Source organism: Carcharhinus amblyrhynchos, chromosome 9 (assembly GCF_965287045.1).
Source record: "Carcharhinus amblyrhynchos chromosome 9, sCarAmb.v2.hapA, whole genome shotgun sequence".
Classification (NCBI taxonomy): Eukaryota; Metazoa; Chordata; class Chondrichthyes; order Carcharhiniformes; family Carcharhinidae; genus Carcharhinus; species Carcharhinus amblyrhynchos.
Window position 1 is genome coordinate 107489943 of NC_137332.1, and position 144179 is coordinate 107634121.

The following is a 144179-nucleotide window of genomic DNA, read 5'->3' on the forward strand; positions in this document are numbered from 1 at the left end:
ACGCTGGTTGGTGCATTGACCGGAACAGGTGCTGTAGTGTGGCGACTAGAGAAATTTCACAATAACTTCATTGCAGTGTTAATTTAAGCCTTACTTGTGACTAATAAATAAATTTTACCAACATTAACAGAAAATGAAGCAAGCATAGATGGATTTGGGTTTGTCCAGTCCACTCTGAGCATTGGCTTTGTAACTTTGAGAATGGAGTTAAAAAAAATAATTTGATTAAAGTGTAAAAGAAGCAGGAAGTTATTTCTCAATGAAAGTAGAGACAATAAAAGCAATTCTAAAGAAAAAGAGAAGATCATGTTTGAGACTGTCCACTCACCTGATGAAGGAGAAACACTGAAAGCTCATGATTTGAAATAAACCTGTTGGATTTTAACCTGGTATTATGAAACTTCTTACTGTGCCCACCCCAGTCCAACACCGGTATCTCCACATCAATTTATTGTTATTTGTGACACTATAATAATACAATTACAGATTAGAGATGAAGCTCTAAAAATACCTATTGACATATTTTGCATGCTTTTTGGCAGAGGCATGGACAAAATTGCTAAAGTCCACTGCAGTAAGAAATTAAATGAATTATACCAAAAGGAGGTAAACATACATCTTTTTGAAGAAGACGTAAAATATTTTATTCATTTTATTGAATACTATGAGATCTGTTGTTCAAGATCACCAGTTGATTTGTACAGACTTGTACAGGACAGTTTGCAGGAAGGGCCTTTCCAAATGTGGAAACCATTCTGAAAATATTGTTAATCCAGTCATCAATGCTTCTGATCAACATTCTTTTTTATTAAGAAGAGTTAAAAATTATGTGAATGTGATGACTCAGGAACATCTGACAGATTGTGGAATATTGACAATTGGAAATGCCTCTTTACAAGATATTATTTACGCTGATGTAATTACAATTTTGAAAAGAAAAAGTGTAGAAGAAAAGCTACCTAAATTGTGTGCCATCAAGGTATGAAGTAAAAAATGTGTGGGTTAGGTAGATTGGCCATGCTAAGTTGTCCCTTAGTGTCAGGGAGACCAGCTGGGGTAAATGCACAGGATTATGGGGATAGAGCCTGGCTGGGATTGTGGTCAGTGCAGACTTGATGGGCCGAATGGCCTGCTTCTGCACTGTAAGATTCTGTGATTCTATGAAAAAAAATCTGTTCCTCTTCTTTATTCTCTTGTTTACATTCAGTTTTTCAACATGAACAGTTGTTGGGCTGATCAAATGTTTGATCAGCTGTTCACATGTTGGTAGTTCTGTGATAACAGCCTGCCTCTAACCACCATCTCTCCAGAACGTCTTAATATAGGAACAAAACTCTATTGGACAAAGCCACGTTAAATTGAACCTCGACTCACTGGACTATACTCATGTAACTTTGTACCAATACCTTTTATTTTATTTCTTCAGGGGATGTTAGCTCTTATTTCTCAAACTGGATGAGAATCTGAGAAATGTAGTGAGTAGCAGCTTATTTATCTGCTCCTTGTAAAGAATTGTGGAAAATTAAGATTAAAAAATGCAATTGGAGTAAAATAAGAAGGGGAATTGATAAGGGCAACTGTCTGAAGTGGGTTTTGATATTTGTGAATTAGCATACCAGTGAGAAAAGCAAATATTTACCTATGTGTCTTGGGGAAATGATGGGATGGAGAAGAGGACAGATGAGGGAATTGGGATTTATATGCTAAAAATCAGGTCCACAGGGTGGGAAACATCAAAGGGAAAAGATGATTGGGGCAATTTTACAAAAAAAAACTCTAAGGTCCCAATTTTACCATTTTCATTCTAAGTGCCAAATCTGGGCGTAGTACAGATCCGACTTAGAAATCCGCATTCAGGCACCACCATACTGCTCCAGTCTGATTCACACTGTGGGTGGCGCTTCGTGCTGCCAGAGCGATTGGAGCTCTGAAATGCGTGTACGTAGTTAGAACAGAAATGGAGAAAGCGTGCCTGTGTCAGATTGGTCCTGAGCCACAGAAAGTGGAGAAAGCTGCCCAGGAGCAAAAAGTAGGAGCGAGGGTGTATTTCGGGGGGTGGGAGGTGGTGGGGGGAGAGAGACGAGTAAGATGTACCTCTTGGATGGGGCCAGATGGATCTCTGGGGAGTGGGCAGATAGAGCTCTGGGGGGGCGGGGGGGCAGGGGGTTCTGCTGCCACTCTGTGGGCGATCGGTGGGCGGGGGAGGGTGTAGATGGGGGGTCTGGGTAGTGGAGGGTGTGGGTCTGTGATGTGTGTGTGGGTAGTGGGGGGGTGGGGTGGATAAGGGGAGCGCACACACATATCATTGCCCCCCTTATTCACCCTCCCCCAATACCCAGACTGATTGCCACCTCTGCCCCCTCCCCTCCCACCTATCGCCTACAGAGTGGCAGCGGACACCCCCTCACACCCACACCAGACATCCATCTGCCCACCCCCACCAGAGATCCACCTGACCCACCTCCCTTCTTCCCCCCCACCCCCCCAAGACAGTGATCTGGCCTCACCCCCTCCCCCTCCTCCCAGAGAATGGTTTGGCCTCACTCACCCTCCCTTCCAGAAGAACATCTGACCCACCTAGACCCCCTCCCCCCACCCAACCACCAGACAACGATCAGCCCTTCCCTCCATCCCAGCAAGGGAAGGAGCGAGATAGAAGAGCCAGACCCTGAGAGCTCTGTGTATCCCCCACCCCCGCGGGAGTTTACCATTGAATCCAAAACTTTTCCTCAATGGCTTAACTGGCAAACTGGTGATGGCGAAGTTAAACATGGGGAATGGAATACAAGGGCTACTTGGTATCAGTTGATGGATATATGAACATGCAGCTGGCAAACACAGAAGAATATATTGGTGGCGCTTTAACAGGTCACCTTGATGAAGTTCTAGTGTGAGAAACGCAGCTCACAGTCAAACAATTTAGTCAAGTCAAGTTCTGAAGGAGCAAGATATTTTATTTAACGTTCTTGCAAGACCGGGTGTCCAATAAAATAGGCACACCTTACATCGATTTGCAGCACATTTTTATACTTTTTTACAAGCATTGTAATGGCTTTGCAATGTGTGGTTCTCCCCTAATTGGTGGTCCCTGTCCCATCTATGTGTTGTCATTCCCCTATTGCCTCGAGGTGCCCCAAGTTTCCATCCCCTCTACTCCCCATCTAACAATGTCTCCTGTTATCACAAGAGTGCATTAGTAAACTCATCCATCTTATCTAACACTGTTACATGTCCAGTTCAGATTGGCGGTAATCAACCCTTTGCCAACTTAATCACTGCTGTCCCGACTATCTCAGTGACCTTTTTCCCCCTTTTATGCTTAGTTGTAGAAACAACACATCTTGTATACCATTTGCTTTTTATAACTTGGATCCACATATCTGGTGTTATTCCTACACCACAGGCAGTCTTTTTATTGTCCCTGACTATTGCTCTGTTAGCAGCAGCGAATTTTATGTCCTATGTTTGTGACTAAAATCACAGTTGTTTCCATAATGTGGGTTATCAATGTGCCTGACTATATCCAGTCTACCTAACTTTATGCTATTTTTCTATGGTGTTACAGATATATGTGTTAACAGCATCTTTACCTGTTGCTCACACTAGTAAGGTGTATCAATGTCCCGTATATCAGAGGAGTTGAGGAAGAGGAAGAAGATGGGGAAATGAGACAGTAACATTCCTTTTCTATTGAAGAATAACAATGTGTAGAATTTTTGAGTACTTTTTTTATATTCAGCCATTTGAATATGCTGTATTTGGATTTGCACTGACTAGGTCAGTTGTTTGTACTGTGCTGTAAAGTGTAGATGACAAACTATAATTTAATTGTAGACCACTGTTCTAGTTTGACTGAATATGTTCAAATGTGAATTCAGGTGTAAGTTGAACGAATAAAACTAGTTTTCAGTTTGAAAAGAAACAGACAATGATCAGCCCTGCCCCCACCACAGACAACAATCAGCCCCCCTCCCACTGCCCCACCGCCCCCGCCCGCCAGAGATACATCTGTCCCATCTCGTCCCCCTCCCCCCCACAACCAGCCTCACTCCCCTCCTCCCCCGCAACCTGAGAATGATCTAACTTGCCTCCACCACTGATCTGAGTCAGAGAACAGTTGCAAATACTGGACATGCTCTTCAGAGGCTGGAGCACCCAACTCAGACTCTTACTCAGAAGGTCCCTAAAAGCGTGGTTCCAGACCAGCGAACGCGGTGATAAAGAGGGAAATGCTGATAGAATTGGGCGGACGGTTCATTAATTCAATTTAAATGCATGCATTCACAGGTCTCGGCAAAGTGGCGATCTGGGGGAATCGGGTGCAGATTGCGATAAAGGCCTCACACCCGACTTTACTACAATTTTGCACCCGAAAATGGGCACAAATTGCTGGTAAAATTGGGCCCTAAGTGCCAAATGAGGGTGAAAATGGGAGAAATCCTCGCCTTTTTTGGACAAGTTAAAAATCCAGTCTTACATAACTCTGTCTAAAAAGAATGAAGCTAAACCTTTCTCACCAGCGGTGGAGAGGGCAGGGCTCAGTTCTAATATTTAAATTCTAATTTCAATAAATTTACATACTGATCCCACTGGATATCTGGTGCCGTCAGATTGCGAGAGGTAAGAAATCAGGCGATCTTACTGGCTTGTCCCATCCATTGGCTGACAGGGCAAAAAGGTAAAATCATGGCTGATATATCCATAGCACAGTAACAAGTATTACAGTAATACTGCAATAATAGCACAGCTAATATTACAGTCACACCCAGCTGTAATTATCCACTGGATTTAGGTCATAGAGTTATATAATATTGGATGTTTTTTGGGAAAATAGGTGTCTCAGAGCACAGGACATGTCTGTAGTTGGGAACAAAGGGACAATTTAATACTGTGTGTGTCTGGCCATCAATGTAATTAAGTGTACTGTTTTGTTAATGTTACTGTTATGAAAAAGTGTGTATTATAGTCCTTCTTGTGTGCTTTCCTTTTTAAGTGAATAAATATTCTTTATTAATTAATCACAACATGGTCCTACTGTTCCTCCTTGGTTTTATATCTTTCCTCACAATATACCATATTGAAAATAAACACCACTAAGAGCCGGTGTTCAAATTACCTCCCTGGGTTTTGAGATAACCTCGCACTTAACATCAGAGGGGTTCTTAACAGACCTTCACTTGACTCAGTCTGAACATATCCTAACCATGACTCTAACTTAGAACTGAGGTGAGGGGAAAATTCTTCACCCAGAGGGTGGTGAATGTGTGGAATTCACAATCACAGAATGTAGTTGAGACCAAACTGTTGTGTGATTTGAAGAAGAAATTAGATGTAGCTCTTGGGTGTAAAGGAACCAAAGGATATGGGAGGAAGGGGGGGGATCAGGATACTGAATTCAATGATCAGCCATGATCAAAATTAATGGTGGAGCAGGCTCAAAGGGCCAAATGTTTCTATGTGATAGATGAATCTTTAGAGAAAGAGTTGCCAAGCAATGTTTAAACTAGCTGCACAGATAATATATCTTATATAATATTTAATTCAAATGATCTTACAATGGACTTGACCATTCAAAATGATTCTATGTAGATAGTCACATGCTTTTTGTTTCCTGACAAATCATACAAAGCGCAGATAAAATAAATTGTGAATAAATTAGTGTATTTTCGGGTTGCTGAGGTACTAGTTTTCTAGAACAATCTGTGTTTGCCATCTTGGTGCTGTCTGTGCTGCAGTGATGTCATCGGCTGATTCATCCATCTTGTTTCTTGTCAGCAAGGTCCATGTTCCCTTACCTCGCCATGCAATATTTACCATCATTCAGACAAGAGGTTAGCATGGATTTCAACAAGGCTTTTTTTTAATATTTGATTTACAGGATGTGAGCATTGTTGGCTGGGCCAGCATTTATCACCCATTCCTAATTGCCCTCCATTTCAGAGGGAATTTGAGAGTCAACCCATTGCTGTGGATCTGGAGTCACAACATGTAGACCAGACTGGGTAAGGACAGCAGATTTTCTTCCCTAAAGGACATTAGTGAACCAGATGGGTTTTTCCAACAACTGGCAATGGTTTCAGGGTCATCAGCAGTTTTCTTAATTCCAGATATTTTACTTGAATTCAAATTCCACCACCTGCCGTAACTGGATCCGAACCCAGGTTCCTGGATTAATAATCTAGCGATAATACCACCAGGCCATCGCCTCTCCCTCAATGACCAATGGAATATCAACATCCTCCCATTTGCACTGCTCCTTGTTCTAAAGAACACACATGAGCTGCAGCCTCACATCATTCAGTTGGATTCTGTGTGCAATACTGTGTGCCTAAAGCCTCCCTTGTAACTCGGAGTTTTATGGTCCTTGACGCTTACCTGGATCTGCTTTAACAGAGGCCTGGACTTTCAGCTCTGTTTGCATGTAGCTTACAACTTGCATGATTTTTAAACTTGTGTGATTATTAATCCTTTCACAGACATGTTTCCACAAGTGAAGAAGCACTGATTAATTTGTGTATTTTCTTGGCTTTGACCTTTGGTTTCTGGGAGTGGAGGACACAAATTAAGCTGAGCCACGGCCCCACTAACTGTAAATCTACCACCAGATAATTACATTTACTTTCCTCCGCTGGAACTAGTAAGAAATCCAAAACAATATCATCATTTATTGTGAGGGGAATTATGCTTCAGTTGTACAAGACATTGGTGAGACCACATTTGGGGTATTGTGTACATGTTGGTCTGTTTCTTTAAAGAAAGACGTAAGTGCATTAAAAGCAGTTCAGAGAAGATTTACTAGATTAATACCAGAAGAGGATGGATTGTCTCATGAAGGCTTACGTTAACACAGCAATGAATTTACTGTGAAAATCCCCTAGTTGCCACACTCTGGTGCCTGTTCGGGTACACTGAGGGAGAATTTAGCACGGCCAATGCACCAAACCAGCACGTCTTTCAGACTGTGAGAGGAAACCAGAGCACCCGGAGGAAACCCACACAGTGCAGAAAATATCCTTTTGGCCCATCAAGTGTGCACCAACTCTCAGACAAAGCATTCCATCAAAGCCCTTTTCCCACAACCCCATGTATTTACCATGCTAATTCCCATAACCTACACATCTTGAGATGCTAAGGGACAATTTAGCATGGCCAATCCACCAAACCTGCACATCTTATGAACTGTGGGAGGAAATCAGAGCACCAGGAGGAAACCATGCCGTTACGGGGAGAATGTTTAAACTCCACACAGACATTGACCCAAGAAATTGAACCTGGATCCTTGGTGCTGTGAGGCAGCAATGTTAACCACTGTGCTGCCCATATGAGGGTCATGAATATCTGGAACTCTCCTCCTCAAAAGGCAGTGGAGCGATGTCTTTGAATATTTTTAAGGCAGCGTTAGATAGATTCTTGATTAATAAGGGGGTGAAAGGTTATTGCAGGTAGACAGGAAAAAGGGGTTGAGGTTATAAGCAGATCAGTTTATTGAATGGGGGAGCAGGCTCGAGGGGCAGAGTGGCCTACTCCTGCTCCTAATTGGTAAGTTTGTGTGTACGTAGATATATGTACGTAGATTATCAACTGTTGGGTCTTTTTAACTGTTGAAAGAGAGTGAAGAATATAAACTAGGGTTTCCCAAACTGTGAGTCGTGACCCCCAAGCACTGGCTGCTGGGGAGTTTGGGCTAATTATTAACAACCCCTGGTTAAGGCATGAAAAGTTGTGTTGGTTTGTTCCATTCATTTACAGATTGTGGGTCTTGTTGGCCAAGCCGGTATTTATCACACATCCTTATTTGCCCTTGAAGCCCAAGATCAGCCCTGTGGGTGGCACAGTGGCAGAGTGGTTAGCACCACTGCCTCACAGTGCCAGGGACCTGGTTCGATTCCTGGCTTGGGTCACTGTCTGTGTGGAGTCTGCATGTTCCCCCGTGTCTGTGTGGGTTTCCTCCCATAGTCTGAAAGACAAGCTGGTTAAGTGCATTGAACCGAACAGACGACAGAGTGTGGTGACTAGGGGGAGTTCACAGTAACTTCATTGCAGTGTTAATTTAAGCCTTACTTGTGATGAATAAATAAACTTTATTTTTACTTTATATTGAATAAACGGAGATCATATGGACTACTCTGCTCCTATTATGGAGGTGCTTTTACATGAAATTGATGGGGTCTTGTTAATTTATCAAGCAATGTAGGGTGTAGGTGGCTAGATGGAGTTAATATACAAATCAGCCATGATCTAATGTAACTGTAAAAGCTAAATACTGTGACTGCTGATTATTCAAAACTTAAAGACACAATGCTGGAAATACTCAACATGTCAGGCAGCGTCTGCAGAGAGAATCAGAGCTGACATATCTGACCCAATGACTGACAGAACTGATCTCATACAGGCTTATCCAATGGGTGACTCTCTCAGCCCTTCAGTGCAGCCCCTGGAGACAGTGTCACAAATGCTGGTCAAACAGGCAAGTCTAAATGGGCCAATCTGCATGAAGTTGCTCCTCCAATGACGGCTAGTTTATTCCCATGTTTACTATTCATAAACTCATGGGTGAGAATATTAAATGTGAGACAGAAATCTGTGATTGGAGGAGCAGCGAACTCCAGCGACAGTGAGCTCAGTGCCAGGGAACTGAGGTGTCCAGGAAGGTGGCAGTGTTGGCAGGGGGGGAATGGGGGTGCTGGGGGCTGAGATGCCAGGGTGCTTGGACCCCAACATCCACAGTTGGTTTCAGGAATATCCATGAAGAGCATGAGGCAGCAGGATTGGGACCCACCGACATCTGAGTGAGTGATGACTGGAGCTGTATGAGGGAGAGTGGCAGGGGAAAGAGTGTGAGGGGGAAAGAGCGAATGTGCTTCAGTTGTACTGGACATTGGTGAGACCACGTCTGGGGTATTGTGTACATGTTGGCCTATTTCTTTAAGGAAAGATGTAAATGTATTGAAAGCAGTTCAGAGAAAGTTTACTAGATTAATAACAGGAAAGAAAGGATTGTCTCATGAAGAAAGATTGGAGATGTTAGGTTTGTATCCATTAGAGTTAGAAGATTTGATCAAAACCTTTAAGATCCTGAGGGAGGGTGGATGTGGAGAGGATGTTTCCTTTTGTCAGAGAATCTAGAAGTCACTGTTTAAAAATAAGGGGTCATTCATTTAAGATGCAGATGAGGAGAATTAATTTTTCTCAGAGTGCTTTTTCTTAGTTTTTTTTATCAGTGTCACAAATAGGCTTACGTTAACACTGCAGTGAAGTTACTGTGAAAATCCCCTAGTCGGTACACTCCAGCACCTGTTCGGGTACACTGAGGGAGAATTTAGCATGGCCAATGCACCGAACCAGCACATCTTTCAGGCTGTAGGAGGAAACCAGACCACCCGAAGGAAACCCACACAGTTCAGAATCCCTACAATGCAGAAAATGGCCCATCAAGTGTGCACCAACTTTCAAAGCATCCCACCAAAGCCATTTTCCAACAACCCCATGTATTTACCATGCTAATTCCCATAACCTACACATCTTGAGATGCTAAGGGACAATTTAGCATGGCCAATCCACCAAACCTGCACATCTTATGAACTGTGGGAGGAAATCAGAGCACCAGGAGGAAACCATGCAGAAATGGGGAGAATGCTTAAACTCCACACAGACATTGACCCAAGAAATTGAACCTGGGTCCTTGGTGCTGTGAGGCAGCAATGTTAACCACTGTGCTGCCCATATGAGGGTCATGAATATCTGGAACTCTCCTCCTCAAAAGACAGTGGAACAATGTCTTTGAATATGGAGCCGGCCTGGATCATAAGTTTTGCATCTTGAAGTTGGCTAGGATAAGCGTGATAGGTTTCACTAAGTTTGTCTCCAAATTCCACTTTTCTCTCCCTTCCCATGGTCAGTTTTCTTCTCTGTCCTTTTTTGACCTTCACTAACTCTTTTCCAGAGGATAGGTTAGAATCATAGAATTATAGAATCCTACAGTGCAGAAGGAGGACATTCGGCCCATCAAGTCTGCACTGATCACAATTCCACCCAGGTCCTATCCCCATAACCCCACGTACTTACCCTCGCTAGTCCCCTTGACACTAAGGGACAATTTAGCATCACCAATCCAACTAACCTGCACATCTTTGGACTTTGTTAGTAATAAATATTCCCCGACTCCCACAGTAACCTCAACTAGACTTCCTCACACAATACAAAAGTAACATACTGCAGATGCTGGACATTTTAGTTAAAAACCAAAGAAAATGTTGATAATATTCAGCAAGTCAGGCAGCATCTGTGATGAAGAACAAATTTACACCCTGCTTCCTATCTGGATTCTGTTCCATTCTCCCAGTTCCCCCCCATCTCTGTCACGTATATTCAAATGCAATATCTTTCACACAAATATGACTTGTTTTAGGATAGGTCTTCCTTATTCCCTCATAATCCCCCACCCCAAAATCCTACAATGTCCTTAACTGTGACCATCACATTTTCTACACTTCTGCTCTCACCGTTTTCCCCCCAGAGCCATTATATCATTTTCCCTTTCCTCACCTTCCCACCCCATCAGCCGTCACATTCAATGAGTTGTCCTCTGCCATTACTGCCACTTCCTGCTACCTTCAAACACATCTTCCCCCTGTCCTTTCTCCATCCTGAGGGGATTGTTCCCGCTTCCCCACACTTGTCCATTCATCAAATTCTCCCATTCTCCCATTCAGAGAATCCAAATAGTGGTCAAATTCCCCTGCAACTCCATTTTCAGGTTTACTGATGACACCACTGCCACGGATTGGATCTCAAACAATGATGAGATGGAGTACAGGAAGGAAATAGAGAATCTGGTGAAATGATGTAATGACTATAATCTCTTTGTCAGCAAAAGAAAAGAGATGGTCATCGACTTCAGGAAACATATTGGAGGACATGCCCCTGTCTACATCAATGGAGATGAAGTGGAAATGATCAAGAGTTTCACGTTTTTAGGTGTTCAGATCACCAACAACCTGTCCTGATCCCCTCATGCTGGCGCTATAGTTAAGAAAGCCCACCAACGCCTCTAATTTCTCAGGAGGCTAAGGAAATTTGGCATGTCAGCTACAACTCTCACCAATGTTTGCATTGCACCACAGAAAGTGTGCTTTTTGGATGTATCACAGCTTGCTATGGCTCCTGCTCTCATCAAGATTGCAAGAAACTACAAAGGCTCATGAATGAAGCCCAGTTCATCACGCAAACCAGCCTCCCATCCACTGACTCCATTTACACTTCCTGCCGCCTCGGAAAAGTAACCAGCATAATCAACGACCCTACACACCCTACATACTCTCCTCCACTTCTTCTGTTGGGAAAAAGATACAAAAGTCTGAGCTCATGCCTTCCCTGTGCTGTTGGACTTTTGAATGGACCCACCTTACATAAGTTGATCTTTCTGTACATCCTAGCTATAACTGTAACATTATATTCTGCACCCTCTCCTTTCCTTCTCTCCTATATACTCTATGAACAGTATATTTGGTTTGTATAGTGCACAAAATGCAATCATTTTCACTGTACATTAATGCATGTGACAATAACAAATCAAATCAAATCAAATAGAATCCCGACAGTGCAGATGAAGGTCATTTGGCCCATTACGTTTACACTGACTCTCCGAAAGAGCATCTTACCCAAGCCCACCTGGGCACCAATTTCAGCATGGCCAACCCACCTAACCTGCACATCTTGGGACAGTGGGAGGATACCCATGCAGATATGGGGAGAACGTGCAAATGCCACACAGACCCAAGCCTGGAATTGGACCCCTGCCCCTGGCACTGTGAGTTGGCAGTGCTAACCATTGTATCACTGTGCTATCCCTGTGCAAGTACAGAGATGGAGCGATTGTTCTCTTTTCAGAGTGCAAAACCCTAAACACTCTTTAGGGTTGGCACGGTGGCACAGCGCCAGGGACCCGGGTTCGATTCCCAGATTGGGTAGCTGTCTGTGTAGAGCTTATACATTTTCCCCATGTCTGTGTGGGTTTCCTCTGGGTGCTCCGGTTTCCTCCCACAGTCCAAAGATGTGCGAGTTAGGGGGATTGGCCATGCTAAATTGTCCTTTAGCGTTGGGGGGCTAGCTAGGGTAAATGCATGGTGTTATGGGGATAGGGCCTGGGTGGGATTGTAACCAGTACAGGCTCGATGGGCTGAGTGGCCTCCTTCTGCAGTGTAGGGATTCTATGATTCCATGATTCTTCCCAGGTGAAACAGCCATTCTTTTAATTTTGTATATTGTTTTGGGTGCTCGTGATGTTGCCCTACACTAGGGACACTGTATGCAGACTGGGTGAAGCTTTGCAGAACATCTCCTCTCAGTCTAGAAGCATGATCTTTAGCTTCAGACGTTTTACTTCCCCATCTCGCTCTCATCTGATCTCTCTGTCCTCAGCCTGCACTCATGTTCCAATCAGGGTTATTACCAACTCAGGCACTTCTTCTTTAGATTAGACACTCCCAGATTCAACAGTCATTTCAACAATTTCACATCCCTTTCCCCATTTTGGTTCCTTTTTCTTTGCAGGCTTTTTTTAGTTTTACTCCTGCTTTTGGTTTGTTTTCCTGCCCTCCACGCCCCTCCCCCCACACCCTTCCCTCCCCCTATGAAAGGTAGTCAAGCTGAAAAGTTAACTTTGTTTTATTCTTTCCAGACATGGGGCTGTAACCAGCTCCTATTCTTACCTCAATCGGCAGTCAGAGATCGGTGGGGGTTCAGGGACCAGAGGGGGCCTCGGGACCTCTGTGCATGGGCTGGACAGGAAGGTGCCACACATGTTCAGTTTGTTGATTTTTACATCTTTTGATTGGGAATTGGTCCTGCACACGTAGTAAGAAGTCTCACAACACCAGGTTTAAGTCCAACCAGTTTATTTGATAGAAACTAGTTACTAGTTATTTGATAGTAACTAAATAAACTGGTTGGACTTTAACCTGGTGTTGTGAGACTTCTTACTGTGTTTACCCCAGTCCAACGCCGGCATCTCTACATCCTGCACACACGTCCAGAATAAAAATGAAGCCAAAGAAACATCAAGATTTCATGTTAGGCGAGCTGAAACGAAGCACTGTTCCAGAGACAGTGTCCCAAGGAGTGTGAGCAATAGGTAAAGATGCTGTTAACGCATATATTTGTAGAGCATAGAGAAATAGCTTAAAGTTAAATAGATTGGATATAGTTAGGCACATTGATAACCCACTTTATGGAAACAACTGTGAGTTTAGTCACAAACATAGGACATAAAGTTCGATGCTGCTAACACAGCAATAATTAGGGATAATAAAAAGACTGCCTGTAATGTAGAGATAACATCAGAGATGTGATGTGCAGTGAAGCATACACCACATCCTGCAGGAATGTAAGAGGCCCACGTTATAAAAAGCAAATGGTCTGCAAGATGTGTTGTTTATACAACTAAGCATAAAAGGGGGAAGGGGTCACTGAGATAGTCGGGACAGCAGTGATTAAGTTGGCAAAGGATTGATTACTGCCAATCTGAACTGGACATGTAACAGTATTGGATAAGATGGATGAGTTTACTAATGCACTCTTGTGATAACAGGAGACATTGTTAGATGGGGAGTAGAGGTGATAGGAACTTAGGGCACCTCGAGCCAATAGGGGAATGTCAACACATAGATGGGACAGGGACCACCAATTAGGGGAGAACATCACATTGCAAAGCCATCACAATGCTTGTAAAAAAGGTATAAAATGTGCTGCAAATCTATGTGAGGTGTGCCTATTTCGCTAGACACCCGGTCTTGCAAGAACGTCAAATAAAATCTTGCTCCTTCAGAACTTGACTTGACTAAATTGTTTAACTGTGAGCTGTGTTTCTCACAGGAGCAAGACACTAGGAGAGGGGCAGAGACAGAATGTCCCAAATCACAAAAAAAAACCCAAACCAAGAAAGATTGGGACAGAAAGAGATCTCAGAAAAAGGTCTCAGGTAAGGTACAAGCACTGAGATCAGACACAGCTCCTCTCAGGTACAGTTGATAGTAAGGAACAGAGAAATAGGCTCTAACTATAACAGAGAGCACAGGGAACAGACTTGAAGTGAAGTAGGCTTGTGAGAGGCCTCAGAGATCTGATCCATATAATGGGAAACAAAAATGAGGCAATCCCAGTGGGGCATTGCAACTTAACCAACACGTCAAAGGAAACTTAACTAACAAAACCAAAATGTAATATCTCAGGGGAAGGTGGGTCTGGGGGTGGTGGGGGGAGTGGTGTGTGATAAGAGCATAAGAACATAAGAACTAGGAGCAGGAGTGGGCCATCTGGCCCCTCGAGCCTGCTCTGCCATTCAATAAGATCATGGCTGACCTTTTTGTGGACTCAGCTCCAGTTACCCGCCCGATCACCATAACCCTTAATTCCTTTACTGTTCAAAAATTTATCTACCCTTGCCTTAAAAACATTCAATGAGGTAGCCTCAACTGCTTCAGTGGGCAGGGAATTCTACAGGTACACAACCCTTTGTGTGAAGAAATTCCTCCTCAATTCAATCCTAAATCTGCTTCTCCTTATTTTGAGGCCATGCCCCCTAGTTCTAGTTTCGCCCGCCAGTGGAAACAACTTCCCTGTTTCTATCTTTTCTATTCCTTTCATAATCTTATGTGTTTGTATAAGATCTCCCCTCATTCTTCTGAATTCTAATGAGTATAGCCCCAGTCTACTCAGTCTCTCCTCATAAGCCAACCCTCTCAACTCTGGAATCAACCTAGTGAATCTCCTCTGTACCCCCTCCAGTGTCAGCATATCCTTTTCAAGTAAGGAGACCAAAACTGTGCACAGTACTCCAGGTGTGGCCTCACCAGCACCTTATCCAGCTGCAACATAATCTCACAGTTTTTAAACTCTGTCCCTTTAGCAATGAAGGACAAAATTCCATTTGTCTTCTTAATTAGCTGCTAGACCTGCAAACCAACTCTCTGAGATTCCTGCACAAGGACAACCAGATCCCTCTGCACAGCAGCATGCTGCAATTTTTTACCATTTAAATAATAGTCCATTTTGCTGTTATTCCTACCAAAATGGATGACCTCACATTTATCAACATTGTACTCGATCTGCCAGATCCTCGTCCACTCACTTAGATTATCTATATCCCTTTTGCAGGCTTTCAGCATCCTCTGCACACTTTGCTCTTCCACCCATCTTAGTGTCATCAGCGAATTTTGACACACTACACTTGTCCCCAACTCCAAATCATCGATGTAAACTGTAAACAATTGAAGTCCCAACACTAATCCTGGAGGCACACCACTAGTCACTGATCGCCATCCAGAAAAACACCCGTTTACCCCCAGCCTTCTCTTTCTGTTCGTTAACCAATCCTCTATCCATGTTAATACATTGCCTGTAACACCATACACCTTTGTCTTCTGTAGCAGTCTTTGGTGCGGTATGTTGTCAAATGCCTTCAGGAAATCCAGATACACCACATCCACAGGTTCCCCATTGTCCACCGCATATGTAATGTTCTCAAAGAATTCTACCACATTACATAAGAACATAAGAACATAAGAAATAGGAGCATGAGTAGGCCAACTAGCCCTTCAAGCCTGCCCCGCCATTCAATAAGATCATGGCTGATCTGTCGTGGCTCAGTTCCACATTCCTGCCCTCTCCCCATAACCCTTAATCCCCTCTCTTATCAAAAACCCATCAACCCGCGTCACAAAAATATTTAGCGAGGTAGCCTCCACCACTTCAACGGGCAGAGAATTCCAGAGATTCACCCCCATTTGAGTGAAGAAGTTCCTCCTCAACTCCGTTCTAAACCGCCCCCCCTTTATCTTGAGGCTGTGCCCCCTAGTCCTACTGTCTTTTTTGAGCGGGAAGAGTCTCTCCACCTCTATCCTATCCATCCCATTCATCATCTTATACGTCTCAATGAGATCTCCCCTCATTCTTCTAAACTCTAACGAGTACAAGCCTAATTTATTCAGCCTCTCCTCATAGCTCAATCCCCTCAACTCCGGTATCAGCCTAGTAAACCTCCTCTGCACTCCCTCCAAGGCCAAAATATCCTTGCGTAAGTACGGGGCCCAAAACTGCACACAGTACTCCAGCTGCGGCCTCACCAATGCCCTATACAGCTGCAGCAAGACCTCCCTACTTTTATATTCAATCCCCCTCGCTATGAAGGCCAGCATCCCATTCGCCTTCCTGACCACCTGCTGCACCTGCAAGCTGGGTGTTTGCGACTCATGCACAAGGACCCCGAGGTCCCTCTGCACCGTCGCCTGCTGCAGTTTTTCTCCACATAAGTAATAATCCTTCCTACCATTATTCCTACCAAAGTGGACCACCTCGCACTTGCCAACATTAAATTCCATTTGCCATTTCCTGGCCCATTCGCCCAGCCTATCTAGATCCTTCTGTAGACTCTCCACACCCTCCGCGCAATTTGCCTTTCCACCAATTTTGGTGTCATCAGCAAATTTCGACACCCTACACTTGGTTCCCTCCTCCAGATCATCTATATAAATGGTAAAAAGCTGAGGCCCCAGCAACGACCCCTGGGGCACTCCACTAGTCACCATCCACCAATCCGAATAGCACCCATTGACCCCCACTCTCTGCCTCCTATTTGACAACCAATCCTCTATCCACGCTAACACCTACCCCCAACTCCATGCCCCCTGACCTTCTGCAATAACCTCTTGTGAGGTACCTTGTCAAACGCCTTCTGAAAATCCAGAAAGACCACATCCACCGGCTCTCCTCTATCCACCGCCCTAGACACATCCTCATAGAACTCCAGTAAATTTGTCAGACACGACTTCCCTTTAACGAAACTGTGCTGCGTCTACTCTATCAAGCAGTTCCCCTCAAGATGCCTCGCTATTTCCTCCTTGATGACGGATTCTAACATTTTACCTACAACAGACGTTAAACTAACCGGCCTATAATTCCCCGCCTTTTTCCTGGCACCCTTCTTAAACAACGGTGTAACATTAGCCGTTTTCCAATCTTCCGGCACTTCCCCGGAATCCAGCGATGTCTGGAAAATAACCACCAAGGCATCCACTATCACCTCCGCCATTTCTTTCAGGACCCTCGGATGCATTCCATCCGGTCCTGGGGACTTGTCCACAATCAGCCCCCTCCAGTCTGTCGAGCACCACCTCTCTAGTAACAGTAATGTCATTGAGACCCTCCTGTCCTACCACCTTTCCATCGCTAACACCCGGCAAATTATTCACGTCCTCCTCCGTGAAGACCGAAACAAAAAAGTTATTCAAGACCTCAGCCATTTCCCCATCCCCTACCACTAAGTCCCCCTTCTCATCCTCTAAGGGTCCAACGTTCACCCTAGCCAGCCTCTTCCTTTTTATATATTTATAAAAACTCTTGCTATCCTTTTTTATATTAAGCGCTAGCCCAGCTTCATAGTTTCTCCTACCCTTCTTTATCAACTTCTTTGTCAATCTTTGTTGACATTTAAACCTTTCCCAATCCTCTTCTCGCCCACTACTCTTAGCTACTCTAAACGCCTCCGCTTTTAATTTAACACTTTCCTTCATCTCCTTTGTTATCCACGGTTTATTACCTCTCCTCCTACGGTCCTTTTTGACCATCGGAATAAATTTCTGCTGAGCACCAAGAAAGATCTCCTTAAAGATCCTCCACTGCTCCTCAGCAGACCTGCCCTTCATGAACCCATGCTGTGTCTTACCAGTGGGACAATTTATATCCAGATGTCTCACTATTTCTTCCTTGATGATAGATTCAAACATTTTTCCTACTAAAGAAGTTAGGCTAACTGGCCTATAGTTACCTGATGATGCACTGCAGCTTCCTGTGGAAAGCCTAAAGCATACTGGTGGATACCATATCCTCCCTCTCTCAGCCGCAGTCGTGGCCGCAGTGGAGGGAGGGGTAGATAGGTCTCGGGGTACGTGTGCACAAATCAGAGAAAGTGGAGGGGCAGCTGAGAAAGTGTTTACAAAGGCAAACAAAAACCTGAGCTTTATACTTAGAGAGTGAGACTAGCAAAAGAGTTACATTGAACCTCTTGGAAAGCAGGAACTTCTGTTTTATTCATTCAAGGGTTTCACTGGTCTAGGCCAGCATATTTTGATTATCTCTAATTCATAGAATCCTTACAGTCCAGAAAGAGGCCATTCAGCCCATTGAGCCTATACTGACTCTCCAAAAAATCATTCCACCCAGACCCTCCCTGAAATCCCACCAGGATTTTGACCCGGCAACATTAAAGGAACGGTCAATACATTTCCAAGTTTGGATGGTGAGTTGCCTGGTGGGGAACTTTCAGGTAACGTGTTCCCATGTGTCCTCCTAGATAATGGTGGCCATTGGTTTGGAAGGTACTGCCAAAGGAACTTTTTTGAGTATTTTGTATGATTCTGGGCATCTCACTTTTGAAAGAATACGAAGTCTTTGGAGAAGGTGCTGAAAATATTAAGGTCAGTTCCATGGTTCCATGGGTGAAGACTGTTTGTGTATGTGTGGTGTGTGTGTTTGTGTGTATGTGGTGTGTGTCAGTATGTGTGTGTGTGTGTATCTATGTATGTGTGTGTTTGTATATGTGTTTATGTGTGTGTGTGCATGAGTGGAGTGTGTGTGAGGGGAGTTTGTGTGTGGAGTTTGTGTGGTGGTGTGAGTGTGAAGGGTTAGGATTGGAACTGCACAACCTGAATGTGTGTTGGAGGCAAACTCAACATGACATTGAATTGGAAATTGATGGCAATAATATAGAGTGGGTGGTGGTGGGAGGGGGGGGGGGGGGGGTGCGTGGCTGGGGTGGGGAGGGGTTTGCTCCTGTAGAGGACTAGCATGAGCACGATTGGCAGAATAGCCTTCCTTTCTGTTTTTAACCACTTTAAGGTTCTTTGCTGAAAGAGCTGTGAACAACGTGAAGCAGCAGCACAGCCGAGATTAAACATGCCTCCCGCAGTACTATCCCTTTGCACCCCCCCTTCCCTCCCCCACCCCCAGTAGCCCCCACAATCCCCAGCTGTCTGAATCCTGTGGATTAAACAGCAGGGTTATCTCTTCATCAGTAAATAAAAGATGTGTCTCTGTGACGATAAAAGGTGTAATTGACAGGTCTGAAGCTTGGAAACGCTCAGATTACACTTAGCAACACAAACAATCACCAGATGCTGCTCATTCAGTCCAAGGAAAACGGGGATGGAATTTACAACTGATTACATTTCTGTTGAGATTTGTCTGCAGCAGCAGCATTGGACCAACTCATGGATTCCCATTTTCTTTCCACTGAACCCATCGGAAAAGCAAACTGGACAGAGGGTAGGAACAGGCTGTCAATTCACTGGGATCCCACTGCAGTCACCTTTGTGACTGTCCAAACAGCGGCTCTGTTTTCCTGCAGCAGCCAGCATGTAAAGCCTCACTAATTATCAGTCTCTGGCTCTCAGCCTCTGTCTCAGGAGGTCATGGGTTCATAGCTGGACAAAGATCAGAACCTAAGGCAGAGCTTGCATTTATTTAGTGCCGTTCACAACCTCAGGACAACCCTCTTGAACAATGAAGCATTTCTGTCTATTTCTAATGGTGAGCTGAGAAATAAATGTTCCACATCAAAGAAACCTCCTGCCCTCCTCTTCCTCCAGATATTGCTGAGGGACCTTTTACATTGACCTGGGAATGTGGGCAATGCATCAAACCAGGACATCTTTCACACTATGGGAGGAAACCAGAGCACCCAGTAGAAACCCACGCAGACACGGGGAGAACTCCGCACAAACAGTGAACCAAACTGGGAATCGAACCTGAGTCTCTGGCACCATGAGGAAGCAGTGCTAACCACTGTGCTACTGTACCCACGTCCACACCTTTAAAACAGGGAGCAAATGTACCACCTATTGAACCATGGCGGACTGTAATGTCAACACAGCAGCAGAGGATTCCTTTCACTGATGATGTCTCCGTGTTCATGATATCCCAGCAGAGAGTTTGGAGCAGGACCCCGCCCTTCAGAAGGCATTTGACAAGGTGCCTCACAAGAGGTTATTGCAGAAGGTCAGGGGACATGGAGTTGGGGGTAGGGTGTTAGCGTGGATAGAGGATTGGCTGTCAAATAGGAGGCAGAGAGTGGGGGTCAATGGGTGCTATTCGGATTGGCGGTTGGTGACTAGTGGAGTGCCCCAGGGGTCGGTGCTGGGGCCTCAGCTATTTACCATTTATATAGATGATCTGGAGGAGGGAACCGAGTGTAGGGTGTCAAAATTTGCTGATGACATCAAGATTGGTGGAACGGCAAATTGTGCGGAGGGTGTGGAGAGTCTGCAGAAGGATCTAGATAGGCTGGGCGAATGGGCCAGGAACTGGCAAATGGAATTTAATGTTGGCAAATGTGAGATTGTCCACTTTGGTAGGAATAATGGTAGGAAGGACTATTACTTACGCGGCAAAAAACTGCAGCATACGACGGTGCAGAGGGACCTCGGGGTCCTTGTGCATGAGTCGCAAAAACCCAGCCTGCAGGTGCAGCAGGTGGTCAAGAAGGCGAATGGGATAAGAACATAAGAACATAAGAAATAGGAGCAGGAGTAGGCCATCTAGCCCCTCGAGCCTGCCCCGCCATTCAATAAGATCATGGCTGATCTGTCGTGGCTCAGTTCCACATTCCCGCCCTCTCCCCATAACCCTTAATCCCCTATCCTATCAAAAACCCATCAACCCTCGTCTTAAAAATATTTAGCGAGGCAGCCTCCATCACTTCAACGGGCAGAGAATTCCAGAGATTCACCACCATTTGAGTGAAGAAGTTCCTCCTCAACTCCATTCTAAACCACCCCCCCTTTATCTTGAGGCTGTGCCCCCTAGTCCTACTATCCTTTCTGAGCGGGAAGAGTCTCTCCACCTCTATCCTATCCATCCCATTCATCATCTTATATGTCTCAATGAGATCTCCCCTCATTCTTCTAAACTCTAACGAGTACAAGCCTAGTTTATTCAGCCTCTCCTCATAGATCAACCCCCTCAACTCCGGTATCAGCTAGTAAACCTCCTCTGCAGTCCCTCCAAGGCCAAAATATCTTTGCGCAGGTGCGGCGCCCAAAACTGCACACAGTACTCCAGCTGCGGCCTCACCAATGCCCTATACAGCTGCAGCAAGACCTCCCTACTTTTATATTCAATCCCCCTCGCTATGAAGGCCAGCATCCCATTCGCCTTTCTGACCACCTGCTGCACCTGCAAGCTGGGTTTTTGCGACACATGCACAAGGACCCCGAGGTCCCTCTGCACCGTCGCCTGTTGCAGTTTTTCGCCACGTAACATTATTCCTACCAAAGTGGACCACCTCACACTTGCCAACATTAAATTCCATTTGCCATTTCCTGGCCCATTCGCCCAGCCTATCTAGATCCCTCTGCAGACTCTCCACACCCTCCGCACAATTTGCCGTTCCCCCACTCTTGGTGTCATCAGCAAATTTCGACACCCTACACTCGGTTCCCTCCTCCAGATCATCTATATAAATGGTAAAAAGCTGAGGCCCCAGCAACGACCCCTGGGGCACTCCACTAGTCACCATCCGCCAATCCGAATAGCACCCGTTGACCCCCACTCTCTGCCTCCTATTTGACAACCAATCCTCTATCCACGCTAACACCCTACCCCCAACTCCATGTCCCCGACCTTCTGCAATAACCTCTTGTGAGGTACTTTGTCAAACGCCTTCCGAAAATCCAGAAAGACCACATCCACCGGCTCCCCTCTATCCACTGCCCTAGACACATCCTCATAGAACTCCAGTAAATTTGTCAGACACGACTTCCCTTTAACGAAACCGTGCTGCGTCTGCTCTATCAAGCAATTCCCTTCAAGATGCCTCGCAATTTCCTCCTTAATGACGGATTCTAACATTTTACCTACCACAGACGTTAAACTAACCGGCCTATAATTCCCCGCCTTTTGCCTGGCACCCTTCTTAAACAACGGCGTAACATTAGCCGTTTTCCAGTCTTCCGGCACTTCCCCGGAATCCAGCGACGTCTGGAAAATAACCACCAAGGCATCCACTATCACCTCCGCCATTTTTTCAGAACCCTCGGATGCATTCCATCCGGTCCTGGGGACTTGTCCACAATCAGCCCCTCCAGTCTGTCGAGCACCGCCTCTCTAGTAACAGTAATGTCATCGAGACCCTCCTGTCCTACTACCTTTCCATCTATAACACCCGGCAAATTATTCACGTCCTCCTCCGTGAAGACAGAAACAAAAAAGTTATTCAAGGCTTTAGCCATATCCCCATCCCCTACCACTAGGTCCCCTTTCTCATCCTCTAAAGGACCAACGTTCACCCTAGCCAGCCTCTTCCTTTTTATATATTTATAAAAAGTCTTGCTATCCTTTTTTATATTAAGTGCTAGCCCAGCTTCATAGTTTCTCCTACCTTTCTTTATCAACTTCTTTGTCAATCTTTGTTGACATTTAAACCACTCCCAATCCTCTTCTCGCCCACTACTCTTAGCTACTCTAAACACCTCCGCTTTTAATTTAATACTTTCCTTCACCTCCTTCGTTATCCACGGCTTATTACCTCTCCTCCTACGGTCCTTTTTGACCATCGGAATAAATTTCTGCTGAGCACCAAGAAAGATCTCCTTAAAGATCCTCCACTGCTCCTCAGCAGACCCTCCCTCCAACGCTCTCCCCCAGTCAACGTTCGCCAATTCTTCTCTCATCCTACCATACTCCCCTCGATTCAAATGCTGGCCTTCATAGCGAGGGGGATTGAATATAAAAGTAGGGAGGTCTTGCTGCAGCTGTATAGGGCACTGGTGAGGCCGCAGCTGGAGTACTGTGTGCAGTTTTGGTCGCCGCACATACGCAAGGATATTTTGGCCTTGGAGTGAGTGCAGAGGAGGTTTACTAGGCTGATGCCGGAGTTGAGGGGGTTGAACTATGAGGAGAGGCTGAATAAACTAGGCTTGTACTCGTTAGAGTTTAGAAGAGTGAGGGGAGATCTCATTGAGATGTATAAGATGATGAATGGGATGGATAGGATAGAGGTGGAGAGGCTCTTCCCGCTCAGAAAGGACAGTAGGACTAGGGGGCACAGCCTCAAGATAAAGGGGGGGGCGGTTTAGAACGGAGTTGAGGAGGAACTTCTTCACTCAAAGAGTGGTGAATCTCTGGAATTCTCTGCCCATTGAAGTGGTGGAGGCTGCCTTGCTAAATATTTTTAAGACGCAGGTTGATAGGTTTTTGATAGGCTAGGGGATTAAGGGTTATGGGGAGAGGGCGGGAATGTGGAACTGAGCCATGACAGATCAGCCATGATCTTATTGGATGGCGGGGCAGGCTCGAAGGGCTAGATGGCCTACTCCTGTTCCTATTTCTTATGCTGTTATGTTCACTCGGTAATTGGAAAGGGAACAGAAAGGTCCAAACTGGCAGAACATGTGCGATATTTAAGGGGGGAATGGGCTGATCACAGTGTGTGAGGTGGGAATATTCACTGAGTCTTCTCTTATTCAGGAATATAGAGATATAGACTGAAACATCGAAACTAGAAGGAGTCGATCATTTGACTCTTCAAGCCTGCTCCGTCATTCATTTAAATCATAGCTGATCATCAATTTCAATATTCTGATCCCCCCTTCCCCCATTGCTCCTGATCCCTTTAGCCCCAAGAGCAATATCAAATTTCTTCTGGAAATCACACAACATTTTGGCCTCAATTATTTTCTGAGGTAGTGAATTCCACACATCCACCACCCTCTGGGTGAAGGAATTTCTCCTCATCTCAGTCCTGAAAGGTTTACCCATCATCCTCAAACTATGACCCCCTAGTTTTGGTCTCCCCCCACCATCGGGAACATTCTTTCTGAATCTACCCTGTCTAACCCTGTTAGAATTTTATAAGTTTCTATGAGATTCCCCTCTCACTCTTCTAAACTCCAGTGAATGTAATCCTCACCAATTTGATCGTTCCTCATACAAAAACTACATGAAAATATAAAATAATACGTTTTATGAAGTACTTCAAAACGCAAGTTGATTTATGATACACAAACTTTAAGGATTATGTACTGAGTGTAACTTTGCTGCTTTATTACTGGATTCTGGGCTCATCTTAATTTTCAATTGTTAAAACGGGGTCAGATTGGAGAACAGCTTCTGCATTGAGCAGAATTTGCCTGCTTCTTCTTTAACTACAGCTCTCATCATCACGGCAGTTTCTGTTGGGGTGGCCTCTTTACGAACGGGACTAACTGACCTGTTTTCACCAGTTTCCTGGAAGCTTACAGTTGTTGAATATTTATACTTCTGAGCTTGTGTAACCGGATATGTAGCAAGTTGAAAGGGGGAAGCTGGCCTCCCTTGTTAGACATTGTTTTGAAAAGGATAATGCTGGTTTCTAGAGCATAGGATATCTCACTCATACCGTCTGTTACACCCCTGCTCAGTTTTTTCAGAATGGTTCTCAGTGCCACTAAGCAAGGAAGCAAGGTATTCCGGTGGCCTGTGGACGAACACATATTGTGAAGTGATAACGGAATTAGCTACGCTGCCCTTCCCTGTGGCTATGTGTTGTTCCTCTGGGAGTGGAAAGGGAGAAGGGGGAGGGGTGGGGAGAAGGGAGGAGTTGATAGCTGTGCTCCAGGAAATAATGACAGAGCTAAATCATGTGAAGCATGAAAGATACTTCACTGGGGCCAAAAGGCCTATTTCTGTATTTGGTGGCACAGTTGTTAGCACTGCTGCTTCACAGCACCAGAGACCTGGGTTTGATTCCTGGTGTGAGAAACGCAGCTCACAGTCAAACAATTTAGTCAAGTCAAGTTCTGAAGGAGCAAGATATTTTATTTAACGTTCTTGCAAGACCTGGTGTCCAATAAAATAGGCACACCTTACATAGATTTGCAGCACATTTTATACTTTTTTACAAGCATTGTAATGGCTTTGCAATGTGTGGTTCTCCCCTAATTGGTGGTCCCTGTCCCATCTATGTGTTGTCATTCCCCTATTGCCTCGAGGTGCCCCAAGTTTCCATCCCCTCTACTCCCCATCTAACAATGTCTCCTGTTATCACAAGAGTGCATTAGTAAACTCATCCATCTTATCCAATACTGTTACATGTCCAGTTCAGATCGGCGGTAATCAATCCTTTGCCAACTTAATCACTGCTGTCCCAACTATCTCAGTGACCTTTTTCCCCCTTTTAGTTGTAGAAACAACATATCTTGTATACCATTTGCTTTTTATAACTTGGACCTTGTACATTCCTTCAGGATGTGGTGTATGCTTCACTGCACACAGCACATCTGGTGTTATTCCTACACCACAGGCAGTTTCTTTATTGTCCCTGACTATTGCTCTGTTAGCAGCAGCGAATTTTATGTCCTATGTTTGTGACTAAGATCACAGTTGTTTCCATAATGTGGGTTATCAATGTGCCTGACTATATCCAGTCTACCTAACTTTAGGCTATTTCTCTATGGTGTACAGATATATGTGTTAACAGTCTTCACGGAGGAGGACGTGAATAATTTGCTGGGTGTTAGCGATGGAAAGGTGGTAGGAATGGAGGGTCTTAATGACATTACTGTTACTAGAGAGGTGGTGCTCGACAGACTGGAGGGGCTGATTGTGGACAAGTCCCCAGGACCGGATGGAATGCATCCGAGGGTTCTGAAAGAAATGGCGGAGGTGATAGTGGATGCCTTGGTGGTTATTTTCCAGACGTCGCTGGATTCCGGGGAAGTGCCGGAAGATTGGAAAACGGCTAATGTTACGCCGTTGTTTAAGAAGGGTGCCAGGCAAAAGGCGGGGAATTATAGGCCGGTTAGTTTAACGTCTGTGGTAGGTAAAATGTTAGAATCCACCATTAAGCAGGAAATTGCGAGGCATCTTGAAGGGAATTGCTTAATAGGGCGGACGCAACACGGTTTCATTAAAGGGAAGTCGTGTCTGACAAATTTACTGGAGTTCTATGAGGATGTGTCTAGGGCAGTGGATAGAGGAGAGCCGGTGGATGTGGTCTTTCTGGATTTTCAGAAGGCGTTTGACAAGGTACCTCACAAGAGGTTATTGCAGAAGGTCAGGGGACATGGAGTTGGGGGTAGGGTGTTAGCGTGGATAGAGGATTGGTTGTCAAATAGGAGGCAGAGAGTGGGGGTCAATGGGTGCTATTCGGATTGGCGGATGGTGACTAGTGGGGTGCCCCAGGGGTCGGTGCTGGGGCCTCAGCTATTTACCATTTATATAGATGATCTGGAGGAGGGAACCGAGTGCAGGGTGTCGAAATTTGCTGATGACACCAAGATTGGGGGAACGGCAAATTGTGCGGAGGGTGTGGAGAGTCTGCAGAAGGATCTAGATAGGCTGGGCGAATGGGCCAGGAAATGGCAAATGGAATTTAATGTTGGCAAGTGTGAGGTGGTCCACTTTGGTAGGAAGAATGGTAGGAAGGACTATTACTTACGTGGCGAAAAACTGCAGCAGGCGACGGTGCAGAGGGACCTCGGGGTCCTTGTGCATGAATCGCAAAAACCCAGCTTGCAGGTGCAGCAGGTGGTCAGGAAGGCGAATGGGATGCTGGCCTTCATAGCGAGGGGGATTGAATATAAAAGTAGGGAGGTCTTGCTGCAGCTGTATAGGGCATTGGTGAGGCCGCAGCTGGAGTACTGTGTGCAGTTTTGGGCGCCGCACCTGCGCAAGGATATTTTGGCCCTGGAGGGAGTGCAGAGGAGGTTTACTAGGCTGATACCGGAGTTGAGGGGATTGAGCTATGAGGAGAGGCTGAATAAACTAGGCTTGTACTCGTTAGAGTTTAGAAGAATGAGGGGAGATCTCATTGAGACGTATAAGATGATGAATGGGATGGATAGGATAGAGGTGGAGAGACTCTTCCCGCTCAAAAAAGACAGTAGGACTAGGGGGCACAGCCTCAAGATAAAGGGGAGGCGGTTTAGAACGGAGTTGAGGAGGAACTTCTTCACTCAAAGGGTGGTGAATCTCTGGAATTCTCTGCCCGTTGAAGTGGTGGAGGCTGCCTCGCTAAATATTTTTAAGAAGCGGGTTGATGGGTTTTTGATACGAGAAGGGATTAAGGGTTATGGGGAGAGGGCGGGAAAGTGGAACTGAGCCACGACAGATCAGCCATGATCTTATTGAATGGCGGGGCAGGCTTGAAGGGCTAGATGGCCTACTCCTGCTCCTATTTCTTATGTTCTTATGTTCTTTACCTGTTGCTCACACTGGCTTGGATCACTGTCATAAGAACATAAGAACATAAGAAATAGGAGCAGGAGTAGGCCATCTAGCCCTTCGAGCCTGCCCCGCCATTCAATAAGATCATGGCTGATCTGTTGTGGCTCAGTTCCACTTTCCCGCCCTCTCCCCATAACCCTTAATCCCCTCTCTTATCAAGAACCCATCAACCCGCTTCTTAAAAATATTTAGCGAGGCAGCCTCCACCACTTCAACGGGCAGAGAATTCCAGAGATTCACCACCCTTTGAGTGAAGAAGTTCCTCCTCAACTCCGTTCTAAACCGCCTCCCCTTTATCTTGAGGCTGTGCCCCCTAGTCCTACTGTCTTTTTTGAGCGGGAAGAGTCTCTCCACCTCTATCCTATCCATCCCACTGTCTGTGCGGAGTTTATACGTTCTCCCCATGTCTGCATGAGTTTCCTCCGGATGCTGTGGTTCCCTCCCACAGTCCAGAAGATGTGTTGATTAGGCGTACTGACCTAAACAAGCACCGAAACCTGTCGACTGGGCGAATTTCACAGTGGCTTCATTGCAGTGTTAATGTGAACCTTACTTGTGACTCATAAATAAATAAACTTTAAAGTTTTAAACTTTAAATTCAGTGTGATCCAATCTCCCAGCGACTGTTCATGCCCCAGGGAAAGAAACAAAATGGGACAGGAAACACATTTGCAGAATGACGTTCAGGAAGTTTGTGATGAGGAACATTAATCATGTCTGTTAGTATTTGGCTGAAATCAGCAGCTTTGTATAAACATCACATGGCAGAAAATTCCAAAAATAAATGTGGTTGGAAGTTTAAAGAGAGAAGCTTTCCTGTAAGGCAGCAGAGAAAAGATCATATAAAGGAAACAACTGATGATTTAAATCCAGTATTGTAGAATCACTACAGTGCAGGAGGCCATTTGGTCCATCGAGTCTGCATCTACCACAATTCCACCCAGGCCCTATCCACTTAACCCCATGTATTTAGCCTGCTAGTCCCTCTGATACCATGGGGCAATTTGCCATGGCCAATCAACCTAACCTACATATCTTTGGACTGTGGGAGGAAACCCAAACAAACATGGGGAGAATGTACAAACTCTGCACAGACAATAACTCAAGCCGGGAATCGACCCTGGGATCCCATGTCACAAAACTGAAATAACTCCACAGAGGTGAAAGTCCTGTCACCAAGCTTCTTTATTTACAAACTGTAATATATACACAGAGCTAGCTCTCCTGGTAGGTTCTGCTATGGCCAGGTAATGGGATATACAGAGCGGATCCAATCAAACTGACTGTTGGAGCAGGCTAGAGGGGCTTCTGTGTGGATATATCAGCTCCTTCCCTGTTAATTATGACCTTTCACTGTGCGGTGAGGGCAGTAACAATGGGTCTGTGCTTTGATCCTTCTCTCCAAGACTTTGATAATAACACAAAAATGAAGAAAAAAAGTTATTGCAGCAACTGAAAGGAACACTGGGTCCGAGACACCCCTCCTTATTCTTACCCTTACTCACCCCCATCCTGCCTCCCTGATACCCTTACCCACTCCACATCCCCACTCCCTGATACCCTTCCCACCCCCATTCGCCCTCCCTGATACCTTTACCCACCCCCACCTCCCCCTCCTTGGTGCCCTTAACCCCCTCATCCCCTCTCCCTGATACCCTTACCAATCTCCATCTCCCCTCCCTGATACCCTTAGCCTCTCGCATCTCCCCTCCCCCGATTCCATTAGCCACTTGCACCCTCTCCTTCCCTCCCACTCTCTCCTCCTCTACCTCCGTTTCTCATCTCGCTCTCTGCCCACCCCTTTTTTTTCACCTCTCCTTCCCTGCTCCCAACTCTTTTCCTCCACAAACACATCGCTTCCTCCCTCACCCTCTCAGTCCCTCTCCTTTCTCTCCAGCCCATCCCTCTATATTCCTCATGTCTCACAGCATTTTGGCACCTTCCCCTCAACTTTTCACCTTCTCAAGGCCCTGCCTTCCCTCATCCCCCCCACATCCTCAACCCTCTCTTCAACTGCCCACTATGCCTCCCCCCCTCCTTCCCCTAACTCCTTGCCTTCTTTCTCCATGCATTGGTTAAAATTTTCCACTCCTGCTTTCAGGACAATCCCGCTGGAGGCCCAAAACATGATTTATGAGATAGCAATGGTCGCCAGCCTGCCAATGATCAATGGCAGGATACCATGAGGATAAATTTAAATTCAGGCCTCTGCTCCAGATAAACCCCCCAGTGTCCCCATTAGATCAGCCAGTCCTGTTGGTGTGATGGGACACGGATTGGATCAGGCCAAGCCTCATATGGCATCCACCTGCTGAGGCAGAATCTGCCAGAAGGGTTCAGGTGAGTTCATCGCTTTGGGGGTGGGGGAAGGAAGGTCATACCTGGGCAATGTCAGGAGGCAGTGCCGGGGGTGGGGTGGGGGGGGGGATTGTGCCAGTAGGGGATGATCATTGCAGGGGGAAGTGAAAAATATCAGCCATGATTGAATGGTGGAACAGACTCAATGGGCCGAGTGGCCTAATTCTGCTCTGATGTCTTATAGAAACATAGAACATTACAGCACAGTACAGGCTCTTTGGCCCTCAATGTTGTGCCGAGCTATGTCCAATCCCAAGATCAAGCTATCCCACTCCCTATCATTCTGGTGTGCTCCATGTGCCGATCAATAACCTCTTGAAGTTCCTAAAGTGTTCGACTCCACTATCACAGCAGGCAGTCTATTTCACACCCCAACCATTCTCTGAGTGAAGAATCTACCTCGGAAATCCCTCCTATACCTCCCTCCATGAACCTTATCGTTATGCCCCCTAGTAACAGCTACATCCACCCGAGGAAATAGTCTCTGCACGTACACTATCAATCCCTCTCATCACGTTACAAATCTCTATTAAGTCGCCTCTCATCCTCCTCCGCTCCAAAGAGAAAGCCCCAGCTCCCTCAATCTTTCCTCATAAGACCTACCCTCCAAACTAGGCAGCAACCTGATAAATTTCCTCTGCACTCTCTCCAATGCTTCCACATCCTTCTTACAGTGAGGTGAGCAGAACTGAACACAATATTCCAAATGTGGTTTCACCAATGTCTGGTATAGTTGCAGCATAACCCCACGGCTCTTAAACTCAAACCCCCGTTAATAAACGCTAACACACTATAAGCCTTCTTCATGGTTCTATCCACTTGAGTGGCAACCTTCAGAAATATGTGGATATGAACCCCAAGATCTCTCTGTTCCTCCACATTCCTCAGAACCCTGTCATTGATCCTGTAATCTGCATTCAATTTTGTCCTACCAAAATGAATCACCTCACACATACCGGGTTAAACTCCATCTGCCACTTTTCGGCCCCATCAATGTCTCTTTGCAGCCTGCATGAGCCCTCCACCTCATCCACTATTCCACCAATCTTGGTGCCATCAGCAAATTTACTAACCCATCCTTCAGCCCCCTCTTCCAAGTCATTGATAAAAATCACAAATAGCAGAGGACCCAGCACTGACCCCTGCGGTACACCGCTGGTAACTGGCCCGATGGTCTTAACTCCACAGGGATGTGTGTTCCATGAGAGGAGGGAGTTTGGGGGTGAGAATGGGAAGGGGAGATGCCTGTTGGCTTGGGGTGGGGTTGTTGGAATGGGGGGGGGGGCAGGGTGCAAATTTTAATTTTTTGCAAAAGGGCCCCCCAAGCTTTTTAAACCAAAGTTGTTGGGGGGTTGGTCCAGTGTTATGTTGTGGATTGCATCCTCTTAATTTTTTCTCAACTATGAGTCAAACAACATGACACAGAAAGCAATCCCTGGAGCCAGCGACTTCCCTGCTGCTTTTCCCGCCTGCTACACCACTCTGCCTAAAATTGGGAACATTCTGCCCCTTCTCATTGAGAAATCCTCACTACCACTTCCCCTCTCCTCACAGCCTCTCCCCACCTTCCACTGGCCCCCCACCCTCATCAGCTCCACTCCTCACTCTCTCCCAGCTGATCAAACCTGTCTGCAGACAAAAAATTCAAATGATCATGTTCCTCCATGGTATTCAAGAGAAGTGAATTACTTGAATTCTTAACTGCTTTGATCCACATCAAAAGAATATTTTTATATAAAATATTCAAGAAACCTCTGATCTTTCAAAAGTCAATGTTTTAACTGTAGAACCTGTGCATTCTCCCCGTGTCTGTGTGGTTTTTCTCCGGGTGTTTCAATTTCCTCCCACAGTCTGAAAAATGTGCTGGTTAGGTGCATTGGCTAAATTCTCCCTCAGTGTATCCGAACAGGTGCTGGAGTGTGGTGAATAGGGGATTTTTGCACTAACTTCATTGCAGTGTTAATTGCAAGCCTACTTGCAACATTAATAAATAAACTTTAAACTGAATAGAGAATTTTCTGGCAGACATTAAAAGAATTAACAATCAGCATATCTGAGAAATTTGCATCTCATTTTATTTCTTCCTGAGCTGTGGCTGACCCAATGCAAATCTTTGCTGCCGATCCCTAACTGCCCTTGAACTGAAAGGACACAAAGCCATTGCACACACAGCAGTAAAGAGTCAGCCACATGGCCGTGGGCCTGGAGTCACATGTAGGCCAAACCTGGGTCATGAGATAGGGCGTAATTAAATCAGTAAACATAATAAATATAATTACATATATTTACAGCTTATCAATACAATATTGAAAATCATCTAGACAAATTAACAGATGCATTACATTGACCAGAATGCTGTTGGAACTTGGCGAGTGTTACTGTTGTATCTTGTCTGAACTCAGGAGTGTAGTTTTGTTCTGTCTATGTTACATTGGGATAGTCAATGCTGGTTGGACATTTTCATATCATTTTTGGGGGCTGGTTTAAAGACCAGCTGCCCTTGTTGCCACAAAGCCTTCCGGTTTATCAGGGGTGGGGAACCAGCAGCGATACACACTGGCTCGTGTGCACCAGTATTTGGGTTCTTCTGCTGCTAGCAAGTCCTGGAATACATTCGAGGGTGGGACAGACAAGTCTCTCTTAGAGAATCAAAGGCAGAATTTTACGGCCCCATCACAGAGCCGTGAAATCTGGACAGTGCAAAATTCCGTACAAAGGATCTGGGGAGCAGGCATGAAAAGTTGTGATGATTTGTTTCATTCATTTACAGATTGTGGGTCTTGTTGGCCAAGCCAATATTTATCACACATTCCTATTTGCCCTTGAAGCCCAAGATCAGCCCTGTGGGTGGCACAGTGGCAGAGTGGTTAGCACCACTGCCTCACACTGCCAGGGACCCGGGTTTGATTCCTGGCTTGGGTCACTGTCTGTGTGGAGTTTGCATGTTCTCCCTGTGTCTGCATGGGTTTCCTCCCATAGTCTGAAAGACAAGCTGGTTAAGTGCATTGTCCTGAACAGATGACAGAGTGTGGTGACTAGGGGGAGTTCACAGTAACTTCATTGCAGTGTTAATTTAAGCTTTACTTGTGATGAATAAATAAACTTTATTTTTACTTTATATTGAATAAAAGGAGATCATATGGACTACTCTGCTCCTATTATGAAGGTGTTTTTACATGAGATTGATGGGGTCTTGTTAATTTATCAAGCAATATAGGGTGTAGGTGGCTAGATGGAGTTAATATATAAATCAGCCATGATCTAATGTAACTGTAAAAGCTAAATACTGTGAGTGCTGACAATTCAAAACTTAAAAACACACAATGCTGGAAATACTCAACATGTCAGGCAGCATCTGCAGAATCAGAGCTGACATATCTGACCCAATGACTGACAGAATTCATCTCATACAGGCTTATTCAATGGGTGACTCTCACAGCCCTTCAGTGCAGCCCCTGGAGACAGTGTCAAAAATGCTGGTCAAACAGGCAAGTCTAAATGGGCCAATCTGTATGAAGTTGCTCCTCCAATGATGGCTAGTTTATTCCCATGTTTACTGTTCATAAACTCATGGGTGAGAATATTAAATGTGAGACAGAAATCTGTGATTGGAGGAGTAGCAAACTCCAGCGACAGTGAGCTCAGTGCCAGGGAACTGAGGTGTCCGGGAAGGTGGCAGTGTTGGCCGGAAGGGGAGGGGGGTGCTAAGATGCCAGGGTGCTTGGACCCCAACATCCACAGTTGGTTTCAGGAATATCCATGAAGAGCATGAGGCAGCAGGATTGGGGCCCACCGTCATCTGAGTGAGTGATGACTGGCTGGAGCTGTATGAGGAAGAGTGGCAGGGGAAAGAGTGTGAGGGGGAAAGAGCGAATGTGGGGGGGAGGAGAGCATGAATGTGAGAGGGATAAGAGTGTGACGGGGAGAGAGAGTGTGTGAGAGGGAGAGAGAACGTGAGAGGGAGGGAGTGTGAAAGGAATAAGAGGAATAAGAGAGTGAGTGTGAAGAGGAAACAGAGTGAGTGTGAGGAAGAGAGAGTGTGAGAGGGAGAGAGACACAGTGAATGTGAGGGGAAGAGTGAGTGAGTCTGAGAGGGAGAGAGTGAGTGTGATAGAGAGGGAAGAGAGTGCGTGTGAGGGGAGCAAGTAGGGGGGAGAGAGAGTGTGTGAATGGGAGACAGAGTGAGTGTGAGAGTTGGACAGAGTGAGTGTGCGAGGGAGTGTGAGTTGAGGGGGGCAGTGAGCAAGTGTGACATAAGTGAGCAAGTGTGTAGGGGCAACAGAGAGCGAGTAATATGATGGAAAGTCAGGGTGATCTTACCCTCTTGCCATGCCAGCCGATGGGCAAGGCAAGCTGGTAAGATCATGAGACAGCCGAGAAATTAGATTTGCACCTGATTTCCCACCTCTCACGATCTTACCAGCACCAGATATCTGGCACTATCTCAATATTTAAATGCAGAGCGACAGCAGTAAGAAGCATTTAGATAAGTGAGACAGGAGACAGTTGTTTGGGCTCACTCGCCTCTGAGGCCTCACCGGTGAAGTTTCTCTCCAGTGAGGATCATTAACAGGGACCAATCATGATGGCCTCACCAATAAAACTGGAAGTCACTGAGGATCCCCCCGCCCAAAAGGTCAGGGGCAGAGAGGGTGCCCCTTGGGCAGTGCCAGCTTAACACCCAGCACAACTCACTGGGCATCCTGGCACTGCCAGCTTGGCATACTGGGAGTGCTCCCTGGGCACTGGGCAGTGCCAAGGGGGACACGGTCAGAGTGGGGGCAGGCCATTCAGGGGAGGGTCTGTTGCTGCTCTGAAATAGCAATGTGGGGGGGGAACCGCTATCGCTCTGCAACAACAATTTGTGGGGGAGGGGCATGATGATTTGTCCAGGTGGAGGGCGATTGGCCACGGGACCCCACTTTGGGGTCAGGTGAGAGTCAACCACATTGCTGTGGCTCTGGAGTCACATGTAGGCCAGAACAGGTAAGGACAGCAGATTTCCTTCCCTAAAGACCAGATGGGTTTTTCCCGACAATTGACAATGCTTTCATGGTCATCAGCAGATTCTTAATTCCAGATATTTTTATTGAATTCAAATTCCACCATTGGCCATGGCAGGATTTGAACCCGGGTCATTAGCTAAGTTTCTGGATTAATGGTCTAGTGATAATGGCCTTCCCTAAATGTGGCCCTTCTGCCAGGTGTTTTCTCTTCCCTCAGAAGCTGCCTGACGTTTTGCGTGCTCCTCCTTCACTTTGTTATAAAGGAATGACTGACTCTGTGGTTCTCATTTGAGAATAATTCACATCATATTGTCAACCATCCATCAAGTGCAACGGTTCGAAGCTGCAAAATACTTCAGCAAATTTCTGTGGTCCTTGGAGTCACGATAACAAGATGCCGACGTTGGGCTGGGGTGGGCACAGTAGAAGGTCTCACAACATCAGATTAAAGTCAGACAGGTTCATTTGGTAGCACGAGCTTTCGGAGCACTACTCCTTCATCAGGGGCACTGCTCCTTCATCACCTGATGAAGGTGCAGCACTCCAAAAACTTGAGCTACCAAGTAAACCTGTTGGACTTTAACCTGGTGTTGTGAGACTTCTTACTGTGCTTGGGGTGGTGCTGTTCCTCATGCTGAAAGCAATGTCAGGCTTGTGTTCCTGTTACAAAATATAATCACATGTCACTATTCTACAGTGTGAAGCAAAAGTGAAAAAGCAGCATTCTGTGAGTTAATATTATTTCCCTAGTGAACTTGCTTCATATATCAGACCGAGTCCACAATACTCTGCTTCATGGACATGGTAAAGAACAATTATTTAAATTGGAGTGAAGGAAGAGAAAGAGGAGGGAATCTGGTCTCCCCATGACACCTCCCTCTGAGGTAAGGGTTCCTCCTCCTCCTCCTTCTCCAGGTGGCAGGTTGGCATTCACAGGCTAAGCTCTGCCCAGATACAGTGTGTCAGTACCAGCTACTTCAGAACACATTTGCCTGAGCGCAGTTACATTAACTCAATATTTAACAAGTTTAGCTCATTTTAACCGTTTATTTTAGTTCCACTTCTGTTAAACAGCTAGAGCTCAATTAACCAGCTGTACTTGAGATCCCACATCTGCTGTTCTCTGTTCTCAAAGTTCCCATAAAAAAATTATTGTTATAGCAATGTCATTAAAAAGCCCAGGCTCAGAAAAGGAACAATTTAACCTGTTCAACCTCACTCCTGAATTTAATAAATAATTCTCAGTGATTTTCTTCAAGTTAATTTTTTTTCCTGTTTTCATAATACATTTTATTCCTCACTTTGTTTTTTTCACAGTGCCAGGTTTCAGTCCAATTCATCCTCCATCATTCCCCATACTTCTCAATCCTTAAATCTCTTTTTTGTGTGGAGACAAACAGTTCATTCAATAAGATCCCTGTAGGCCTTGCTGCCCTGTTATCAGCTTACACTTCCATCAACTCTGGGTGGGATTCTCTGATCTCATCCATACCCGCCTCTCTGCCAGGGGGAAAATAGAACTTGGCGCTTGGTCAAAAACTCCATTCACTGCAACGGCATCAGAGAATAGCAGCCGCAGGTGAGGATGATGAAAAATGCAGCGAGAACATCTAACTAAAATCACACACTGCAACATTCATCCCTCCAGTCAGGTTTGAAGTGTTATATAACTCACTTGATTTTATTAACCAGCAGCAGCATGCTGGCACAGTGGTTAGCACTGCTGCCTCACAGCGCCAGGGACCCAGGTTCAATTCCCAACTTAGGTCACTGTCTGTGTGGAGTTTGCACGTTCTCCTTGTGTCTGAGTTTTTTTCCCAAAAATATACTTTATTCATAAAAATCTCAATTGAAACATTGCAAGTCTACATGTCTATAAATTGCAAACAGTGCAGAATAAAACATTTTGATAGTTCTATATAAATTACAGTTATTTCATTTCAATACTTATAACTATATACATGCCTCAGAAATTACTGTGTGCTGTTATTGCTCAGATTGGCACACAGTTATGCAGATTGAGGGTATTCTGCAGTTCCCGGGCCCTCGGTCTGCCTCCGTTAAAAGGCCTTATAGTGTGGCCTTTCCTCATTGTGCCTTTGCGGCGGCTGCTCCAAGCTTCAGCGCGTCCCTCAGCACGTAGTCCTGGACCTTGGAATGTGCCAGTCTGCAACACTCGGTCGAGGACAGTTCTTTCAGCTGGAAGATCAGCCAAGTTTCGGGTGGACTAAAGTGCGTCCTTCACCGAGTTGATGACCCTCCAGCAGCAGTTGATATTTGTCTCGGTGAGCGTCCCCGGAAACAGCCGTGGAGCACAGAGTCCTGCGTCACTGAGCTGCTCGGGACGAACCTCGACAAATATCACTGCATCTCACTCCAGACCTTCTTTGCAAAGGCACGTTCCACAAGGAGGTGTGTGACCGTCTCATCAGCCCCGCAGCCACTTCGAGGGCAGCGTGCGGTGATGTTGAGACCTCAAGCATTCATAAAGGTTCTGACGGGGAGTGCCCTTCTCACCACCAGCCAAGCCAGATCTTGGTGCTTGATTGTGAGTTCTGGTGATGAGGCGTTCTGCCAGATGACACTGACAGTCTGCTCAGGGAACCATCCGACAGGATCCGCCATCTCCTTTTCTCTCAGGGCCCCAAGGACGTTATGTGCTGACCACTGCTTAATCGCCATGCGGTCAAAGGTGCGTTTGCGGAAAAATTTCTCCACGAAGGACAGGTACTGCTTTACAGTCCAAGTACACGGAGCATTCCGTGGCAGTGTGGCCAGACCCATCCTCTGCAACACTCGGGACAGGTAGAACCTCAAAAAGTAGTGGCACTTGCTGTTAGTGTACCGAGGATCTACGCACAGCTTGATGCAGCCGCACACAAAGGTGGCCATCAGGATGAGGGCGGCGTTGGGAGCGTTTTTCCCTCCATTCTCTGGAGATTTGTGCATCGCCTCCCTCCGGACGCGATCCATCTTTGATCTCCAGGTAAACTTGAAGATGGCCTGCATCACTGCTGCAGCGCAGGATTTGGGGATAGGCCACACATGTGCCACGTACAACAACATGGACAGCACCTCGCATCGGATCACCAGGTTTTTTCCTGTCATGGAGAGGGAGCGTTGCTCCCACAAGCCCAGTTTCTGCCTGGCTTTCGCGATGCGCTCGTCCCAGTTTTTGGCGCATGCCCCTGCCGCTCCAAACCATATCCCCAGCTCCTTCAGGTAATCTGCCCTGACAGTGAAGGGGACAAAGGATTTGTCGGCCCAGTTCCCAGAGAACATGGCTTCGCCCTTTGTCTGAGTGGGTTTCCTCCAGGTGCTCCAGTTTCCTCCCACACTCCAAAGACATGTGGGATCGGTTGGTTGGCCATGTTAAATTGCCTCTTAGTGTCAGGGTGACTAGCAGAGTAAGGGATAGGGCATGGGTGGGATTGGTGGTCGATGTAGACTCGGAGGACTGAATGGCCTCCTTTTACACTGTAGGGATCCTATAATTACATATCTTACATAGTCATCTAGTCTTCAAAATTACATAGTCATCTAGTCTTCAAAATTGTGAAAGACATATGGTAATAGCCCATAAATCCACAATTAAAGGAAAAAAGACTTATGATTTGATCTTACAATAGTTCTTACTTAAAGACAAACAGATGTATAAATATACCCTTGAATAAGCCACCACTTGTCTGACTTGGTTCCTGCTTTCATTGGGATTGAATGAGACCAGATTCCAAAAAGAGGAAAAGGCAGTGTGCAAATTCACAACATTACCCATTTCCCAGTCTATTAGAAATGGCCAGAGTTATCTAACCTTGTCTGCTGCTGAGGTTCTCCAGTCCTGCTGCTGTGAATGGAGATTTTGCTGAGTGCCAAATTCTCCATCTTAAGTGCAGCGGTAGCAAGCTGTGCGCAATTGGAAAACTCCAGCCACTATTTCACACAGCAAATCATGCTGAAAAAGGCTGAGTTTACTTGAGCCTGCACTGAAAGAGTTAACATTTGCTTACCATCCTTCATATATCTTACTAACTTCTCCATGTCTCAAGACTTCAGGCTAGTTAGCATTCCTGTGGAAATAAAAAGTTAATTAAAAACTTCACCTCCACTTCTGTTTTTCTTTAATTCATTTTACTGATTTCAATCTGATTTATGAAGTCCGTTGCTTTCCCCATTTCCCACTGTATTACATATAGTTAAAGAGAGAAAGAAAGACTTTCATTTCTATAGCACCTTACACCACCTCAAGACATCCCAAAACACTTTACAGCCAACACCGAGTCTGAAATGTAAGGAATGCTGCAGCCAATTAACACGAAGTAAAGTCCCACCAACAGCAGTGAAGTGATTAATGTTTACTGGAGCATAGTAGGGAATTCTTTTCAGTGTTTTTTTCAAAATAACATCTCATGGGTGGCACGGTGGCACAGTTGTTGGCACTACTGCCCTGCTGCGTCAGGGACCCGGCTTCATTTCTGACCTCGGGTGACTGTGTAGAGTTTGTGTGTTCTCCCCATGTCTGCGTGGGTTTCCATCGGGTGCTCTAGTTTCTTCCCACACTCAAAAGATGTGCAGATTTAATGTGCAGGGCCATATTAAATTGCCCCTAAGTGTCAGGTGGATTAGCACGGTAAATGCGGGGATAGGGCCTGACTGGGATTGTGGTCGGTGCAGGTTTGATAGGCTGAATGGCCTCCTTCTGCACTGAACCATAGAAAATTTACAGCTCAGAAACAGGCCTTTTGGCCCTTCTTGCCTGTGCCGAACAATTTTTTGCCTAGTCCCACTGACCTGCACTTGGACCATATCCCTCCACACCCCTCTCATCCATGAACCTGTCCAAGTTTCTCTTAAATGTTAAAAGTGACCCCGCATTTACCACTTTGTCTGGCAGCTCATTCCACACTTCCACCACTCTCTGCGTGTAGCAGACCCCTAATATTCCCTTCAAACTTTTCTCCTTTCACCCTTAACCCATGCCCTCTAGTTTTTTTCTCCCCTAGCCTCAGTGGAAAAAGCCTGCTTGCATTCACTCTATCTATACCCATCAAAATCTTATACACCTCTATCAAATCCCCCCTCATTCTTCTACGCTCCAGGGAATAAAGTCCTAACCTATTCAATCTCTCTCTGTAACTCAGCTTCTCAAGTCCCGGCAACATCCTCGTGAACCTTCTCTGCACTCTTTCAACCTTATTTACATCCTTCCTGTAACTAGGTGTACACAATACTCTAAATTTGGCCTCACCAGTGCCTTATATTACCTCACCATAACACTCCAACTTTTATACCCGATACTCCGATTTATAAAGGCCAATGTACCAAAAGCACTCTTTATGACCCTATCCACCTGTGACGTCACTTTTAGGAAATTCTGTACCTGTATTCCCAGATCCCTCTGTTCAACTACACTCTTCAGAGTCCTACCATTTATCCTGTACGTTCTACTTTGGCTTGTCCTTCCAAAGTGCAATACCTCACATTTGTCTGCATTCAATTCCATTTGCCATTTTTCAGACCATTTTTCTAGTTGGTCCAATTTCCTCTGCAAGCTTTGAAAATCTTCTTCACTGTCCACTACACCTCCAATCTTTGTATCATCAGCAAATCTGCTGATCCAATTTACCACATTATTATCCATTGATATAGATGACAAACAACAATGGATCCAACACCGATTCCTGCGACACACCACTTGTCAGGGGCCTCCACTCAGAGAAGCAATCCTCCACAACCACTCTCTGGTTTCTTACATTGAGCCAGTATCTAATCCAATTTACTACCTCCCCATGCATACCTAGCAACTGAACCTTCCTAACTAACCTCCCATGAGGGACCTTGTCAAAGGCCTTGCTAAAATCCAGGTAGACAACATCCATCTCCTTTCCTTCATCCACTTTCCTGGTAACCTCCTTGAAAAACTCTAATGCATTGGTCAAACATGACCTACCACGCACAAAGCCATGTTGACTCTTCCTAATAAGTCGCTGTCTATCCAAATATTTGTAGATCCTGTCCCTTATCACACCTTCCAATAACTTGCCCACCGCCGACGTCAAACTTACCGGCCTATAATTTCCTGGATTTCTTTTGGAACTTTTTTTAAACAACAGAACAACATGAGCCACCCTCCAATCATCTGACACCTCCCCCATGCATACTGACATTTTAAATATGTCTGCCAGGGCCCCTGCAAGTTCAACACTAGCCTCCCTCAAATACAGGAATACCCTGTCCGGTCCTGGGGGTTTATCCACTCTGATTTGCCTCAAGACAGCCAGCACCTCCTCCTCTTTAATCTGTAAAGGTTCCATGACCTCCCTATCTGTTTGCCCTATTTCCGTAGACTCCACGCCCATTTCCTCAGTAAATACAGATGCAAAAAAAAATTCAATATCTCCCCCATCTCTTTTGGTTCCATACACAGTCTACCACTCTGGTCTTCAAGAGGACCAATTTTATCCCTCACTATCCTTTTGCTCCTAACATACCTATAGAAGCTCTTTGGATTTTCCTTCGCTCTGTCTGCCAAAGCAAACTCATGCTTTCTTTCAGCCCTCCTGATTTCCCTCTTAAGTAGCTTCTTGCACTTTTTAGACTCCTTGAGCATCTGACCTGTTCCGTGCTGCCTGTACATTTCATACAACTCTCTCTTCCTCTTAACCAGCGTTACAATCTCCCTCGAGAACCAAAGATCCTTATTCTTATTTACTCTGCCTTTAATACTGTCAGGAACATACAAACTCTGCACTCTCAAAATTTCTCCTTTGAAGGCCTCCCACTTTTCATTTACATTCTTACCAGAGAACAGCCTGTGCCAATCCACACTTCCCAGATCCCTTCTCATTTCATCAAATTTGGCCTTTTTCCAGTTCAGAACTTCAACCCGAGGACCAGATCTATCCTTATCCACGATCAGGTTGAAACTATGATCACTGGATCCAAAGTGTTCCCTCACACTCACATCCATCACCTGCCCTAACTCGTTTCCCAATACGAAATCCAATATCGCATCCTCTCTAGTTGGCATCTTTATATACTGAAGTAGAAAATTCTCTTGAACACATTTTACAAACTCTACCCCGTCTAAACCTTTAATAGTATGCGAGTCCCAATGTATATGTGGAAAATTAACATCCCCTACTATCACTACTTTGTGTTTCTTGCAGTTGTCAGCTATCTCTCTGCTGATTTGCTCCTCCAATTCCCTATCTGGTGGTCTATAATACAATCCCATTAATGTGGTCATACCCTTCCTGTTTCTCAGCTCCACGCATAGGGCCTCTGTTGACAAGAACCCTAATCTATCCTGCCTGAGTACTGCTGTAACATTTTCCCTGACCAACAATGCCACACCCCACCTTTCATCCCTCCGCCTCTATCATGCCTGAAACCTTGGAACCCTGGAACATTGAGCTGCCAGTCCTGCCCCTCCTGTAGCCAAGTTTCACTAGTCGCTATAATGTCATATTTCCACATGTCAATCCACGCCTTCAGCTCATCTGCCTTTCCCACAATACTCCTGGCATTGAAATAGATACACCTCAAAAGATTACTTCCACAACACTCAACCCTTCCATTCGTGATTCTGCATGAACTAACCTGTCTTTTTACCCGCACTCCACTATCTGCTCTGGCACTCTGGCTCCCACCCCCCTACAAATCTAGTTTAAACGCTCCCCACTGTATAGATTCCATGATTCAATGACCAAAAGTCAAATGACTGGGCAGATGGAAATGTGGGTGCATTTTACATGGGATGTGGCAGGAGCTGATCTTCGCCATTGCCAAGTTTGTCAGCCGGCACTGTGCCAACCAGAAATCCAGTACCGTGGGGGCGCTGTTACTACCTGAGAGTGGGACTTCCAGCCCTCTTGGATAGGAAGTCACCACCTCAAGAGCTGCCAGCCAATCTGATTGGCAGTCCCTGCAGCACCACCACACTATTGTGGCCATTGCTGCAACTTCAAGGAGACTCGGAAGTATGGAACATGTCACACAGACTTCCGGGCATTTAGGTCATGCAAGGATTAAAGCTTCCAGAGAGGGAGGAGAGTGCTGTGGATGGTGGATGGGGTTTAGAGATAAGGAGTAAGGAAAAGAGGAGAGTGCTGAAGGGGGTGGGGTTTAGGTGCAAGGAAAAGAAAATCGGGGAGGATGATCCTGATGGGCACAGGGCCCTCGATGCCCATCTTTAGCCCATGAAGTAAAAGGCGGCAGGCTGGTCAACTTCATTCCACCTTGGTCAGCCTCGTATATTACAGCAGCAGAGGTAGAACAAGATCCTTAACTGGCCATTAACTGGGTACTTAAGTGCGTCAATGTGCCGAAGGGCCGACATGCTGCCTGATGCCTTCCCTGCAATAAGGGGAACAGACTGGACAGTGGAGGAAAGCAAAGGTCTGACTGCTCGCTTTATTTTATCCACGTTGCACTGCCCCTTCCCCCAACACACCATCAAATATAGCTGCATGGGCTGTACAATTCAACCCCTCAGTTTTTAGCCCACATCTGTGACAGGGTAGCTGTCCCTCAATACTCAACTGGAAGTGTCAATCTGGATCATGTTCATGAAGATATCTCCACATTGGCCCAAAGCCAAAGTCATTGCATGCTTGTGTTCCACAGATAATCTGAATGGGGCCTGACGCAAATCCCAAGGAGAAAACACTGGCAGACTCCAAGATCCCAGAGGATAAAGACATGTTTGACAACATTGAACTGTTAGAAGACAGAAACTGGATAAAGAGGGCAGGTGTAGGTATAAGGTTCTTATATATTCTTTTAATCTCGCTTCACAGAAAGTCCCATGAATAGCAATTATTATTTGTATTTAAGGAGCATTTTTAACATAGAAAAAGTTGCCAGGGCACTTCAATGGATCATCCCAAAGCATAATGGGAATGCAACCTCAGGATTTTGCACAGCTGAATTCTGCTGCAGTTCTGAATAAGCCTGGAAATTCTCGGAAGGCAAAGTCGGCCATACATGGAGTAGAATATGGCGAGCAGGGTGGTACGATCTCTGCTGATGCTCTGTGATGTCGCTGAATCCCTATCCCCAGCTGGTGTTGCCATTTGCCTCAAACACCATTTAGCATTTTCCACTTGTCATGATTGACGTCGAGGGCTTTCATGCCTCTTTTGACATCATCCTTAAACGGGAGTTTTGGACACCCAGTTAGTCTCTTGGCACAGGTTACCTCCTTGTGTAGCATGACACTGGCGATGTGGCCATCTTCCATTCTTTGCCCAAGCCCACAAAGCCTCCCTGTTGGATTGGCACTACACCCCAGCTACTTTGTTGGGATTTGAACCCATATTCCTAGTGCATGAGTCTCTATCCTGGGGTTAGCAGTCCAGTGACATTACCAGGCAGTCACTGACAATCTGCTGAGGATACTTGCCTAATAAATAAATAGTTCCTGTGTGTCAAGTTGTTATTTTCCAATGGTATTCCATCCTTCCATACGTGAATACTCGACTAGTATTCCACCATTTCCATATCCAAGTACTCTCAGATCACAGAATCATAGAATCCCTATTCTATTGTAGGTCATTCAGCCCATGAGTCTGCACTGACCACAATCCCCACTTCTGCAACCCCACATATTTACCCTGCTAATTCCCAGACATTGGATTCAATTTATCATGGCCAGTCACCTAACTGGCACATCTTTGGAAAGTGGGAGGAAACTGGAGCACCCGGAGGAAACCAATGGAGATACGGGGAGAACGTACAAACTCCATATAATCACCCTGTGTAAACTTGTATAAGCTTGTATATCATGTATAAATTTGATTCAGAGCTCTCATTATTTGAGCTACAATAAGGATATTAACACCCTAGCAGCAAGCAAAGCACCTGGAAAGGACAGAATTTCAGCTGAGTGCTTGAGAATGGAAAGGATGGAATACCAGCCAAGTATTGAGGTGGCACAGTGACACAGCTGTTGGCACTGCTGCCTCACAGCTCCAGGGACCCAGGTTTAATTCTGACCTCAGATGACTGTGTAGAGTTTGCGCATTATCTCTGTGTCTGCATGCGTTTCCTCCCATAGCCCAAAGATGTGCGGGTTAGGTTGACTGGCCGTATTAAATTGACATTCATGTCAGGGATATTAGCAGGGTAAATGTGTGGGGTTACAGGGATAGGGTCTGGATGGGATTGTGGGTGGTGCAGGTTCGATGGGCTGAATGGCCTCCTTCTGTACAGTAGGGATTCTAATGACAGGTAACTACAGAAGACCATCAAACACAGGCAGAGGGATATCTGCCTCACATGCGTACAGCTCAGAGCAATGTTTTACTACATTTATCTTGTTCATGCTATAACAGGCACATTTACTGTGATGCTCTGTCTAGTCCACCTTTTATGTTAAACTCTCCAGGAGAAATCATTTTTGTCCATGCGGCAGATGCTCCAGAGGGTTGTAGAAATGATTCTTTGTCCTCAGCACTGGTGTGTGAAGTTAGTGCACAAGTGCAGATAATGGTGACAAAGCCTCTATCAGATGGCAGACAGCAAGATGAAGCAATCTGATTTCACAACATCCCAATGATCTGTTTATCTGTTGCTGGCAGCTTGAGTCACAGTGGCTACTTGCCCTTTTGCTACGTCAGTAGAAGGTACAGTTGACCTCAGTGTCACCCACTCTAGTCTCTCAGACAGCAGCAATGTGAATGCTGAATTTGTGTAGCAAATGGCCAGCAGATCAATGTAATCTGATTTACATTACAACTTAAGAATCCTCACGCAGCACAAGACAGACAGACAATCCTGTTTCCGCTTCCAAACCCGAGAATCTTTCCCTTTTATTTCAGAGGTTCCCATTTCCCATCTGCTTTGTCTCGATAGAATCCCTGGTCATCACACATCCATTGAGATGTTAAACATTGGGCAATCTAAACTTGTTGACTGGGCACCATGCATTGAGCAGGTGGTGACTAAGAGATTACAATGATCCTTCCCACTATTTGAGGGGATAAATGGTGCCTGCTCTTACGCTAATAATGGGCTTTTAAACTGTCGGTGCCCTCACTGGTAAGAGGAAGAATGAAGTATCCTCATTATCTCTAAGACTGTCTGTTCCGTTTGTTTATTTTGGCTGCATCAACTGGGAGGATTTGGAGACTCAGGCTTGCTCTCCTGACCTTGTAATCCGAATCCAGATGATGGTTGGGAGTCCTAGCTCTGGGGCCCACTTAGTTTCAGGAGCATAAAAATGACGAATCACCTACAGGATTCCAATCTGGTGCCTGTGACCTTCCAGAGCTAGACCCACAAGACATTGGGTGCTATTTGACCTGTTATTGACACCAGAACACGTCCACGTGGCCATTAGCCCACATCCCAGGATCAGTCTAAAGACGTATGGGTTAGGTGGATTGGCCATGTAAAATTGATCCTTCATGTCAGGGGCATTAGCAGGGTAACTACGTGAGGTCGTGGGACAGGGCCTGGAGTGGGATTATTGTCAATGCAGGCTTGATAGGGCAAATGGCCTCCTTCTGCACTGTAGGGATTCTATGACTCTAAGAGCCCATGTTGTTCTGAGATTGCTTACAGTTGCGTATAACCTCAAGAAGGCACTACAGCACTTGTTGATATGGAGGCTGTGTTTGGATGGAGAGACTTACACACGGCTCCATTTTCACAGTAAGCCGTCCCGTGGGGGGAGCAGCAGTTGGTGCTTAATGACAGCCTGTGACAAATTATTAATCTAATTTTTAAGCAGCGATGTAAAGGAGCAAGAGAGAGTTTGAAAGGAGAGGGGGTCTGAGGTGTATCATTCCCAACCTTATAGGCCCAACCATCTGAAGGCAAGGCTACCAACTGGTCTAATCCTGTTCTGTTGTTGCAATCTTCACATGACCGAACAGTTGGTTGTTGTAAAGATGCTGTGGTGTACATTTGTTTGCATTATAAACAGTAATTTATAATGTATGGAGCAGCAAAGGCTCAGGACAGATTTAAAGGAACTTGGTTCAATCATTAGACTTAGGTGATAGTATTATTGTGATTAAACTCACAATCCTCAATACAGTGTGTGGAGAGAGTCTCCATCCTTCTTAAAAGAAACCAAGAAAAGTAATAATTGTGACAGATAAAGAAAAGCTGCAGCGATACTCCATTGATTGAAGGCACTAAAGGATCGCCATAATGAAAATCCCACTGACAATAGTTACTTGTAACCAACTGCTAATTTATCACCCATTAGTTTGGTTTAATTTATTATTGTCATGTGTATTAGTATACAGTGAAAAGTACTGTTTGTTGTACACTATACAAACAAAGCATACCGTTGGTAGAGAAGGAAATGAGAGAGTACAGAATGTAATGTAACAATCATAGCTAAATTGTAGAGAAAGATCAACTTAGTGCTAGGTAGGTCCATTCAAAAGTCTGATGGCAGCAGGGAAGAAGTTATTCTCAAATCCATTGGTATGCGACCTCAGACTTTTCTATCTTTTTCCCAATGGAATAAGGTAGTGAATCTTTAGATTTGAACTGGGCTGTCAGAAACTTCCCCATTCGTGGCTAGACTACCCTTCAGGTAGTATTTACAGCTTACAACAGTCCTCTTTTCTGCTTCTTAATCCAGTCAGCTCAAAGTGTCTACTGTGTGTGTGTCCATTCAACATCATCTGCAGCAGTAAAGCATCCAGGCTTTTCAATGACTTCAGTTCTATCAGCGTGCAGTTGCCTGAGTTTAAAGATTAAGGCTTCAATCCCATTCCAGAGGTCTGAGCACACAATAAAGGCTGACACTCTGACACTCCCCAGGCTGTGTCAGATTTACCATCCAACTCTGGGGTTGTAGCTAATGTCTAAAAACCTTGGATTTATCCCTATTTGAAGGAAACGTCTTATTATTATTTTAAATTCAAATGAATATTGATTGCACATTTGATCAATGAGCAGAGATGATCCTACACAGTACTTTGAGCAAGACCGAGGAAATGCTCCAGTATCTGACTCCAGCTCTCTATTTACATTGGCATATCCTGACACACTACTGTATCTTTAAGACATGTATTTTTTAAATCATGTTCTCTGCAGTTTGTAAGCAAGCATCTTGTTTTTGTTATCGGCACCAAGCTGCTTGATTACAGATCCTTTTATTGCTACTTAAATGGTTTTAACGGTTTGTGCTTATTTTTAAGGTCTGGGCCTAATGCAATATCATGGAATCACACAGCACAGAAGAGCCCTTCAGCCCATTAAGTTCACACCGGCACATTAGAAACACCTGAACTCCCACCTAATCCCATCTGGCAGCACTTGGCCCATAGCCCTGAACATTTGGATGCCCCAGGTGGTGAAGATCACGGTGTTGTCAAGAACATGGCATGGTGGTACAGTAGTCAGCACTGCTGCCTCACAGTGCCAGGGAGCCTGGTTCAGTTCCTGCCTTGGGTCACTGTCCGTGTGGAGTTTGCATGTTCTCCCTGTGTTTTCGTAGGTTTCCTTTGAGTGCTCCAGTTTCCTCCCGTAGTCCAAAGATGTGCAGGTTAGGCGAATTAGCTATGCTAAATTCTCCCTCAGTGTCCCCGAGCAGCCGCTGGAGTGTAGTGACTAGGGAATTTGTGTAGTACCTTCATCGCAGTGTGAATGTAAACCTCAAGATGAAAATATATAAAATGTAAAAGATGGGCTTGAGAAATGATTTGATTTTATTTTTTCCTGAGGATATTCTAATGCACATGTAACCAGCCAGTTAATTATGTATAATGCTGTACGCGGTACATTACATAGGCTGCAGTCATTTGGAAGCTTAGATTACTTGTCATTAATAAATAAATTTTAACTTTAAGGCACAGCAGGTGTCTGCAGTGCATCTTGTGAATGTGAAAATATTTCCAGCTGTTGAAAAGGTAGGGAAGCATGGAGCAAGCAGAGTTAGGGAGAGGCAATGTGCAGATGCCCTTAATCTACAGTTTAGGCTACAGGTCTGAGTCACAATGTGCCCAATACTAGGAGCAGATGGTCTTAAACAGTGGAGATGAGCAAATTGGGGCAGGGAGAAAGACAGAGAGTGAGTCAGGTTGGTGATGCCAAATCTCTGTCCTGCAGAACTGCTCTTTTGAGTGTGGTATTAAACCTAGGCCCTGTCTGCCCTCCTCGGCAGATGTACCTAGTGTCATTTTTTTGAAGAAGAGCAGGAACATTCTTTGCCAATGTCCTGGTCAATATTTATCCCAAACACCAACCAAACCAGGTCAACTCATCATTATTACAGTCTGATTGTGAGACCTTATTGTGCACAAATTCACCAAAGCAACAAATACTTGTCATGTATAGTTAAAGAGCTTAACTGAATCACTAACTCTGAGGAAAGAGTTTAATCAGATCACCAAATAGCCTGCATTAGGAGTGTTTAACTGGATCACAAAGCAGTCACCAGATACAAGGACAGATTTAACTTACACACATGACAAATCTTCAAAGGACGTAATTTCTGTATAAAATTAAATCTCAGGCATGTCATAGCCTTTTGTAGGCTGCAGGACCCTGTTCCTTCCCTGATAGATCATAGTAAACATTCAGCCACATCAATTCATTGTAACTGAGTGAACACTGTTTCAACTCCATGTTGTGCTTTTGAAACAGAAATAAAATCTGAAATTTAAGAATAAGGTTGCCTGAATACTACATAAACCCCATTGTCTGAGAGCTGATACATTGAACAGAAACCAGGAATCATTTAGCTAAGATTCACTTCAGTTTTGTTTTAAACACAAGCTGTAGCAAATCCAGGCAAGTTTAGTTTGCAGCTGTAAACATGCTGCAAGAATAGGCTGTGTGCACTGAACTAAATCTTTGGAATACACAGGGGCCTGGATTTTTCCACCTGCCACTGTGCCAGAATGGAGGTGGAGGGATTGGAAAATTGGTTGGAAGGCCCAAATCCCTCAACTGTTCTCCTCATTACCAGTGCTGGCAATTTTTGCCAGCTTATGATAAGCCTACACCCTGCACTCCTGAACCAGTCAGCTCCGTTATGGGGGTAGGCATCTCAGTATCCTACAATGTATGTGCAGACAGCGGGAAATTGAGGAGCAAATACGTAAGGAGATTACAGGTAGCTCTAAGAAAAATAAGAATGCTACTGGTAGGGGATTTTAACTTTTCCAACATTGACTGGAACAGCCAAATATTACAGGCTTGGATAGAGAGAAATGTATTGAGTGTATTCAGGAGGAATTTTTCATTTATATCTTGGGAAATAAGGAAGAGGCAGGTGGCAAAAGTGTTAGTGAGGCTCACTTTGGGACTAGTGACCATATTTCTATTAGTTTTAAGATAGCTATGGAGAATGATAGGTCTGGCCCAAAAGTTATAATTCTAAATTGGGGCAAAGCCAATTTTGATGCTATTCATAGAATCACAGAACCGGACAATGCAGAAAGGTGACAGATTTTAATTAGTAAGGGTTTGAAGGGCAGGAGAGTTGAGGCCAAAATGAGATCAGCCATAATCACACGAAATGGTGGAACAGGTTTGAGGGGCCAAATTACCTACTTCTACTCCTAGTCCTTATATCTTCCATCATTATGAAAATCCTGCCAAGGTATTTAATGGTGTGGAGATGCCAGCATTGGACTGGAGTAAACACACTAAGAAATCTCACAACACTAGGTTAAAGTGCATCTTTGTAAAAACTTGATGTCTGTGTCGATATGCGTGATCTTCTTGGAGATCCTCTCTGCTTGGAGCCAGCAGTTTGCGGTGTCGATAGTAGTCAGGATGTGGAGATGCCAGCTTTGGACTGGGGTGAACACAATAAGAAGTCTAGCAACAAAAAGAAATCCCACAACACCAGTTTAAAGTCCAAACAGGTTTATTTGTAGCAAAAGCCGCAAGCTTTCGGTACAGCCTGTCCCTTCGTCAGGTGGCTGGGTGTTCTGATCGTAAAAATGACACAAACTCAATTTACATGCATAATGATTGGAATGCGAGTTTTTACAGCTAATCAATTCTTAAAAGGTACAGACAATGTGAGTGGAAAGAGCTTTAAGCACAAGTTAAAGAGATGTGTATTGTTTCCAGGCATGAAAGTTAGTGAGATTATGCAAGTCCAGGCAAGTTGTGAGGGTTACAGATAGTGCGACATGAACCCAAGATCCCAGTTGAGGCCGTTCTCATGTGTGCGGAACTTGGCTATCAGTTTCTGCTCAGCGACTCTGCGCTGTCGTGTGTCCTGAAGGCCGCCTTGGAAAACGCCCACCCGAAGATCAGAGGCCGAATGCCAATTGAGTTTGTGTCATTTTTACAATCAGAAAGCCCAGCCACCTGCCAAAAGGGACAGGCTGTCCCGAAAGCTTGTGGCTTTTGCTACAAATAAACCTGTTTGGACTTTAAACTGGTGTTGTGGGATTTCTCTCTGTTTTACCCCAGTCCAACACCGGCATCTCCACATCACTCCCACAACACCAGGTTTAACCTGCTCCAAGAAGATCACGCATATTGACACAGGCATCAAGTTTTTACAAAGATGCACTTTAATCTGGTGTTGTGAGACTTCTTACTAAGGTATTTAATACCAACGCCCTTGGTTACTGAGAGCTAGAGCTTTAAGGTGAGCAGCAACAGCATGGATGTTCAGCTACAGTCAAAGAGACATCTGGGAACATTTGCTCTCAGCAATTACTGCATAAGATATAAGTGGCCTATGATTAATCTGGGGTTATTCATTAACAAGATGTAAAATATGAAGGTTATTAAAACAGCTAATGAGCATTGAAAGATACTGGGAGCCTCTCAGCATCAGGGACCCAGGTTCAATTTATCTCTGCGGTGTCTGCACATTTGGGAATGTAACGAACTAGAAAAACACTTTTCTGAATCAACTGGATCAAGTTTTGTGTATTAATTTCTTTTTAATTCCATAAATTTTAGTCTGAGATATTTTACTATAAATTTCTTGAATCTGTGACTAACCTGAAGAGAATAATTGGGAGCAGAAGGTGTTTGTAACTTTGAGTTTTATTTGCAGAAACAGAATATTATGGTACAGAAACATGTAATTAGGTTGGAATGTGTTATAGATACTTTGAAGCTGATCTTACATACTGTTCAAAAGGAAAATAAACCCTCCATTGATCTTCAGAAGCTATAAGAAACATCTGGGGATTCCACTGTCTGGAGTTGTAATTTTCGACATCATGAACTTCTTCCCACTTACTTCATCTAACCATGCTGGCAGAATTCTCTATCATAAATTTTGACTATGATTGGGAATGCACTTCATGAACAGGGTGGTGAGAAAAGATGCCTGTGAGCCTCATATCTATGGTGGGTAAATAGTTGGAAGGTATTTTGAGAGACAGGATCTACAGGCATTTAGAGATGCAAGAACTGATTAGGGACAATCAGCATGGCTTTGTGAGTGGAAGATCAGGTCTCACAAATTTAATTGTTTTTTGAAGGGATAACCAAGAAGGTAGATGAGGGCAGTGCAGTTGATGGTGTCTACATGGGCTTCAGCAAGGCCTTTGACAAGGTATCGCGTGGTAGGTTGTTGTATAAAGTTAAATCTCACAGGATCCAGGGCGAGGTATCTAAATGGACATAAAATTGGTTTCTGAGGGTGGTTGTAGAGAGTTGTTTTTCAAACTGGAGGCCTGTGACCAGCGGTGTGCCTCAGTGATCAGTGCTGGGCCCACTGTTATGTCATTTATATTAATGATTTGGATGAAAATATAGGGGGCATGATTTGTAAGTTTGTAGATGATACCAAGATTAGTGGCATAATGGACAGTGAAGAAAGTTATCTCCAATTGCAATGAGATCTTGATCAAATTGGGTCAGTGGCTGATGAATGGCAGATGGAGTTTAATTTAGACAAGGTGATGCATTTTGGTAGATTGAACCAGGGCAGGACTTACTCAGTTAATGGTAGGGCGTAGGGGAGAGTTACAGAAAAAAAGAGAGATCTAGAGGTACATGTTCTTGGCTCCTTAAAAGTGGAGTCACAGGTGGACAGAGTGGTAAAGATGACATTCGGCATACTTGGTTTCATCAGCTTTGTTGAAGTTGTACAAGATATTGGTACAGCCACACTTGGAATACTGTGTGAAATTCTGGTCACCCAACTATAGAAAGAATGTTATTAAACTAGAAAGAAAGAGAGTGCAGAAAAAAGTTATTAGGATGCGACTGGGACTTGATGAATTGAGATATAAGGAGAGGCTGAATAGACTGGGACATTTTCTCTGGAGCGTAGGGAGCAGTGTGGTGACCTTATAGAGGTCTATAAAATAATGAGGGGCATAATCAATACCTTTTCCCAAACATAGGGGAGTCTAAAAGTAGAAGGCATAGGTTTAAGGTGAGAGGGGAGAGATATAAATGTGTCCAGAAGGGCAATTTTTTTCCAGAGTGTGATGAGTGTCTGGAACAAGCTGCCAGAGGTAGTAGTAGAGGTGGGTACAATTTTAACTTTTAAAAAGCATTTAGATAGTTACATGGGTACAATGGGTATAGAGGGATATGGGCGAAATGTGGGCAATTGGGATTAGTTTAGGGGTTTTAAAAAAAATGGCAGCATGAACAAGCTGGGCCGAAAGGCCTGTTGTTTCCATGCTGTAAACCACTATGACTCTATGCAGTAGTAACAAATCACAAAATAGCTTTAGTTAAATGCTTGAAATGGGAAAATAAATTACAGGGCTACAAATGAAGAGAGCAGGTATGGTGAGAGAATAATTGAATAGTTTTACTGAATACCAGGCGTACTTGTGGCACACTGGGTATTATCCCTCCTGCATTTGGGTTTTAGTGAGTCCTACCCCAGGGCTTCATGGCCAACGAAGGTGCATTTATTACACAGCCAAACAGGTTGAGTTGTAGCCTGCAGATCTCTCCAATATATTCCCAGTTAGCAAGAAAGGGAGAGATTCCTGGTCAGGTCAGATGGAAAGAAAGTTGGAATGTTTTCCATCACTATCCAAAGCGTCAGACTGATGCATGCATGTTGCCATAGCTTCACTGAACTCTAATACATCACCTCACCAAAGAATCAGAAGACACAGACTAAGTGGTCTCCTTCTGCCCCAGATCATTCCATTATGTGGAAGAGTGGATCCTTCACACAGACTGGAATAAGAGATAGTATACTGGGAGATTGGTTGGCATCCCTCCCAACCCCCATAGCCAGTCTTTCAATCCCGACCCCTCCCCTGGATATCACCAGTCCTGGCCATCCTCCAACCCCAATGAATGCCGCCATGGGCCCAGCACTCTTCCTGATCGCTGGCCCCTGAAACTACCCCCCAGCCAAAACACCACCTTCCTGATGGCTGGCCCTGATCACTAGCTCCATCACTAATCCCCAGCCTGAAAACAGTTTCCCTTTCCTTCTCCTCCTTCCATCCCCGCCTCCATCTGACCCCACTCTGTGATGCTCCACACCCTCAGGCCCCACTCTGTGAGGACCCACCCTGTCAGACCCCATCTGCTTGGCACCTGGGCACTGCCAGCACCCAATCTGGGGGTTCTAGGATGGCACTGCCCCAATTACCTCCAGTTCCACCAACGATGCCATCATCGCCATTGCTGGGGATCAGCTGTGATCCTTCACTGGTGAGGTCAGGGAGCTAAGCATGCTCGGACAATACCATCCAGAGCTCAGTAAAATGATTCAAATTATGTAGGAATATTTAAATTAGCCTTGTGCCATTCCGCAACACGAGGCTGATTATGCAAAACAAATGGTCGGGGAGATGTGTGACCTGTCATTTACTGGATGGGAATTAGATTTTTTGACTACCACTTATATTTCCTGTCCCACTGTACAACTTGACTAGATTGGTGGGAAAATTATGTCCACCACATGTGACCTGACCTGTCAGGATTAAATCAATCAACAAAAAGTTTACAAACTGCCCACAACCTTTACTGGTTTCCATTAGAAATAGAATAATTGTGCTATCAAAATACTTGGTTTTCAAGTCACATGAATACTCACCAAATACTAGAACAAATAGGAACATTGGCACGCACAGACCAACAGCTGGAATTATCCCAAGGTGCGTTCTAGATGCAAGACCTAAAATAGAAATGCAATGATTTGTCTTCAACTCCTGACAAAGGAAAGCACATTTTTAAAATCACTGGAATTGGTGGATTAAAGCAACCAATGGCATGTGTCTGAAGAAGAACATGGGAGTTCCTCTACATCAGAGAAGCTCTGACTACACTTTTGATGTCACCTGTGGCTCAATGTGTAATTCTTTCACCTTAGAGGCAAAATGTTATGGGTTATATCTCACTCTAAGAGTTGCAACCAAAAATTCCAGGTCAACTCATGAGTTCAGTAGAAGGGAATGTGCTACATCATTGGAGATACTGGCTGGAATTCCCTGACCTAACCCACAGCTGGGATTCACCAGTCTCACAGCTTGAATGGAGAATTTGCTGAGTGCTAAATTTTCCATTCTCACAGAGAGCAGTAGTGAGGCACGCAAAACTGGACAGTTCCAGCCACTATCTTTCTGATGAAGGGTGGGTTTTTATGGCCTCACTTGTCCTGAAAACGTAAATTCCTGCCCGAGGTTAATAGACTTTGCCATTGTCCACCTCTCGTCGTCATCTCCAATTCCTGTGGTGGGCAGTGTGGTACAATTCTAGCTGATATGTTTAACATAAGGGCAATTATGACATCAATTTGAAGAAGAGCAGGGGAGTTGGGCAGCATGGTGGCACAGTGGTTAGTACTGTTGCCTCTCAGCACCAGGGACCGGGTTCGATTTCCAGTTTGGGTCACTGTCTATGGGGATTCTGCACCTTCTACCCCATGTCTGCATGGGTTTCCTCTGGGTGCTCCGGTTTCCTCCCACAGTCTGAGAGACGTGCCAGTTTGATGCATTGGTCATGCTCAATTCTCCCTCAGTGCACTCAAACTAGTTGGGAGTGTGGCGACTAAGGGATTTTCTACAGTAACTTCATTGCAGTGTTAAAGCAAGCCTACTTGTGACACTAATTAATAAAGTTTAAAGTTCTCCTGGTCAATATTTACACATCAGCAAAACCTTTCCTCTGGGATCACGCGATTCACAAACTTACCACTAAAATGTCTACATTACAACAGTGACTACACCTCTAAAGTTTTTTTTATTCATTCGTGGGACCTGGGTATCACTGGCTGGCCAGCATTTATTCCCCATCCCTAGTTGTCCTTGTTAACAGGGCAGTTGAGAGTCAACCACATAACATGGAGAGTGACATGTAGGCCAGAATGGCAGATTTCCTTTCCTCAAGGATGGGAGTGAACTAGATTCACTGGGTGTAAAGCCTTTCAGGGCATCCTGAGATTATGAAACAAAATACTAAAATAAAACTGGAGGTACCAAATGTCGTACGTTATCTCTGAAACTCTTACACCAGCATCAATCAGTTCAGCAAGGGAGAAAAAAAACAATACCTCAAATCATAATCAACTAATGAAATTATGGAGAAGTCACATGGTCCCTAACTGCATTTCAAAACACACTGAGGGCAACAGGCCAAAGACCTGGTTAACATTTTGCTCCTGAACATAAGCAAAAAGTACAAAAAAAAAACTTTCATTCGACAACAGGAGAGTGTATTGCATAGTTCCGTTCTTCATATTATAAAATATGTTTACAAGATGCTAAGGCATATTGAATTAGATAAGATTAAACATGTTGAGGTTCTTAAAACAAGAGACGACTAATTGGTGATGTGACCGAGTTCTTTAAAGATTTCGAAGGGGTTGAATAGGGTAGATGTGAAGATGTTTCCAATTGCACATAAGATCAGAACTAAAGGCCATAAATATAAGATAAATATATCCGTGAATTAGATAAATATATCCGAGAAAGGTCTGATTGTGAGACATTGAATGATTGAGGTGAATAGTACAGTAGCATTGAAGGGGAAGAGAAATAAACAGATGAGGGGGAAAAAAGGAATTGAACACACAATGCTGAGGTAAATTAAAGAGGGGGCTGGCATGGAACATATAACTCAAACAAGGACATGTTGGACCAAATAGTCCATTTCTATGTAATCCTAGACTCAGTAATTCGATTAAAGCAAGTTACTGCGGGTGCTGGAACCTGAAAGTAAAACAGAAATTGCTGGAAAATCCCAACAGGTGTGACAACATCTGTGAAGAGAGAATAGAGCTAATGTTTGGAGTCAGGATGACTCTTCAGAGCGGCGTTCGACATAGACCTGACAGACTCACCCTTGATGGTCAACTGATAGCTGTTGTTGCTTTGACTGACAAGGTTCTCAAAAGTACAGGTATAATAACCAGAGTCTGATGCCTGTACATCGCTAATGGTTAAAGTACTGTTGTCCTTCGACAGCCAATAACGCTCATCATCTGGGAGTGCGAGCCTTCCTCTGGTCCATTGAATAGAATCGGCTCTCCCGCTCTGCGCCACACAGATTAGCATAACGGTGCCACTCTCTATGCTGCCATTTCTGAAGATATTGGGCGTGGAAAGAGGATCTGGAAAAAGGCACAAACAGAGTGCATCAGTTAATGAACAAATGCACCGATGTGCAGTGATGGAGCACCCAGGAAGTTTTACAAACCCAGCAAATGTCAGAATGTTTTACACCAAAAGAGAATAACGTTTAGTGCTTTTGTGGTTAGAGTGAGTTTCAATAGCACCTCATTGCTCTCCGGAGCAGTGTACCTGGTGGCCTGGTGAGTGTTGGATTTACTTTAAAAATGCTTTTAGTCTGCATTTCCGGTTTGCAGGGTTTCTGTAAGTACTTTTTACTTCCGTACTGGAAGTTAGGTGAGGGGGGTATAAAAAGAAGGCAGTAATAGACAGCGGGCAGCGGAGTGAGTGGGAGCTGAGTGAGAGCTATAAGGGCTTTGGCTCGCTGGGCTTAGGCGAGAGCAGGCTTAGACGAGGTGAGTTGCAGTTTCTATCTTTCCCGTGTTGCAATTCGGCACACACAAACCCAAGTGAGGTTGGGACATGGCAGGGGCTATGGGGAGGAGCGTTAGCTGTGTTAGGTGCCACATGTGGGAGTTCTTGGAGGCATCACGTCTCCCGAAGGCCCACATCTGCATCAAGTGTTTAGAGCTGCAGTGCTTGAGGGCCCGGGTCAGGCAATTAGAGCTGCGTTTACAGGATGCATTTCTGGTCAGGGAGAATGAGGAGTTAATGGCTAGGAACCATGAACAAATGGAGGTCCCAGGGGCTCAGGAGCAGGATGGGTGGACAATTGTAAAGAGGAAGGAGAGGAAGAAGAATAGTCCTGGTCCACAGACCACCCCAGTGGCCCCCCAAAAGGCATCAACAAGGGTACAAAATGAAAGACTGGAGGGCCAGAAGGACTCAGAGGGAAGGAAGGGGGCTGGCAATGTGATAGTGGTGGGGGATGGGAAGGTCAAAGGAATTGATAGGCAGTTCTGTGGGCAGAAGCGTGACTCCAGGATGGTGGTCTGCCTCCCTGGAGCAGGGGTACAGGACATATCGGAGAGGATAGAGGGAATTTTGAAGGGTGAGGGGACCCAGGCAGAAGTAATAATACATGTAGGGGAGAGGGACGTAGGAAGGCAGAATAGGGCAGATGTACACAGGCAATTTAGGGAGTTGGGGGCCAAGCTGAAGAGCAGGGCCTCCAGGGTGGCATTCTCTGGGCTGCTGCCTAGTACCAGCAGGGCTAGGAATAATGAGATCATGCAGCTGAATGTGTGGCTGAGGGATTGGTGCAAGGTAGAGAGCTTTACTTTTGTCAATCACTGGGAAGTATTTGTGAGAGAAGGGCACCTGTACAGGAGGGATGGGGAGCATTTGAATGGGAGGGGGACAAATGTCTTAGCTGGGAGGTTAGCTGGAGTGTTTAGGCAGGGTTTAAACTAATAGGGATGGGGGGTGGGGATGAGACTGATAGCTCATTAGACACTGGGGTCAGGAGTGAGTTGGGTGACAGGGTAGATTTGGGTGAAAGGAATATTATCAGGGGAAAAGGAGGATCCGAGTGGGCCTGGAGGGTTGGATTGCATCTGTTTTAATGTGACGAGTGTAACAGGTAAAACGGATGAGCTTAGGGCCTTGATGGTCGTGAGGAATTTAGATGTGGTGGCAGTAACGGAGACGTGGTTAAAGGAAGGGCAGGACTGGCAGCTGAATATTCCTGGGTATAAGTGTTTTAGGTGTGACAGAGGAGGGTTGAAGAGAGGTGGTGGGGTGGCGCTGTTAGTAAAGGAGCACATCACAGTGGTGCAGAGGGAGGACAATATGGAGGAGTTAGGGATCAAGTTGCTGTGGGTGGAGTTGAGGAATAAAAAGGGAGAGATTACGATGGTAGGGGTGTACTATAGGCCACCCAACAGCCCAAGGGCAGTGGAAGAAGGCATTTGTAAAGACATTTTAGATAGGTGCAGAAAGAATAGGGTGGTTGTAGTGGGTGACTTTAATTTTCCTGGAGTGGATTGGAAGGTGCCTAGAGCTGGGGGTACAGATGGGGAGGAGTTTGTAAAATGTGTGTTGGAAGGGTCCTTGGAGCAGTACGTAACCAGCCCGACTAGGGAGGGGGCTATACTGGATTTAGTGTTGGGTAATGAGCCGGGGCAGGTGGTTAAGGTTGAGGTAGGCTAACAGTGACGACAAGTCTGTCTACTTTAGGATAAAAATGGAAAAGGATGAGTGCTGTCCGAAGGGGAGGGTGCTGAACTGGGGGAAGGCAAGCTATAGCCAGATTAGGAAGGAGCTGAAGGACACTGATTGGGAGGGGTTGTTAGCTGGCAAGTCCACGGTTGGTAAATGGGAGGCTTTCAAGGGCAAACTGAAAATGTTGCAGGAAAGGCATGTGCCAGCAAAGAGGAAGGATGGGAAAGGCAGGATTAGAGAGCCGTGGATTACAGGGGGTATCGAAAACTTGGTCAAGAAGAGGGAGGCATATGTTAGGTCGAAACAACTGGGAACGGAGAGTGCGCTGGAGGAATATAGAGAGAGTAGGAGGGAGCTTAAAAGGGGAGTTAGAAGGGCGAAGAGAGGGCATGAAATGGCTTTGGCTGATAGGATTAAGGAAAATCCAAAGGCATTTTACTCATACATTAGGAGCAAGAGAGTGGTTGGAGGGAAAATTGGTCCTCTTAGGGACAAAGGAGGGGAGCTATGCATCAAGTCTGAGGGAATGGGGGAGATCCTGAATGAATACTTTCCGTCGGTATTTATGAAGGAGAGGGGCTTGGTATCTTGTAATGTCTTGGAGGGATCTATAGGTCAGTGGAAGGAAACATCCACTACGAGGGAGGAAGTGCTAGGGTTTTTAGGTAGCATAAAGACGGATAAAGCTCCGGGGCCTGATGGTATTTATCCCAGGCTGCTTAGGGAGGTGAGAGATGAAATTGCTGGGCCTCTGACGCAAATCTTTGTCTCTTCTTTGGACACAGGTGAGGTCCCAGAGGACTGGAGGGTAGCTAATGTGGTACCACTGTTTAAAAAGGGTAGTAGGGATAACCCTGGTAATTATAGACCAGCGAGTTTGACATCGGTGGTAGGAAAATTATTGGAAAAAAATTCTTAGGGATAGGATGTATGAGCATTTGGAGTGTTGCAATCTGATTAGGGATACGCAACATGGCTTTGTTCATGGGAGGTCTTGCCTTACGAATCTGGTAGAATTTTTTGAGGAGGTGACAAAAACGGTTGACGATGGGAGAGCCGTTGATGTCATCTATATGGATTTCAGTAAGGTGTTTGACAAAGTCCTTCACGGTAGGCTGGTAGAAAAGGTTAAGGCACATGGGATACAAGGACAGGTAGCTAGATGGATTGAAAACTGGCTGGGCAATAGGAGACAGAGAGTAGTAGTGGAAGGGTCCTTTTCTGGCTGGAGGCCAGTCACCAGTGGTGTGCTGCAGGGCTCAGTACTGGGACCTCTCCTCTTTGTATTATATATAAACGACTTGGAAGAGGGCGTACATGGTGTGATCAGCAAGTTTGTAGATGTCACCAAGATGGCAGGATTGGCAGATACTGAGGAAGACTGTCAGGTGACACAGCAAGATATAGATAGGTTGGTATATTGGGCAGATAGAACTTAATCCTGACAAATGCGAGGTGATGCATTTTGGAAGGAATAATGCAGGGAGGAGTTACATGATAAAAGGTAGACCGATTAAGAGTATAGAAATGCAGAGGGACCTGGGAGTGCAGATGCACAAGTCTCTGAAGGTGTCAACACAGGTTGAGAAGGTTGTGAAGAAAGCTTACGGAATGCTAGCCTTTATAGGAAGGGGTATAGAGTATAGGAGCTGTCGTCTTATGCTTCAGTTGTACAGAATGTTGGTTAGGCTGCATTTGGAGTACAGCGTCCAGTTCTGGTCACCTTACTACCAGAAGGACGTGGAGACCCTGGAGAGGGTGCAGAGGAGGTTTACCAGGATGTTGCCTGGCATGGAAGGACTGAATTACGAGGAAAGGTTAGAAAAACTGGGGCTCTTCTCCTTAGAAAGACAGAGATTAAGGGGGGGATCTGATAGAGGCGTATAAAATAATGAAGGGAATAGATAGATTCAACAGTGGTAGGCTTTTCTCTAGATTGGGGACAACTATTACAAGAGGTCACGATCTAAGGGTGAGGGGGGAGAAGTATAAGTTGGATACTAGAGGAAGGTTTTTCCACGCAGAGGGTCGTGGGGGTATGGAACACACTACCAAGTAAGCTGGTGGAGGCAGGCACGTTGGACTTGTTTAAGGTTTACTCAGATAGACATATGAGCGAAACAGGGATGGAGGGTTATAGTAGACGGTATTAAAAAGGGTCAGATCCTCGGGACGACGCTGGAAATGTAGTATTACATGTTAATGTTTTTGTCTCTTTTAATCCACAGGTGTCGGTCCACCTTGTTGTCAAACGAGGGGCATGCACACGGTGGGTCGTGCGTGGGCTGCTCCTGGAGGTTTTGAGAGTGGCCTAGTACTTGGCGTCGCTGTGAGCGCTTAATCCTGGACCAGCAGACGGGCACCACAACAGCTCAGTGAATATCACTGCTAGCTGTGCAGATACATGGATTTGGGCCCGTGTCTGTGGGAGTTTGCGCATTCTCCCTGTGGTTGTGGGGGTTTCCTCCCACACCCCAAAAGATGTGCTCTTAGGCTGATTGGTGTACCAAATTGACCCTACACTATTCTCCCCTGAATCTGGCAACATGAGAGGTACCATTCACATACACACTTGGCAGGGTAGGTGTAGGAAAATGCTTTGTGAAATGGCGGCACGGGCTCGTTGGGCTGAAGGGCCTGTTTCCCATGCTGGGTTGCTCTTTGTTCTCTTTGTTATAAGACCAGCCTGAGGACACAAACCATCTGCTGCACCCTTGTTTCATTGATTGTAATGGATCCCAACATGCAACTGTCTTCTTCAAATGGAAGATTGACAAGGGAAGATGCAAGGAGAGAGTGAGAGAGAGGAGTCCCAATTTCAAGATCATCATACCATCACAAACTGTGCCAACTGCTTGTGCTTTGGGATCGTAACCATTCTCAATTGCCATGGGTTGTATACTTGTCTGCTCTATTTAGCCAATGCATCATATCCAAACTCTTCTAAACAAATTGCACCAGAATTTTTTCTAAATATCAACTGCCTATCTTGGGTATCTGTGACTCCTGAATCCAAAATCTTATGATGCTGAACAGTGGTAGCAGCAGAAATAAGCAATCCCATAACTAATAGATAAACTCAAAGCCCACAATCCAGTTGCTAATGGTGGTGGACATTAAAGAATTAATCAGAGGAAGAGGCTCTAAATGCAGCATAACCTGGTCAGCATTCATACTTGGCTGATAAGTGGCAAGTAACACTTGTGCCATACAAGTGTCTGGTAATGACCAAGATTGAATAACAAGAAAGAATCCAAATGCTCAAGAACATTGCCTTCACTGGATCCCCACCATCAACATCCTGGGGTTACTACTGAGTAGACATTCAACTTACTAGACATATTAATACTATGGCTACAAGAGTAGGTCAGAAACTGGAAATCCTGCAGCAAGTAATTCCCCTCCTTATTGGAAATGTGGAAAATTGTTCAGCTATGTTCTCTACACAAAAAAGCAGGACAAATCCAGCCAATTACCATCCCCCATCATTCTACTGTCAACTATTGGTAAAGTGATGAAAGGGGTCATCAACAGCGTTATTAAGCAGTCCTTGCTCAGCAATAAACTACTCACTAATGCTCAGTTTGAGCACCACCAGGATCACTCAGCTCCTGACCTCACTTCAGCCTTGGTTCAAACATGGACAAAAGAGCTGAATACCAAAAGGTGAGGTGAGAGTCGCTGCCTTTACATCAAGACAGCATTTTACCAATTATGGCATTAAGGAGCTCTAGAAAAACTGGAGTCAATTGGAATCAGAGAAAAACTCTCCGCTGGTTAGTCATACATGGCACAGAGGAAGTTGGTTGTGGTCGGAGGTCAATCGTCTCCGTTCCAGGACATCACTGCACCTTGTCAAGGGCAATTAGGGATCAGCAAAGAATGCTGACCCAGCCAAAGAAATCTACATTGAGTTAATAAAAAGCTAAACTTGGTCCATATTTGACTGTCATTATACCTTTCCTGCAAAAGTTTAGTATAGGAAAATGTATAAGCTATTCAGTTATTATGTGGAGATGTCAGTGTTGGACTGGGGTGGGCACAGTAAGAAGTCTCACAACACCAAGTTAAAGTCTAACAGGTTTATTTGGAATCACGAGCTTTCGAAGTGCTGATTCACCTGATGAAGGAGCAGGGCTCCGAAAGCTTGTGATTCCAAATAAACCTGTTAGACTTTAACTTGCTGTTATGAGAGTTCTTACTATTCAGTCTTTGTAATGCTGCAATTGTTTATACAATTAGTGTCTGCCAAACCTTGAAGAATAGTGGAATACTTTCATTTCTGAGGGAAAACGTTCTCCAAGGCGGCCTTCATGACATATGACAGTGCAAAGTCACTGAGCAGAAACTGATAGCCAAGTTCCACACACGAGGACAGCCTCAACCGGGATCTTGGGTTCATGTCACACTATCTGTAACCCCCATGACTTGCCTGGGCTTGCAACATCTCACTTACTGTCCTGTCTGGAGACAATACACATCTCTTTAACCTATGAATGCACCTCTTTAACCTATGCATAGGTTAAAGAGATGCATTTAATGTTTTGGCATCAAAAGGCACTGAATATAGCACTGGGGTGAACACGATCAAAAAGGTGATGGGGAAAAAGCAGGATTAGGCCACTGAGTTGGATGATCAGCCATGATCGTGATGAATGGTGGAGCAGACTCGAAGGGCCAAATAGTTTCTATGTTTATCTCTGGATACTGCTTACCAAGCACAGTAAGAGTTAGAATTCTGGTCCTGCTTGGCTCCAAGTCCACAGTCATTTTGTAGTTACCACTGTCTGCCTCATGTAAATCTTTTAGCAACAATGATCCATTTGATTTGCTGAATTCAACTCGAGTCTTGTAGTGTTTGAATATTATTTATGTCGAAATTTGCTGATGACACCAAGATTGGTGGAACGGCAAATTGCACGGAGGGTGTGGAGAGTCTGCAGAAGGATCTAGATAGGCTGGGCGAATGGGCCAGAGACTGGCAAATGGAATTTAATGTTGGCAAGGGCAAGGTGGTCCACTTTGGCAGGAATAATGGTAGGAAGGACTATTACTTACGGGGCGAAAAACTGCAGCAGGCGACGGTGCAGAGGGACCTCGGGGTCCTTGTGCACGAGTCGCAAAAACCCAGCCTGCAGGTGCAGCAGGTGGTCAGGAAGGCTAATGGGATGCTGGCCTTCATAGCGAGGGGGATTGAATATAAAAGTAGGGAGGTCTTGCTGCGGCTGTATAGGGCATTAGTGAGGCCGCAGCTGGAGTACTGTGTGCAGTTTTGGGCGCTGTACTTACGCAAGGATATTTTGGCCTTGGAGGGAGTGCAGAGGAGGTTTACTAGGCTGATACCGGAGTTGAGCTATGAGGAGAGGCTGAATAAACTAGGCTTGTACTCGTTAGAGTTTAGAAGAATGAGGGGAGATCTCATTGAGACGTACAAGATGATGAATGGGATGGATAGGATAGAGGTGGAGAGGCTCTTCCCGCTCAGAAAGGACAGTAGGACTAGGGGGCACAGCCTCAAGATAAAGGGGCGGCGGTTTAGAACGGAGTTGAAGAGGAACTTCTTCACTCAAAAGGTGGTGAATCTCTGGAATTCTCTGCCCGTTGAGGTGGTGGAGGCTGCCTCGCTAAACATTTTTAAGACGCGGGTTGATGGGTTTTTGATAAGAGAGGGGATTAAGGGTTATGGGGAGAGGGTGGGAATGTGGAACTGAGACACGACAGATCAGCCATGATCTTATTGAATGGCGGGGCAGGCTCGAAGGGCTGGATGGCCTACTCCTGCTCCTATTTCTTATGTTCTTATTTCGCGGCCTTCTCTGTATTCTGAAATTGGAAGATCCTTGCTGGAGAATTCCCAGTCAAGAAGCTTAAATTCCTCATCAGTTCCAGGGAATAGAATGGAGGAACCTGTAGCAGCCACCAAGCTGTTTTTCACTATTTGTGCTGAAATATATAAGAAAAGAACATTTTATACAAAGTTACCGGATTTAATAATTTCAAACAGGAGGCAATGAGCTCAACATCTCCCCCGGTAACTGATGCTGTTCAAGTTAAGAGTTTATTTTTTAGTCCAAGTAAGACTTGTATTTACCTTGTAATGAAGTTACTGTGGAATTCCTCTAGTCACCACTCTCTGGCACCTGTTCGGTCAATGCACCTAACCAGCATGTCTTTCAGACTGTGGGAGGAAACCCACGCAAACACAGGGAGAATGTACAAACTCCACACAGACAGAGATCCAAGCAGGGTATCAAACCCGGGTCCCTGGCACTGTGAGGCAGCAGTGCTAACCACTGTGCCGCTAACATTCTCCTTCATATCTCACATGCACTATTAAACTGTGCCAGAGTGTCCTTGCAAGATTTCAGTTTTCATAGAATCCCTACAGAAGGAGGCCATTCAACCCTCTGAAGAGTCTCTCTGAAAAAGCATCTTATCCAAGCCCTTTCCCCTACCATATTGTCATGGCCATGGTAAATGTGTGAGGTTATCTCCACTCACATTGATTAGAATGTGAGTCTTTACAGCTAATCAATATTCTGTAAACTGTGCGTGCCTTTATATGCTCTGTCTGTGATCAGAACTCCCACTCACCTGACGAAGGAGCAAACCCCGAAAGCTAGTGGCGTTTACTACTAAATAAACCTGTTGGACTTTAACCTGGTGTTGTGAAACTTCTTACTGTGTTTACCCCAGTCCAACGCCAGCATCGCCACATCTTGAGGGAAGTGATTCAGGGGCTGGGGACAATATAATTAAAAAGCCAGTGAGTTTCTGGGCAAAAAATAAAATAGAAGCAAATTACTGCAGATGCTGGAATCTGAAACCAAAAGAAAAAGCACTGGAAAATCTCAGTAAGTCTGGCAACATCTGTAAGGAGAGAAGAGAGTTGACGTTGAGTCCAGAAGACCCTTTGTCAAAGCTGACTTGAAACATCAGTTCTTTTCTCTCCCTACAAAATCAACAGGCAATAGTCGGTCCAAAACAACAAAGACAAAGCAGCAATCAAAAGGAAAATACTGGAAAACATGCAGTCATGGGTACAGGTTTGTCTTCATTTCTCACCCAGCATAAAGGTGCCCCTATTTATGCTAAAGTCAGTCACATAGATCACTGATATAACAATTTGTAATAGCTTCAATATCATTCAAGGACATAGCAATTTGTGAAAAGTCCAAAATCACAGAGCCTAACTTTCCTCAGGAATTCCCTCTCACAACTTAGCACATCCAATGTTCCCTCGGTTGATGCCGGTTCTGGGGGAATTTTCTTATGAGGAGGGGTTGAGTACGTTGGGCCTGTACTCATTGGTGTTTAGAAGAATGAGGGGCATTGTTATTGAAACAGAGTATTCACAGGGTGAATGTTGAGAGGATGTTTCCTCTTGTGGGAGTCTAGGACCAGAGGGCAAAATCTCAAAGTGGTCACCCATTTAAGATAGAGACGAGGAGGAATTTCTTCTCTCAGACAGTAGTGTATCTGTGGAGTTCTTTATCGCAGAGCTGTAGAGGTTGGGTCATTATGTTCAAGGCTAAGATAGACAGATTTTTAATCAAGGGTTATGGGGATAATTTGGGAAAATGGAGTTGAGGATTATTTCAATCAGCCATGATCTCATTGAATGGTGGACAAGCTCGATGGATCGAATGACCTACTTCTGCTCCGATGTCCTGTAGTCTTGTGTCATGAAGAACAAAGAAAATTACAGCACAGGAACAGGCCCTTCAGCCCTCCAAGCCTGCAATGACCAAACTGCCCGACTTAACTAAAACCCCCCTAACCTTCTGGGGATCATACCCCTCTATCCCATCTTATTCATGCACTTATCAAGACACCCCTTAACAGTCCGCTTCCACTACCTCCCCCCGTCAACCACTACTCTGTAAAACATCTGCCTCGTACATCTCCTTTAAACCTTGCCCCTCGCACCTTAAACCTATGCCCCCTAGTAATTGACTCTTCCACCCTGGGAAAAAGCTTCTGACTATCCACTCTGTCCATGCCTCTCATGATCTTGTAGACTTCTATCAGTCATCCCTCAATGTCCATCGCTCCAATGAGAAAACTGGTTGGCAGAGACAAAACTAAGAGAAGGAATTAATGGGTGATTTTCAAATTGGCAGGCAGTGACTAGTGGGGTGCCACAGGGATCGGTGCTTGGACCCCAGCTATTCACAATATATATTAATGATTTAGATGAAGGAACAAAATGTAACATTTCAAAGTTTGCAGATGATGCCAAGTTGGATGGGAGGGTAAACTGTGACAAGGATGCAGAAATCCTTCAGAATGATCGGGACAGGTTGGGTGAGTGGGCTAATCAATGGCAGATGCTATATAATTTAGATGAGGTTATTCACTTTGGAAGCAAAACAAGGGAGCAGATTACTATCTGAATGATTGTAAATTGGGAGGGGAGAATGTGCAGCAGGATCTGGGTTTCCTTGCAACTTTACAGGGTCTTGGTGAGGCCATACCTAGTGTATTATGTGCAGTTTTGATCTCCTTTTCTGAGGAATGATGTTCTTGCTCTCGAGGGAGTGCAGCAAAGGTTTACCAGGCTGATTCTGGGACTGATGTATGAGGACAGATTGTTTTCGCAGGAATTCAGATGAATTGGAGGAGGGGGTATCTCAGAGACTAGTAACATTCTAACAAGTCTAGACAGGATAGATGCAGGGAGGATGTTCCTGATGGTAGGGGAGTCCAGAACCAGAGGTCACAGTCTGAGGATTCAGGATAGACCATTTAGTATGGAGGTGAGGAGACATTTCTCCACCCAAAGAGTGGTGAGCCTGTGGAATTCATTACCACAGGAAATAGTTGAATGCATTCAATGTTTTGGCATCAAAAGGCACTGAATATAGCACAGATGGCCTACTCCTGCTCCTATTTCTTATGTTCTTATGAAATGGTGGAGCAGGCTCGAAGGGCCAAATAGTTTCTATGTTTATCTGTGGATACTACTTACCAAGCACGGTAAGAGTGAGAATTCTGGTCCTGCTCGGCTCCAAGTTCACAGTCATTTTGTAGTTACCACTGTCTGCCTCATGTAAATCTTTTAGCAACAATGATCCATTTGATTTGCTGAATTCAACTCGAGTCTTGTAGTGTTTGAATATTATTTCATGGCCTCCTCTGTATTCTAAAATGGGAAGATCCTTGCTGGAGAATTCCCAGTCAAGAAGCTTAAATTCCTCATCAGTTCCAGGGAATAGAATGGAGGAACCTGTAGCAGCCACCAAGCTGTTTTTCAGTATTTGCGCTGAAATATATAAAACAAGAACACTTTATACAAAGTTACCAGATTTAATAATTTCAAACAGGAGGCAATGAGCTCAACATCTCCCCCGGTAACTGATGCTGCTCAAGTTAAATGTTTATTTATCAGTCCAAGTAAAGTTTATATTAACCTTGCAATGAAGTTACTGTGAAATTCCTCTAGTCACCACTCTCTGGCACCTCTTCGGTCAATGCACCTAACCAGCATGTCTTTCAGACTGTGGGAGGAAACCCACGCAGACACAGGGAGAATGTACAAACTCCACACAGACAGAGATCCAAGCAGGGTATCAAACCCGGGTCCCTGGCACTGTGAGGCAGCAGTGCTAACCACAGTGCTGCTAATAGTCTCCTTCATATCTCACATGCACTATTAAACTGAAAAGATTTCAGTTTTTCATAGAATCCCCACAGAAGGAAGCCATTCGGCCCATTGAGTCTGCACCTGACTCTCTGAAAGAGCATCTTATCCAGGCCCTTTCCCCTGCCATATCCTCACACATTTACCATGGCTAAACCATCTAACCCACACATCTTGGCGTGCTAACGAACAATTTAACATGGATGATCCACCTAACCTGCACATCTTTGGATTGTGGGAGGAAACCGGAGCACCCAGAGAAAACCCATGCTGACACTGACAGAACATGCAAACTCCACGCCAGTCACCTGAGGCTGGAATTGAACCTGGGCTCCTGTCGCTGTGAGGCAGCGCTTCCAAAAACTGTGCCACCACGCTGCCCAAGCTAGACCCAATTTAATGTTTAAATTATATACCTTTAGCAATACCAGTGGGACATACAGTGACTTCACTCTTAGACAGTGACATCCAAAGGGGAACAGCACCATCAGGATCCAGAGTTGAATGATGGAATATCTCAAATACAAACAGGATTCAAATTTATAGCTTGGAGATTAGCTCATAGTGGACGAGCGTTGATCTGTACAGACTGACAAAAGAGTTTAATGATGCAGAGCCTAATTTCATACAATTGTACAATTATATGCAAAAGGTGACCATTCAACCCACTGTTCCAATGCTATCCCTGAATGAGCTAACCAAATTCAAAGGTCCTTCCCACAGCCCTGTTCATCTTTCCCTTTCCAACTGTACATTCAATCCTTTTTTTTAAAACTGCTACTGAATCTGCCTCAGCCACTTGGGTGACATGGTAGCATAGTGGTTAGCACGGCTGCCTCACAGCACCAGGAATCCATGTTCGATTCCCAGCTTGGGTCATCATGCAGACTCTGCACAGACAGACATTCTCCTCGTGTCTGCATGGGTTTCCTCCAACTATCCAAAAGATGTGCTGGTTAGGGTGCGTTGGCCATCCTAAATTCTCCCTCAGTGTACCTGAACTGGCGCCAGAGTGTGGTGACTCATGGAAAATATTACGACTGAGAATTTAATAAGGAACCAAATGTCACCAAGTCAATTCATGGACTGGATTTCATGTTTATTTGACATGGGGGAGGATGAACGCAAAGTGAGTGATTCATTCGCTCCTGCCATCTAAGATCAAAAATTCAAGCTTCGGATGGTTAATTAGAGAGGAGCACATACTCATTTGGGTGTCTAGGCCAGGACAACATGTGAAATTGGGGCTATGCTGTGAGCAGAAAGTCGCTCACTACAAACTTAAAGGTCTCCTGCTCTCTGAACCTGTGTCTTTATTGAAGGTTTAAAAGATGGTAAAACGATGTAGGCAGTGCACAGCAAACAGCAGAAACTGCTGCTGCACACAGCTATGGAGCTGAATAGTATGGTAGCAGACTGAGGGCAGTTCCACTGAAGGGATTTGGCAATGTCATGATTTCTGGACGTGCCTGATAAGATGCAAATTGCTGCTTATTAACAGCAAGAGCAGATTAGATGTCAATATCCTACCCAACGAGTGCTGGAGTCCGGTCTCTGAGTTCTTAGACCGTGGCCTACAGCAGGATTATGACCAGCACTTAAAAAGGGACAGAACAGTATCAGAAGACCCAGCAAATGAATGATCTTGTGATCATTCCAATCTTGCAAGACAAGATCATTGAATTTTTAAGATTTCCTTTGCAAACTTTGCCTCTCTTCAAACAAAAACAAGGAACAGGCCCTTCGACCCATCAAGCCTACACCAACACAATACGCTTTCTGACTGAGAGACCTGTTGCCTCTGTGCCTATTTATTTATCAAGATGCCCCTTAAACATTGCTGTGTAGCTGCTTCTAACACTATCTCTGGTAGTGCGTTCCAGGCACTCACCACCTCTGAATAAAAACCTGACTCTTACATCTATAAAATATTTTCACCCTTTTATCTTAAACCTACATCACTGAGTGATTAACATTTCTACTCTGGAAAAATACTCTATCCATGCCTCTCAACATTTTGTAAACTTCCAACAGGTCACTCCCCGCCTCTGCCTTGGACATTCAAACTAAAACAAGCCAACTTGGTCCAATCTCTTTTTATAGCTAATACCCTACAAACTAGGCAATACGTAGATAAACTTTTTCTGCACCCTCTCCAAAGCTTCCACATCCTTCTGGCAGTGTGGCAAACATAACAGTATGCAATATTCCAAATATGACCTAAAGTTCTCAGAATCATAGAATCCCCACAGCGCAGAAGGAGGCTATTTGACCCATAGAGTCTGCGCCAACCACAACTCCATCTGGATCCTATCTCCGTAATCCCACATATTTTCCCCTTCTAATCTCCCCACACTAAGGGGCAATTTAGCATGGCCAATCCACTCAACCAGCACATTTTTGGACTGTGGGAGGAAACCAGAGCGCCCGGAGGAAACCCAAGCAAACACGGACAATGTGCAAACTCCACACAGAGTGACCTGAGGTCGGAATTGAGCCCAGATTCCTGGCACTGAGAGACAGCAGTACTAACCACTGTGCTGCCCATACAGTTGCAACATGACTGGCCAATTTTTATACTCTATTCCTCAACCAAAGGCAAGCATGCCATTTGCCTTCTTGCCCACCTTATCTGCTTGTGTTGCCACTTTCAGGGAACTGTGGATGTGTATGTCTAGATCCCTGTGAACAAAGAACAATACGGGACAGGAAACAGGCCCTTCGGTCCTCCAAGCCTGCGCCGCTCATTGGTCCAACTAGACCATTCTGTATCCCTCCATTCCCAGTCTGCTCATGTGACTATCCAGATAAGTCTTAAATGATCCCAGCGTGTCCACCTCCACCACCCTGCTTGGCAGTGCATTCCAGGCCCCCATCACCCTCTGTAAAATACGTCCCTCTGATATCTGAGTTGAACCTCACCTTGAACCTGTGACGCCTCGTGTTTGTCACCTCCGACCTGGGAAAAAGCTTCCCACTGTTCACCCTATTTATACCCTTCATAATTTTATACATCTCTATTAGGTCTCCCCTCATTCTCCGTCTTTCCAGGGAGAACAACCCCAGTTTACCAATCTCTCCTCATAGCTAAGACCCTCCATACCAGGCAACATCCTGGTAAACCTTCTCTGTACTCTCTCCTAAGCCTCCACGTCCTTCTGGTAGTGTGGCGACCAGAACTGGACGCAGTACTCCAAATGTGGCCCAACCAATGTTCTATACAGCTGTAACACCTGATGCCAATTTTTGTACTCTATGCCCTGTCCTATAAAGGCAAGCATGCCATATGCCTTCTTCACCACCTTCTCCACCAGTGCTGCCACCTTCAAGGATTTGTGGACTTGCACACACCAGGTCCCTCTGTGTGTTTATACTTTTGATGGTTCTGCCATTTATTGTATAACTCCCCCCTACATTAGTTCTATCAAAATGCATCACTTCACGTTTATCTGGATTAAATTCCAGATGCCATTTCTCTGCCCAATTTTCCAGCCTATCTATATCCTGCTGTATTCTCTGACAATGTTCATCACTATCTGCAAGTCTAGCAATCTTTGTGTCATCCGCAAACTTACTGATCACACCAGTTACACCTTCTTCCAGATCACAAATAGCAGAGGTCCCAGTATGAAGCCCTGCAGAACACCACTGGTCACAGACCTCCAGCCAGAAAAAAACCCTTCCACTACTACCCTCTGTCTTCTGTGGCCAAGCCAGTTCTCTACCCATCTAGCTAGCTCTCCTTTTATCCTATGAGATTTAACCTTTTGCACCAACCTGCCATGAGGGACTTTGTCAAAGGCTTTACTAAAATCCATATAGACGACATCTACGGCCCTTTGCTCGTCAACCGTTTTTGTCACCTCCTCAAAAAACTCCGCCAAATTTGTGAGGCATGACCTCCCTCTTACAAAACCATGCTGTCTATCACTAACGAAATTATTCCGTTCTGTGTATGCTAATGCTTCTAACAGTTCTGCCATTTGCTGTATACTTTCCTACTGCAACAGACCTTCCAAAATGCATCAACTCACATTTGTCCTGATAGAATTCTATTTGCCATTTCTCCGCCCATCTGCATCCTACTGTATCATCGGCAATCCTCCTCACTATCCACAGCTCCTTCAATCTTTGGGTCAGTGGCATTCTTTTTAAACAGCAGGTGTACCCCGCTTCCTGACATGAAGTTGTTTATTCATAGAGTCAGAGATTTACAGCATGGAACAGGCCCTTCGGCCCAACTTGTCCATGCCACCCTTTCTTTTTAAGCCCCAAAGCTAATCTTAATTGCCTGCGTTTGGCCCATATCCCTCTATACCCATCTTATCCATGCAAATGTCTAAATGCTTTTTACCCGCCTCTACTACTACTACTTCAGGCAGCTTGTTCCAGACACTCACTACCGTCTGTGTGAAAAAATTGCCCCTCTGAACACTTTTGTATCACTCCCCTCTCACCTTAAATATATGCCCTTTAGTTTTAGGCTCCCCACCTTTGGGAAAGCATATCAACTAACTAGCTGATCTGTTCCCTCATTATTTTATAGACCTTTATAAGAACATTACCTTTATAAGCCTCTTACATTCCAGTGAAAAAAGACCCAGTCTATCCAGTCTCTCCATATAACTCAAACCATCAAGTCCCAGTAGCATCCTCGTAAATCTTTTCTGCACTCTTAGTTTAGTAATCATAGAAACAGGACATTCGGCCCATCAAATCTGCACCGACCACAGTCCCACCCAGGCCCTATCCCTACATATTCACCCACTAATTCTTCTAACCTACACATCTCAGGACATTAAGGACAATTTTTAGCATGGCCAAATCAACCTAACCCGTACCTCTTTGGCCTATGGGAGGAAATCAGAGCACCCGGAGGAAACCCATGCAGACACAAGAAGAACGTGCAAACTCCACACAGACAGTGACCCAAGCCGGGAATCGAATACAGGTCCCTGAAGCAGCAGTGCTAACCACTGTGCCACCCCTAACATCCTTTCTATAATAGGGTGACCAAAACTATATACAGTATTCCAAGTGTGGCCTTACCAATGTCTTGTACAACTTCAACAAAATGTCCCAACTCCTGTATTCAATGTTCTGACCAATGAAACCAAGCATACTGAATGCCTCCTTCACCACTCTGTCCACCTCTGATTCCATTTTCATGGAGCTATGAATACATACCCCTAGTTCTCTGCTCTGTAACTCTCACTAATGCCCTACCATTAACTGAGTAAGTCCTACCCTGGTTCCATCTACCAAAACGCATCACCTCGCAGTTATCTAAATTAAACTCCATGGCCATTCATCAGCCATTGGCCCAATTGATCAAGATCCCATTGCAATTGGAGATAACTTTCTTCACTGTCCATTAAGCCACCAATCTTGGTGTCATCTGCAAACATACTAACCATGCCTCCTATATTCTCATCCAAATCATTAGTATAAATGACAAATAACAGTGGACCCAGCACCGATCCCTGAGGCACATCACTGGTAAGAAGTCTCACAACACCAGGTAAAATCCAACAGATTTATTTGGTAGCAAAAGCCACTAGCTTTCAGAGCGCTGCTCCTTCAAGTGACTTCACTCAGAGCCTTCCTGAATGCAGTAACAGAGCAATGTGAGCAGCTAATGCTGGTAAGAGAAGGAAGCCCAGCCAGATGTGCTGCCTGGGAGGAGGAAGTAGCCAAGGGGTTCAGCAGCATTAAGGCTGGTCAGAATTAAATACTGCCAAATGGTAGAAAAGGCTCAGTGACCTAATGAGGTTGTCCAATGTGAGTAAGGCCTCAAAACATGCAACCTTGTGCCAGTTTGCAACACAGCATGCTCAGGAATGCTGGAGGAAAATCACTTTGGCTGGACCACAAGAGCAGCATTAACTCAGCAAGGGAGCAATGCCTTTGATTATGACATTGTGCATTTAAAGCTTAGGATCAGTTATAGGGTGGGGGATTAGCAGAATGAGCATATGACAGATAAACACAGCATTCAGTCTGACACACCTTTAGTTAATAATGGGTTGGCAGCACATCATGAAATATTCTGAAACTGTTGACAAGTGCACGTTTTTTTAAAACCTCTTTTCAGAGGAAAAGAGACATTGACATGACACTTTATAACCTCAGGAGATGGTCGACAATTAAATATTACACTCAACAGCTGAGAAAAAGCCTCAAAGCTCTTGGATTTTGAAACGGATAGTGTTCATTCAAATTAGGCACACTGGCAGTAAGAGCAGAGATTGGAGCACCCAGAATTATCACAAGATCCCCTTCCCTCTGTATCAATTGTGGAAGCCTGCAAGATACTCCCTTATGCAGGCCTATCCTGCCACTCACTTGTGTAAAGACAGCTTAAGCTGTGGAATGTGATTTACATCAGGGCCTGTGAGGCTTATGCTCCCAGTACTCTTCAAGAGAGGATATAAATATACAAACAGGGGAGCAGACTAGAAGAAAATGCAAAACAACTGCAATGAGCTTAATGTTACCATTAATACTCACTTTGTCTGTATCTAATGACATCTTTGTCCATCTTTCCTTAGCCACGACCTATCCCTAACCTTTGATTCTACTACACCTCCTCCACGCTGTTCCATGCACGATTGTGCTGCCCAGACATTCATGGCATAGTTTCCCCACTGACGTTCTTTACAAATCAGCAGTTCCAAGATAGCTCTGCAGTGGCTATCCCTCAGGGAACACATGAGAAGGCAGCCCACAGCCTCCCTTTTCTCATGCCCATCCACTCTGGCAGTACCAAGCCTTTGGCAGAGGGAATTTCTCACTGGACTAACATTAACTGGCCCCAGCGTAACTAGCCCATTAACGCGATCTTGGGTGGGAACAGGTTTCATATCCTGCCAACTTTGTGCGTGCACTGTGTATAAAGTTCAGGCCGTTAATTATGTTCGTCACTCCAAAAGACGATACCGGACTTGCTGAGTATTTCCAGCAGTTGTATCATTTTGCACTTTTTAAATAATCGTAATTTCCTTCTTCAGTATTAGGCATTTCTTTCTTCCCTCTGAACTCATTTTACTCTGTATATATGAGAGCTATGACTGTTTTAAGTGCGAATAAAAGCTTTTTTTTAAAAAATAGCTTGGCCGACATGAGCCAGCTGTCGATATATATACACTGGTGTACTGGTTTAGTGAGGGAATTCAAGAGTTAAGGGCTTAGATATTTGAAGGAAGCAGCAAGACGCGTTAGTACGTCACAAAATCAGTTTAACAGCATAAATACAGGAATCCCTTCTGAATAGCAGCAGCAGAGAAACCGGAAATGCAAGGGAGTTGAATGGTTTTAGAATAGGGCAGAACAAGGGCGAGAGCAGGGAAGAGGATATGGTCAATGTCACATTACTGTCAGGAAATTATACAGTTCTGCATTCCTGTCAAAATGAAACTCAGTCAAGAGCACAAATCCAGCTCATGCATCCTAAAGGAAACTGAAACTTTTTGGCCCCCTTATTTATGGAAAAATATAGTGGGAGAAATTCTCCCAAAAAAGTTCATAACAGTGAGGATAATGGAGCGATCTGCGCTGATCTCTCAGGTGCGCTGGGCACCGCAATCCTCCAACACCAAGTCGCTTTTTTGGAGAGATGGAAGTTTTACACTGGAACTGGGGAGGGGGGGGGTTGCTGTTGGTTAGCGGCCTAAACGCATTGGCAAGCCCAGCTTCAGTGCACTAGGATGCTGTTTCGGTGGGGCACCTGATATCAGAGTGCACTGGGACACCCCTGCCCTCACTCCACAGACACTGGGACAAACAACTCCCCCACCCGCCCCCATTCAGGACTCCAGAAATAAGGGGATGTTGGGAAAGTTATAATAGATAAAATTGTTCTGAAAAAAATTCGAAGTCTCATAACAGTGGGAATAACGGAGTGATCTGTGTTGATCTCTGACACACTGGACACTGCAATTCTCCAACACCAAGTCACTTTTTTTTGGTGAGTTGGGCATTTGCACCAATATTGGGGGGACAAGGCCTAAATATCTGCTCCATCAGGTCAGACATATGCTTGAACAGACCCGCCACCCCAGTCAGGATCCCCACTCAGATCCCATCCCCTCAGCACTGCCCCAGATACATCACCAGTGTGCCAGTTGGGCAGTTCCAATGGGCATCACCTGGCAATGCCCCAATCACCCAAACACTTCAGGTCTCTGCTAATGGAGACCAGTAGTAATTCTCTCCATTATCACGACTTGTCTGAAGGCTAGTGAATTCTGTGCACTGCGATTTGAATGTGCTATGAATATTCAGATACTAATTTAAAAATGCTTATCAGTCTCTGGGAACAATCTGGTTCATGCCATTAGAAAAGGGCTGTCAGAATTGCAAACTGTTTGGCACCTGTGTGATTTTTAGGCTCACAAGCTATCCTCTGGTTCAGCACACAAAGTCCAGAAATTACCTGATTATTTCATTGGGGGCAGTGCAGGGAAGGTTCACTCGGATGATCCCTGGAATGGAGTGATTGTGTTAAGGGAGAGATCATAAACCCCGAGGTAGACTGTGAAGTTAGACTAGATCCCAATTATTTTCTTATTCTGATATTAGTGTAAGGAAAAAGTGTTTCACTCCAGATATGTTCCCATTGACCTAATAGGAAGCTTTTATCAAAACAGACTTAACTTAAACATATAGTTTATAACAAATGAATGAGTGTAACTTTTACCAATTGAAATATTTAAACATGACAAGAATCATAGAATCACTACAGTGCAAAAGGAGGCCATTCAGCCCATCGAGTCTGCACCGATCCCAATCCCATCTGGGGCCTTTTCCCGTAGCCCCATGTATTTCCTCTGCTAATCCCCGTGACACTAAGTTCAATTTATCATAGCCAGTCAACCTAACCTGCACATCTTTGGATTGCGGGAGGAAACTGGAGCACCCGGAGGAAACCTATGGAGACATGGGGAGAATGTGCAAATTCCACACAAGACAGTGACATGAGGCCAGAATTGAACCCAGGTCCCTGACACTGTGAGCCACAGAGCTAACCACTGTGCCGTCCCAAAAATGCAATTCATAATTACTAATCTATTTTTATTAGCTCCAGTTTAAGCGATATTCCTCATAGACAAACTGCTCTTCAAAGTCAGTTAATAAACAATACAGGCTTGTGTGTTTTAATTGTTAACAGTCCCAGAGCACGAGTGCAGGAGGACGCGCGTGCGGGAGCAAGCAAGATCCATCTTCTGCTCCAAAACAGCAGCCTCCAGAGAAAGAGAGGCTTCTTGCTCCCTTTAGACCCAAACAACAACTACCTGCTTTTCTCTGTAAGCTTAGCTTCTTCCCTTCACATGACTCAGCCACTATCAAACCCGACTCAAACTCCAGGGGAAAAACCCAAAAATGAAATAAAATTGCAATAGCTCAGATTTAAACAAACACTCCATTATCGAGGATCTGTAATCCATCATGCAAACCAATCTCCCATCCATTGACTCTGTCTACACTTCCCGCTGCCTCGGCAAAAGCAGCTTAGCATAATCAAGGATCCCATGCTCCCAACATTCTTTCTTCCACCTTCTGTTGGGGGAAGATACAAAAGTCTGAGGTCACATACCAACCAACCACTACCCTCTTTAGGCAGTGCGTTCCTTATTTGTAACACCCGTGTGAAAATATTATTCCTCAGATCTCCTCTAAACCACTTACTCTTCAGTTTAAATCTATGCCCTCTGGTCTTTGACACCTCTGTGGTAGTCATGATATGGAGATGCCAGCATTGGACTGGGGAAATACGGTAAGAAGTCTCACAATGCCAGGTTAAAGTCCAGCAGGTTTATTTCATAGCAAACGCCAGGTGACAAAGGGGAAAAGCCCCGAAAGCTAGTGGCGTTTGCTACCAAATAAATCTGTTGGACTTGAACCTGGTGTTGAGAGACTTCTTACTTTGACACGTCTGCTATGGAAAAACAATTCTTACAGTCTGCCCTATCTACCCCTTTCATAAATTTATAAAATTAAATTCCCCTTCAGTCTCCTCTACTCCAGAGAAAACAAACCCAGTCAATCTAGTCTCTCCTCATAGCTGAAACTTTCCACCCCATGCAAACATCTTGGTTAATCTCTTCTGCATTCTATCCAGTTCTTCTGACAGTGTGGTGACCAGAACTGCACGCAATATTCCATATGTGGCCTAACCAATGTTTTATAAAGTTGCAACAAGACCTCATTTCTTGGCCTTTTGGCTAAGATCAAGCTCAAGATGGGGTACAATATCTTGTCTTGTCAGCTTGGATCTTGTTCCCTCTTATCTATCTTGGGGACAACGAATTGGAATTTGACTTTATTTATTGGCACAAAACAAGGAGATGGATTTGGATCAGCTCAGTCCACTCTCAGCATTGGCTTTGTAACTTTAAAAATGGAATAAAAAAAAAACAAAGCATAAAGCCTGCTCCTATATTCAATGCCCCAGCTAATGAAGACAATTATTCTGTATGCCTTAGATAATATTGTGGATGCTGTAATCCAAAATAAAAATAGAAAATGCTGGAAAATCTCAGCAGACCTGACAGATTTAGTGTCAGAGAATAGAAACATTTTGAGTCTGGATAACCCTTTGTCAGGGCTGAGGACAGAGAATATAGAATGAGATTCATACTGTAAGGTTTGGGGGGTGTAATTGACCAAGATGTCATACACAAAACGGACAAAAGGGAATGTAATTGGTGGTTACAAAGGCTGAGAATTGTGCTAATAGCGTCCATTAAAAAAAGAGAGAGAGAGAGAGAGAGAGAGAGAGAGAGAGAGATCAGAATTTGCAAATGGCACAACAAAAGGTATCGTGTCAAAGGACAACCTAAGGCATGTGGCAATTGGCTCTAGTGAGATGGGAAACAAGATGGAAAGTGAAATTTAGAAGTGGACAAATAGAAGAAAATTTACAATATATACCAGAATATAAAGTAATTGATCAATAGGAGAAAAAGAAATGAAATAAATTGAAATTGAGTTGAGGTGGAAGGGAAGTTCATGCTCTGAATGTTGAGCTCAACGTTCAGCTTGGAAGGCTGTAAAGTGCCCAATCAGAAGATGAGATGCTGTTTCTCTAGTTTGCGTTGGACTTCACTGGAACATTACAAGCCAAGGAGAGCAGGCTGGTGTGTTGAAATGGCCTTTACACCCACAATTTACATCCCTTTTGTTCATTTGTCTATGACATCTTGGTCAATTATACAACCCCATCTCTCCCCACCCTCAGTACAAATCTTGTCCTATTTTCTTCGTCTTTACTTCTGACAAAGGGTCATCCACACTCAAAATATTGACTATTCCTTCTCTTCACAGATGCTGTCAGATCTGCTGAGATTTTCTTAAAGTTTTTCAAGTTTATTCTTGTCACAACTGGGTTTACATTAGCTCCACACAGACACAGTGACCCAAGGCTGGAATTGAACCTGGTTCTTTGGAGTTGAGGCAGCAGTGCTGCCCCATGGTGACACAAATGGATAGATTGGAAAAGTTTTAGGTTTATTTATTAGTGTCACAAGTAGGCTTACATTAATACTGCAAAGAGGTTACTGTGAAAATCCCCGAGTCACCACACTCCAGCACCTGGTCGGGTACACTGGAGGGAGAATTTAGCATGGCCAAGGCACCTAACCAGCACATCTTTCGGATTGTGGGAGAAAGCCAGAGCATGAAGGGAACCCACACAGACAGAAAACTTGCAAACTCCATGCAGATAGATTCCAAGCTGGGAATCGAACCTGGGTCACTCATGCTCTGAAGCAACTGTTCTAACCACTGTGCCACCCATTGTTTGAGTCCATGGGCCTTCTTCATCACATTATCTCTTTGTGCTGCCACCTTCAAGGATTTATCAGCTTATGCACCAAGGTCCCTCTGTTCCTCAATATTCCCAAGGGACCTACTGTTCATTGTGGACATCCTATCCTTATTAGGACTTCCCAGCTGCATTACCTCGCATTTATCAGGATTAAATTCCATCTGCCATTGAGCTGCCAAATTCACTGATCAACATCAGTCTGTAGTCTAAGATTATCCTCCTCACTATCAACACCAATTTTTGTGTCATCTGCAAACTTACTGATTATACTCTGAATTCACATCTGAGTCGTTATTCTATATAACGAACAGCAAGGATCCCACCAACAATCCCTGTGGTTGTTGTTCGTCCATCATCATTGATGAGGACCTCGACACCATTAGTCATTTTGGAGGCTGGATGCGATATGTCCAAAGATGACTGATCAGGACAATTCAGGCACAGAATGTCCTGGCACATATTGGACAGACTTGGAGACACAGTAGTTGTTGCGCTAGTGGCTCTGGACTTGCGCAGCTCGTGCTCAAATTGTGCTTCAGCAACACGCCTTGCTTCGTAAGCTTGACAGCCCTTGTGGATGAGACAGCACCAGATAGTGCGGTTTTCTGTCACTGTTTCCCAGGTGGTCATGTCTACGTCAAGCGACTTCAGGGAGGCCTTGTGTGTTTTTGTGGTGTTTCTTCTGCCCTCCATGCGAGCATCATCCAGCAGAGTTCCCCAAAAAGGAGCTGTTTGGGTATGCGCTTGTCTGACATGAATGATGAGACCTGCCCACCAGGTCTGCACTCTGTGTGTGGACTGATGGTAGACTTGCTCTAGAGAGAACTTCAGTGTCTGGTACTTTGTCTTGCCATCTGATGTGTAATATTCTGCAAAGACAAGTCATGTGGAAACGATGGAGCTGTCTTGCATGCCTTCGATACACAGTCGATGTTTCACAGACAAACAGAAGGGTAGTGAGTACTACGGTGCTGAAGACCTTCAGTTTTGTTGCTGGGCTGATTCCTCGACATTCCCATACAGTGGAGCGCAGTTTACCAAAAGCAGAACTTGCCTTTGCTATTCTGCAGTTAACTTGTGTGTCAATAACCACTGCTTGGGAGAGGGTGCTGCCAAGATAAGTGAACTGGTCCACTGCCTATAGTTTCTGCCTTTCGATTGTGATTATGGGTTCTGTGTACGGTGCATGAGCAGCAGGCTGGCGCATGACTTCAGTCTTTTTAATGTTGATAGTGAGTCCAAAGTTGCGACAAGCCATGGAAAATTTGTCCATACTGACTTGCATCTCTGGCTCTGAGCCAGTATACAGGGCGTAGTCATCGGCAAAGAGCAAATCTCTCAGAACAGACTCCTTCACTTCGGTAATAGCTTGGAGTCTCCTCAGGTTGAAGAGCTTCCCATCCCACTCTGTACTTGAGACTGATTCCAGCAACACTGTCCTGGAAGGCATCATTCAGCATGGCAAGCAGTTTGGGTACGAGCACACAACCCTGTTTGATGCCACTGGTGACTGGGAATGCCTCAGACGATTCTCCACCATCCAGTACTCTGGCCATCATGGAACTGGTGTACCACCTGAATGAATTGGGGTGGGGGGAGCCAAACTTTGACATAATCCTCCACAGGCCTTGTCGGCTGACAGTGTTGAAGGCTTTCACAAGGTCAATAAAGGTTGCGTAGAGCTCATGATTCTGCTCCTGACACTTCTCCTGAAGTTGACATGCAGCAAAACTCATGTCAGTAGTCCCACGACCTTTGCAGAAGCCACATTGTGATTCTGGAAGAAGGCCCAACTCCAGATGAGTGACCAGACGATTTAGCAGGACTCTTCCAAGGGTTTTTCCTGTGATGGAGAGCAGTGAGATTCCTCGGTGGTTGTCACGTACTTGCCAAGTTCGTGAGGAATGGATCCTTGCTTCCAAAAGGATTGGAACAACTTGGTGAGCTTCTCAATATGTGCAGGATTAGCAGCTTTGTAGATCGCTGTGGCTTTGGCATCTGCCCCTGGAGATTTGCCACTGGATAGCTGGCTGACAGCTTTCGTGATTTTGGCTACTATCGGTGGGTCATCCATGGCATTGTTGATAACTGGTATACCACTGGTCACAGGCTTCAAATCACAAAAGCAAACCTCCACCCCCTTTGCCCCTTATTATTGAGCCAATTTTGGATTCAATTTACCAAATTGTGTTGGATCTCTTGGCTTCTAACCCTTTGGACCAGTCTTCCATGTGGGACCTTACAACATCTCATCTTCTGATTGGTCCATGTAAAACACATCAATTGTGCAACCTCATTAATGTATTTAGTTCAATTTTCAAAAAAATTCAATTAATTTAGACAGGATAAGTGCTGACTATCCCTGATTAAGCCCTGCCTTTCCGAATGTTAATTAATCATCACCCTAAGAATTTTTTTCCAATAATTTCCCTGCCACTGATGGCTTGCAGTTACCTAGTTTATCCCTGCTGCCATTCTAGAATAAAGAACTACCACATTGGCTATCTTCCAGTCATCTGGCACTTCACCTGCAAATATTTAAATATTTGCATCAATGGCCTACAATCTCCTAACTTGCCTTCCATATCAGCCTATGATGCATCTCATCAGGCCCTAGGGATTTATGCACCTTTATGCCCACTAAAATATTTAATACCTTTTCCTTATTAATCTTAATGTATTCTAAAAATTCATTTTCCTGACTGAAATCTCCAACTACAATATCTTTCTCCTTCGTGAATACAGATGGAAAAACATTCATTGCGACCTCTGCTTCCACTCAGATTGCCCCTTTGGTCTCCTTGGTCAGCCTCTTCCTTAATCTCATCTGTCAATGATATTGCATGTACCCTCTTCACCCTTCTAATTCTTTTTAAGCACCCAGGTACACTCTTTACTGCTGAAGGGTTTTTAGCACTTCATACCTACCATATGCTACCTTTCTTTTCTTTATCAAATTTCAATATCCCTCGACTACCTGGATATGTCCTGGATGTGCATATTTAAAGCTGTGATGGATAGATTTTTAATCAGTAAGGGAACCATGGGTTACAGGGAAAGGTTAGGAAAGTGCACGGTGAGGAATACTGGATTAGCCATAATCCTAGTGAATGGCGCAGCAGGCTCCAGGGGTCAAACAACCCCCTCCTGCTCTCATTTCTTCTGGTTCTCAAGGCAAACGTTAGCCTGGCGCATATTACACAAAAGAGAAAAACAAAATAAAATGACATTAGTTTCTACTTTTCCTCGTTCCTCCAGAAACTTGTTCACACAACTTAGTTCCTTGGGCATCACGCTGAGACCATAAAGCTCCATATGTTTGAAATAAAACAGATTTTTACTCTTTGGTCACCAACCTCACTCTGTCCATAACTGCTCGAGCCAGGGCGTTGCCTTCCTCGAACCCAGTGACAGGGTCCAGTTCCAGAGGTGGGGATATTGAGGGAAAGATCCAATTCAGGGCAGAATTTGCACAATACGGAGGACGACAGATTGTTGAAGAATAGTTTAACACCCCATCGCACAAAACCTCAATACCATAAACCCCCCCCAAACTCCTGACACGGTTAGCGCGGCTGCAGTAGCTAATGTTCAGCTGACAGATAACTCGAGGTCTTTGTTTCCTTTATTACGACTTTAGATTGACATTTCAGCGAATATTGTTTTTAATTTTCCCAATCTCCGTCACCATCGGTTTAAAGAAACTAATTTACCTGAAGACGAGGCGGTTTGAAGCTGAAAAAGGAGAATAAACATCATCGGTGCAGAAAAACACTCGGACACTCCCATAGTTAACTAACGGAGGAGAAATTCTCCCATTGTAATTACATCCGGAAGGAGGAGTAGCGAGAGAGAGAGAACTGCCAGGCTGGGACTAGAGCAGCCTGGCGGCAGTGGTTAGCATTACCCCCTTATAGAGCCAGGGACCCGGGTTCGATTCCAGCCTTGGCTCTGTACGTTCTTCTTCTACAGTCCATATAAGTGTAGATTAGCTTGATTAATCATTTAATCTGCATTTATGGGGTGAGGGCGGAGGGTCTGGGTAGGAATCTCATTTAGTGAGTTGCTGCAGGCTCGATGGGCTGAATGACCTTCACTATAGGGATGCCATGGACAAAAAAGGGTGTGTCCAATGAAAATTTATATTTAAGGTGTTGGACATGCTGAATGTAAGAGCAGGAGCTCTAAGGAAGGCTTCATATTGATGCACTAGTTCAGTTTTTAAATCTACAGTTGCTGCCAGACCTGTTGAGCTTTTCCAGAATTTTTTGTTTTCAAGGCATAGAATGTTACAGCATGGAAAGAGGCCCTCTGGCGCATCTTGTCTGTGCAAACTATGCATTCTAATCCAATTTTTCAGCACCTGGCCTTGTGTGCTATGGCATTTCAAACACTCATCTAAATATCTTAAATGTTGGGAGGGTTCCTGCCTCTAGCATCCTTTGTGAATCCCTTGAAACAGTCTCAGAAGAAGAAATTGAATCATTTAGAAATGAACAATAATTGAGGCAGTCCAAGTTGAAGTAGGTTTTGAGAGGATTCAGAGGCTAGCTCCTCCAAAAACATAGGGTCATGGGTCTGGCCAGTGATCAAGCTGGTCAGCGATCTTGGGGTTGGCAGTGTGGGGCTACTGTGTATGGCACTGACAGACTAGTGCATGTGCAATGGCTCACTCAGCACTATGCTGCCAGTCTCTCCAGCAGGAGTGGGCCCTGCCTTGTGATTTTTCACATGAATCACACGGGTGCACTCTTCAGTGCAGAGTATGGGAGATTATTTTGAAAATCTTGCTGAAAAAAAAGGGACTTACTTCAGTTTTTATGTAAATTCCACACTTAGAATTTTTTTGGGAGAACCATACCCCTTGCGCTCACCCTGTTTAGAACATAGAACATTGTCAAGATCAAATGTAAAAGTTGGGTTCTAGGTTAACTTTGTAACATATCTTTATGAATTTCTGATCTGGTCCCTCACAATAGTGCTTAGGGTTATGTTACAAGCAGCCATTGAAACTGCCAGAACAGGGGGCTCTTTCAACTCATCCAGATGCCCATGTATAATTCTGACTAATTTTTAAATATTGGGCATCTGAAAAACTTGACAGTTCTACAAATCTTATCCATTCTTCTTAAACATTTATATCCAAGCTAAAAATTCACAACAAAGATGAAAACACTACAGGAAGAGGCCCTTATTCCATTAAAAATGAGGTCTGGCTGATCACAGCTCGGAGTTCAAATGATCCTTCTAAGTTCAGATTTCTCACAGGTAAGAATTATGTCCCTCTCCTGAACCCCTCTAAAATAAAAATGGGGTTAGAAAATCCAGATTTGGTCTTACCTGCCATTTTAAAGGGCCGCAGAGCTCCACAAAGGTACAGATTGATAGATTCAGGGACCATTGGAAGAGTGGCTATTTCAGAAGGAGTACAGGTAGGGAGTCCTGAGTTGAACACGACAGCTGAGAAAAAGAGATTATCTTCAGTGCAAGAAATTTACAATATTTAAAATTAAACAACATGTACAGCAAAATTTCTGATCACTGGAGAAAGATCGACTATAAGGTTGAAGATATTTATCTAAGTACAGTACATCGCCAGTTCCCCTGTATCCACAGCACATGTTAGTTCCCCAAATAACTTCAATCAGTTGGTTAAATATGCTTTCTCTTTCACAAAATTGATTCTGTCTGATTACCTTGAACTTATCCAAGTGTCGTAATTCCTTCAGTAATATCTTTTAACTTTTTCCTATTAGGGAAGAATATTTTGGACACATCATGCGAGCAGGAGGATCATTTGGATGAAGAAGTTAAAACATCTAGAGAATGTGCACAAGGAAGACCCGAGATGGATAATATTAAACATGCATTGGCCTCCCAATGTGTCAGACTGTGATCGCATAGGGGAATAGAAATCAGTGGAGAAATATTGTTCATTGTGCAGCCAACCCTTGGAGGGAGAATGGATAAAAGACAAGGAGATACTCAGCAGATCTGGCAGCTTATGTGGAGAGGGAAACAGTTAACATTTCAGGACAGTGATCTGTTATCAGAACCCTTACTTCTCATGACTCCTATAAGTGGTGTAGCACAGCATTTCAAAATTTTAGGTGAAATCCTCAGACAATTTCTGGTATTAGGGCTGCTAGAGTGTTGGGGAAGTTTCGACTCAGCACTCCAGAAAATCTCCCGATGTGTGTTTCGAAGTCTCTTCTTAACTCCAGAAGCAAGTGAACATGAAATAGGTGAGTGTCCCTTTAAGTAGTGCATGAAATCCAAATCAAAATGGCATCATTATCAACAGCTGATTGCTTTTAGGAAAAAGTGATTGGATAAATTCCTCCATTCAAAATGCTTCGTTAGCCTCTTGAATGAGTGCTGACGGTGGCATTCGGTCCCTGAGGAGTAGGTACACTCACTATGCTATCAGGGAATGATATTGACAATGAAGGAATGGTGAAATATTGAGTTGGTGATCTTCTCTCTAAGGAGAGGAAGAACCTTCTACAGATAACCAAGGAAGTTAAGGAGGGTATCAAGTTAAAACTAGAAACTTACGAGTTGGCAATATGAGAGATCATACAATACAAGATGATGGTCCAGCAGGTTTATTTGAAATCACAAGCTTTTGGAGCACTGCTCCTTCTTCAGATGAAGTGGAGTGAATTGCACAGGCACAGGACATATAGGTGGAGTGATGATCACCTTACACTAACAGTTAATCAAGAGTGTCAAAGGATAACTATATATAGTGTGGGCTGACTGAATAACAAGTCTTTACAAGTCAACACAAGTGCTAATAGACAAATGCAAGCAGTTAAGTATAATCAGTGTAAAGTGTTGTACAGGCTGCATAACAAGCAGTGATAAGGGGTTCTTTCTCAGGTTAGCAGGCAGTCACTAGGTATCGGTGCTGGGACTGCAGCTCTTCACAATATCTATGAATGATTTGGAGGAAGGAACAGAGTATATTGTGGCCAAATTTGCAAACGATACGAAGGTGGGAGAGAAAGCATGTTGTAAGGAGGCATGGCTTTGGTGGTTGACGATAGTTTTAAGGAAGGTTAAATAGTTTACATAGAGCTATTGTCAGGTTAAGTGAGTGAGAAGAAAATTGGCAAATGGAATTCAATGTGGAAAAATGTGAGTATTCATTTTGCAAGAAATAATGAGAAGGTGAATGTTATCTAAATGGAGAGAGACTGCAGAAAACTGTATCACAAAGAGACTTGGGATCCTTGTTCATGAAACGTAGAAAGCTAGCATACAGACTCAGAAGATAGGAGAGAAGGGAAATGAAATGTTGGCTAAGAACATAAGAACATAAGAAATAGGAGCAGGAGTAGGCCATCTAGCCCTTCGAGCCTGCCCTGCCATTCAATAAGATCATGGCTGATCTGAAGTGGCTCAGTTCCACTTTCCCACCTTCTCCCTTAATCCCCTCGCCTATCAAAAACCTATCTACCCGCGTCTTAAATATATCTAGCGAGGCAGCCTCCACCACTTCAATGGGCAGAGAATTCCAGAGATTCACCACCCTTTGAGTGAAGAAGTTCCTCCTCAACTCTGTTCTAAACTGCACCCCCCCTTATCTTGAGGCTGTGCTCTCTAATCCTACTGTTCTCTCTGAGCGGGAGGAGCCTCTCCACCTCTCTCCTATCCATCCCATTCATCATCTTGTATGTCTCAATGAGATCTCCCCTCATCATTCTAAACTCTAATGAGTACAAGCCTAGTTTATTCAGCCTCTCCTCATAGCTCAACCCCCTCAACTCCGGTATCAGCCTAGAAAACCTCCCCTGCACTCCCTCCAAGGCCAAAATATCCTCGCATAAGTGCGGCGACCAAAACTGCACACAGTACTCCAGCTGCGGCCTCACCAGTGCGCTGTACAGTTGCAGCAAGACCTCCCTACTTTTATATTCAATCCCCCTCGCTATGAAGGCAGCATCCCACTTGCCTTCCTGACCACGTGCTGCACCTGCAGACAGGGTTTTTGCAACTCATGCACAAGGACCCCGAGGTCCCTCTGCACCGTAGCATGCTGCAGTTTTTCGCCATGTAAGTAGTAGTCTGTAAGTAGTAGTCCTTCCTACCATTATTCCTACCAAAGTGGACAACTTCATACTTGCCAACATTAAATTCCATTTGCCAGTTCTTTGCCCATTCGCCCAGCCCATCTAGATCCCTCTGCAGACTTTCCACACCCTCTGCACAATTTGCCATTCCACCAATCTTTGTGTCGTCAGCAAGTAAACAAGTGTTGTTGTAACTGTACAAGGTACCATGAGGCCACATTTAGAATACTGTGTACAGTTTTGGTCCCCTTATTTAAGGAAAGATATGTTGTATGTGATCTTCTAACCTCACCATGCCTGGCACAGATCGTGCTGATCTTGGAAAATACTGTGCGGGCCTAAAATTCAGGATCGCCCCAAACACCAAATAGTTTGCAATTGTCTCGGTCCCTTTCTAATTGTGCAAACTAGATCATGCCCAGAAAGGGCACAAGGCATCATATTTAAAGTAGCATTTAAATATGCATAGCCTATTCAACACCCAACTCACTGGATATTCTGAACCTCGTGCTGCAACAACGGTGGGAATCAGTACTGGTCTCCACTAGCAGAGGCCATGTGCAGTGACCAAGCTGGGAGGGGGGGTGTGGCTCGGAGGCCATGGAAGTCCCCAGGTGGTTTGGGGCATGGCCCAGGCAGTGGCCATCAGGCACCCCGGCAATGGCCATCAGGCAGTGCCAACAAGTACTAAAACAGTACCAGTTGGGCACTGATAGTGTGCCAATTGGGTGGTGCCTGAGTGAGGGCCATGATGAGGTGGGGGATAGATGGGGAAGGTCTATGCAGTAACAGTCATGCAGGAGTGGAACATGAAGGAGTCATGATGGGGCGGCAAATCGAGGGTCATTGGGAGGCATGTTGGAGTCGGGCAGAGGGACCTATCGGGAAGTCCCCAGTATCAGCGAAGTGTGGAGGAATTTGCCACTGATGAGGGGGGTCCTGATGTCCATGGGTGGAGTGAGGGGATCTTCCACTGTACTGTGAAATCAGGGCACTCTTGCAAAATGGTACCTGAGCACTCTGCGGAAGGGCTCACAGGTGTGTTTAGATCCCGTGACCCCCCAGTACGCAATTCACCACTCTCCAAAATAGTGACTATGCAATGAATGTGGTGCAGAACACAACTGCAAGACTGGTGGGGATCAGTCCAGTATTCTTGCCATTACAACATGTTTTTAGGGACAATTCCACTCATAATCATAGAAGCCAGTGCAGAGGAGATTTAGTAGGATGATCCCGGGCATAGAGTGACTACCATATGAGGAAAGATTAATCAGGTTGGGTCTGTACTCCTTGCAGAATGAGAGGTGATATGATTGAAACATATAAGATTCTTCAGGAGTTAGATGGAGTGTTAGGAGGATGATTACACTCATGGCAGAGTGCAGGACTAGAGGGTATAGTTTCAGAATAAGGGGATACTCATTTCAGATAGTTGTAAGGAAGCATTCACTCTCTCAGTGAATTGAGTATCTTTGGAATTCTTTATCCCAGGAAGCTGTGGAGGCCGAGTCCTTGAACATTTTCAAGGCTGAGATTGACAGTTTTAGGACATTACAGCGCAGTACAGGCCCTTTGGCCCTCGATGTTGCGCCAACCAGTGGAACCAATCTAATGACCCTCTAACCTTTTTAATCAGTACGGGAACTAAGGGTTCCAGAGAGAAGGCAGGAAAGTGACCTTAGTAAGTGTTAAGTCAGCTGTGATCTTACTAAATGGTGCAGCAGGCTCTAAGGGCAGAATGGTTTATTTCTTATGGTCTCACAGGTACCTGTTGCTCTTGTCCTTCTAGATGGTAGTGGTTTTGGGTTTGGAGGTGCTAGCTAAGTGACCTTGGTGTGTTCCTGCAGTGCATCTATGGATTAATATACACTGCTGCCATTGTGCGTTGATGATGGTGGAGGGACTGAAGGCTTGTGGAAGGGTTACTAATCAAGTGGGCTGTTTTGCCTTGGATGGTGTCAAGCTTCTTGAGTATTGTTGGAGCTGTTCCCATCCAGACAAGTGGGAAGTATTCCATCACACTCCTGACTTATGCCTTGCAGGTGGTGGACAGGCTTTGGGGAGTCAGGAGGTGAGTTACTTGCTGCAATATTCCCGGACTCTGACCTGCTCTTTTAGCCACTGCTTTTGTGGTAAATTCAGTTGAGTTTCTGTTCAATGGTAATCCCAAGGATGTTGACAGTGGAGGAATTCAGTGATGGCTACACCACTGAATCTCAAGGGGCAGTGGTCACAGTATCTCTTATTGGTGATGGTCATTGTCTAGAATTTGCGTGCTGCAAATGTTACTTGCCTCTTGTCAGCCTAACCCTGGATATTGTCCAGATCTTGTTGCATTTGAACATGGACTGCTTCAGTATCTGAGGAGTCACAAATAGTGCTGAATATTGTGCAGTCATTGGCAAACAACCCCACTTCTGACCTTATGACAGGGAAAATCATTGATGAAGCATTTGGACTGAAGATGGTTGAGCCTAGGACACTATCCTGAGGTGGTCAAAGTCAGTACCAGCAGATTTCAGGATTTGTTCATCAATGTCAGCTTTCTGTGAAAGAGAATTTCCAAGGTGCTGGAATCGATCCACACCTATCATCAATACGAAACAGGAGCTGGGATCTGTATATTTGCAGCGTCCTGATGGAGGACTTCGGTAATTCTGAATGTTAAGTGTAAGTCCCACCTTCTCATAGTCCTCGTAAAAACATTGACGATTTCCTGGAGATCTGTTTGCAACACAGCACTTACAACAGCATCGTCAGCGATTGGAGCTGAATGACTAAGATTGGAGTGGTCCTTGGTTTTGAATTGAGGCATTTGTACTGGAAGGTCATGGAGCCTAAACACACTGATGAGCCCAGCTGCAGAGCGCTTAGGTGCCATTTTGCAAGGGTGCCCCAATCTCACAGTACCATGGGAGACCCCTTCCTTTCCCCATGTCCATCGGGACACCCCCCCCCCCCCCTCATTGGTGACGTGTTTCCCCAAACCTCTCCCCAGCAAGGGCTGTGCTTGAATTCTCTAATGCAGTAACACAAGCATTATTTTTGGGACACTATATGTCTGAAAGATAAAACAATTGGGTGTTGATCCTGGCAAGTAAAATGGGGTGTTCCCTATGGTGGCGCTGGCATGCATTATGACCAAATCTTATGCCTCATTAACGATCATTTTTATGTCTATGAATATCATGCCACATTGCAACATATTCCCTCTGATTCACTCATCTGCAACATCTTAACCACTCCCCAGCTTCCCTGCACTTTTTCCACAATGATTACAGGGAATGATAACAAAGGGGTCCACACCTAGTATTTTGGATGAAGTCCTCACCAGGATGGTGGATGGAGTGGAGCAGAGGCAGGACACACTCCATGCCTACTCCAGGAGAAGACCTTCCAGGTCACCAGCCCCACCAGGGATGCACTGTCAGTCCCGGATAGTGAACGTTCACTTCAGAAGAGGATGAGGCAGCAGTGTCAGAAGACGATGAGCGTTCTTCTTTGTTCAGCCAGGCAAAGCGAATGATCCCCAGTCTCCCTCTGGACCCTCGCTCACACATCACACCACTCACCTCGGCCTTTGTCAATCCCAGACACCAGGGCCCCCCCAACCCACAATCACCATGTTTCCCTCCCATGCTCCTCACTCTCCAGCTCCCAGTCAAGCTCCATATCTGCCACACCTCATCACCACCTTAAATCTCAAAACTCCTACCTTTGTAAGGGTGGCAAGGTAGTACAGTGGTTAGCACTGCTGCCTCACAAGTATGTCTCTTCCTGCTTGAAATTTAAACTGCAGACTGAAGGCAGCAGGTTCAGGGAGATTTGCAACATTGGTTTTGAAAGCCAGCAACAGATTTTTACACCAATGCAAAATAGGCTTTTGACTTGGACTCCTAGGTAAAGTAAGCCCTCAGAGATCCAGAACTCATAGAATTCAAATAGCTCTGAACCAATTGGTTTGTAGGAATACTGAGGTAATTCTAGGTATAAAAGCCAAGACCAATGGTTTTAACTGCCAGAGCAAGAACTAAAGAGTAAGCTTGTCATCTCTGTAGTCGGAAGGAGGGGAAGTGAGGCTCTCTTATAGAATCCTGCAGTAATTGATATGTATCTTCAGAAAATCACCATCTAAAGAGAAATATACCAATTCAGCAAATGTTCCAGATGGAAGCATCAGAAGAATGTTCATATTTCCAACAGAAGCCTGGTATTTTATTTGAGAGTGACTGTATTCTATAAGGATTTATTTTATTATTCCTGAATGGGACTTATATTAGAACAGCATTCTATTGGGATTTTGTTCAGTTCGTTAATTGTTTCATAAGGTTGTCACCAGTTTTAAAATAAAGACTTGCTAATTGCTCATGATAGAGAGTGTGAGACCCTGTTTCATTTACCAAGACTAGTCGCTTCCTATTACCTCATGCACTTTGGTATAAAATTACCAGGCAAGGTATCCCCAAAATCACGCAGGGGGAAAAATCACCTTTGTGTCGTAACACAACCTCACTGTTACACAAACAGTTCATTTGTTTTGAAATGCACTGCTATTGTTTTGTAGACATATGCAACTGCCAGTTTGGGCACAGCAAGGTCTTACAGCAGCAAATGAATAAACTTTTTTTTATTGGTGATGTTGCTTATGGAAAATATACAACTGTGTGATTGAGAGGCTAGAATGGCACCAATTTAACCAAACTCTCTCAAACAGCGAATGGAAAGGCTGTTTGAGACAGAGGAGAGGCTGAATAAACTAGGCTTGTACTCGTTAGAGTTTAGAAGAATGAGGGGAGATCTCATTGAGATGTACAAGATGATGAATGGGATGGATAGGATAGAGGTGGAGAGGCTCTTCCTGCTCAGAAAGGACAGTAGGACTAGAGGGCACAGCCTCAAGATAAAGGGGGGGCGGTTTAGAACGGAGTTGAGGAGGAACTTCTTCACTCAAAGGGTGGTGAATCTCTGGAGTTCTCTGCCCGTTGAAGTGGTGGAGGCTGCCTCGCTAAATATATTTAAGACGCGGGTAGATAGGTTTTTGATAGGCGAGGGGATTAAGGGTTATGGGGAGAAGGCGGGAATGTGGAACTGAGCCACTTCAGATCAGCCATGATCTTATTGAAAGGCAGGGCAGGCTCGAAGGGCTAGGTGGCCTACTCTTGCTCCTATTTCTTATGTTCTTATGTTATGTTCTCACAGCATCAGGGACGTGGGTTCGATTCCAGCCTTGCGTCACCGTCTGTACAGAGTTTTCACATTCTCCCTGTGTCTTAATGGGTTCCCTCCGGGTTGCTCCCACTGTCCAAAGATATATAGGTTATGTATATTTGCTGGGATAGGGAGGAGGTGGACCTAAGTAAGATGCTCTTTTGGAGATTCAGTACAGATTTGATGGGCTGAATGGCCTCCTTCTACATTATACTGATTCAGTGGACTCTATGCTCGCTGATCTGTTTCACTGCAGAACAAATTCAACCACAGCTGTCATGAGTGGGTGCAACCAGCTGGAGTCATGCCCAATCTGAAAAACCTCATGCATTTTGAGGTTCGAGCCCTCACGCTGGCCAGGGAGGAGGAAGAATGTGCCTACACAGCTCATGAATTGGAAACAGTAGAGAAACATGAGAATTCTCAACTCATGCTGTCATTCTCAAGTCTCAAGTGAGTAACAACTGTTTCCTCCCTATCCCCTGTACTGCATTGATGCCATCTTCCTCCTCCTGCAGGAATAGCAGCAGACCTGCTGAGTCCTTGCCAATGATGTGCCCCTGAGCCCAGACTTCCCACAGCTGCTGGACCTGCAAAGGCACTGTCATGAATATCAGGAAGGGATGTCAGCATTCCTCCTCAGAGCGTAAGGCCAACCAGAGGAGTCCCATCACCTTCTCTATGAGGAGATAGCGCTGTCGCTTCAGTGCAACAAGCTCAATACTGTAATGGTGGTATCTGCAGTGGAGACCTTGGTGCAGGACATACACGCCATGGCAGGAGATGTCCACACTATGGTTCAGCTAATGACCCACATGTCTGCGGTGTGAGCTCCATGGTGCAGGGCTTTGGTTGTATGATGCAGGCACTAGTGGGAATCGACAAAATGTCAGTGCCAGAGGAGAGCCGCCCTTGTGGACCTTGCTCCAACTGCCCCTCCATCCCAGGGAGGAGCACAGGGGCCCCCTGGAACCCAGAGGGAAAAGGATCAATAGGAGTACAGCCTGGGCCCTTCCAGCCAGAGGATCCTGGCCATGTTCAGCCACCTGACATATCTGTGAGGGACATATCTTCAGCCCCGACACTGAGGAGGGAAGCGTGTGTGTGAACCTCCAGGTCCCAGACCCCAAGGGGATGCCCACCAAATTCCTTAGGAAACTAGGCATGGAAGTCAACAGGCTGCTTCAACATCAGCTGTGGATCTTGGGGAGACATTCTGCACTTCATGATTCTATAATGCAGTCATCTACCCCCAGGTCCATGGCCCTTCAGGGCACATGAGAGCAGATGCAGCCCATTTCTGAATGTCCCACTCTGTCTTTACAGCCTGGACCCCACTACGGTAACTCACCTTAAAGTGAGCCTTTTGTCTTCAAGCACCCCCACAAAGGAAAGACACTGCCTCAGCTGTGATATGGACAGAAACCCAGGAAGGAGGACACAGCAAGCATCACATTTTTAAAATTTGATTTGATTAATTATTGTCATATGTATTAGCGTATTATTTCTTGCATGCTACACAAAGCATACTGTTCATAGAGAAGGAAAGGAGAGAGTGCAGAATATAGCATTACAGCCATAGTTAGGGTGTAGAGAAAGATTAACTTAATGTGAGGTAGCTCCATTCAAAAGTCTGACAGAAGCTGTTCTTGAATTGGTTGGTACGTGACCTCAGACTTGTATCTTTTTCCCGACAGAAGAAGGTGGAAGAGAGTATGTCCGGGTACATGGGGTCCTTAATTATGCTGGCTGCTTTTCCAGGGCAGCAGGAAGTGTAGACAGAGACAGTGGATGAGAGGTTGGTTTGCGTGATGGACTGGGCTTCATTCACAACCCTTTGTAGTTCCTTGCAGCCTTGGACAGATCAGGAGGCTGTGATACAACCAGAAAGAATGGTTTCTATGGTGCATCTGTAAATGTTGGTGAGTCTTAGCTGACATGCCAAATTTCCTTAGTTGTCTGAGAAAGTAGAGGCGTTGGTGGGCTTTCTTAACTATAGTGTTGGCATGGGGGGACCAGGACAAGTTATTGGTGATCTGGATGCCGAAAAACCTGAAACTCTCCACCATTTCTACTGTTGATGTAGACGGGGGCACGTTCTCCACTACGCTTCCTGAAGTCGATGACTATCTCCTTCATTTTCTTGAGATTGCTCTATCTCATTCCTGTAATCTCATCTCTCTCAGATGCTCTATCTCATTCCTGTAATCTGTCTCATCATTGTTTGAGATCCGACCCACTATAGTGGTGTCATCAGCAAACTTGAAAATTGAGTTAGAGGGGAATTTGGCCACACAGTCATAGGTGTAAAAGGAGTATAGTAGGGGGCTGAGAACACAGCCTTGTGGAGCACCAGTGTTGAGGATGATCATGGAAGACGTGTTGTTGCCTATCCTTACTGATTGCCGTCTGTGGGTTAGAAAATTCAGTTGCAGAAGGAGGAGCCGAGCTCCAGGTCACAGAGTTTGGAGTTGAGTTTCACAGGAATAGTGGTGTTGAAGGTTTAACTGTAGTCAATAAATAGGAGTCTGACATAGGTGCCTTTGTTATCCACATGTTTCAGGGTTGAGAAACAGGGCCAGAGAGATGGCTTCTGCTGTGGACCTGTTGTGGTGTTAGGTGACCTGTTGTGGATCCACCTAATCCAGGAGGCTGGAATTGATTTGTGCCATGACTAACCTTTCAAGGCACTTCTTAATAAATTTCAGAGCCACAGGACAATAATTATTAAGGCACGCTGTTTGGCTTTTCTTTGGTACCTGCATACCAGTCTACACAAGCCCTTTAAAACAAGGGACAGTCCTACATGAAGGGATGGTTAGTCCTGCAGGAAATCCCACTCCGCAACATTCCAGGGCCCCACCCTTGACCCTACTTTGCACTTATCAATGTCACCCGTGTTTTCTCTGGTGCCCCCTGTGCAGGTAACACTCCAGAGGGTGTTGAATATCAGAGCAATCACTTCTGAATTCCCCATTGGAAGTGAAGGTGCCAGGTTCACATGATATCAGAGTTCATGTCATGAGATGCTGGCAAAGTCCCAGGCCCAGAGCAGCATTCCCCAGTGTCAAAGTTCTGTATTTGGGGCCTTACACACACCTCTTCTCTCCTATTCTCCAATAGGTTTAGTGTCAAGTTTAGTAATAACAAAGAACAAAGAACAACCCAGCACGGGAAACAGGCCCTTCAGCCCAACGAGCCCGTGCCGCCGCATCACCCTACACCTACTCTACCCTGCATGTCTACGAATGGAACCCTACTCAGTCAGATTCAGGGAAGAAATAGTGTCAATTTGGTCAAAACCGATTAGCCTAAGAGCACATCTTTGGGGTGTGGGAGGAAACCGGAGCGCCCGGAGGAAACCCATGCAACCACAGGGAGAATGCGCAAACTCCCACAGACACAGGCCCAAATCCATGTGTCTGCACAGCCAGCAGTGCTAGTCACTGAGCTAATGTTGAGCTATTTTTAAGTAGAAATAAAATGTGAGTTGTTGCTGTTATTGTCTTTTGTGTACTTGTGGCTGGCAAAGGAAAAGTCTCATCTCATGAATGAAAGATGACTTTTTTTTGCCCTGTTCTAATAATAATAATGTTATTTATATTTAGTTTGCACTTCTGCCATTTACATTTAATCACCATACAATTTGACATTGAACAAATGTTACCAATCGAAGCATGGAATATAAAATGAAATGATGCTGATCGGACACTAGATGGAGATCAGTGTCTAAGGTACTGATGTACAGGGGGGTAGTTTCAAGCCTGTACTTTATTTATTATTGGCCCTCTCTATTTGCCTCCTGCTCTGAGTGATCACCCTCACTGCCCTCGTCAAATTCCTCTTCATCTGAGGAGATGCATTGCTCCTCCGGTCCAGGTGGTCTCCCCTCTGCAATGCCAAGTTATGGAGAGCACTACAGACTACAATGATGTGGGAGACCTTCTGGGGCTATATCATAGTTCAGGCAGCCGAACTATGCAACAGGCCAATAGCCTGCTCAACCAGCAAGTGAATGCAGCATGAGCCTTGTTGTAATGAGTCTCAGTCGGTGTTTTTGCCTCTGCACTGGCATCATCAGCCACCACCTCAGTGGATGCACTTTATCCCCTAGGAGACATTCCTCCAGCCACCACTCTCCTTGAAAGATGACTGGGATCTGAGAGCATCCCAATATGTAGCTGTCATGGATGGTCCCCTGGAAATGGATACATACCTACATGAAATGCATCATGTGGTCACAGACGAGCTCCATATTGAGGGACGAATATCAGTTCATGAATGGCACTAAATGGCAACATGAAATGTGCAAGGCCACGTGGACGCAGTCAGTCAAACCTTGCACCAAGGAAGTCTTCTAAGAGGGCAAATCTCATGGCCCTGGTCCAAGGTGATATACATGTGACACATATGCATGTAATGGGCACCTATGACATCCCAGATACAGTTCTGTATGGCTGATTGGGAGATCCACTTACAGGTTGCAGTTGGTGCCCTAGAAAGAGTCACTCACGCAGCTCTGAGTTTAAGGGTCACAGATAGTGGGTGTCCTCCATGTGGGGCCAGCTCTTGCACGCTCTGGCAGAAGCGGTCCATCTGCCCTGGGATGCATGCAGCCTTCCAGGGCAGATTTCTGACATCTGCAGGCTGGAATAATACAAATACATACAAATGCACTACTTGACCTGCCATGAAAATTAGAAGTGGAAAATTTGAAATTACTTTTATGCCGGTGGGAAAATAACCTTTGGAAACTCTCTAAATGTTCCCATCCTGCCCACTGCATGTTTGACTCTGGCAGGATTGGAAATCCAACCCAAAGGGATTTACATAGATTAATTCAGTGGGCAACAATTTAGTGGGTGGTGTATAATGTGGGAAAAGTTGAATTTGCCCACTTTAGTAGGTTTATAGAAAAGCAGTACATTATTTAAATATAGGGAGTCTGTACAACCCTATCATACAGAGGGAACTGGGTGTTCCAGTACCCAAATCAGAAAAAGTTAACACTCAGGTGCAGCAAATAAATTGGAAGGAAAATGGAATGTTGTTGTTGATTTCCCATTCAGGAAGTGGGAATAGACATGTGGGCCTTAGTGAGGGTGTGAAAATGGGTACGGTATCCTGGAAAAGTTGCAGCATCCATAGAAACCTCTAAGAATAAGATTTGACAAGTCAAGTTCTGTTGTGAGATAATTGCAGTCTGGATTAGGGCTCTGGAAACAGGAGTAAAGTTGTGGGTAAGGGGGATAGAGATGGTCAGGCAAAGGAAAGCAAATTTATTGACAACTGAATATGGGGACAAAAAGCAGAGCTCAGAGTGAAGTAATGGACCATAACGTTTTATTCCAGAGACAGCCACTGGAGAGGATGGTGATAATTTCACTGGAAGAGATTTTCAGAACCTCAGAATATGAAGAAGTGTTTAACAGTCAATGAGGCACTTTTTGAAGTTGCAGTGTAAGTAATACAGCAGTTAAATATACATAACAACATCACCCTTCAAACACCTGACTGATGTTCTTTGATAGATAAATACTGGTCAAGACACTAGGGGGAACTCCCCTGCTGTTTTTTTGGGAGTGATGTCATGAGATTTTTTGAATCAACATGAGAGGACACAAGGTCCCATTTTAATGTCTCAGCCAAAAACACACTTCCAACAGTGCAGCTCTCCTCAGGTACTCATTTTCCCATTGCGTCTGTGTGGTGGACACCCACCTTCCATGCATGCCTCAACACATAGTGCTAGGCTTTGGAATGTGACAGTCTGCAACACTCAGTTGGGGACCAAGAAGTTTCAGGCAGGCCAAAGAGTGTCTTTCGTCAATGCTACAGCAATAGCTGATGTTTGTCTTGCAGTGCGTCCCTGGGAACAGCCCATTGAGCACAGAGTGCTGCATCATGGATTTGTTCGGAATGAACCTCGATAAAATCACCACATCTCTCTCCAGACCTTCTTTGCAAAGGCACATTTCACAAGGAGATGGACAACAGTCCCCGTTCCCTACCACAATCACTTTGAGGCCAACATGCAGATGGGATATGTAAGAAGGATCTCACACCAGCCAATCTAGTCTTTGTGCTTGTTTAAAAGTTCTGATTGTGATGAGGCATTCTGCTATATGATCTTGACAGTCTGCTCAGGCTGTCATCTGCCAGGATGCACCAATTTCTTTTTCCAAAGGGCCTCTCAGACATTGTATACAGACCACTTCCTGTGGTCAAAGGTGTTTCTCTGCTTATATTTTTGCACAAAGGATCGGAGTATGGCATAGTCTAACTACTGGGAGAATTCTGCGGCAACATGGCCAAACCCATCCTTCACAACACGGGGACAAATAGAACCTCAGTACATTGTGCCACTTAGTGTTTGCAGACTGAGGATTTACTACAGTTTGATGCAGCAAAACACAAAAGTGCCGTCACGATTAGAATGATGTCAGGAACATTTTTCACCCTTGTTATGAACCATATATCACAACTTGAAACATGATTCATGGGGATGTATAGTTTTGATTTGGAAGTCATGTGAAGGCCCAGTGAGAAGATCCAGCCCAGTCATTGTGTAACAGTTATTGAACAACATTTATTAAAGATAAGAGTAATGCACGAGTAGGACTATAATTCACTGAGATAATTAAATACGTGGGATGGAATTTTCTCTACAAGATTCAAAGGGGCAATCTTATAAAAAAAATTCTACGCGCCAGGCGTGAAAAGGGGAGAGTTTCATCATTTTTTCAGCGAGATCACAAATTAAATCTTATGGCACTTTGTGCAAAAGATGCACATTCTGACTCCAACCAGTAGGGGGAGGGTGTGGGGCCTAAATTCACTGGAAAGCTGGCTGTGCTCACTGTACAGGATGTGGAGCTGCTGGCGATGGACTGGGATAAACACAGTAAGAAGTCTCACAACACCAGGTTAAAGTCCAACAAGCTTATTTGATAGTAAACCCACAAGCTTTCGGAAACACTATTCCTTCGTCAGATATTCAGCTAGCACAGATTAGTTGTGGGGACTCACATTCTAATCAGTATTCAGTAAACTGTGTGTGCCTTTATATGCCCTTCTCTGATCAGAACTTTCCACACACCAGATGAAGGAACGGTGTTTCCGAAAGCTTGTGGGTTTACTATCAAATAAACTTGTTGGACTTTAACCTGGTGTTGTGAGACTTCTCACTGTACAGAACAGAGAGATCTGTCAGTCACCTCCCCCTCTACCGCCCCCCTCACCACCTTCCCCCCACCACCCCCCTCACCCCCCCCAACCCCCACAACCACCCCCTGCTGCACCGCTCTCTGCATCCCAGATATTGCATCCCCTCCCCCGATCACTGACTTCTCCAGCCAATCACTCCCCTGGATATCGCCCCTCAACCAATCCCCAGCCGATCACACCACCCAGCCCATTCCATTTTCCTTCCTATTTATTTGCTGCATCTGCATGCTAACTTTTTCTGATTTGGGTACGAGAACATCCAGTTCCCTCTGTACCATAGGGTTCTGCAGACTCCCTACATTTAAATAATGTATTGCTTTTCTATACTTCCTACAAAAGTGGGAAAATTCACATTTTCCCACATTATACGCCATCCGCCAAATTGTTGTTCACTGAATTAGTTTAGGTAAAATTCTTTGGGTTGGATTTCCAGTCCTGCAGAGTCACTCATTTAGTGGGCAGGATGGGAAAATTTAGAGTGTTCAAAGGTTAAATTTTCACCAGCATAAAAGACCCATTGACTGCTCCAGTCAAATGCTGGCCCATCCGATTGCTAGTTGCAGAGTGCACAGTTTCCTGCCACCACTCCCCCCCCCCCCCACCCCCCCACCCCTACCCCAACCCCAACCCCAACCCCAGTCGATGCCTGGTTGCAGACAGAGGAGTTCCCCTCACTTGTCTCCCCTTAGGCCCTGCTGCCTTGGCACTGTGATGGCCTAGGGATAGTAATATTCTGGGGACCCAGCTTCAAAACTAACCACAGGAGCTAGTGGAATTTGAGTTCAACAAAAAATATCTGGAATTAACAACCTACTGAACATTAAACCATTGTTGATTGTCAGAAAAACCTACTTGCTCCGCTAACGTCCTTTGAGGAAGCAAATCTGTCATTTTTACCTGGTCTGGTCTATATGTGACTCCAGAGCCACAATGTGGTTGACTCAATTACCTCAGGCAACTAGGGTTGGCCAATAAATGTTGGCCAGCCAGTGATGCCCATGTCCCACAAATGAATAAAAGATTGGCCAAGTGCCCATGTGGGCACTGGCCCCCTTCTCTCTGGCCTCCCGGGAGTAGTGGGGGATGGGGGGGCTGTTTCAATGACCCCAGGTCAAAGAAACTATAGAAGCATTACAGTGCAGAAGGAGGCCATTCGGTCCATCAAGTTTGCACTGACAACAATCCCATCACGGGCCCTATCCCCACAACCCCGTTTATCCCTCTAAACTATACATCCCAAAACACTAATGAGCAATTTAACATCAGCAATAAACCTAACCCGCACATCTCTGGACTGTGGGAGGAAAACAGAGCACCCAGAGGAAACGCATGCAGACATGGGGAGAATGTGCAAACTCCTCACAGACAGTGACCCAAGCAGGGAATCGAACCCAGATCTATGGAGCTGTGAGACAGCAGTGCTAACCACTGTGCAACCCTGCAGCCCAGCAAAGTCCTACTGGTTAAGGCCACCATCTCAAGTCCCCAGTGATGGGTATGTGATCTTCGCTGGTGAGAAATTTCACCAGACAATTGCATTCCGGGCTCACTAATAATATTTAAGTCAGCAGTTAAATTGATTTAGAATCAGGTTTGCCCCAGAATCCGGGACTGGTGCAATCAAGAGAGTCCAGAATCCAGGCACAAACTACCACACACAATGTTCACACTCTGTCAATTTTATTGGCAGTCAGGAGTTTCATACTGGTAGGTAGGGTGAAGCCTAAGCTCGCCAGGGAAGCTGGCTGCAAACTGCTAGGCATGCACCCTGACCTCCCCTATACTGTGTACACACTATATGGGAGACTGGTCAATCCTACACCCCCACCATGGACATCATGCCCCACCTCACCTCCGATTGCCACACCCCCAACATACCAACCTCCGACCGTTACCCACCCCACAAACCTCCCAATCACCATCTTCCCAGAGAACACCACCCAATGCACCCTCCCCCCACAATTGCCATCCCCACACAGGTTCGCCCCCGCCTCCCCCCACCCCACTCACTAGCCTAATTACTACCCACTGATCACTGGCCTCCTGATTGCCAGCCTGAAACCAGATCGGTGGCCCCAACCCCCTATTGCTGACCTGACCGCAGATTGGTGGCCCTAAAGCTGGTTGCCAGCCACACCACCAAATCACACCTCCCAATGCAGTTTCCCCCCGTTCCATACCAAAATACTAACATCTCCACCGCCCACACCTATCTGCTTCCACTCCATCTGAATCCACCTCTTGAGACCCCGGCCCCTCAGGTACCACCTCAGGCTGTGTCCCCTCATTATTGCCTAGTGGCGGTGGAGAGTGCCAGGGTGCCAGGCTGACACCTCCAGGGTCCCAGGCTGGCAGTGCTCAAGGGACAATGACACTCTATATCCAAACAACCGGGGCCACAATGGCCTTGAGTCCTATCAGCGAGGCCATCACATCAGGTCCCTCTATTGGTGGGGACCATCTGTGATCCTCACTGGTGAGGTTGGAGAGCCAAGTGAGCCTGGATTGAAATCAGTATTTCAATATCTAAATCAGACTCGTACCCTTCCTGGGTGCAGGGCTGATTACATCAGTAAAACTGGCCTGGGAGGATTGTGAAAGGCCTGACACCAGGTGTGACTCTGGTTTTTAGCCTCCTGCTAAAATTTCCTGTCCTGCTACATTACTCGATCATGTAGCAAGGCGGAAAGATCACACTCATGAACTATTAAACACACACACATTTATATAGAAATTATCTCTTGTTACAACATAGATATCTTTGATCCCTGAATACCTTAAGACCTTCTTCTTCCCAAACAACATTCAAATTACAAAAATCGATATATCAAATCCAGCTTATACTTACCACACAATACAAAACGAACAATGAATCTAGACAATGTATTTTCCTGGTCCAGCAAAGATATTTACACTATCTTTGCAAAAGTTGCTGGCTCTAAGACCTGATAGATGTCAAGTCTCATGGATAGATAGATGTTAAGGTGTATAGTTCAGTCTCTGAGCTATACACCAGCCTTTCTAGCTCTGAAATGTTACAATGCCTTCTTGGCTGTTAAATGTTAAACTGACCTGTCGGCTGTAAGATGTTAAACTAACCTGTGTTCTTCTGTAGGTGCTAGTAATTATACCTTCGGCTCCTCTGTGATATTCCCCTTTGGTTATTTGAGCTATCTGCATCTAGGTAAGCTGTTTGCCAATGATAGCTTTTTACACCTTATTCGGTTTGCTATCATTGGCAAACATCTTACCTAGATAATGAAGAGGTCAGTGGAGCTATACAGATGATAATTTCAAGAGTCACGGAATATGATAGATGCAGACAGCTCAAATAACCAAAAGGGAATATCACAGAGAAGCCGAATTGCAAATTTTTCATCTGCCAGTAACGTTACTGGGAAAGGTTGTATTTCATAATCCCATTTCAATGCTGGCTACTGCTGTTGCTTGGCAGATCCATGACACCCTTTATCTAGGGGTGTGTACATTGCATCCCTTTGAATGTGTCCATTTGTTACCCTCAGATGAAGCAGTAAATAGCTCAAGTGATAGCCACAGCACACAAGTGAGGAATGGGACAGACCTGTGCCACATACAGCAACAGCAAGAGTGCCTCAACAGATGATAACCAGGTTCTTACCTGCAATGGAACATACTCAGTTTTTGGTTCATTATACCTACTCGCTCCTTCCAGTTTCTAACAAAGAACAAACAAAGAACAAAGAACAAAATCAGCCCAGGAAACAGGCCCTTTGGCCCGACGAGCCCGCTCCACCATCTCAACACCACCAGTCCCCCTCTCCACCCATGACCCCTGTCTAATGTTTTATGTCGTCCAGTACTTCCCTGGAGCGGAGAAGCTACGACATCTTCTCCAGAGTCTTCAGCATATCATTGATAAAGACGAACATCTCGCCAGGGCCATCCCCACACCCCCACTTCTTGCCTTCAGATAACCACACAACCTCAAACAGACCATTGTTCGCAGCAAACTACCCAGTCTTCAGGAGAACAGTGACCACAACACCACACAACCTTGCCACAGCAACCTCTGCAAGCCATGCTGGATCATCGACATGGATACCATCATCACACGTGAGAATACCATCCACCAGGTACATGGTAAATACTCTTGCAACTCGGCCAACATTGTCTACCTGATACGTTGCAAGAAAGGATGTCCCGAAGCATGGTACATTGGGGAGACCATACAGACGCTACGACAACGGATGAATGAACATCGCTCGACAATCACCAGGCAAGACTGTTCCCTTTCTATTGGTGAACGCTTCAGTGGTCACGGGCATTCGGCCTCTGGCCTTCGGGTAAGCGTTCTCCAAGGCGGCCTTCACGACACACGACAGCGCAGTCGCTGAGCAGAGACTGACAGCCAAGTTCCGCACACATGAGGACGGTCTCAACAGGGATCTTGGGTTCATGTCACACTATCTGTAACCCCCGTGACTTGCCTGGGTTTGCAAAACCTCACTCACTGTGCTGTCTGGAGACAATACACATCTCTTTAACCTGTGATCAGTGCTCCTTCCACTCACATTGTCAGCCACTTTAGGACTTGAACAGCAGGTTAGGTGTAAAGATTCGCATTCTAATCAGTAATCTCTAAACTGTCTGTGCTTTATATGCTCTGTCAGAGGCCAGAACTCTCCATTCACCTGACGAAGAGGGAAACCTCGAAAGCTTGTGCATTTACTATCAAATAAATCGGTTGGACTAAAACCTGGTGTTGTCAGACTTTTTACTGTGTTTACCCCAGTCCAACGCCGGCACATCCACATAATGTTTTATGGTCATCCAGATTGAGGGAAACTGATTTAGGGACAATTTATTCCTGCCAATCAGCCTAACAGCACATCTTTGGGGCGTGGGAGGAAACCGGAGCACCCGGAGAAAACCCACGCAAGCACGGGGAGAATGCGCAAACTCCCACAGACACCGACCCAAATCCATGTGTCTGCACAGCAATCAGCGATAGTCACTGAGCTGTTGTTTTACCCAGTATCTTGTCCAGTTTAGGCACACACTAACGACATGAAGCACTAGCATATGTGCTGTACCTCTGAACCATCACACCAGCCTTTTCAGGACATCTGACCTGACAGCGAAGCAAACAAGAAATGGGTTCACTCAATTCTCAAAGAAGATGGTCTCACATTTGCCATGGTTTACCTTGGCATTTGAGGCCAGTTCGAACTGGTCATAGTTATAATCAATCTGCACATCAATTCACCACTTATGAAAAAGGTACTGCAATAATCATGGATGATTTCAATCCACAAATAGATTGGACAGATCAGGTCAGCAAAGATAGCTCAGAAGATGAGTTTGAAACTTTTTGAGAGCAACCAAGGAGCAGGCTATTCTGGATCTAGTATTGTACAATGAGCCAGGATTCATTAATGACCTCACAGTTAAGGAGACTCTAGGTATCAGTGATCATAATGTGATTGAATTTCTCATTCAATTAGAGGGAGAGTTAAATAAAGGGAATTACAGTGATATGAAGACAGAAATGGCTAAAGAAAAATTAGGTTTAGGGTCAGACCAGCACAGATGCAGTGGCTGACATATAGGCTGATATTTCAAGGTATAGCAAAGATTTATTCCAGTAAGAAAGACTCCAAGAGATGGTGCACTATCTGTGGCTAACTAAATAAGTTGGAGATTTCTCAAATAGAAAAGTACACAATTCTGTGAGAATTAATGGTAAGTCAGGAAAGTGGATAGAATGTCAAAAACCAGCAAAAAAATGTCAGTATGAGTAAAAGCTAGCTAGAAATATAACAAAATATACTAAAAGTTTCTAAAAGTATTTAAAAAAGAAAAGGATAACTAAAGTGAATGTGCGTCCTCTAAAGACTGTGTGAAGAATTAAAAATGTGAAATAAGGAAATAGTAGAAACATTGAATAGGTACAAAGATACAAAGAACAACCCAACACGGGAAACAGGCCCTTCGGCCCAACAAGCCCACGCCGCCATTTCAACAAAGCATTTTCCTACACCTACCCTGCCCTGTGTGTATGTGAATGGTACCCCTAATGTAGCCAGATTCCGGGGAGAATAGTGTAGGGTCAATTTGTTACACCAATCAGCCTAAGAGCACATCTTTGGGGTGTGGGAGGAAACCGGAGCACCCGGAGGAAACCCACGCAACCACAGGGAGAATGCGCAAACTCCCACAGACACAGGCCCAAATCCATGTATCTGCACAGCTAGCAGGTATTTAATATCTAACTTTATTGTAGAAAACAAATAATATTTCACAAATACTTATAAGTTACGTGGTGAAAGGAAGGAAGAATTTAAAATAATTATAATCAGTAGTGAAAGGATACTGAAAAAAAATTAGAAATAACAGCTGATAAGTCCCCAGGACACGATGACCTGCACCCTGGAGTCTTAGAAACAAGGAATTATATAATTTTACAGCACAAAAGGAAGCCATTCAGCTCATCATGTCCACACCGGCTCCCAAAAGAACGACAGAACTACCCAGCTAATCCATTCTGCGGTTCTATCTCTATAGTCCTCTGAGTTCATTACCTTCAAATATATATCCAGCTATTTGTTAAAATTTCCTGTGGAATCCACTTGTACCGCTCTCCCAGGCAGTGCATTCTAAATCTCAACAACTCTCTGAGTAAAGACGTTTCTCCTCATCTCAATCCTAGCTCTCTTGCTGACCATCCTGAAATTGCGACCCACTAGTCACTGATACGCCAAATAGTGGAAACAGAATATCCTTCTTCACCCTGTCAAAATTGTTCATAATTTTGAACACCTCAAGGGCTTTAATATCTGGCCTTAAATAAGGTGCCCAGAACTGAACACAATATTCCACATGTGGACTGACAAATGATTTGTCGAGGTGTAGCATCGCTTCTGCGCTTTTATACTGTATGCCTCCATTTATAGACCCAAGGATCTCGTCAGCCTTCTTAACAACTGTTTCAATTTGCTTGGCCACCTTCAGATTATGATGCATTTGAACCCTATGTTGCCTCTGCTCCTGTACTACCCTCAAAGTTGTACCATTGAGTCCGTATTGTCTCCCCACATTTCTTCTAGCAAAATGCATTACCTCACATTTCACTGCATTGAAATTCATCTGCCAGGCATTGACAAGTTGGCTCATTTGGCCAACTTGTCAATGCCCCTCTGAAGTCACTCAGTGTCATCCTCGCATTCACTAATTTCCTTAGTTCAGTGTTATCTGCAAATTTAGAGATTGTGCCCTCAACATCCATTCCTAAATTGCTTATATAAATCTGAAAAAGCAAGAGTCCCAACACTGCTCCCTGGGGAACACACTTTCAACTCATCTACAGTCTGAGAAATGCCCATTCACACCCACCCCTTGTTTCTGAACGTTTAGTTATCTTCTAATCCTTGCTTCCAAGGACCCCTCAATCCCAAACATTCATAATTTGCTAACAAATCTGCCATGCACCACAGTATCAAATGCTTTTTGAAAGTCCAAATGTACAACATCCACAGCCATACCCTTATCCACTGCCTGTGTCAGCTCATCAAAGAACAAATTAAATCTGTCAGACATGACCTATCCTTGACAAAGCTATATTGACTGTCTAGTATAAACTTACTTTTCTTTAAATGTATATTTATCTTGTCCTGTATTATGGTCTCCATTAGCTTTTCCACTATTGATGTCAAGCTGACGGGTCTGTTGTTTCCTGGATTATTCATTGCTCCATGCTTAGACAACAGCATCACTTTTGCAATCCTCTAGTCCCCCCCAGGACTAACCCAGTTTTCAGAAAGGCCTGGAAAATTTCTGCAATTTGCTCCCTTAGCTCTCTCAGCAATCTAGAATGCATCCCATCTGGACCTGGTGACTTCTCTTCAATAAAATATTTGTGGAGATAGTGCATGCATTAGTTGTAAATTTCCAAAGTTCCCTCAATTCAGGAAAGGTCCCATTATTTTGGAAAATAGCAAATATCACTTGTTTATGCAAGGGAGGGGGGGGGGGCAGGAAATTATTGTCATGTTAGTGTACCTTTAAGAGTTTTTTTTTAAAAAAGTCTCTGCAGCTCACAGACTTAGTCAATGTCATTGTTGCCAGCTTGACTGGAGCTCTGCTTTTATTGTTACTTCAATAGCTTAAATGTGGTCTGTTTATTTCAACTGTAGGTTGCTTTATGATCCTGCATTGTTAGGAGGATGATCATATGTACTTGGACAGATTTTTTGCTTTCCAGTGAGTTTAAGGTTTTCTGCTTGGCTACAGTTAGTGTTGAGTTTTAGAAGGGACAGCAAGCTGAAAAGAAGTCTTTCTCTCTGCCTGGTTTTGGAAATTCTGTCGATTAGTTGAAAGTAATGTCTTGCCTTTCTGAAGTGGGAATCCACTGTTGGTGGCTTGCTTTGTCACTGGCGTTTTAGGAAGCTGTTCTGACTTTAAACTATTCTGAGTCTATCCAGAGAATTTCAGACTTCATCCAAATGAATTAACTCCAGTGTCACATGAGCATTAGTCTATGCTGTATTAAACCTCTCTGAAGGGTCTTGTTTATGGGATTGGTTTGATTGGGACAGTTCCTATATTTGTTAAGGGTTATGCGTTATAGTGTTTGTTTTGTTTCTTGTTTATAATTGATAAAAGCTCTTGCTAATTTTCTTGCTGTACATGTTAACTATATTCTTAAATAAACTTTGTTTGATAGAAGTTCCTTAGTGGATCATTTCAATCATAGCTGATGTGAAACATATCATGCTTATCCTAGCCAATTTCAAAATGCAAAATTTATGATCCAGGAGGCTCCACAGAACACTTTGGAGTTTCTGACCTAAACCATAACAGACAGACCATTTAACGTTACACCTGTCATAGGAAAATGCTGCAATCTATTATTAAGGAGGTTGTAGTGGGGCACTTGGAAGTTCTTTTATGTACCCAATGAGTAAACGAACTCAAATCAACTTAGGGACAAATTAAGAGGGGCAGCCCCCCAAAAAGGAAGGGGGGGGGGAACGGCCCAAACAGAAACCGAAGTTCAAAGGAAACTTAAAACATTAAATCAAAATGTGATTATCAGGGTCTATAACACACTCTAGCCCCTGCGGTGCCCAGCAAGCATGTAAGGCGTTAACTGCGCCCGTGGACACCGCATGCTCCCCCTCCAGGGACACCTGGCTGCGAACGTAACTGTGGTAGAGGGGCAGGCAGTCAGGATGGATAGCCCCGTTGATTGTCCGCTGCCTGGACCTATTGATGGCGCGTCTCGCCAGGCCCAGGAGCAGGTTAGTGGGGCACTTGGAAACTCTTAATCCAATCAGGCAGCATCAACGTTGTTCTGTAAAAGGAAGTCACGTTTAAATGATCTATTTCAGATCTCCGAAGGAGTAACATAAAGGAGAACTTGTGCATTTAGTAAACTTGAGTAACTCCTTCATACATATTGTATATATGATTGTATGTACTGTCTTATCAAACAGCTTTGGGAATGGGAGGAGGGAGTAATGCTAGCATGTACACGAGGCTGGGTACTTCTCATTTATTCAGTAGTTAACTGAGGCACTTTTTATTGTGTGTGAATACAAAAGTAAATTATGAAATGTAAATAAATTATAAATGAAGGCATTTTCATTAAGACTTTTTCATCTAACGGGAGTTAACCTTCCCTAATCTCACTCCAATCATTGAGTGGGGAGATATCTCACTAGAATCTTTCTCATTGCAAGCTTCTTGCGATTGCTGGCTGAGAGTTGCTCGCTGAGATTGGAGAAGTGCACTTTCGGTAGTTTTTTGTTCCTCCTGGCCCGAAGCGCCAAACCTCAGAATTTCCGATCTATATTCACTGGAGGGAATGCCAAGTGGCGTGATCGCCGTCCCTTTATATATCAAAAAATGACTCCTGATCTATCTAAGCCTTTATTTGAGGCAGAGTCTGGAGAAGAGTGCAATGCGAAGCGGCGCTGCAAACGAAATTATGCTACTGCTTCAGCGTGACTATCGTTTAATTGTCCAGTCACTGTGTCCTGATGAGAAACCTAGAAGGATCATCGATCAGCTGAATCTGAGCAATGTGGAGGTCCAGTACTTACGGTTCAGTCCGGCAGAATTGCAGCAATCCCATCTGCTCTGGCGTTTCTTGTGGGCCACTTGGAGAGGAATTCAGGCTCTATTCTGCTGCCTGTGCAGCTGCTGTCTTCCTCTCTGGCGCACTCTGGCCAGATGCTGTGGTCGCTGCCCTCTGTCCTGGAGATACCATGTATTCCGAAGCGTACTGAAATATTGTCCATGGTGGCGGTACCAGGATCTGCGTGTTGTCTACCACTCAGTTCTGGCCGGAAGACGGAACCTTACAGACGTGAACGATTCTTTATACGGCAGCATTTTAAAATACCTGCTGCGGAAATATGGTAAGTGCGAGATTGTCTCCTACTAGTAGTCAGAGAACTTTATTCTGACACTGTAATAATGTAATTATTAACCTGTTCTCCATTTGATCCTTATTGAGAACTCTGTAACCCTCCCCCTCTCTGCTCTGAACTGTCTTCACCCAGACTTGTGAACTCTTTATAAAACCCTCCACTCTCTCGCTCAATGACGGTCAGAAAATCACTTGTTCGACCTCTTTTTAGTCAACTGTCCTGATGTCTCCTTCAAGTTGGCGTTTATTGGTCTTCTGCATGGCACATTGGAGTGCTTCGGCACCACTGGGTTACACGAACAGTTGATTGGAAAATCATTATTTATCTCACACAATTGTTCATTCCTTCATTGACGGTTATGGAATTTCAGAAAATTCTGCAGCTACTTTTTCTAATGATGGATTTATTCGCAGGTCAATCACTCATGATCCTTATTGTTGATGATGAAAAGAAAGGTGACAAAGTAAAGAAAGAAATTAAAGCTGAACAACCAACAGTAATTGAATGCTGCAACAGAATATTTGTTTTTGAGAAGGAAAAACCAAGTGATCCACCGAAGGCATGGGACAGGAAATTCTCAAATTAAATGAATATGTGAATCATTTTCTGCATCAAAATGATCAGGTTTAGCCTCCCATCCAGTGACATTATCTACACTTCCCGCTGCCTCGGAAAAGCAGCCACCATAATTAAGGACCCCATGCACCCTGAACGTTCTCCCATCCACCTTCTTCCGTCTGGAAAAAGATACGAAAGTTTGAGGTCACATAACAACCAACTCAAGAACAGCTTCTTCCCTGCTGCCATCAGTCTTCTGAATGGACCTACTTTGCATTAAATTGATCTTTCTCTACACCCGAGCTATGACAGTAACATTACATTCTGCACTCTCTCCTTACCTTCTCTGCATTATGTATTATCTATACAGAGTGCAAGAAACAATACTTTTCAACGAGTGCAATGCGAGGCGACACTCCTGATGAAATTATGCCGCTCTCTCAGTGTGACGATCATTTAATTGTCCAGTCACTATATCCTGATGAGAAACCTGGAAGGATCATAAATTAGCTGGATCTGGGCAATGTGGAAGTTGTGTACGACGAATTTACTGAATTTTTATGAAGATGTGTCTAGTGCCTTGGAGGGAGTACAGAGAATGTTCACCAGGCTGATACTGGAGATGAGGGGGTTAGCTTATAAAGAGAGATTGAGTAGTTTGGGCCTGTACTCGTTGGAGTTTAGAAGGCTGAGGGGGGATCTTACAGAGACTTACAAGATAATGAAGGGGCTAGATAGGGTAGAGGTAGAGACATTCTTTCCACTTAGAAAGGAAACCAGAACTAGAAGGCACAGCCTCAAAACAAGTTGGGGGGGGGAATGGGTTGGCGGTGGGCAGTTTAGAACAGAGTGGAGGAGGAACTTCTTCTCTCAGAGGGTGGTGAATCTCTGGAATTCTCTGCCCATTGAAGCGGTGGAGGCTTCAATATGTTGAATATTGAATATGTTTAAGTTATGGGTAGATAGATTTCTGATCGATAAGGGAATTAAGGGTTATGGGGAGCAGGCAGATTAGTGGAACTGATCCACTTCAGATCAGCCATGATCTTATTGAATGGCGGGGCAGGCTCGAAGGGCTAGATGGCCTACTCCTGCTCCTATTTCTTATGTTCTTATGTTCTTGTGGAGATCCAGTACCTACAGTTCAGTCCGGCAGAGTTGCAGCAATCCTACCCGCCCTGGGGCTTCTCGCGGGCCACCTGGAGAGGGATTCAGACTCTATTCTGCTGCCAAATACATGCATACTAATGCATGTGACAATAATAAATCAAATACAATCAAAGATTTATTCTTTTCAGTTCCTCACTCAGTTTTCACAATATGTGCCAAAACTTTGCATCACAGAATTTGAAATAAAACCTTAATTTTGATGGTTTAGATAGCGGGCAATTCTGTATTTCTCAGGCTGTGAAAAAGAGCAAATTGTAAATTTTTCCAACCTCTTCCTCTCGTACTTAAGGAAATAACATTTCAGGCCACTGATCCTTCAGAAAGAAGGAACACATTGTAATATATTTAAACAAACACAATAAATTAATTGCTACCTAAAGGGTCCCACTTAGTGTTCGGGTTTGAAGGCTGTCTATGATGCTTCCTGCCTGGATTTGATTAGGTGGGGGGCTTCTGGTGACCTCTGCCTCCCCTGCACCTGCCCCTCCATACACACACACACACACACACACACACACACACACACACACACACACACACACACACACACAGAGCTTACCGCCTTATCAAATTCACCACACTCTCCCTCCTCTTCAAAACTTGCTAAATTGCACCTAATTGGTCTATGGGGATCCTGACTGTGCATTTGGTAAGTAAATAGAGGTGGGTTGTATTGGTTGGGTTAAGATCTCTGGAGGAGATGAAGTTAATGAAAAACAGGATGTCCCCCACCAGGTGTGTCAGGAACCAAGCACCTTCTCACACTTCCTGAGCTCATCTTCATAATCGCGAAATTGGCAGTTCACCCACCACTTTCAAACAGATAATAAAGGGACAATTAAGTTTGTTACCAAGCAAATTGACCTGTCAGTATGCTGGCTATGCAATAAAATATTTTGTGTGGGCAATTGGAGTAAGTGGACAGCCCAATTTAAAGAAAGAAACTCCACAAAATGCAAGACAAGGAGTGGTGGGGTGGAGAAGAGGTTGTTCCATTTTTTGGGGCTGTCCTTTGCAGATCTGACAGCAGCACCTCCCCTAAGATAGAACCAATCCTGTTTCTTTCTTTCTGCTGTAAAAAGTCTTACAGCACCAGGTGAACCTCCAACAGGTTTATTTGGTAGAAGAAGCCACTAGCTTTCGGAGCGCTGTTCCTTCGTCAGGTGAGTGGAGAGTTCTGATCACAAACAGGGCATATAAAGGCACACACAGTCTACATAATACTGATTAGAATGCAAGTCTTTACAGCTAATCAAGTCTTAAAGCTGCAGGCAATGTGAATGGAGATAGCATTAAGCATAGGTTAAATAGATATTATCTGCAGGCAGGACAGTAAGTGAGATGTTGCAAGTTCAGGCAAGTCATGGGGGTTACAGATAGTGTGATACGAACCCAAGATCCCAGTTGAGGCTGTCCTCATGCATGCGGAACTTGGCTATCAGTTTCTGCTCAGCGATTCTGCGCTGTTGTATGTCGTGAAGGCCACCTTGCAGAATGTTTACCCGAAGATCAGAGGCCAAATGCCCATGACCGCTGAAGTGTTCGCCAACAGGAAGGGAACAGTCTTGCCTGGTGATTGTCGAGCGGTGTTCATTCATCCGTTGTCATAGCGTCTGCATGGTCTCCCCGATGTACCATGCCTCTGGACATCCTTTCCTGCAGCGTATCAGGTAGACAACATTGGCCGGGTTGCAAGAGTATGTACCGGGTACCTGCAACCTCTGCAAGACATGCCGGATCATCGACACAGATGCCATCATACAAAGAACAAAGAACAACCCAGCACGGGAAACAGGCCCTTCGGCCCAACGAGCCCGCGCCGCCGCATCGCCCTACACCTATTCTACCCTGCATGTCTACGAATGGGACCCTACTCAGTCAGAACATCATCTCACGTGAGAACACCATCCACCAGGTACACGGTACATATATGGTATATATATGGTTCCACTATACCTCAGCGGCTTCCGAATTGGGACCAGCATAATGCAGACAATGCAATTTTCACTTCTACCTCTTATCTTCTGCTTGCCCTACTTTCATTTTGTGGTGCTAAGTACTGCAGAAGAAGGTTATTTTTAAATACTGTTGCAAATGTAACAGGTTTCCGCCTGCCTGCACAGATACAATCTTGAAGCTGTGGCAGAGTGTCGTGGAGGAAGGAAGGCCACCCTCAAACATAGGCCCAGTCCTCTTTACAAAAAATATATTAAAAAAACAAAGAAATCACATGACATCCAGTAAGACAAACCCTTGCCTATGAATATTAATCAGTGATTTTATCCAACATTTTAAACTGGTAGAAGAATTAAAACTATTTCCTTTGGTGGGGGAATCATAGATTTTCCAGCTGCACTCCCCCAAGACCAGGAGATCCCATCTGAGGTCAACTGACCTTTGCATAGACCCGTGCTGCCTGCTACCCATAGTGGGATGGACAGGAAAGTTCCACCCCAACTTAAAATTAGTGTTTGTGCATTTAAAAGTGAAATTAGGGAACATCTTTTCACAAAATAGACAACAGAAATCTTGAACTCTCTCCCACAAAGGGTTGCGACTGTTGGGAGAGTCGGATCTCTCAGGACTGAGATTGATAAATTTTTATGGGGCTCAGGGTATTATGACATTTGAAGGGGAGATGGAAAAGCAGAGTTGAGGCACAGGTCAACCATGATCAAACTGAACGTCAGGGCACAACTGATGAACTGACTGACATACTCCTGATCTTAAATTCTGGAGCATCACATTAATCTCCCACACTCTGAGGTCTCCTACCTAATCTATTGGTGCATAGGTGGCAATAGCAGCCTTTCTTCCTGTGCCAATTAACTAAATAATACAGAAAATATCCAGTCTAAGAACAACATGTACAAACAAGCCTGAACTAGAAGAGATCTTTGTCTTTCCATCTCTATTTCAGATCAAGTCTTGACAGTTGACACCATGTCACATAGCAACCTCTGCCCACACAATCATTGCACAGATGTCTTTATTAAGAGGACAGAGAGCAGTTGAGAGAGAAGTGAAAAGAAGCATATGTTGTTGTGGCTAAATGAAGATGTGTAGGAGGAAGCTCCATTGGAGTTTAAACCTGTCGAGCTGAATGGCCTGTTCCTGTGCTGTTAATATCTTATAATATTACCTGATGAATTTAATTATCAAAGTCCCAGTAATACAGTTACAATCTACAAAGCAGTGACACAGCTTTTTTTAATTCACTCATGGAACATGGGCATTGCTGGCTGGCCAGCATTTACTGCCCATCTCTAATTGCCCTTGAGAAGGTGGTGGTGAGCCACCTTCTTGAATCGCTTGCAGCCCACTTGCTGTGAGTTGACCCATGATGCCAGGAGGGAAGAAGTTTTGACCCAGCGACTGCAAAGTAATAGCAATACAGTTCCAAGTCAGGATGCTGAGTGGCTTGGAGGGGAACTTGCTTGGAGGTATCATCTGCCCTTGTCCTTCTAGATGGAAGTGGTCATGGGTTTTGAAGGTGCTGTCTAAGGGTCTTTGGTGACCGGGGAGTAACTAATCTCAATCTGACTCTGGGAGTGACTGATCCCAGTCTGACTCTTGGAGTGACTGATCCCAATCTGACTCAGGGTGTAACTGATCCCAGTCTGACTCTGGGAGTGACTGATCCCAGTCTGACTCTGGGTGTAACTGATCCCAGTTTGACTCTGGAAGTGACTGATCCCAGTCTGAATCTGGCAGTGACTGATCCCAGCCTGATTCTGGGTGTAACTGATCCCAGTTTGACTCTGGGAGTGACTGATCCCAGTCTGAATCTGGCAGTGACTGATCCCAGTCTGACTCTGCGAGTGACTGATCCCAGTCTGACTCTGGGAGTCACTGATCCCAGTCTGACTCCGGGAGTGACTCGTCCCAATCTGACTCTTTGAGTGACTAACACCAATGTTCTCACTGGCAATGTACTCCCGACACGCTATCTAACCTTGACTGCTTGGTCCTGTGCTTGGGAGTTTTGCCTTGGACTACCCTTCTCATGATGCCTTAAACAAACGTTGCTTTTGTCAACTATAGACTCGCTTGCCTGCTGATTGCAAACATTGCTCGCTGCCTGATCTATTCCTGCATCAGCTCCAAGCTGAATGGCACCACCCCGCACCCACCTCCCCGCCCCAGTACAGACCATCCTCCAGGCAACTGGCTCCACTCTGTCTGAGCTTTGACATCACATTAAACCCTCATGAGTCGGAGCATTCCTGTCTTTGCTCCATCAGTCACAGATCAGAGGGTGTTGAATTTGGGGAACTTGCTGCCCCATTTCAAGGTGGAATCTGAATCATATAATTCTTATAGTGCAGAAGGAGGCCATTTGGCCCATCAAGTCTGCACTGACCACAATCCCACCCAGGCCCTATCCCTGAAACCACCCCCCCCCCCGCCCAATGTACTCTGCTCATCCCCCTAACACAAAGGGCTTTTTTACCATGGCCAATCAACCTAATCTTCACATCTTTGGAGGGTGGGAGGAAACCCACGTAGACACGTGGAGAACGTGCAGACTCGATACAGACAGTGACCCGAGCTGGGAATCGAACCCGGGTGCCTGGCATGTGAGGCAGATTTCAATAAGAAGGTGGACATATTTCTAATTAAAAAATGAGTTAAAGTGATATGGGGAACAGGTGGGGAGGTGAATTTGGGACCAGGGGGTGATCAGCCATAATCTGACTGAATGGCGGGGCAGTCTCGAAGGGCTGAATGGCCTAATTCTGCTCCTAATTCCTCTGTTCCTATGGTCCAGTTGCCTATGACCAGATTTCTATCCCGTTGCACCACTCATACATATAAGATAGGAATGGAACTAGGCCATTCGGCCCCTTGAGCCAATGACCTGGGTTCAATTCCCGGCTTGGGTCACTGTCTGTGTAGAGTTTGTACGTTCTCCCTGTGTCTGTGTGGGTTTCCTCTGGGTGCTCTGGTTTCCTCCCGCAGTCTGAAATTCGTGCTGGTTAGGTGCATTGGCCATGTTAAATTCTCCCTCAGTGTACCCGAACAGGTGCCCGAGTGTGGTGGCTAGAGGATTTCACAATAACTTCATTGGAGTGTACTCTTGGCAAGATACCTAATTACACCCTGTTACTCTGTGACAAAGTAAATTCTCCCTGTTCATCATTCTCAACATTGACACACATGCTCACACCACCTTCCTTCAATGCCTTCCCACTCATACATATAAGATAGGAGTGGAAGTAGGCCATTCGGCCCCTTGAGCCTGCACTGTCCATTCAATAAGATGGCGGCTCACCTGTTTGTGTTGATATCTATGTTCCCCATCACCAACGCCCCCTCCCGCACACCACCCCCCATCCCCCCCACCCCACTTCGCCTCCCTGGATAACCTTTGATTCCCTTGCCTGACAACTATCTGTCTGCCTTAAAAATATTCACTGACCCCAACTTCCTTCACCTTCTGAGGCAAAGAAGTTCCAAAGTTGCACAACCCTCCTCGGAGCGGTTTGGTGGCACAGTGGTTAGCACTGCTACCCCACAGATTTCTACCCTTGTCACACTGCCATAGTACTCTTGGCAAAATCGCTAATTACACCCTGTTATCCTGTGACAAAATAAATTCTCCCCATTCATCATTCTCAACATGCTCACACCACCTTCCTTCAATGCCTCCCCACTCATACCTATAAGATAGGAGTAGAACTAGGCCCTTGAGCCAGGCAGCTGGGTTCAATTCCTGGCTTGGGTCACTGTCTGTATAGAGTTTGCACGTTCTCCCCGTGTCTGTGTGGGTTTCCTCTGGGTGCTCCGGTTTCCTCCCGCAGTCTGAAATTCGTGCTGGTTAGATGCATTGGCCATGTTAAATTCTCCCTCAGTGTACCTGAACAGGTGCCCGAGTGTGGGGGCAAGGGGATTTCATAGTACCTTCACTGGAGTGTTAATGTAAGGCTGCTTATGACCCTAATAAATAAAGTTTATCTCCTAATTTAAAACAGTACCTCCTGGTTCTGGACTCCCCCACAACAGAAGACATCCTTTCGCTGTGCACCTTGTTAGTATTGTTGAGGGTCTTTCAATCAAGGAGTGGCATACAGGTTAAGACTGCTGCCTTACAGTGCCAGGGACCCGGGTTCAATTCCCGGCTTGGGACACTCTGTGTGTGGAATCTGCACATTCTCCCCATGTCTGCGTGGGTTTCCTCTGGCTGCTCTGGTTTCCTCCCACACTCCAAGGTGCATTGGCTGTGCTAAGTTGTGCGTTAGTGACCCGGAAGGCGTATGTTAGGGGGATTAGCGGAACAAGTATGTGGGGTTACAGGGCGTAGGGCCTGGTGGGATTGTGGTCAGTGCAGACTCGATGAGCTGAATGGCCTCTTTCTGCATGGTACAGATTCAATGATTCGATGAAAACTCCTCTGAACTGTTCCAAAGTATTTACACCCTTCCTTCAATAAGGAGACCAAACTGCACACAGTTTTCAAGGTATGGCCTCACCAATGCCCTTTATCACTGAAGAGCTTAATCCTTATTTTTGTGTTCAGTTCCTCTCTCAATACAGGATAGCATTCCACTAGCACTCCTGATTACATGCTTGTCTGCCTGACACAAATCCATCTAACCCGCACATCTTTGGACTGTGGGAGTAAACCAGAACATATGATTTCACTTTCATAGAAACATACTGATTCTTCCAAATTACTTCATCTTGCCTGAGTGTCCAGCCCTAACTTTGTGATTCATTCTAACACCTTCCCATGACAAACGTCAAGCTAACTGGCCCATAATTTCCTGCTTTCTGCCTTCCTCCCTTCTTGAATATTTCCAATCTGAAAATATTTTTCCAGAACCAAACAAAGTTTGGAAAATTAACACCAACACATTTATTATCTCATTAGCCACCTCTTTTAAGACCCTAGTATGAAGTCCATCAGGACATCAGGCTTCTTAGCCCACAGCTCTATCAGTTTGCTCAGTGAGTGACACGGTAGCCCAGTGGTCAGCACTGCTGCCTCACAGCACAAGGGACACAGGTTCAGTTCCAGGCTTGGGTCACTGTCTGTGCGGAGTCTACACGTTCTTCCTATGTCTGTGTGGAGGGGAATGCAGCCGAGGTGAGATGATCTATTGGAGTGTTGTTACAGGCTTGATGGGCCTAATAGCTTCCTTCTGTACTGTAGGGTTTTTACTGTTTATATAACAAGCCTTAGGAAATTACAGAACATTGTGACTTTGGTACAACACTAAATGATATGCTGAGGAATTGCTTGGTTTGGGGTGTCAATGATGAGTCTAGACTGAGAAAGTTGCTGGCAGACTCAGAGATTAATTTTAAGGGAGTGCTGGAACAGGGTTAGTGGTGGAGAGTGTTGAGAATAGTGCCCAGGAACTTTAGAGCATTTAGAATGACACAGTCCATCTGTTATGACAGGACGCTGCAGACAGCAGTAATGCCAAAGTAAATACATCAGTCCCAATCAACAAACAAATACAGAAGCTAATAGAGTTATAGAGTTAGAAGATCCAGGAGGAGGAATCAACAGCCTAGGATTATCACAGAGTGTTATAGGTGTAGGAAGAAATCTCTCTCCAGGGACTTGCAGATTCAAGGAAGCATAATGCTTCATGCGTCACTGGAAGGGCCACCTGGGACACAGATGAAAGAGTAAGCAGAGCCTGTCTGCTTACAATAAGAGAATAATTCAGCATTAGCACTGCAGCCTCACAACATGAGGGACCCAGGTTCAATTCCAGCCTCAGGTGACTGTCTGTGTGGAGTTTGCACATTCTCCCTGTCTCTACATGGATCTCCTCTGGATGCTCCAGTTACCTCCCACAGCCCAAAGATGTGCAGGTTACGTAGATTGTCTCTTAGTATTCCAAGATGTGTAGGTTTGAGGGATTAGTCAGGGTGAATGTGTGTGCTTACGGGCAGTGGACAGGACCTAGGTTAGACATTCTGCCAGAGAGTTGGTGCAGACTCAATGGGCCAAATGGCCTCTTTCTGCACTCTAGGGGGTTTTATGATTTTATGGTTGTAAATTATGGGGGACTGTGTAAATTAACTATCATTCTGTATATTAAGAAAGGGAGGGATGTAGTAGTGAGCCCCTTTTAGGGTGATCTTCTGGAGGATCTTGTTGGGCTGTGGGATCCACTGAGCAGCGTGTGGGCTTTTGCTCAGTTACACCCTAGAGGTAATGACTAAAAGCATCAAATCTGCATCATCCTGTGAATTGTTAATAAATGTTCTTTGTTCATTCAGAACTTGTGGAGCCAAGTTACTACACTGCAAAACCAATTTAAAAAGGGACATTTAAAGATTAAGGCTGATAAATTATTTTGATGCCAGGTTATCAAAGGATGCAGAGCACAAGTAATTGAATAGAGTTGAGGCACAGGTCAGCCAAGATCTAATCGAATTGAGAAACAGGCTGATGGGGTTCAGTGCGCACTCTTCCTGTTATGTTGTTCCACATGGTCTCGTACAGCCGCCAGACTGGCAATTACAGTGGACAAGGCAATGAATGGAAAAGCTGAAATTATGAAAGTTTTTGCACAGATCAAACAGCTAAATTTAAAAGTAAATAACAAGGACATTGAAACACTGAAGGCTTTTTGTCAGAAAATTAGTCTGTTATATAAATAATAATGAGTTCAGTAAAAATATTTAAGCAAATGTCCTATATAATGTGATGTCATAGAATCTCTACAGTGCAGCAGGAGGCCATTCAACCCATCGAGTCTATACTGACCACAATCCCACCCAGGCCCTATTTCCATAAACCCACACATTTACTCTGCTCATCCCCCTGACACCAGGGTCAATTTAACAGGGCGAAGCAACCCTAACCTGCACATCTTTGGACTGTGGGAGGAAACTGGAGCACACAGAGTTAATCCATGCAAACACTGGGAAAATGTGCAAACTCCACACAGATAGTGAGCTGAGGCCGGAGTTGATCCTGAATCCCGAGCGCTGTGAGGCAGCAGCACTAACCACTGTGCCACCATGCTGCCATGTCAGCACAAGGGAAGCTGATAAAGAACAAAGAAGCAAGAAAACTGCAACACAGGAACAGGCTGTTCGGCCCTCCAAGCCTGCACCGACCATGCTGCCCAACAGAATTAAAACCCCCTCCCCTTCTGGGGACCATATCCGTCCATTCCCAGCCTTTTTGTATTTGTCCAGATGCCCCTTAAAACTCACTATAGTGTGCTTCCACTACCTCCCCCGGCAGCGAGTTCCAGGCACCCACCACCTTCTGTGTAAAAAATTTGCCTCGTCCATCTCCTTTAAACCTTGTCCCTTGCACCCCAAACCTATGCCCCCTTGTAATTGACTCCTCCATCCTGGGAAAAAGCATCTGACTATCCATTCTGTCCATGCTCCTCATAATCTTGTAGACTTCTATCAGGTCACCCTGCAACCTTCATCGTTCCAGTGAGAGCAAACCAAGTTTCTCCAACCTCTCCTCATAGCTAATGCCCTCCATACCAGGCAACATTCGAGTAAATCTTTTCTGTACCCTCTCTAAAGCCTCCACATCCTCCTGGTAACGTGGCAACCAGAGTTGAACACTATATTCCAAGTGATGATTGGTGAGTAGTAGGTATGTGTTTTTTATTGTAGCCTTAAGATTATTCCTCTTAAGTCAGTCAAATGCCCAATAAATAGAGGACAACTTGGACCAGAAGAGTACACATTATGTTCCATGTGGGAACTTTGGGATGGTTCTTATATCCTGGCCACATTTGCATGAACTGCAGCTGCAGTTGTTTAAGCTCATGTTGCAGCGCTTAAACTATAGTTTTCATTACTCTGGTGCATCTGCAAGACCGAGAGTTTCAAAACTAGTGCATTTCTATATGTGGCCATCCCACAATATAAGCGTGGAGAGACAGAGGGGGGGATGGGTGATCACCAGATCGTCATGTAGCACAAAGGAACTAATGCATGCAGCTCAATTTCCAATCACCATTCAGTTCTGAATACTACTGAACACGGTGGTTCCTCTGGGAGTGAAGCCTCAGCCAAGTCCACTGCACCATGACTGGCGAAGTTATGTAGGGATTGGAGGAAGTCTGGGCAAAAAGTGGTGACAGGGAATTTTATAGTTAGGAGAAGAAACAAACTTTTCTGTGGCTGTAATTGTAAATCCAGAAAGGTTATTTTTGCTTAAAAAAAGCAATAGAAAATGTTGGATCAACTCACATGTCAGTATTTGTGGAGGGAGAAATAATGTTTCAAGTCTGTATATTTCTTTCTCAGAACTAGTATTTTACTTTTATATTCAGATATGTTACTTGCCGGGTACCACGATAAGAGATGTCACTGATTGACACAGAATTCTGAGGGAGGAGTGCAAAAAGGTGCAAGTGGATGGGCCATATCAATATAGGTAGAAATCATAGAATCCCTACAGTGCAGAAGAAGGCTATTTGGCCCATTGAGTTAGCACCGACTGTCTAAAAGGGAATCTATAAGCAGCTACACCCCCTGGTGCTGGTTAGGTGCATTGATCATACTAAATTCTCCCTCAGTGTACCAAACATGTACTGGAGTGGCAACCAGAGGATTTTCACAGTAACTTCATTGCAATGTTAATGTAAGTCTACTTGAGGGGGATTGAATATAAAAGTAGGGAGGTCTTGCTGCGGCTGTATAGGGCATTGGTAAGGCTGCAGCTGGAGTACTGTGTGCAGTTTTGGGCGCCGTACTTACGCAAGGATATTTTGGCCTTGGAGGGAGTGCAGAGGAGGTTTACTAGGCTGATGCCGGAGTTGAGGGGGTTGAGCTATGAGGAGAGGCTGAATAAACTGGGCTTGTACTCGTTAGAGTTTAGAAGAATGAGGGGAGATCTCATTGAGGCGTATAAGATGATGAATGGGATGGATAGGATAGAGGTGGAGAGACTCTTCCCGCTCAGAAAGGACAGTAGGACTAGGGGGCACAGCCTCAGGATAAAGGGGGGGAGGTTTAGAACGGAGTTGAGGAGGAACTTCTTCACTCAAAGGGTGGTGAATCTCTGGAATTCTCTGCCCGTTGAAGTGGTGGAGGCTACCTCGCTAAATATTTTTAAGACACGGGTTGATGGGTTTTTGATAAGAGAGGGGATTAAGGGTTATGGGGAGAGGGCGGGAAAGTGGAAGTGAGCCACTTCAGATCAGCCATGATCTTATTGAATGGCGGGGCAGGCTCGAAGGGCTAGATGGCCTACTCCTGCTCCTATTTCTTATGTTCTTATGCATAAGAGAGCAACAGGGAGAGAGCAGGACAGAGAAAAAGACGGGAGGGGGAAAGAGAGAGAAACAAAATGGACAAATAAAGTGACCCAGGCAGTTAAAAGAGAGATTGTGTTTCCGGAAGTGACAGATATTAATGTTTGGTACATTTACTGCAGAAAAGAAAAATGGCCCCAAAAGGAAATACTGGAAACAGCAAGTTGGAATCCCGGATTTGGAGAAGGTGTGTACAGTTTGAAGGTTGCAGTTGGAACTCAGGAATCTAATCCATTTTAATTACCCGTTGAAACACATTTACTCGGCGTTGGTGTTCAGTAGGAAGTGTATCAGCTTACAGCTTGCTAATACCTTGCCTTTCAGGATATGTGAGCTGTTCATGGCGGTCAGTGTCTCCGCTTTCCTGGATCGCTACATTGAAGAGAAATACGGAAAGGCGAGGATGGCACCATGATGACCGCGATAGAAATGATTCTGCGGGAGCGTGTCTAACATACTAAACACGAGAAAGGTGTGGGAGGGGAAAGTACATGGTGAGAAGGTGCGAGGGCTGAGAGTCACTGGAAGAAATGCTACCAAGGAGAAAATGAGTAACAGAGAAGTTAATGGGGACAAAGCGACAGGAAGAGAGAAAGACACAGAGCCAGACAAATGAGAGGCAAGCGAAGAGAGAATTAACTGGGGTTCGGGCCCAACAAGGACATCTGTAATTAAAAAAAGAAAATGCCGGATAACCTCAGGCAGCATCTGTGAAGAGCGACAGATGCAAGGATCTGAGTGATCCTTCCGCAGAACGACACAGCTGGACAATCCTCCCAGCGACATTTTGCACAGGGCTAGGTAGCCTGCTCTTTCGGAGGGTCAGTACAGTTTCAATGGACCGAATGGCCGCCTTCTGCGCTGTAGGGGTTCCAAGGTGTGGAGATGCCGGCGTTGGACTGGGGTAAACACAGTAAGAAGTCTCACAACACCAGGTTAAAGTGAACTTCCCCACTCACCTGACGAAAGGTCAGAGCCCCGAAAGCTAGTGGTGTTTGCTACCAAATAAACCTGTTGGACTTTAACCTGGTGTTGTGAGACTTCTTACTGGTTTCCAGTGGGCAGACTTGGCTCAATATTACAGATTCAGAGTTTAACGCACTACATGCCACGAAATAGTGAGGATCTGGAATTAAAATAGAAAAATAGATGGTGGAAATGTTCAGCATTATCTATGGAGAGACCTCTAGACTTGTGACGGGCAGAAGTGAAATATATTTGAAGATGCATAAATGTGCAGATTTGGAGGTGAGGGTATAACCGTTGCTGCATTGTAAACAAGATCAGAATGCAGATTAAAGAGAGATCGGGCCAGGATAGGGGGGCAGTGTTTAGTGTGTTGGACACACCCCAGCAAAAGAGCGGTTTCCATTCTATTTGATTCAAATATCTTTCAGCCCCAGTCTTCCTGCTGTCAATCATTACGCTGTCAAATTGCTGAATATATAAAAAAAAGAAGCTTCACCAGCAGATCTGGTCATTTGTTAATTATCTTTCTGGGTGAATATGTAAAGAAAGAATCCTGATTGCTGACAAATCTGTTTAGCACGAACGACGCGGAGTTTGACAGCCGCAGTTCCCTGGACATCACACTCTGTTCACCGCCCCTCCATCTCCCCAAGCCTCCGACAACCACCTGAAACAACATACGCTGGACATATATCAACAACTCTCACATACACACTTTATGTATTGTGCACGGAAATGTTTATATCTCTTTGACAGCTCTGTATCCACATGAATTTCAAATATAAAATCAATATTTTCATAAAACTGCTCCTCTACTTTTGTTTTCTTTTGGCGTGAGGCGAAGGTGGGATTTGGGAGAGGGTTAATGCCAGTCATTGCTGGGACAAGGAGGGTTAATACTGGGGATAGTCACTGCTGGGACAGAGGGAGGGTCACTGCTGGGGACAGTCACTGCTGGGACAGAGGGAGGGTCACTGCTGGAAACAGCCATTGCTGGGACAGAGGGAGGGTCACTGCTGGGACAGAGGGAGGGTCAGTGTTGGCGACAGCCATTGCTGGGACATGAGGGAGGGTCACTGCTGGAGACAGTCACTGCTGGGACAGAGGGAGGGTCACTGGTGGGGACAGTCACTGCTGGGACAGAGGGAGGGTCACTGGTGGGGACAGTTACTGCTGGAGACAGAGGGAAAGTCACGGCTGCAGGAGAAAGGATTCATAGTTGGCGTGGATAGAATCACTACTGGGGTATGAGGGTCATTTCTGGGGAGAGAGGGTTAACGTTGAGGAGATAGTCACAGCTGGGGCAGGGGCTGAAGAGAATCGCAGTTGGGCAGACTGTCGCTGTGGTGGGGAGGGTCAATTATGGCAGAATGTCACTGATTGAGGAGAAGGGGTCACTGCTGAGGGAGAGAGGGCCCCTGCCGGGGGAAGGAGACTCAGTGATGGGGGAGAGAGTCACTGCGGGGGGAGAGTCGCTGCTTGGGGAGAGTCACTGCTGGGGGAAAGAGACACAACTGGGGGACAGAAGGTCCCTTTGGGTGGAGAAAGTCACTGTTGAGATCAAGAAGAAAGGGAATTTAGCTTTGACTTCTCAGTTTTAAAAAATCAATTTCTACTTTCGAACTTAAACCAGCAAAATAAATACTATTCACAAATTGAACAGATGAGATTTCTGGCGCCCTCAGTGGCTGCCGGGAGATTTGTAACATTGATATTTCTGGAGAGATTGTTGAAACAAAGTAAAACTCCTTCACAGTGAGAAACTTTATTTACTTGATGTTGAATCAAATGCAATGTCTAAAATAACGTCTGTACAAGCAGTGCGACAAAGAGTTATACCTGACTTTGTATTTATAGATATTTGAACATATCAGTGCAATAGAAGCATCACTGAAAGCTGCTGGTCCCAGTCAGATTATCTGCATTCTCATCTTTAACACTTTACCAGTTCCACCATTTTACATTTATTTATGATCGAAATGTTAATGGATCACATTCTGCACCATTGCAATAATTGACACACCAGATTACAGCACGGTGGCACAGTGGTTAGCACTGCTGCCTCACAGCACCAGTGACCCGGGTTTGATTCCTAGCTTGGGTGCCTGTCTGTGTGGGTCACTTCCCCGTGTCTGCATGGGTTCCCTCCGGCTGCTCCGGTTTCCTCCTACACTCCAAAAGACATGCTGGTTAGGTGCATTGGCCATGCTAAAGTCTCCCTCAGTGAACCCGAACAGGCGCCAGAGTATGGCGATTGGGGGATTTTAAGAAATAGGAAATAGGAGCAGGAGTAGGCCATCTGGCCCTTCGAGCCTGCACCGCCATTCAATAAGATCATGGCTGATCTGTCGTGGCTCAGTTCCACTTTCCGGCCCTCTCCCCATAACCCTTAATCCCCTCTCTTATCAAAAACCCATCAACCCGCTTCTTGAAAATATTTAGCGAGGCAGCCTCCACCACTTCAACGGGCAGAGAATTCCAGAGATTCACCACCCTTTGAGTGAAGAAGTTCCTCCTCAACTCCGTTCTAAAACCCCCCCCCTTTATCTTGAGGCTGTGCCCCCTAGTCCTACTGTCTTTTTTGAGCGGGAAGAGTCTCTCCACCTCTATCCTATCCATCCCATTCATCATCTTATACGTCTCAATGAGATCTCCCCTCATTCTTCTAAACTCCAACGAGTACAAGCCTAGTTCATTCAGCCTCTCCTCATAGCTCAACCCCCTCAACTCCGGTATCAGCCTAGTAAACCTCCTCTGCACTCCCTCCAAGGCCAAAATATCTTTGCGCAGGTGCGGCGCCCAAAACTGCACACAGTACTCCAGCTGCGGCCTCACCAATGCCCTATACAGCTGCAGCAAGACCTCCCTACTTTTATATTCAATCCCCTTCGCTATGAAGGCCAGCATCCCATTCGCCTTCCTGACCACCTGCTGCACCTGCAAGCTGGGTTTTTGTGACTCATGCACAAGGACCCAGAGGTCCCTCTGCACCGTCGCCTGCTGCAGTTTTTCGCCACGTAAGTAATAGTCCTTCCTACCATTCTTCCTTCCAAAGTGGACCACCTCACACTTGCCAACATTAAATTCCATAAATTCCATTTTCACAGTAACTTCTTTGCAATGTTAACATAAGCCTACTTGTGACACTAATAAATGTAAACTTGCACAACTGAATTATATGACCAGATGTTTAGGTGTGAATTATTGGTGAGTGAGCATCATTTTTTGGTATTATTGGGAACTATTTGTTATGAGTGGTCACTGGGTCAGGTCCCCTATTAACTTCCCGAATGGAACCCCAATGTTGTTAGGGTCCCAGGTGACAAGGAATGAGCTGGCTCCCTTCTTTATTCCAATGTGCCTTCTTGCCCCCTGGTTGGTCAAATGTATTTGATTTTTAGAAGAAGTCAATATAACCAGGCTCTCATGAGTCAAAGAAAAAGTAGTTCATTGGTTACTAAAATCTTAGAAAAGCAATTAAAACGCAACACAGGCACATACTAGAATTCAGATTAAAGAAAAGAAAATCAGTCTTCGGCTAGTTGATGATTGTAGATTGTGGCGCATTACAGCTGTTAAGTTGGGAGCTTCTGGTAGAGTTGAGTTTGGCAGAGTTTGGAGACATGTTGCCAGAGGCTGCCAAGTTTCCTTTGAATAGTGGTTTCTGCTGTGCTTTCTCCCAGAAACACAGATAGTGAGTGTAGCCAAACAGACCACCTAAAATGGCGTTTTGTAAAGCACTCTGGGACAATTGGACAAGAAACTAAACCAACAGGCTGCAGTTTAAAGACAGAGACAAACAGGCTGTAACCCTGACGAGTGAATAAACAGGATATGGGTCATCTTCAGGATGAAAGGGACTTTATAGTCACACTGGCTTGTTTCATCTCCAGGATGAAAGAGACTTTCTGGTCACACTGGCTTGTGTACCAGACATAAGGGCACCGTGAACCCTTATTTAGGAGGGAGGTATGTGACCTATGTGCCTCCAGCACCTACAGACACGGTAGTTGGGGACACACCCAGAGATTGGTGTGGTAGCACCTGATTGGATTCTTATCGATCAGAATCAAGTCCCGATCTATTGATTGGCAATGGCCAAAAAGGAATGTGAAACCAAATGGGGTATAAAGGGTACTGCACAACCAGTAATCTCTCTCTCTCTCTGACCCCCGAACGAGCTACAATAATGGTGACCATCGTCAGCATGAGGACAGCCACCACACCCGACAAGGAAGGAAGAAGACCAGAGCCAGAATGCCAGACTAGACCAAAGGACCAGACTACACAAACGACTACCAAGACCAGCACACACAGATAAAGGCCAATATCTGCTTGGGTACTTGCCAGTCACGCAAAGTTAAGTCAAGGTCTCGTATTGGACCTGAACTTTAGTATTTTCCTGTAAGATAACTTATTGTTTGGCGGGTGAGTGATTATTGATTACGGGGGGTTAAATAAATTATGATTGTAGTAATAAGAAGTCTACTCGTACCTATTTGTCCACTGTATAAGGATTAAAATAGACTGTGCGGCAGGCAACAGTGGCGTCCCTGGGTGGGCATTGATAAGAAGTAACTTTGTTGCTCCGATATCGAATCCCGCAGATGCTAAATTGAATGGTTATTTAAAACTCAGAGCTGACTTGTGTAAACTCCTTATTGGATAAATAACTGCTTTCTGGAAATTGTTTATTGTACATGTATTGTTACTAACAAGGAGGATCGGGTAAACTCTGTAGGTTTGTATTAGAACCCAGAGGGATTAGGACTGGAACATAGCGTAAAGCCATATCCGCAGTCCGATCGTCTCCCTACTCCTTGTCATTAAATATAGGATGGCAGGAAACAGTATACAGACAAGTAAGTTTCCCAAATGGAAAAAAAGAATCAGGGAATATATTAAGAAGAAAAGTGGCCCCTATGGGCAGACTCTTGAGCCAATACTGAAATGGGATCCCTCGGGCAGATTTTGAAGTAAGGCTAGTCAAGGGGAAGGGTGAACTCTATTGTTAACCATGAGGCAAGACTCAAACCTAACTCTGGAGTAGAGAGGGGGTGTTTATCATACCCTTGATACCAACTGACTTAGAGGGACTGATTGGTAAATTAGCAGGCACTGTACCCTTTCAATCGCTTCTTGTTCCCCTGGGACTATGCCTAGAGAAATGGGTAGAATACTGCAGTGAGTTTTTGGATCTGGGATCCATAAGTCAGAGATGTTTTAATGAGAGAAACAGAGATAAAGGAAAATGTTTGTTGAAACTGAGTAAAGTTATTGTGATTATTAGTTTAGATGAGTTACAGAGTAAGAAGTCAGAGGAAATGAAGTTAAAAGATGAGTTGAAATTATGAGAGAGTTAGTTGAGAAGTTAAGAGAAGAAAATAAGTAATTTTGTGGAAAAGTAGATAAGCAGGAACTAAACAATGAGGTAAATATATTCTCTATGAGTCAGTTTAAAGTATATCAAGTTAGTGAAAGAATCAATGTTCTGATTACTACCAATCTCCAGCAGGAGATTAATCAATTAAAATCTCAGTTGTCGATACAGATAAAGATGTTGTCTGCATTTGGGACAGTTGAGTCTGAGGGAGATGGTGTTTATGGATTGGGTTGTGGCATTGACTGGGGACCCCCCACTTCTTTTTCCAGAGGCACCTGATCCCACAGTAAGTTTAGAATTTGCCCCTGGTCTGATGAATTCTGTGACTATTAGTTGCAAGGAAGGCATGGAAGTACCAGGAAATGTTGCTGATTGGGAGGGAATAAATGTTTTAAAGAATCTCAGCACTGTACATAGTTTTGAATGCAGACCTAACTGTCTCTGTCAATGGATAGTCTTGCATTATTAGAAAATGTTATGCTAATGAACCTCATTAAAACAGACCATGTGGGGTAAGGAGCTTACACCCTCACTAACATCACAAAGAACTCCAAGTTGTCCTATTTTTAGAGGAGGGAGTGTGTGCAGTGTGTGTAACAGAATTTTGAGAGAAAGGAACAATGTTCTCTCAACTTACTAGGGAAATATTATAAATTAATTGGCAAGATGGAAAATTGATTGGAAAAAATCTAAGGTTAAGCTAATAATTTGAGTAGTTTTTGTGTTTCAGTGTGTTTGTGTGGTCTGGTTGCTTGTCGAATGAAGGTGATTGTTGTTGCATTAGATTGAGAGCAGGAGTTGTTATAAGTCTGTTTGTTTTGTGGAGTATTTATTGCGGGCAATAAATTCAATGTTTTACACTTTGGTTTAACTTGAAAGGGGCTGAGTAAGTGTGACAACTGATAAAATTTAAATACGAGATTTCTTGAATTTACTTCTGTTTTTGAGTTCAATTACAGTTTGGAAAAAAGAAGAATGAAGACAACTGTCTTAATCTATTTTCTTTCAATGTTTTAGTTTCATCCCAGTTTAAAATGTTGGATTTGAATGAAAGGTAATGTGGAATGCATGTTGGAAGCTTCGGTGTGTGTCTCTGTGTGTTTGGTAAAGTGGTTGTATCAATGTTTTTGTTTTGTTGTTTGTTTAATGTTTTAATGTTCTTCCCCTAATTGTGATTTTACAACAGTGGGTTTGATACAGAGTTTAAATAAAATTGGAAATTGGATTGGATTAAATTGAAATAAATTTTTGGAATTTTCTTAGCCTTTTGAGTATAATCAATGGCCACGATTGTGCTTAGAAGGTATAGAATATAAATACATAAATGATATACATATATTTGGGATGTTACTTTGAACACAATTTTTGAAAAGTAAATTGATATTTCAAAATCAAAGTACATAAATTGAAGTTTGAAATAATCAATGTGAATTTAGAATAATCCTGCGTTTGAATTTTATTGTTAAGAAAGGATTTAAACCTTGGAGGGAACCATGTGCTCTTTCCTTTATTTTGAAGAAGTCATGACATCATCACATTGGAATGTTTTTAATAGCTTGGGTTTTCTTATTTGGCAGAGATTTCACCATCTTCTGTTCCTAAATTGGCAATTAAAAATTATACACATTGGAGGTTGTAAATTTTATTTTTGCTTTTAATGACAGACTTTGAGACCAAATTAATTCATTTGGCTCCTAGCCAAATGTATCTTTTGTGCTTTGTTTAAGTAGATGGTTTGTGAATGACAAGCAAGATTGTTTCTCACAACCTAGTGATAACTGAGACTTGAAGAGTTTGGCTCATTCAGATTTTCTCACTGTTAACTTTCAAATTAAAATGATTGATTACGCTTAAGCATTACAGTTTGTGATATTTAATTGATAGAATAAATTGAGTGCACAAAATAACCAACTTATAAATGGGAGGTTGACTAAATTCTAATGAGGTAAATAAATGTAATTTTGACAAATAAAGGGTAATGGAAAGAGAGTCTGTATGGGTTTTATGTTTCAAAGAGGGATATATTGAAACATATTCTCAGTTTATGATGTAACCATTTGAATGTGAGATAATTTTACAAAATAATATCTGTTTGTTTTGTGACTTTCCTATACTGAGTAAATGTTATCTGTGGCAATCCTCATGTTCATATGTAAAGTTTGTTCGGTTCAATGTATGTAAATGCTAATAAATTGGGAGTTAATTTTTCTGAAAAGCTAAGGGCTCTGGAGAGTGTCAATGACTTTACAACAGATGACAGGACTTTTCCTAGTACTTAGTTATTTGGGGTTATAAGAGTAAAGTGATTAAAGGGGAACAAATGAACCATTTGTGCATGTTATTCACAAATAAAATTGTAGACAGAATGATGGAGGAGTTTCCTCTATAATTTGTTAAACTGGTAGAAAATCATTTAAATTACTTCTAGCTTGTACTTTGGTTACATTGTATTAATTGGGACATACAAGAACATAGCATGTGCACGCCAGAAAGAGTTATCCCTTTTGAGCTGTGACTGTGGAAATTTAATCTAAAATGGTAACTGTGACAAAAGGTGTTTATTATGCAAATTTGGATCTTTTTAAGTAACAAATACTTTGGAGAGTTAAATCTACCTCTTCAACACTTTTGGGTGCATGGCCCCCCCAAAATCCAAATTGAAATGTTATTTCCCCTTTTCATCTCGATCAATGATTTATTATTGTCCTGTGCATAACTTGAACTTGAAATGGTGTTTGGAATATCTGATTGTCTGTATTTGTGGGTAACTAGCTTATTGTAATAATGAGGTTTAGAATATGTGGTTATTTATATTTGTAGAGTGCTGTTGCCTGTAACTTTTAGAATATGTTGTAGGAATGTATTGTTATTGTGCATGTCAATACCTGGGCCTTGCTTGACTGTTGAGTGACTGGGGAATTCCTGATAGATACTGGTCCTGAGTTTGTGATCCATCACACTTCACGTTCTGGATCAAAGGGGGGGACTGTAGCCAAATGGGCCATCTAAAATGGCATTTGTAAAGCACTCTGGGACAATTGGGCAAGAAACTAAACTGACAGGCTGCAGTTTAAAGACAGAGACAAACAGGCTGCAACCCTGATGAGTGAATAAGCAGGATATGGATCATCTTCAGAATGAAAGGGACTTTATAGTCACACTGGCTTGTTTCATCTCCAAGATGAAAGAGACTTTCTGGTCACACTGAGTTGTGTACCAGACATAGGGGCACCATGAACCTTTATTTAGGAGGGAGGTATATGACCTATGTGCCTCCAGCACCTACAGACATGGTCGTTGGGGACACACCCAGAGATTGGTGTGGTAGCACCTGATTGGATTCTTATCGATCAGGGGAATCAAGCCCCGAACAATTGATTGGCAATGGCCAAAAGGGACATGAAACCGAATGGGGTATAAAGGGTGCTGCACAACCAAGAATCTCTCTCTCTCTCTGACCCCACGAACAAGCTACAACAATGGCGACCATCATCAACACGAGGAGAGCCACCACACCCGACAAGGAAGGAAGGAAGACCAGAGCCAGAATGCCAGACCAGACCAAAGAACCAGACTACGCAGACGACTACGAAAACTGACGCACAGATAAAGGCCAATATCTGCTTGGGTATTTGCCAGTTACACAAAGTTAAGTCAAGGTCTCGTATTGGACCTGTAAGATAACTTATTGTTTGTCGGGTGAATGATTATTGATTGCGGGGGGTTTAAATAAATATTGGTTGTACTAATAAGACGTCTACTTGTAGTAATTTGTCCACCGTATAAGGGTTAAAACAGATTGTGCGGCAGGCAACAGTGAGACACTGTGCACCTGCTTCTCTTATTGCAGAGGTAACTGACTGCTGTCTTTTATAAACACACACACACACCACACACACACACACGTACACACAAACACATACACATGCACACACATGCATGCACACAAGGCCTCCAGCTATTGGGATTTTGCCCTGTGTATTCCTGGAAGGGATTAGAATATATGTCTTTCGGTCAGAACCCATTTTTTAATTCCGACCACTTCCATATTCTGAGCTGTAGCTCAAGAGGATTTTGAATTTTGGCGTCTGCTGAAACGTAACACTCAACCACAGCAGATTCAAGTTCAATCTTTTGCATATTTCCTGTCTCCGCTTTCAGATTTCCTGTCTCCGCTTTCAAATCTCTGTTTAAAACAGTTGATAGAGGTACAGCACAATATTTAGGATAAGAACATAAGAACATAAGAAATAGGAGCAGGAGTAGGCCATCTAGCCCTTCGAGCCTGCCCCGCCATTCAATAAGATCATGGCTGATCTGTTGTGGCTCAGTTCCACTTTCCCGCCCTCTCCCCATAACCCTTAATCCCCTCTCTTATCAAGAACCCATCAACCCGCTTCTTAAAAATATTTAGCGAGGCAGCCTCCACCACTTCAACGGGCAGAGAATTCCAGAGATTCACCACCCTTTGAGTGAAGAAGTTCCTCCTCAACTCCGTTCTAAACCGCCTCCCCTTTATCTTGAGGCTGTGCCCCCTAGTCCTACTGTCTTTTTTGAGCGGGAAGAGTCTCTCCACCTCTATCCTATCCATCCCATTCATCATCTTATACGTCTCAATGAGATCTCCCCTCATTCTTCTAAACTCTAACGAGTACAAGCCTAGTTTATTCAGCCTCTCCTCATAGCTCAATCACCTCAACTCCGGTATCAGCCTAGTAAACCTCCTCTGCACTCCCTCCAGGGCCAAAATATCCTTGCGCAGGTGCGGCGCCCAAAACTGCACACAGTACTCCAGCAGGATGAAGATGAGGAGACATTTTTTCATTCAGAGTGGTGAACCTGTGGAATTCATTACCATAGAAAGTAATAGATGCCAAAACATTGAATGTATTCAAGAGGTGGGCCATACATTGCACTTGGGGTGAATGGGATCAAAGGTTATGGGGAGAAAGCAGAATTAGGTTATTGAGTTGGACGATCGCCGTGACAAATGATAGAGCAGGCTCAAAAGGCCGAATGGCCTCCTCCTGTCTTCTATGTTTCCAATCCATGCTCTCCTGGGTCTGGTCGATGAATTATAATAAGTGTAGTGGGAATTACAGAGACATGATTAAAGGAGGGAGAGGACTGGCAGCTTAATATTCCAGGATACCATTGTTTTAGATGGGACAGATGGGGAAACAAAAGAGGTGAGGGAGTAGATTGCCGATTAAGGAGCAGATCATAGATGTGTTGAGGAAGGACACGTTGGAAGGATCTTGCAGTGAGGCATTATGGGTGGCCCTCGGGTGACGGTGCTTAATCGGCGAGGTGCAATTACATCCAAATTAGACAGGAACTGGGGAATGTGGATCGGGAGCAACTATTTAAGGGCAAATACACTTTTGGCATGTGAGGGGGCTTTTAAAGGCCAGTTGATTGAAATGCAAGACGGGCATGTACCCACAAAAATGAAGGACAGAAATGGCAGGATTCGGAACCATGGATAACAAGGGAAATTGAAAGCTTAGTCAAAGGGAAAAAGGAAGTACACAATAGACCCAGGCATCTAAAATCTGTCAAAACCCTTGAGGAGTACAGGTTTAAATAGGAAGGAAATTAAATGAAGAATTAAAAAGGCTAAAAAGGGCCATGAAATATCTTTAGCAAATAGAGTCAAGGAGCAGCCCAAGGCTTTTTATGCATATACTAGGAGGAAGAGGGTAGCAAGAGAATGAGTAGGCCCACTCAAGGACAGTGGAGGGTAGTTTTGTGTGGAATCATAGGAACTGCGTGAAATCCTTAAGACCACCTAGAGGAAACCCACGCAGACATGAGGAGAATGTGCAGACTCCACGTCGACAGTGACCCAAGCCAGGAATCAAACCCAGGCATCTGGAGCTGTGAAGCAACAGTGCTAACCACTGTGCTACCATGCCGCGCCAAGGTTTTCCCACTTCCTCCCACTTACCTGACGAAGGAGCAGTGTTACGAAAGCTAGTGGCATTTGCTACCAAATAAACCTGTTGGATTTTAACCTGGTGTTGTGAGACTTCTTTCTGTGTATATTCTAAGATTACAAGATTAGTAACAGGACATTTGTCACATCTGTGCTCATTTATCTGGATTATAGGCCCACATTTCCATTCTTATCTAACTGATTTTGGGCGAGTGTGAAACTTCCGCTTCCAACTTAAAGAATATGCTAGGAACCATTCTTTTCTTTGAATAAAGAATGCACCTGTACATTTTTAAATAAGTTTCCTATCACCAGTTTTAACCAAACCTCGTCAGCTCCTTTCATTGAAGTCATGTCTCAGATTAGCTCTTTCTCACTGAATAGAAACATAAACGTAGAAGACAGGAGCAGGAGGAGGCCATTTGGCCCTTCAAGCCTGCTCTGCCATTCAGAGAATCATAGAACCCTATAGTGCAGAAAGAGACACTTTGGTACATTGAGTCCGCACCGACCACAATCCCACCCAGGACCTACCCCCATATCCTAACACATTTTACCCGCTGATCTCTCTAACCTAAGCATCTAGTACACTAAGGTCAATTTTAGCATGGCCAATCAACCTAACCCGCACATCTTTGGACTGTGGGAGGAAACCGCAGCACCTGGAGGAAACCCACACAGACACGAGGAGAATGTGCAAACTCCACACAGACAGTGACCCGAGCCGGGAATCAAACCCAGGTCCCTGGAGCTGTGAAGCAGCAATGTTAACCACTGTGCTACCGTGCCACCCATTATGATCATGGCTGACCATCCAACTCAATAGCCTAATCCTGCTATGTCCCCATAATTTTTGATCCCATTCACCTCAAGTGTTGTATCTAGCTGCCTTTTGAATACATTCAATGTTTTGGCATCAACTACTTCCTGTGGTAATGAATTCCACAGGCTCACCACTCTTTGGGTGAAGAAATGTCTCCTCACTTCCGACCTAAATGGTCTATCCTGAATCCTCAGACTGTGACCCCTGGTTCTGGACTACCCCACCATCGGGAATATCCTCCCTGCGTCTACCCTGTCTAGTCCTATAAGAATTTTATATGTCTCGATGAGATCCCCCCTCATTCACCTGAACTCCAGCAAAAACAATCCTAACCTAGTCAATCTCTCCTCATACATCAGTATCGCCATCCCTGGAATCAGCCTGGTAAATCTTCGCTTCATTCCCTTGAGAGCAAGAATGTCCTTGCTGAGAAAAGGAGACCAAAACTGTACACAATATTCTAAGTGTGGCCTCACCAAGGCCCTGTGTAATTGCAACAAAACATCCCTGCTCCTGTACTTGAAACCTCTTACAATGAAGACCAACATGCCATTTGCCTGCTGCACGTGCCTGCTTACCTTCAGTGACTGGTGCACAAGGACACCCAGGTCCTGCTGCACGCTCCCTCACCCAATTTACAGCCATTCAGGTCGTAATCTGCAGCCTTATTTTTACTTCCAAAGTGAATAACCTCACATTTACCCAAATTGTACTGCATTTGCCATTGATTTGCCCACTCAACCAACCTGTCCAGATAATGCTGAAAGATCTCTGCATCCTCATTACAGTCCATCCTCCCACTCAACTTGATATCATCTGCAGACTTTGAGATGTTACATTTTGTTCGCTCATCTAAATCATTAATATATATTGTGAATAGCAGGGTCCCAGCACTGATCCCTGTGGCACCCCACTTGTTACTGCCCGCCAATTTGAAAAGCACCCATCATTGCTACTCTTTGTTTCCTCTCTGCAAACAAGCTTTCTATCCAACTCAATGCACTTCCCCAAATCCCATGCACTTTAATCTTGTACAATAATCTCTTAATTAGGAAGCATAGGTTAGACTAGGAGACTACAGGGACTGGGAACGTCCGAAATGTGGAGTTTTTTCAAGCAGCAGCTACTGCGAGTCCTTGATAGGTATGTCCCTGTCAGGCAAGGAGGAATTGGTAGAGCTAGGGAACCGTGGTGCACTAAAAAAGTTGATTCGTTGGTTAAAAAGAAAAAGGAGGCTTATGTTCGGATGAGACTTGAGGGCTCAGGTAGTGCACTAGAAAGCTTTAGATTGGTTAGGAGGGAGTTGAAGAGTGAGTTAAGAAGGGCTAAAAGAGGACATGAGAAGACTGGCTGATAGGATTAAGGAGAATCCTAAGGCGTTCTATAGGTATGTCAAGAACAGAAGGTTGGTTAGGGCAAGATTAGGGCCAGTTACAGACAGCAGAGGGAAGTTGTGTGTGGAACCGGAAGAGATTGGAGAGGCATTGAACCAATATTTCTCTTCGGTGTTCACGCAGGGGGACATGAATGTAGCTGAGGAGTACACTGGGTTGCAGGGGTGTAAACTAGACAGTATTGCAGTTGATAAGGGGGATGTGCTGGATATTCTTGAGGGTTTGAAAATAGATAAGTCCCCTGGTCCGGACGGGACTTACCCTAGGATTCTCTGGGAGGCAAGAGAGGTGATTGCAGAGCCTCTGGCTCTGATCTTCAGGTCATCGTTGGTCTCTGGTATAGTACCGGAAGATTGGAGGATAGCGAATGTTGTCCCATTGTTTAAGAAGGGGAACAGAGACTTCCCCGGGAATTATAGACCAGTGAGTCTTACTTCTGTTGTGGGCAAGGTTTTAGAAAAAATTATTAGGGATAGGATTTATAGTTATTTGGAGAGTAATGAATTGATTGGAGATAGTCAGCATGGTTTTGTAGCGGGTAGGTCGTGCCTTACTAACCTTATTGAGTTATTTGAGAAAGTGACCAAAGAGGTGGATGGGGGTAAGGCAGTTGACGTGGTATATATGGATTTTAGTAAGGTGTTTGATAAGGTTCACCATGGTAGGCTTCTGCAGAAGATGCAGATGTATGGGATTGAGGGTAATCTAGGAAATTGGATCAGGAATTGGCTAGCAGATAGGAGACAGAGGGTGGTGGTTGATGGTAAGTATTCGTCATGGAGTTCGATTACGAGTGGTGTGCCTCAGGGATCTGTTTTGGGGCCACTGCTGTTTGTAATTTTTATTAATGATCTGGATGAGGGTATAGTTGGGTGGATTAGTAAATTTGCTGATGACACCAAAATCGGAGGTGTGGTAGATTGTGAGGAAGGGTGTCATAGTTTGCAGGGAGACTTAGACAGGTTGCAGAGCTGGGCCGAGAGGTGGCGGATGGAGTTTAATGCGGAGAAGTGTGAGGTAATTCACTTTGGTAGGAATAACAGATGTGTCAAGTATAGGGCTAACGGGAGGACTCTGAATAGTGTGGATGAACAGAGGGATCTAGGTGTATGTGTACATAGATCCCTGAAAGTTGGGAATCAAGTAGATAAGGTTGTTAAGAAGGCATACGGTGTCTTGGCGTTTATTGGTAGGGGGATTGAATTTAGGAGTCGCAGCGTCATGTTGCAACTGTACACAACCCTGGTGCAGCCGCACTTGGAGTATTGTGTGCAGTTCTGGTCCCCACATTACAGGAAGGATGTGGAGGCTTTGGAGAGGGTGCAGAGGAGGTTTACCAGGATGTTGCCTGGTATGGACGGGAGGTCCTATGAGGAATGAGTGAGGGATTTGGGGTTGTTTTCGCTAGAAAGAAGGTGGCTAAGAGGGGATCTTATTGAAACATATAAGATGATTAGAGGTTTAGATAGGGTGGATAGTGATAGCCTTTTTCCTCGGATGGAGAAAGCTAGCACGAGGGGGCATGGCTTTAAATTAAGGGGGGGTAGTTATAGGACGGATGTCAGGGGTAGGTTCTTTACCCAGAGGGTGGTGAGGGATTGGAATGCCCTGCCTGCTGCAGTTGTAAATGCGCCTAGTTTGGGGGCGTTTAAGAGATCCGTGGATAGGTTTATGGACAAAAAGGGATTGGTTTAGGTTAGAGGGTCATTGTTTTTTTAACTGGTCGGCGCAACATCGTGGGCCGAAGGGCCTGTTCTGCGCTGTAACGTTCTATGTTCTATGTTATGCGAAACTTTATCAAATGCTTTCTGAAAGTCCAAATATACCACATCGACTGGCTTCCCCTTGTCAACTCTACTAGTTACATCTTCAAAGAATTTTAACAGATTTGTCAAGCATTATTTCCCCTTCATAAATCCATGCTGATTCTGTCTGATCCTGCCACTGCTTTCTAAATGCTTTGCTGTAAAGTCCTTGATAATGGATTTGAGAACTTTCTGCACTACCGGTACTAAGCTTACTGGTCTATAATTCCCTGTGTTCTCTCTACCCACTTTTTTGAGTATTGAAGTGACATTCACTACCCTCCAATCTGCAGGGACGGTTCCAGAGTCTATAGAATCCGAGAAGGTGACCATCAATGCATCCACTACTTCTAGAGTCATTTACTTAAGTAATCTGGAATGTAAATTATCAGGCCCTGGGGATTTATCTGCCTTCAATGCTATCAATTTTCCCAGGACCATTTCTCTAATATTAGTCTCCCTCAGTTCTTCTCTCTCACTATATCTAGCATTCTCCAACATTTCTGACATCTGATTGTCCTTGCAAAGATGGTTGACACCTAACGCAAGGAAACCACAGTATCGGATGAAATACCACATTTATAAGACACTCACTTCTGTTCTTCATTGACTTCAAAGGATGGCACAGTGGCACAGTGGTTAGCACTGCTGCCTCACAGTGCCGGGGACCTGAGTTCGATTCCTGGCTTGGGTCACCTCTGTGTGGAGTCTGCATGTTCTCCCCATGCCTTCATGGGTTTCCCTGGGGGAAGTCTGGTTTCCTCCCACAGTCTGAAAGATGTGCTGGTTAGGTGGATTGGCCATGGTAAATTCTCCCTCAGTGTACCTGAACAGGCACCAGAGTGTGGTGACTGGGGGTTTTTCACAGTAACTTCATTGCAGTGTTGTTAATGTAAGCCTACTTATAACTAATAAATAAACTTTCTTTGTTGTCAAAGTAGGTTAGCTAAGCATTTTTGCCTCAGGACATAGAGTCATAGAGGTTTATAGCCTTCAGTCCAACTTGTCCATGCTGCCTTTTTTTAAATCCAGTAAGCTAAACGCAATTGACCACATTTGGCCCATATCCTTCTATACCCTTCTTACTCATGTAACTATCTAAATGCTTTTTAATAGACAAAATTGTACCCACCACTACTAGTACTGCTGGCAGCTTATTCCAGACACTCACCACCCTCTGTGTAAAATAATTGCCCCTCTGGACCTTTTGTATCTCTCCCCTCACACCTTAAATCAATGCCCTCTAGGTTTAGGCTCCCCTACTTCATGAAAAGATATTGACTATCTAGCTGATCTGTGCCACTCATTATTTTCTAGACTTCTATACGATCACTACTCAATTTCCTACGCTCCAGATTAAAAAGTCCCAGTCTGTTCAGCCTCTCCTTATAACTCAAACCATCAAGTCCTGGTAGAATCCTAGTAAATCTTTTCTGCACTCTTTCTAGTTTAATAATATCATTTCTATAATAAGGAGACTAGAACTGTACATAATATTCCAATTGTGGCCTTACCAATTCTTGCACAACTTCAACAAGACATCCCAACTCCTGTATTCAATGTTCTGACCAATGAAACCAAGCATGCTGAATGCCTTCTTCATCACTCTTTGAGCTGTGACTCCACTTTCAAGGAACTATGAACCTGTGCCCCTCGATCTCTTTGTTCTACAACTCTCCCCAATGCCCTACCATTAACTGAGTAAGTCCTGCCCTGGTCCAATCCACCAAAATGCATCACCTCGCATTTATCTAAATTAAACTCCATCTGCCTTTATCAGCCCATTGGCCCAATTGATCAAGACCCCATGGCAATCCTCGATAGCCTTCTTCACTGTTCACTCTGTCATCACTTACCAACCATGCCTCCTAAATTCTCATCCAAATCATTAACGTAAATGACAAATAACAGTAGACCCAGCACTGATCCCTGAGGCACACCACTGGTCACAGGTCTTCAGTTTGAAAAGCAACCCTCTACAACTACCCTCTGACTTCTGTCATCAAGCCAATTATGTGTCCATTTAGCTACCTCACACTGGATTCCATGAGATTTAATCTTGTGCAATAATCTACCATGTGATACCTTGTCAAAGACTTTGTAAAATCCATGTAGACAACATCAACTGCACTGCCCTCAACAACAGTCTTGGCTACCCCTTCAAAAAATTCAATCAAATTTGTGAGACATGATTTCCCACTTACAAAGCCTTGCTGACTGTCCCTAATCAGTCCCTGCCTCTCTAAATGCCTGTCAATCCTGTCTCTTAGAATACCTTCTAACTTTCCTATTGCAGATGTTAGGCTCATTGGCCTGTTGAACTTCACTTCAGCACAATCTGCAACTTCATGGCCTGGCGTCCCCCACTCAACCATTACCATCAATCCAGGGGATCAACCCTGGTTCAATGGAGAGTGCAGGAGAGTGCAGGAGCAGCACCAGGCATACCTAAAATGAGCACAGCACCTGGACTACAGCGATTCAGGGCAGCTGGCTTACCACCACCTTCTCAAGGGCATATATGGACAGGAGATAAATGCTGGCCGAGCCAGCGATGCCCATGTCCCACAAATGAATAAACTAAAAGTCATGGAATCACCATCAGGACCTGGCATTCTGCCAATCCTAACCTCCTTAAAGGGGGTTGGGGGTGATGGCTGAAATTGATTCCAATGCCTGTGTTACTAACCCCCTTGAGATGTGCCATTCAGGGGTTCCCTTACTGAGAACACTCAGATAACACAGGGTGAATTCATTGAATGAAATGCTGTGAAAAAGAATGAAGGACTGTCAATACACTCACTGTTCAGTTGAATTTCTTCCTTTAAGATAACGGTTGACATGGCGAGCACAATTAAGGAACATAAAATGCCACTTGCGTCAAGCAAAGTTCGAAAACCTGTCAAGTGCAATGAGGACATTTAGAATGTGCAATGTTATTTTGAGTCTTGGAATTTCTTACGATGAGGAAATTGCTACTTACCTTTCTTTTTTAAGAATGTCTTAATGCACAGACAGCCCAAGTTCCCAATAGAAATGGTGGTGACCACAGCCAAAAACAAGAGGATGGACACAAAGCATAAAGCCACCACAGCCACAAAGGCAGCATCTGTACCAGAGATGAAAACAAAGTGGTTATTCATCACCATATTATTGTTGAGCAGCTAGTGTTTGTAAAATTATAAAGAAAATTGTAAAATACTAAGAGTTGTAAAATTCTGTTAACAAAATGGTGTTTTTAAAAGAGACGCAGGTG

At 44.7% G+C, this 144179-nt stretch overlaps 2 protein-coding genes and 1 long non-coding RNA gene across 4 annotated transcripts; 2 read left to right on the top strand and 1 right to left on the bottom strand.

Moving 5' to 3' along the window:
• Nucleotides 1-35175: 35175 nt before the first annotated feature.
• Nucleotides 35176-84500, bottom strand: LOC145348523 (hepatic and glial cell adhesion molecule-like). 2 transcript variants are annotated; one of them, XM_080196712.1, is made up of 6 exons: nucleotides 84408-84500; nucleotides 68196-68489; nucleotides 56833-57102; nucleotides 54589-54669; nucleotides 38627-38686; nucleotides 35176-35279 (listed from the first exon to the last, which is right to left on the bottom strand). In XM_080196712.1, the coding sequence occupies exons 1-5, from the start codon at nucleotides 84481-84483 to the stop codon at nucleotides 38661-38663; spliced, it is 747 nt and encodes a 248-aa protein (XP_080052838.1). In that variant the 5' UTR covers nucleotides 84484-84500; the 3' UTR covers nucleotides 35176-35279; nucleotides 38627-38660. The 2 variants fall into 2 exon arrangements, with proteins under 2 accessions (XP_080052838.1, XP_080052839.1); XM_080196713.1 differs by lacking the exon at nucleotides 38627-38686.
• A 26631-nt stretch (nucleotides 84501-111131) lies between these two features.
• On the top strand, nucleotides 111132-112505 carry LOC145348524 (uncharacterized). The gene is made up of 2 exons (XM_080196714.1): nucleotides 111132-111613; nucleotides 112039-112505. The coding sequence occupies exons 1-2, from the start codon at nucleotides 111154-111156 to the stop codon at nucleotides 112209-112211; spliced, it is 633 nt and encodes a 210-aa protein (XP_080052840.1). The 5' UTR covers nucleotides 111132-111153; the 3' UTR covers nucleotides 112212-112505.
• Nucleotides 112506-124625: 12120 nt separating this feature from the next.
• LOC145348525 (uncharacterized) lies at nucleotides 124626-126384 on the top strand. Its single transcript, XR_013887947.1, has 2 exons — nucleotides 124626-124798; nucleotides 124936-126384. It is a non-coding gene; the product is annotated as an uncharacterized LOC145348525 (long non-coding RNA).
• The last annotated feature ends 17795 nt before the right edge of the window (nucleotides 126385-144179 follow it).

Coding starts and splice junctions, on each gene's coding strand:
- LOC145348523 (XM_080196712.1), bottom strand. CDS start 84,483: ATGGGAGTGTCCGAGTGTTTTTCTGCACCGATGATGTTTATTCTCCTT. Junction 57,103..68,195: donor TCTCACTCTTACCGTGCTTG/GTAAGTAGTATC, acceptor GCCTTTTTCCAG/ATCCTCTTTCCACGCCCAAT. Junction 54,670..56,832: donor CTATCAGTTGACCATCAAGG/GTGAGTCTGTCA, acceptor TTTCTATTTTAG/GTCTTGCATCTAGAACGCAC.
- LOC145348524 (XM_080196714.1), top strand. CDS start 111,154: ATGCGAAGCGGCGCTGCAAACGAAATTATGCTACTGCTTCAGCGTGAC. Junction 111,614..112,038: donor ATACCTGCTGCGGAAATATG/GTAAGTGCGAGA, acceptor ATTTATTCGCAG/GTCAATCACTCATGATCCTT.